General features: G+C 48.9%; 1 protein-coding gene, 1 long non-coding RNA gene and 1 pseudogene across 4 annotated transcripts in view; 1 reads left to right on the top strand and 2 right to left on the bottom strand.

The window, feature by feature from the left end:
- Positions 1-1,561, bottom strand: part of LOC134350229 (high affinity cGMP-specific 3',5'-cyclic phosphodiesterase 9A-like) — a 15,818-nt gene extending 14,257 nt beyond the window's left edge. Inside the window, exon 1 of the mRNA XM_063055235.1 lies at positions 1,540-1,561. Coding sequence (XP_062911305.1) covers positions 1,540-1,561 — 22 coding nt within the window. The remainder of the gene's footprint in view (positions 1-1,539) is intronic.
- A 57,782-nt stretch (positions 1,562-59,343) lies between these two features.
- Positions 59,344-118,278, top strand: LOC134350227 (myelin-associated glycoprotein-like; annotated as a pseudogene).
- On the bottom strand, positions 87,478-101,720 carry LOC134350228 (uncharacterized). Of its 3 annotated transcripts, none has more exons than XR_010018852.1 (3): positions 100,589-101,720; positions 90,408-90,531; positions 87,478-88,963 (listed from the first exon to the last, which is right to left on the bottom strand). It is a non-coding gene; the product is annotated as an uncharacterized LOC134350228 (long non-coding RNA). The 3 variants fall into 3 exon arrangements; XR_010018853.1 differs by lacking the exon at positions 100,589-101,720 and adding an exon at positions 100,191-100,243; XR_010018851.1 differs by lacking the exon at positions 100,589-101,720 and adding an exon at positions 99,556-100,110.
- Positions 118,279-118,829: the final 551 nt, after the last annotated feature.

Below are 118,829 nucleotides of genomic sequence, written 5' to 3'. Positions count from 1 at the left end.
CATGAGGCGTGTCATTATGATTAATCTTATGGCCAGGGTAAGAGAACCAAGAACTATAGCTGCGGTTCCCAACCTTTGTTATGCTATGGACCCCTACCCTTAGCCGAGGGGTCAATGGACCCCAGGTTTGGAACCACTGAACTCGATGTTTGGGGTGAAAGGGGTGAGATTTACTAGAAACATGGCAGTGGGTTTAAGAAGGCCTATAATATGTTGGCCTTCATCAGTGGGGGGATTGGGTTGGGTTCAAGAGCTGCGAGGTAATGTTGCTGCTCTGTAAAACTCTGGTTAGACCCCACTTGGGGAACTGTGCTCAGTTCTGGTCATTTCTTTATAGGAAGAATGTGGAAACTTCAGATAGGGTGCAGAGGAGATGTATCAGGATGTTGGCTGGATTAGAGAGCATGTCTTATGAGAAAGGGTTGAGAGAGCTCGAGCGTCTCTCAAAGAAGGACGGGACAAGAACGAGGTAGAGAGGCAGAGCAAGAGGGAGGAGGATAAGTAGGGAGGGGCAGGATGAGGGAGGAGGGGGTAGCTGTATGACATTACTGTGGGAATGCCATGTTCCCCCTCCCCCCAATGAATGAGGAGGGGGATGGAGACCATTGTCCGAGGCGCAGGGGTGGACAAACATCACTCACCCTCCACCCGTCTCTAAGACAGCCAGCTTATTCCGAATCTCTCTCTCGATTTCGCCCACCCTCAGGTACCTGCGGAGGGGGAGGGAGGGAGGCGGTGAAGAGAGAGGGGACAGAGGGATTTTTCCGAGAAATCAAGGGGTAAAGTGGAAAAAAATTAAGATTAAAGTTTAGCTTAATTTGTCACATCAAACAGCAAAACATTGATACGTACTGTGAAAGATGTCGTGCTGTGTCAAAGACCTACACCGCCTGAAGATGTGGTGAGGGATGAGGGGAGTTTCAGAGAGAACACACAGAACAGAAAAATATGTTCTCTGACAGCCCGTTCTAGATAACCAACCCCTCTCTGTGTAAGAATAATTTTAATGTCCTCCTGTGTGAAAGTGATTACACCTCAGATGGACTTTACATCTCCATCCTCTGCCCCCTTGTTTTTGATACCTATACCAAAAAAAAACATGAAAATGTGAAACAATCACAAAATGCACAATAAAGTGTCACAGTGGCAGAGAAAGTGCAGCGCAGGCAGACAAGGAACGCAACGAGGTAGATTGTGAGTTCAGGAGTCAATGTTATCATGCTTGGGGATCCATTAGCAAGGTAAAATGTCTTCCCTACATATGTTTCCCACAAATCTTATAGACCTCTACCAGGTCACCCCCTCAGCTTCCACTGCTCCAGGGTAAACAGTCTCAGACTATCTGCTCTCTCCAGTCTCCGAGGTCCATGGAGTTGAGAGGGAAAATAAATCGGCCATGATGGGGGATAGAGGAGCAGTATTCTATGTCTTGTGGGCTTATGGGCCTGGCCACCAAAGGCAACGGGGACCGTCAGTAATGAAGGGGAGAGAGAGCGCCGGTAATCACGTTCCCGCTTTCCGCTGTTCTCAGTCCAGTACCTGGAGATCTGGACGGTGACATCAGTGCAGAATTTCTGTAGTAGGACCTCTCTGTCTGTGAGTGAAATCAATAAATCAGCTTGTTATTGTCACAAGTCCCAAGGTACAGTGATGTTACATTCTGTCCACACAGATCGTTTCCTCACATCAGTGCATGGACATAGTGCAAGGGTAAAACAGTAACTGTTAGAATTACCCAGGAAGCGCAGTCAGGTACAAGGTAGATTGTGAGGTCAAGTGTCCATCTTATCGCACTGGGGGACTGTTCAATAATCTTATGATAGTGAGGTGGAAGTTGTCTTTGAGCCTGGTGGTACATGCTTTCAGGCTTTTGTATCTTCTGCCCGATGGGAGAGAGGAGGAGAGAGAATGTCTGGGGATGGATGGATCATTGATTATGCTGGCTGCTTTACCACGGCAAAGGGAACTGTAAACAGAGTCCTTGGAAGGGAAGTTGGTGCCTGCGATGTGCGCAGCTGTGTCCACAACTCTGTTGTTTTTTGCGTCACGGGCAGAGCAGTTGTCGTATTAAGCCCTGATGCACCAGGACAGGAAGCTTTCCTTGGCGCATTGATAAAGATCGTCAATGTCAACAGTGACATGTTGAATTTCTGAAACCTCCGGAGGAAGTAGAGGTGTTGGTGAGTTGTCTTGTCCGTGGCGTCCACATGTCTGAACCAGGACCACGGCTCCCGAAGCGACGGGGATAGAGTGATGGGCAAAATGCTGATCTGGGCCAGTGAGGGCCTGATCCAAGGAAGAATTTAACATTTAAAAATTGTTTACCTGAGGGCCCTGATGATGTAACAATAACCTTATATGGGAACTATAAAACAAATATTTCATAATTAATATCTGTCACTTTGATAAACACTCCCCCCTCACCCACTGAATCTTCTCCCACAGCCCACAGACACTCCCCACTCCCCATCACCAACTCCCCCCTCACCCACTGAATCTCCTCCCACAGCCACAGACACTCTCCCCACGATGAATCTCCAGCCACAGTCCACTGACAAGCTCCAAACAGATAGTGAGGAGGGAGGGAACGTTGCGTGAGGGGCCGGATCGAACCCAGGTCTCTGGGATTAAATCTCTACTAAACCTGTCCATTGTTTACTCAATCGCCTCCTCATTCCAAGGATATTCCCAAACATCGCGGGCCCCTTGACCGTCGAATCCTACCTTCTGGGTATTGGGTGGCAACTCAGGAGCAATGGTCACCAGCGACCCCTTGTGGTCAAGCAAGGACAGCGTGCCCCCTCTGGATAGGAAGAGAAGATCTGAGAACAAGAGGCAGACTCCGCCTCAGCTTTCCGTAAAACTCCCTCCCTCCCACAGTCGGTCGGTCACACAGCGCTCCTTCCACACCACGGCACCCGTAGCGCTCTGTCCTCACTACTCCTCCCCCAGCACGGACCTCGGTGCTAAGCCGTATGGATTCGAACGTGCCATCCTCTGGCTAAGTGCGGGAATGGGACTGCTCCCTGCACTGTCACAGTCAGGATGGGCCATAGGGCCACTTCCTGGGTTTCAAGGAAATAATCAATCTTCTTCAGACTCCAGCACCACCAGTGGAGATCAATGTTTCAAATATCCCATCACACGCTCCCGAGGTCAGACACCAAGTGGAACTTCCACCACACCATCACAGATTTCTAGGGTGAGACTTAGAGTGAAATTCCCTCCACACCATCACAGATTTCTAGAGTGAGACTTAGAGTGAAACTCCCTCCAGACCGTCCCCTCACACACTCCTGTGGTCAGAAACAGAGTGAAGCTCCCTTCACACCGTCCCATCACGCACTCCTGTGGTCAGAAATTGAGCAACGCTCCCTCCACATCGTGCCGTCACACACTCCCGGGGTCAGACACAGAGAGGAGCTGTGCTGACTGAGCTGGGAGAAATCGAAGGAAAACTACTGGATAAAGTTCGTGGAATACTTTGGAGGTGGCTCTAAAAGTCTCTTGGACAACTGAGTGAGTGACGGCGTTGGCGTGGAAGCTCGGTGTGGAGTTTTTGCTGCCGGTTTGGACTGGGTTTGTTGGCGGCTGCTTACTGCGTAACTCCCAGCTGCGGCCGCTGGCAACTCGCCAGTAAGCCGGTTCGCTCCAAAACCGGAGGCAAACGCCGTCGTTTTCCCCCCATTGACATCGGGGCAACGTTCCTCCTCCATTGTTTTCCTGATTTTTCGTCCGGTGTCGGTGCCGGTGCCGGAGCATCTGGAAGGACGTTTCGGCCTCTCCCGGCCTGGGTCTCTGCAAGTCCGACGGAGCCTTTCCTGGCGCCGAGCCAGCGAGGAACTGTCGACTGCAAACTTTCCCGGCCAGTTACTCGTTTCGCTCCAGGACTTCTAATCGACAGCGCTGTAGGATTCTCGGACTGGAAAGAGCGCCAGCATGCCGGACCGGTCTCCAGGGAGTCGCGGGCCTTCGGGGAGTTACGCAAGGGCGGCTGCCTCCCCGGCCTCGGACAACGCCCTGTTTCGGTCGGTGAAGGTGGAACGTGGGGTGCAATGTATTTTGCGCCCTGGAATGACACTAGAAAAGTGTACGGAGGCAATGGAGGACCTTGTGGGGAAAGGTGGTATTCTGGCCACCGAGAAGGAGTTCGGAAAGGCGGTGTTCTATCTGGTGAATGAAGAGCTAGTGCACCGGGCCCTAAGCAGGGGAGTCACGGTGGACACCATCTTTTTACCTATGGAGCTGGTGACGGCCCCCACGCAACGTATCGTGCTTGGGCATGTTAAGCCTTTCATTCCAAATGAGGACTTGCTTCCCCCACTGGCCCGTTTAGGGCAAGTAAGGTCGGAGATTACTGCCATCCGACACAAATTTAAGAGACGCACCCTCCGCACCGTAATCTCTTTCCGGCGTCAGGTTTTCATGCAGCTGGAAAGGGAGGACGATGTTGAGGGCCGCTTTACTGTCCGGCACGAGGGAGTAGATTATCAGGTGTACTGGAGCTCCGAGCGCCCACGGTGCCATGCGTGCAGGGAGGTGGGGCACTTTCGGAGGGACTGTCCTGCCGCCCGGAACCCGAGGGAGCCCACTTCGGGCACCAGTGCCGCAGCTACCTCTGCCCCTGATCCTACTCCTGCGCGTGCGCCTGCACCTGCATCTGACCCTGCCCCCGCCCGTGATCCTGCCCCAGCCCCTCACCCTGCCCCTACCCCTACCCCTGTCCCTACTTCTACGGTTGGGTCGGTCCCTGCTCCTCTCCCTGTAGTTCAGGTGGGGGACGGGGTGGAGTCTGTGCGGAGTAAGAAGGCAAAGGGGAAATCCAAACATAGTAAGAAGCGGGCCTTTGAGGCCGCAGAGCTCACACCCATTTCGTCTGAAGTGGAGCGTGGGGCTCGGGGAGGTGCGCAAGCAGACGGGGCGATGGAAACAGAAGGCGCCGCCCCATCGGTGAAGCCTGCACCTGTGTGCTCCTCCAGCGTGAAGAGGAGAAGGGAACGTTCCCGCAAGAGGGCAGGGGATGTAGATGCGGGGGAGTCCCAGGAAGGGGTGGGAATCCGGGTAGGGGTTGGTTCTAAACCTGAGTCCTCAGATGTAGCCACCAGTCCTGGGGTAGATGGTGTGGTTGTGCAAAAAGCTTGTGATAGGCCTGTTTGCACAAATGAGGCAGCCCTGGAGGCCTCCACCCAGGACCTACAAGTCAGCGCCTCTCTGGAGGCCAGTGTACCGAATAGTGTAAGAGGAGACGAGGCAAAGCTCTCTCATTCTCAGCACCAGGCGGCTTATGAATCCCTTGGACCAAAGGTGCCGGGTTCCCCTCTATGCCTGCCCCCTAGGGAGGACGATATTCTGTGCACATCGACCCCAGCAATAAATGACTTGCAGGGAGTCCCTGGGGATTGTCTCTCCACTGTCGCAAATGTGGATGAGGCTGATGCGACGGTGGAGAAGGCAGGTAAGAGCGAGGTGCCCGCTGCACGGTGTGGGTCGCAGGCGCAGCCATCTATTGGAACATGCGGGGAGGCCGATGGGGATTCTGTCTGCAGTGACGGGTTGGAGGGGGACTCTTTCGATAGTGAAACAATGGACATCCTCACCCCTCCTGAGAAATCCCCATTGATACCTGTAGAGGAAATTAAGCATTTCATTCTCACCTCTGAGGGTGCCAAGCACCGGCCTCAGCTAGCCTCGCTTCGCTGGCCCAGCATGCCGAGGCTGGTGAGGTCCCTGCGAGTCATCCTCAGACGAAAGGGAAAGGGAAAGAGGAATGCGGTGGTGGGGAACGACAGACGGCAACTAAAATCTTTCCTGGATGACCTAGTAAGGGACATCAGAGGGAGAAGCAGCCTCGCTCCTACGGGGGATGGTGGGTCACAGGGTGTCGCTGGTACCGCTCGAGCCCGGAAAGCAAAAGGTATCCTTGCTTTCTTTCCGGACAGTGTGGTGGAAGGCGCCTCCGCTCTCACCGAAATGGGCGCAGCTGCTGAGACCTAGTGTGTTCCCGCCATGAAGCGTACCATAGCTAGTCTCAATGTAAACGGCAGCAGGGGTCCTCTTCGCAGGCATAACAATCTCTCAGTCCTCAGGGATGGGCGGTATACGGTGAGTTTCCTGCAGGAAACCCATACCATCCCTGGGGACGAGTCTGCTTGGCTCCTGGAGTGGCAGGGCGGGGTCTACATGAGCCACCTCAGCTCCATTTCTAGCGGGGTGGCGATCCTGTTGGCCCCTACCTTCCAGCCAGTAATTGAAAGAGTCCAAGACGTTGTGCCCGGCCGTCTGCTCCACCTGGTTGTGCGCCTGGATGGCGTACCATTGCATTTTATCAATGTGTACGCTCCCAGGCGCGGTGTGATGCAGACGCGCCTATTCTGTCAGCTGTCCACCCTGCTGAGCTCCATCGATCCTGGGGACTGCGTCATCCTCGGGGGAGATTTCAATTGTACCCTCGAGGCGGAGGACCGTTCGGGCCTCCAACGCGACCCAGCATCAGCAAAAAAGTTAAAGGAGCTAGTCGGCTCCTTTGACTTGGTGGACAGCTGGCGGAATTTTCACCCCAACTCTAGCGCCTTCTCGAGAAGGTCTAGAGAAGGAGGTTCCAGGATAGACCGCATTTACATCTCTCGGGCCTACGCCTCCCGCGTGTCGGCGTCCTCCATGCGGCCAGTGTCGTGCTCGGATCATCACCTTGTGTGGATGGAATTTATTCCACTACACCCTCGGGTGGGATCCGGGTATTGGCATTTTAACAACCGGCTGCTGGAGGACAGCCGTTTCCGGGATTCGTTCCGAGCGTTCTGGGTCTCCTGGAAGGAGAGGCGGAGAGAGTTCTGCTCCCTACGGCTATGGTGGGATGTGGGCAAAGCCCACATCCGGTTTTTATGTCGGGAGTACACTAGGGGGTCGACCAAAGGGCGGGGCTCTGAGATTGAGCGGCTTGAGAGAGCGTTGCTTGACCTGGAGTCCCGCCTCGGTCCGACCACTGGAGACCAGCAGCTGTGGCAGGAATACCAGGAGAAGAAGGACGCACTAAGGGACTTGCAGCTTCAGCAGTCCCGAGGTGCGTACGTGAGGTCACGGATCCAAATGCTGCAGGATTTGGACCGTGGCTCACCCTTCTTCTACTCGTTGGAGAGGTGGCGGGGAGTTCAAAAGCAGCTAGTGGAATTGCTGGCTGCCGATGGCTCCTCCATCACGGACCCTGATGGAATTAACAACGAGGTCCGTTCATTCTATCGGTCCTTATTCTCGCCTGATCCGTCAAATGCGGAGGCGTGCAATGAGGTCTGGAAGGATTTGCCTAAGGTCAGTCCAGAGGATGCAGTGCGTCTGGATGCCCCCCTGACTCGGGAGGAGCTGTCCACTGCCCTTCGGCAACTCCGGAGGGGCAAGTCCCCTGGTTTGGATGGACTGAGTGTTGAGTTTTATCAGGCTTTTTGGGATGTCCTGGGGGATGATTACAGCCTTGTCCTAGGGGAGAGCCTAGCCACCGGAGAAATGCCCCTCTCATGGCGAAGAGCTGTTGTGGTCCTACTGCCCAAGAAGGGAGACCTCCGCCTGCTAAAGAACTGGCGGCCGGTCTCCCTCTTGTGCGCGGACTACAAGATCTTCGCCCGGGCAATGGCCAACCGTCTGGGTTCGGTAATTGGACAGGTGGTCCATCCTGACCAATCTTACACGGTCCCGGGCCGCTCCATCCAGGACAATGTCCACCTAGTACGGGACCTGATCCACCTGCTCCAGGAGACTGGGACCCCGGCAGCGTTTCTTTCTCTTGACCAGGAGAAGGCGTTTGACCGGGTGGACCACAGTTTCCTGCTGGGCACCCTGCAGGCTTTTGGGCTCGGACCACACTTTGTGGCCCGAGTTCGGCTCCTGTACTCTGCCGCAGAGTGCCTAGTTAAGATCAACGGATCACTGACAGGACCTATCCACTTCCGAAGAGGAGTGCGTCAAGGGTGCCCCATGTCCGGTCAACTGTATGCGATCTGTGTCGAGCCATTCCTCGGCCTTCTTCGGCGAAGGCTGACAGGTCTGGTTCTGCGCGAACCGGACATGAGGGTCGTCCTCTCGGCCTACGCCGATGACGTACTCCTCATGATGACAGACCCCTGTGACCTGCGGAGGATGCGCGAGTGCCAAGATGTTTTCTCGGCGGCATCCTCCGCCAGGATCAACTGGGCGAAATGTTCCGGACTCTTAGTAGGCCAGTGGCAGGTGGACTCCCTGCCGGAGGAGATGAGAGCTTTTGAGTGGAGCACCAGACGTCTTCTCTATCTGGGAGTCTACCTGAGTCCTTCTGGGGAGACCTGGCTGGCGAACTGGCAGGACCTGGAGACAAAGGTCATGGCCCGGCTAGGGCGCTGGTCAGGCCTTCTCAGGGTGCTTTCCTATCGAGGCAGGGTGGTGGTCATAAACCAGCTGGTGGCCTCCATGTTGTGGTACCGGATGGTCACCTTGGCCCCCCCTGCCCCTTTTGTTGCGAGAATGCAGAGGAAGCTGGTGGACTTCTTCTGGGGAAACAGGAAACACTGGGTCTCTGCAGCGGTTCTGAGTCTCCCAGTAGGAGAGGGCGGACAGTCGCTGGTGTGTGTACGCACACGACTGGCGGCTCTCCGCCTCAGGACTCTGCAGAGATTCCTGTACGCCGAGCGCCCTCCCAGGTGGCACGTGTTGGCGTCTTTCTTCCTCCGGAGGGGCTGCTGCCTTCACGAAGATATGCAGCTACCACCGGCGGGCGTCAGCCGTGCTGCTTTGCAGAGGCTGCCCGGCTTCTATCAGGACCTACTGAGAGTCTGGAACATGGTTGCCTCAGGCCGGGAATCCCCTCCTCTGGCAGAGGGCGGGGTCCTGGCCGACCCTTGCCCTGCCTCAGCGGATGTCGGTGCGGCTCAGGTGTGTGGATCGACTCAAGCTGAGCTGCTCGTCGGGCCCAGGCCCCGCAGCCTTACCCGAGAGACGAATCCACACAACTTGAGCCGTCTTTCATCGACACCCACAATCCCATTCAGGGATGCAGGCAGGAGGTACCTTTATGGGCTGCTGCTCCACACCCTCCACTTCCTAGCCTTTGTCCACCGTCCCGACACGCCATGGCGGTCGGTCTTTCCACCTGGAGGTGAGGGGGGTCCCCAATGGAAGTCCCTTTACAAGGGAGTCCTCCCCATGCACCTTGGGGATCTCGGCTGGAGGATGCTGCATAAAGCGGTGCCCTGCAATAAGTTCTTCAGTCTGTACACGGATCTCCCAGCCGCGTGTCACTTCTGCGGGCTGGAGGAGACCGTGTACCACATGTACGTGGAGTGTGTGAGGCTGCAGCCCCTTTTCGCGTTTTTGCGTGGGCTGCTTCTCGCCTTCTGGTTGCATTTCAGTCCCACCCTATTTATATATGGTCATCCAGTAAGGAGGGGGGCACAGAGGGATGAGGATGTCCTTGTCAACTTGCTCCTGGGGCTGGCGAAAATTGCCATCCGTGGCTCCTGGAAAAGGGTGGCAGGAGGTTCTCCCCGGGCGGACTGCCTGGCTATGTTTAGGGGGTATGTTCGTGCCCGGGTGAACATTGAAAAGGAATACGCACAGTCCACGGCGACCGTAGAGGAGTTCCGGGACCGTTGGGCTCCGCGGGGTGTAAATGCCATCATTGATGAGGATGGCAATATATTGGTTTAAGATGTATTGTCTGTTTGTAGTGTAGTAAATATGTTAGTCACTGGGTTTGTAAATATTGTATAGCACCGACATTTGTAATAAAGAATTTTGTAAAAAAAAAAGGGGTCAGACACAGAGAGGAGCTGTGCTGACTGAGCTGGGAGAAATCGAAGGAAAACTACTGGATAAAGTTCGTGGAATACTTTGGAGGTGGCTCTAAAAGTCTCTTGGACAACTGAGTGAGTGGCGGCGTTGGCGTGGAAGCTCGGTGTGGAGTTTTTGCTGCCGGTTTGGACTGGGTTTGTTGGCGGCTGCTTACTGCGTAACTCCCAGCTGCGGCCGCTGGCAACTCGCCAGTAAGCCGGTTCGCTCCAAAACCGGAGGCAAACGCCGTCGTTTTCCCCCCATTGACATCGGGGCAACGTTCCTCCTCCATTGTTTTCCTGATTTTTCGTCCGGTGTCGGTGCCGGTGCCGGAGCATCTGGAAGGACGTTTCGGCCTCTCCCGGCCTGGGTCTCTGCAAGTCCGACGGAGCCTTTCCTGGCGCCGAGCCAGCGAGGAACCGTCGACTGCAAACTTTCCCGGCCAGTTACTCGTTTCGCTCCAGGACTTCTAATCGACAGCGCTGTAGGATTCTCGGACTGGAAAGAGCGCCAGCATGCCGGACCGGTCTCCAGGGAGTCGCGGGCCTTCGGGGAGTTACGCAAGGGCGGCTGCCTCCCCGGCCTCGGACAACGCCCTGTTTCGGTCGGTGAAGGTGGAACGTGGGGTGCAATGTATTTTGCGCCCTGGAATGACACTAGAAAAGTGTACGGAGGCAATGGAGGACCTTGTGGGGAAAGGTGGTATTCTGGCCACCGAGAAGGAGTTCGGAAAGGCGGTGTTCTATCTGGTGAATGAAGAGCTAGTGCACCGGGCCCTAAGCAGGGGAGTCACGGTGGACACCATCTTTTTACCTATGGAGCTGGTGACGGCCCCCACGCAACGTATCGTGCTTGGGCATGTTAAGCCTTTCATTCCAAATGAGGACTTGCTTCCCCCACTGGCCCGTTTAGGGCAAGTAAGGTCGGAGATTACTGCCATCCGACACAAATTTAAGAGACGCACCCTCCGCACCGTAATCTCTTTCCGGCGTCAGGTTTTCATGCAGCTGGAAAGGGAGGACGATGTTGAGGGCCGCTTTACTGTCCGGCACGAGGGAGTAGATTATCAGGTGTACTGGAGCTCCGAGCGCCCACGGTGCCATGCGTGCAGGGAGGTGGGGCACTTTCGGAGGGACTGTCCTGCCGCCCGGAACCCGAGGGAGCCCACTTCGGGCACCAGTGCCGCAGCTACCTCTGCCCCTGATCCTACTCCTGCGCGTGCGCCTGCACCTGCATCTGACCCTGCCCCCGCCCGTGATCCTGCCCCAGCCCCTCACCCTGCCCCTACCCCTACCCCTGTCCCTACTTCTACGGTTGGGTCGGTCCCTGCTCCTCTCCCTGTAGTTCAGGTGGGGGACGGGGTGGAGTCTGTGCGGAGTAAGAAGGCAAAGGGGAAATCCAAACATAGTAAGAAGCGGGCCTTTGAGGCCGCAGAGCTCACACCCATTTCGTCTGAAGTGGAGCGTGGGGCTCGGGGAGGTGCGCAAGCAGACGGGGCGATGGAAACAGAAGGCGCCGCCCCATCGGTGAAGCCTGCACCTGTGTGCTCCTCCAGCGTGAAGAGGAGAAGGGAACGTTCCCGCAAGAGGGCAGGGGATGTAGATGCGGGGGAGTCCCAGGAAGGGGTGGGAATCCGGGTAGGGGTTGGTTCTAAACCTGAGTCCTCAGATGTAGCCACCAGTCCTGGGGTAGATGGTGTGGTTGTGCAAAAAGCTTGTGATAGGCCTGTTTGCACAAATGAGGCAGCCCTGGAGGCCTCCACCCAGGACCTACAAGTCAGCGCCTCTCTGGAGGCCAGTGTACCGAATAGTGTAAGAGGAGACGAGGCAAAGCTCTCTCATTCTCAGCACCAGGCGGCTTATGAATCCCTTGGACCAAAGGTGCCGGGTTCCCCTCTATGCCTGCCCCCTAGGGAGGACGATATTCTGTGCACATCGACCCCAGCAATAAATGACTTGCAGGGAGTCCCTGGGGATTGTCTCTCCACTGTCGCAAATGTGGATGAGGCTGATGCGACGGTGGAGAAGGCAGGTAAGAGCGAGGTGCCCGCTGCACGGTGTGGGTCGCAGGCGCAGCCATCTATTGGAACATGCGGGGAGGCCGATGGGGATTCTGTCTGCAGTGACGGGTTGGAGGGGGACTCTTTCGATAGTGAAACAATGGACATCCTCACCCCTCCTGAGAAATCCCCATTGATACCTGTAGAGGAAATTAAGCATTTCATTCTCACCTCTGAGGGTGCCAAGCACCGGCCTCAGCTAGCCTCGCTTCGCTGGCCCAGCATGCCGAGGCTGGTGAGGTCCCTGCGAGTCATCCTCAGACGAAAGGGAAAGGGAAAGAGGAATGCGGTGGTGGGGAACGACAGACGGCAACTAAAATCTTTCCTGGATGACCTAGTAAGGGACATCAGAGGGAGAAGCAGCCTCGCTCCTACGGGGGATGGTGGGTCACAGGGTGTCGCTGGTACCGCTCGAGCCCGGAAAGCAAAAGGTATCCTTGCTTTCTTTCCGGACAGTGTGGTGGAAGGCGCCTCCGCTCTCACCGAAATGGGCGCAGCTGCTGAGACCTAGTGTGCTCCCGCCATGAAGCTTACCATAGCTAGTCTCAATGTAAACGGCAGCAGGGGTCCTCTTCGCAGGCATAACAATCTCTCAGTCCTCAGGGATGGGCGGTATACGGTGAGTTTCCTGCAGGAAACCCATACCATCCCTGGGGACGAGTCTGCTTGGCTCCTGGAGTGGCAGGGCGGGGTCTACATGAGCCACCTCAGCTCCATTTCTAGCGGCGTGGCGATCCTGTTGGCCCCGACCTTCCAGCCAGTAATTGAAAGGGTCCAAGACGTTGTGCCCGGCCGTCTGCTCCACCTGGTTGTGCGCCTGGATGGCGTACCATTGCATATTATCAATGTGTACGCTCCCAGGCGCGGTGTGATGCAGACGCGCCTATTCTGTCAGCTGTCCACCCTGCTGAGCTCCATCGATCCTGGGGACTGCGTCATCCTCGGGGGAGATTTCAATTGTACCCTCGAGGCGGAGGACCGTTCGGGCCTCCAACGCGACCCAGCATCAGCAAAAAAGTTAAAGGAGCTAGTCGGCTCCTTTGACTTGGTGGACAGCTGGCGGAATTTTCACCCCAACTCTTGCGCCTTCTCGAGAAGGTCCAGAGAAGGAGGTTCCAGGATAGACCGCATTTACATCTCTCGGGCCTACGCCTCCCGCGTGTCGGCGTCCTCCATGCGGCCAGTGTCGTGCTCGGATCATCACCTTGTGTGGATGGAATTTATTCCACTACACCCTCGGGTGGGATCCGGGTATTGGCATTTTAACAACCGGCTGCTGGAGGACAGCCGTTTCCGGGATTCGTTCCGAGCGTTCTGGGTCTCCTGGAAGGAGAGGCGGAGAGAGTTCTGCTCCCTACGGCTATGGTGGGATGTGGGCAAAGCCCACATCCGGTTTTTATGTCGGGAGTACACTAAGGGGTCGACCAAAGGGCGGGGCTCTGAGATTGAGCGGCTTGAGAGAGCGTTGCTTGACCTGGAGTCCCGCCTCGGTCCGACCACTGGAGACCAGCAGCTGTGGCAGGAATACCAGGAGAAGAAGGACGCACTAAGGGACTTGCAGCTTCAGCAGTCCCGAGGTGCGTACGTGAGGTCACGGATCCAAATGCTGCAGGATTTGGACCGTGGCTCACCCTTCTTCTACTCGTTGGAGAGGTGGCGGGGAGTTCAGAAGCAGCTAGTGGAGCTGCTGGCTGCCGATGGCTCCTCCATCACGGACCCTGATGGAATTAACAACGAAGTCCGTTCATTCTATCGGTCCTTATTCTCGCCTGATCCGTCAAATGCGGAGGCGTGCAATGAGGTCTGGAAGGATTTGCCTAAGGTCAGTCCAGAGGATGCAGTGCGTCTGGATGCCCCCCTGACTCGGGAGGAGCTGTCCACTGCCCTTCGGCAACTCCGGAGGGGCAAGTCCCCTGGTTTGGATGGACTGAGTGTTGAGTTTTATCAGGCTTTTTGGGATGTCCTGGGGGATGATTACAGCCTTGTCCTAGGGGAGAGCCTAGCCACCGGAGAAATGCCCCTCTCATGGCGAAGAGCTGTTGTGGTCCTACTGCCCAAGAAGGGAGACCTCCGCCTGCTAAAGAACTGGCGGCCGGTCTCCCTCTTGTGCGCGGACTACAAGATCTTCGCCCGGGCAATGGCCAACCGTCTGGGTTCGGTAATTGGACAGGTGGTCCATCCTGACCAATCTTACACGGTCCCGGGCCGCTCCATCCAGGACAATGTCCACCTAGTACGGGACCTGATCCACCTGCTCCAGGAGACTGGGACCCCGGCAGCGTTTCTTTCTCTTGACCAGGAGAAGGCGTTTGACCGGGTGGACCACAGTTTCCTGCTGGGCACCCTGCAGGCTTTTGGGCTCGGACCACACTTTGTGGCCCGAGTTCGGCTCCTGTACTCTGCCGCAGAGTGCCTAGTTAAGATCAACGGATCACTGACAGGACCTATCCACTTCCGAAGAGGAGTGCGTCAAGGGTGCCCCATGTCCGGTCAACTGTATGCGATCTGTGTCGAGCCATTCCTCGGCCTTCTTCGGCGAAGGCTGACAGGTCTGGTTCTGCGCGAACCGGACATGAGGGTCGTCCTCTCGGCCTACGCCGATGACGTACTCCTCATGATGACAGACCCCTGTGACCTGCGGAGGATGCGCGAGTGCCAAGATGTTTTCTCGGCGGCATCCTCCGCCAGGATCAACTGGGCGAAATGTTCCGGACTCTTAGTAGGCCAGTGGCAGGTGGACTCCCTGCCGGAGGAGATGAGAGCTTTTGAGTGGAGCACCAGACGTCTTCTCTATCTGGGAGTCTACCTGAGTCCTTCTGGGGAGACCTGGCTGGCGAACTGGCAGGACCTGGAGACAAAGGTCATGGCCCGGCTAGGGCGCTGGTCAGGCCTTCTCAGGCTGCTTTCCTATCGAGGCAGGGTGGTGGTCATAAACCAGCTGGTGGCCTCCATGTTGTGGTACCGGATGGTCACCTTGCCCCCCCCCCCGCCCCTTTTGTTGCGAGAATGCAGAGGAAGCTGGTGGACTTCTTCTGGGGTAACAGGAAACACTGGGTCTCTGCAGCGGTTCTGAGTCTCCCAGTAGGAGACGGCGGACAGTCGCTGGTGTGTGTACGCACACGACTGGCGGCTCTCCGCCTCAGGACTCTGCAGAGATTCCTGTACGCCGAGCGCCCTCCCAGGTGGCACGTGTTGGCGACTTTCTTCCTCCGGAGGGGCTGCTGCCTTCACGAAGATATGCAGCTACCACCGGCAGGCGTCAGCCGTGCTGCTTTGCAGAGGCTGCCCGGCTTCTATCAGGACCTACTGAGAGTCTGGAACATGGTTGCCTCAGGCCGGGAATCCCCTCCTCTGGCAGAGGGCGGGATCCTGGCCGACCCTTGCCCTGCCTCAGCGGATGTCGGTGCGGCTCAGGTGTGTGGATCGACTCAAGCTGAGCTGCTCGTCGGGCCCAGGCCCCGCAGCCTTACCCGAGAGACGAATCCACACAACTTGAGCCGTCTTTCATCGACACCCACAATCCCATTCAGGGATGCAGGCAGGAGGTACCTTTATGGGCTGCTGCTCCACACCCTCCACTTCCTAGCCTTTGTCCACCGTCCCGACACGCCATGGCGGTCGGTCTTTCCACCTGGAGGTGAGGGGGGTCCCCAATGGAAGTCCCTTTACAAGGGAGTCCTCCCCATGCACCTTGGGGATCTCGGCTGGAGGGTGCTGCATAAAGCGGTGCCCTGCAATAAGTTCTTTAGTCTGTACACGGATCTCCCAGCCGCGTGTCACTTCTGCGGGCTGGAGGAGACCGTGTACCACATGTACGTGGAGTGTGTGAGGCTGCAGCCCCTTTTCGCGTTTTTGCGTGGGCTGCTTCTCGCCTTCTGGTTGCATTTCAGTCCCACCCTATTCATATATGGTCATCCAGTAAGGAGGGGGGCACAGAGGGATGAGGATGTCCTTGTCAACTTGCTCCTGGGGCTGGCGAAAATTGCCATCCGTGGCTCCTGGAAAAGGGTGGCAGGAGGTTCTCCCCGGGCGGACTGCCTGGCTATGTTTAGGGGGTATGTTCGTGCCCGGGTGAACATTGAAAAGGAATACGCACAGTCCACGGCGACCGTAGAGGTGTTCCGGGACCGTTGGGCTCCGCGGGGTGTAAATGCCATCATTGATGAGGATGGCAATATATTGGTTTAAGATGTATTGTCTGTTTGTAGTGTAGTAAATATGTTAGTCACTGGGTTTGTAAATATTGTATAGCACCGACATTTGTAATAAAGAATTTTGTAAAAAAAAAGGAGTCAGACACAAAGTGAAGCTTCCTCCACACCGTCACACCATACATATCTACGTCACATAATCCATCCTGGGAAGGATTGCTATCCCACCAACCCAGCACTGGGTAAGTACGAACTCTATTTCTTCAAAGGAAGTGCTGTTTCTGGGCCCTGATAATGAGAGATGAAGTGAGAAAACATTGGACAATAATCCTACCTTCAGAATCCTTCCATCCACCTCCAGGTGAATGATCTTGGGCAGGGCTGCGAAAGGGACGAATCCCATAATATCTCAGAGAACCGTGTTCCAGGACAAACCTCGCACAGGATGGCAGAAATCCAATATAAAACTGGGATCTAGGGGTCTCTTCTGCTCCCCCTCCCTCCCCCTTCTCACTCACTCTCTGTCCCCCTCCCTCCCCTTCTCTCTCTCTCTCTCTCTCTCTCTCTCTCTCTCTCTCTCTCTCTATCTCTCTCTCTTTCTCTCCTTCCTCCCCCTTCATTCTCTCTCTCTCTCACACCCTGTCTCTCTATCGATCACAAACTGATTACGTTTCCATAACCATGGAGTTTGCTCTCCCCGTCTCACTCACTCTCTGTCTCTCTCTTTCTCTCACTCTCTGCCACTTACACTGCCTCCCACTCCCTTTCTCTCTCCCCCTCTCTCCCACTCTCCCCCTCTCTCTCTGTCTCTCTCTCTCTCTCTCTCTCTCTCTCTCACACACACACACACACACACACACAATGATCACAATCCCTCTGCAAACTCAATATGATTTTCTCGCTACATCGATCACTATTTCTCCACCTGTTCCCCCTCTCTCTTTCTTTCTCTCTGGTTTCTGCCCCTCTCTCTCCACTCTCTGCCCTCTCTCTCACATTGATTGCAAACAGCTTTCTTCTCTCTCCCCGCCGTCTCTGCCTCTCTCATGAACTGATTACAACCTCTCTGCAACCCAGTTTCCAGGGTAATCCAGCCGTTGGCGTCTGAGGGATGGAAAATATTCATCATCGGCTCATTATCATCTCTTCTCTCTGCCTTTGGAAGGTTGGGGACGGCAGCTCGATCAGAACCCGTTGATGTTCATTGAACGGGTTCAGTCCTGAAGCCTGCCATGGCGGGTCGCCAGGGTGGTGGGATGTTGGATTTGCGGGAGAGTGTGACACCGTGGCTGAATCACAGGGGTTTCATCCTCAGCAGATGTAAATCAGTCCTCAAAGCCGAGGTAATAATAGACAGACTGGGCGCTAATTAACATTAAAGAAACCTCTCAGCAGCCTCCCTGCTGACCTGTATTTACAGGCTGCATGTATGAACACATTTCTTTCCAAAGCCCCAACTACAGCTTAACTCAAGGGAGATAGAATCAATAAACTGTGATTTCCTTGTCCCGAGAGTGTGTGATGGGACATCGTTGAGGGAGTTTCACTCTGGGTCTGACCACAGGACTGTGTGGAGGGAGTTTCACTCTGTGTCTGACCACAGGACTGTGTGGAGGGAGTTTCGCTCTGTGTCTGACCCCAGGAGTATGTGATGGGATAATGTGGAGGGAGTTTCGCTCCCTGTTTGACCCCGCGATTATATGATGGTACAGTGTGGAGAGAGTTTCACTCTGTGCCTGACTATGGGAGTGCGTGATGGGACGGTGTCGAGGGAGCCCTATATTTTACAAAATATCTTTCTAAAATTCAGTGATACAATATATACAGACCAGTGTGTGACGGGGTCCGAAATTACCCCTATGAACTGCGCTTTTGAAAAGAGAGAGAGAGAGAGAGGGGTATTTAACACCGACATATTGTTTTTAAGAGAGAGAGAGAGAGGCGAGGACTGCTCACAGTATGTTTACATTTTGTGATGAGAATACACATAGATTAAGATGTTAGCTGGCCTGTGCTGGCACCAGTGGGATCAGCAGTTGGTCTGCCACCTGTCTTCAGGAGAAAGAGAGATAAGGAAAACAATGGAGCAGGATTTGGAGATGTTAATGAAGGGACGGGAGAGTTTAACGGAAGGAGAACTGTCAAGATCGGCTCCCCCTTTGAACCCTGAACTGTTTGAAGTGATGGACAGGCGATACCCCAGCAGGGGGATAAAAAAGGACAGGTTCGCTAAGGCAAGACACACACGACACCCCGAGGTAACGAGACCCTGGAAGCGGTGCGTCTCCCACAAGTTGGTGGGAAGTTTTGGAAAGCTGGTCGCGGGACCAAGCCATTGATGTACAGGGTGGAAAGGCACGATCAGCGGGAACCTGATGTGTGTCCGCCCTTGCCTGGGTGCCAGGTTCACCGCAAAGAAACGATCGAATCTGGAAACGGAGGGGTCACGGTCGGTGACCTCAGAGGACATCACAAAGGGCTCGCCCGAAAGCTGACTGCGAAGAATATCGAAGGTCTGCGTGGAAGCCGTTTGAATATTCATTCGTTTTGCGCTCTCTCTCCTTCCCCCCACCGTCCATCTCCCATGGCAGTGATTACTGCGAACTGAACTGAATTCAATTGAACTGAACTTTGCGTCGCTTTGAAACTGGTCATTTACCCCTAGACGACGATAGATCTTGATTGATCCTGTTATCCTAATTCTGTGTACATGTGTGTTTATCATTGCTGAACTGTTGCATTTATTATCCGTTTGATTAGAGTACTGTGTTGCTTGTTTCTTTAATAAAACTTTCTTAGTTCTAGTAATCCAGACTCCAACTGAGTGATCCATTTCTGCTGGTTTGACAACCCACTTACGGGGTATGTAACAATTTCTACAAGGACATTGCCTGCTTGTACATTCTTACTCAGACAGAGAAGGGAGTAGTTATTTGAGAGACAGTTGGTACTCAGTACGGTGAGATAAATAGAAGGTCAGATGATAGACCTGACACACATGATTTTGGACACTGAATGAGTTTTGTTGTGCCCACAGAAAAAGTGGGGTTTAGAGGATCGATCAGTGGCTCTTGCAGTGTGAACAGGGCGTGAACGGTCGGGAATTATTCGTGTGACCAACCCTCGCCTGGGTTGATAGGTCCACCACAGAAGAACGGTCCCCTTTGTTGTGGTCAGAGTCGGTGACTTTTAAAATATTTCGGAGGACAACGCGAAGATCGGTGCCGTCAGTTCATCTGAAGACTCAAATCTCTCCCCCCCTCTCTCTCCATCACAACTCAACTCAACTCAATACCACGAACTGAACTGAACTTTCCTCATCATCATAAAACTGTATCTATTTACCGCTAGACTTGAAGAAGCTTGATTTTCAGACATTTTCACACTTACTGATATACTTACTTATATATAATCATTGCTAATCTGTTTGATTTATCTGCATTTATATTACTGTATTGTGTAGTTACTAATAAATATTATTAGTTAATAGCAATACCGGACTCCAAAGTGCTTTCCATCTCTGCTGGTTCTTTAACTCGCCACGACAAGTGACTAACACAATTACTACACTACAAAAACAAAAATGTTTCCATCTCTGTCAATGATGGCACTAACCCCCTGACCTCTCTACTCCCCCCCCCCGCCCCACAACGATAAGCCCACGATCCCGGAACTCCTCAGTGGTCGCCGTGGACAGCGTGTGCTCCTTCTGAATATTTCCCGGGGCAAGAACATACCCCCTAAACATTGCCAGACAGTCTGCCCGGGCAGATCCCTCCAACACCCGTTTCCAAGACCCACGGATGACCCAGGAGCAAGTTGACAAGGATATCCTCATCTCCCCATGCCCCCCTCATTACTGGATGACTGTATATAAATAGGTTGGAGATAAAATGTAACCAGACGGCGAGAAGCAGCCCAAACATATAGGCAAAAAGGGACTGCAGCCTCGCACACTCCATGTACACGTGGTACAAGGTCTCCTCCATGCGGCTGGGAGATCAGTGTACAAACTAAATAACTTATTACGGAGCACTGCTCTATGCTGCAGACTCCACCCCATGTTCTTCATGGGAAGAACTCCCTCGTAAAGGGACTTCCATTTGGGACTACCCTCACCTCCAGGTGGAAAGATCGACCGCCATGGCGTGTTGGAACGGTGGACAAGGGCGAGGAAGTGGAAGGTGTGGATCAGCAATCCATACAGGTACCTCCTACTTGCATTCCTGAATGGGATTGTGGATGTCGAGGAGTGACGGCTCAATTTGTGTGGCTCGGCTCTCGGATAAAATCGCGGGGCTTGGGCCCAACAAGCAGTTCCGGTGGTGCAGAGGTGAGACCAGCCTGAGTCGATCCACACACCTGAGCAGCACCGACATCCGCTGAGGTAGGGCAGGGGTCGGCCAGAACTCCGCCTTCTAACCATATAACCACATAACAATTACAGCACAGAAACAGGCCATCTTGGCCCTTCCAGTCCGTGCCGAACTCTTACCCTATCCTATTCCCACCAACCTGCACTCAGCCCACAACCCTCCATTCCTTTCCTGTCCATATATCTGTCCAATTTAACTTTAAACGACAACATAGAACCTGCCTCAACCACTTCTGCTGGAAGCTCATTCCACACAGCTACCACTCTCTGAGTAAAGAAGTTCCCCCTCATGTTACCCCTAAACTTTTGTCCTCTAATTCTGAACCCATGCCCTCTGGTTTGAATCTTCCCCACTCTCAATGGAAAAAAGTCTAACCACGTGAACTCTATCAACCCCCTTCATAATTTTAAACACCTCTATTAAGTCTCCTCTCAACCTTCTACGCTCCAAAGCATAAAGACCTAACCTGTTCAACCTTTCTCTGTTAGTTAGGAGATGAAACCCAGGCAACATTTTAATAAACCTCCTCTGTACTCTCTCAATTTTATTGACATCTTTCCTATAATTCGCCGACCAGAACTGTACACAATACTCCAGATCTGGTCTTACCAATGCCTTATACAAATTCAACATTACATCCCAACTCCTGTACTCAATCAACAGGAATTCTGGAGATGCTGGAAATTCAAGCAACACACATCAAAGTTGCTGGTGAATGCAGCAGGCCAGGCAGCATCTCTAGGAAGAAGCACAGTTGACGTTTCAGGCCGAGACCCTTCGTCAGGACTAACTGAAGGAAGAGTTAGTAGGAAGGCCAGCAAACCAAAAGCTTTCTTCACCACCCTATCCACATGAGATTCCATCTTCGGGGAACTATGCACCATTATTCCTAGATCGCTCTGTTCTAAAGCATTCTTTAATGCCCTACCATTTACGATGTATCTCCTATTTTGATTAGTTCTACCAAAATGTAGCACCTCACATTTTTCAGCATTAAACTCCATCTGCTATCTTTCAGCCCACTTTTCTAACTGTCCTAAATCTCTATGCAAGTTTTCAAAACCTATCTCATCATCTACAACACCACCTATTTTAGTATCATCTGCAGATTTACTAATCCAATTTACCACCCCATCATCCAGATCATTAATATATATTACAAACAACAATGGACCCAGTACAGATCCTTAAGGCACACCGCTACACATCGTCCTCCAATCTGACACACAGTTATCCACCACTACTCTCTAGGGTATCCCATCAAGCCATCGTTGAATTCATTTTACTACTTTCGCCTAAAGATTGAACTTTCCTAACTAACCTTCCGTGTGGAACCTTGTCAAAGGCCTTACTGAAGTCCACATAGACAACATCCACTGTTTTACACCCGTCAACTTTCTTAGTAACCTCATCAAAAAATTCAATAAGATTTGTCAAACATGACCTTCCACGTACAAATCCATGTTGACTGTTCCTAATCAGACCCTGTCTATCCAGAAAATTATATATACTATCTCTAAGAATACTTTCCATCAGTTTACCCACCACTGACGTCAAACTCACAGGCCGATAATTGCCAGGTTTACTCTTAGAACCCTTTTTAAACAATGCAACCACATGAGCAATGCGCCAATCCTAAGGCACCATTCCCGTTTCTAATAACATTTGAAATATTTCTGTCAGAGCCCCTGTTATTTCTACACTAACTTCCCTCAAAGTCCAAGGGAATATCTTGTCAAGACCCAGAGACTTATCCACTTTTATATTCCTTAAAAGCGCCAGTACTTACTCTTCTTTAATTGTCATACTACCCTACTTTAACTACCCTACTTGTTTCCTTTACCTTACACAATTCAATATCGTTCTCCTTAGTGAATACCGAAGAAAAGAAATTGTTCAAAATCTCCCCCATCTCTTTTGGCTCCGCACATAGCTGTCCACTCTGATTCCCCACGGGACCAATTTTATCCCTCACCATCCTTTTGCCACTAACATAATTGCAGAAACCCTTTGGATTTATTTTCACCTTACTTGCCAAAGCAGCCTCGTATCTTCTTTTAGCGTTTCTAATTTCTTTCTTAAGTTTCTTTTCATATTCTTTATATTCCTCGAGCACCTCATTAACTCCAAGCTGCCTATATTTATTGAAGATCTCTTTCTTTTCTCTGCCAGATTAAGGGATTCCCAGCCTGAGGCATCTATGTTCCAGACTCTCAGTAGGTCCTGATAGAAGCCGGGCAGCCTCCGCAAAGCAGCACGGCTGACGCCCTAGGGTGGTAGCCGCATCTCTTCATGTAGACAGCGGCTACTCCAGAGAAAGAATGTCGCCAACACGTGCCACCTGGGAGGGTGCTCGGTATACAGGAATCTCTGCAGGGTCCTGAGGCGGAGAGCCGCCAGTGGCGGACTTACATACACCAGTGACCGTCCGCCCTCCCGCAATGGGAAACTGAAGACCGCTGCGGAGACCCAGTGTTTCTCGTTGACCCAGAGGAAGTTCAGTTTTGGTCACCAAATTACAGGAAGTATATTAATAAGGTTGAAAAAGTGCCGAGAAGGTTTACTAGGATGTTGCCGGGACTTGAGAAACTCAGTTACAGAGAAAGGTTGAATAGGTTAGGACTTTATTCCCTGGAGCGTAGAAGAATGAGGGGAGATTTGATAGAGGTATATAAAATTATGATGGGTATAGATAGAATGAATGCAAGCAGGCTTTTTCCACTGAGGCAAGGGGAGAAAAAAACCAGAGGACATGAGTTAAGGGTGAGCGGGGAAAAGTTTAAAGGGAACATTACAGGGGGGCTTCTTCACACAGAGAGTGATGGGAGTATGGAATGAGCTGCCAGACGAGGTGGTAAATGCGGGTTCTTTTTTAACATTTAAGAATAAATTCGACAGATACATGGATGGGAGGTGTATGGAGGGATATGGTTCGTGTGCAGGTCAGTGGGACTAGGCAGAAAATGGTTCGGCATAGCCAAGAAGGGCCAAAGGGCCTGTTTCTGTGCTGTAGTTTCTATGGTTCTATGGTTCTTCTGCATTCTCGCGACAAAGGGAGCAGGTAGGGCCAAGGTGACCACACGGTACCACAACATGGAGGGCTGCAGCTGGTTTATGACCTCCACCACCCTGCTTCGATAGGAAAGCACCCTGAGAAGGCCTGAACAGCCGGGCCATAACTTTCGTCTCCAGGTCCTGCCAGTTCGCAAGCCAGGTCTCCCCAGAAGGACTTGGGTAGACTCACAGCTAGAGGAGATACCCGGTGCTCCACTCAAAAGCTCTAATCTCCTCCGGCAGGGAGTCCACCTGCCACTGACCCACTAAGTGACCGGAAAATTTTGCCCAGTTAATCCTAGCGGAGGATACCGCCGAGAAAACAATTTGGCACTCCCGCATCCTCCGCAGGTTACTGGGATCCGCACCATGAGGAGTACATCTTCGGCGTAGTCCAAGAGGACGACCTCCATGTCTAGATCGCGCAGAACCAGACCCGTCAGCCTTCGCCGAAGGCGGCTCAGGAATGGCTCGATACAGATCGCATACAACTGGCCGGACATGATGCACCCCTGACGTACTCCTCTTCTGAAGGGAACGAGTGCTGTCAACGGTTCGCTGATCTTAACAAGGCACTCTGCGGCAGAGTACAGGAGCCGAACTCATGTTATAAAGTGTTGTCCAAGCCCAGATGCCTGCAGAGTGCCCATCAGGAATCTGAGGTATACCCGGTGAAACGCCTTCTCCTGGTCAAGACAGAGCAACGCTGCCGGGGACTCAGTCTCCTGGAACAGGTGGATCAGGTCCGGTACAAGATGGACATTATCCTGAATTGACCGGCCCGGGACTGTGTAAAATTGCTCAGGAAGGATCATCTATCTCAATACCGAGCCAAGACGGTTGCCCATTGCCGGGCGCAGATCTTGTTGTCCGTGCACAAGAGGGACACCGGACGCCAGTTCTTTAGCAGGTGGAGGTCTCCCTTCTTGGGCAGTAGCACCACGATAGCACTCCGCCATGAGAAGAACATTCCCCCGTGACGAGGCTCTCCCCTAGGACAAAGCTGTAGTCACCCCCAGGACATCCCAGAAAGCCTGATAAAAATCTACATTTAGTCCATCTAAGCCAGGGGGCTTACCACTCCGGAGTTGCTTAAGGAGAGTAGTCAGCTTTTCCCGAGTCAGGGGAACGTCCAGCCGCACTATGTCCTCAGGGCGACCTGAGGCAAATCTTTCCAGACCTCATTGCACGAATCTGCATCTGACTGGTCTAGTGAGAATAAGGACCGATAGAATGAACGGACTTCTTTATTGATTTCATCAGGTCCGTAACGGAGGAACCATCAGCAGCCAGTAACTCCACTAATTGCTTTTGGACTCCCCGCCACCTGTCCAACGAGTCGAAGGGTGAGCCACGGTCCGAATCCTGCAGCATTTGGATCCCTGACCTTACGTCCGCACCTCGGGACTGCTGGAGCTGCGGGTTCCTTAATGAGTCCTTCTTCTCCTGGTATTCCTGCCATAGCTGTTCGTCCCCAGCGGTCGGACCAAGACGGGACCCTAAGTCAAGCAATGCTCTCTCAAGCCGCTCAATCTCAGGGCCTCGCCTCTTTGTTGAACCGCTAGTGTACTCCTGACATAAAAGCCGGACGTGGGCTTTGCCCACATCCTAGCATAGCCGGAGGGAGCAGAAATCTCCCGTCTCTCTCTTCAGGTGACCCAGAGCGCTCGGAATGTATCCTGGAATCTGTTGTCCCCCAGCAGCCGGTTGTTAAAATGCCAATACCCAGATCGCACCCTAGGGTGCAGAGTAGTAGATTCCATCTGCACAACGTGATCGTCCGAGCACGACACCGTCCCCATGGAGGGTGCCGACACGCGTGAGAAGTACGCTCGAGAGACATACAGGCGGTCTATGCGGGAAGCTCCCCCTCTAGACCTTCCCGAGAAGGCGCTAGAATCGGGTTGAATATTCCCTCAGGTGACCATCAGGTCAAAAGAGCCGACTAACTCCTTTAACGTCTTTGCCGACACTGGGTTGTGCCGGGGTCCAGAGCGGTCCTCCACCTCGAGGGTACAGTTGAAGTCTCCCCCAAGGATGATGCAGTCCCCAGAATCGATGGAACTCAGCAGGGTGGACAGCTGATAGAATAGGCGAGTCTGCATCACCCCGCCCCTCAGGGCATTCACATTGATAAAATGCAGAGGTACACCATCCAGGCGCACGGCCAGGTGGAGCAGACGGCCGGGCACGACATCTTGGACTCTGACGATTACCGGCTGGAAGGTTGGGGCCAGCAGGATCGCCACCCCACTAGAGCTGTTGCTGAGGTGGTTCATGTAGACTTCTCCCTGCCAGTCCAGGAGCCAAGCGGACTCGTCCCCCGGGATGGAATGGGTTTCCTGCAGGAAACTCACCACATATCTTCCATCCCTGAGGACTGAGAAATTATTAAATCTGCGGAGAGAATCCCTGTTACAATTTACATTTAGACTAGCTACGGTGAGCTTCATGTCGGGAGTACACTAGGAGGCGACCTTAACCACACTTTCCCGAAAAAAGCAAGAATCCTCTTTGCTTTCCGGGCCCGAGTGTTTCCAACTCCACCCTGTAACCCACCATCTCCCGAAAGAGTAAAGCTGCTTACCACTCTGATGTCCCACACCAGGGTCATCCGGGAAGGATTTCAGCTGTCGCCTGTCGTGCCCAGACACAGCATTCCTCTTCCCATTCCCTTTCCGTCTGAGGATGACACGGAAAGACTATAACCAGTCTTGGCATGCTAGACCAGCGAAGGGCGGCTAGTTTCGGCCGTTGCTTTGCACCCTCAGGGGTGAGAATGAACTCTCTGATCTCCTCCACAGGTATCAACGGTGATTTCTCAGGAGGAGGTGTCTCGCTATCAAAGGGATCACCCTCCATCCCCTCACTACAAATAGATCCCTCATCTCCTCCCCGTATGTACCAATTGACGGTTGCACTTGTAACCCACACTGCACAGCGGGTACCTCACTCATACCTGCCTGCTCCACCGTCGCAGCAGCCTTATCCACAGTTGTGACATTGGAGGGATAATCCGCAGGAACTCCCTGCCAGCCATTAGTTGCTGGGGTCGGCATGCAGAGTACCTCACCCTCCCCAGGAGACAGGTACGAGGTGAACCCCAGCAACTCCGGTTCTAGGGGTCCACCGGCAGTCTGATTCTGACAGTGGGAGATGCTGGGCTTCACTCCGCTGAAATTATTCGAAACCCTCGCCTCCAGGGGGGCGCTAACTACTAAAGTCCTGGGTGGAGGGCTCTCGGGCTGAATCAGTTGTGTAAACAGGGCTAACACCACCTTTCGTCACAAACGCTCCACCTACCACAGGACTGGAGGCCACATTGGGGATTTAGGTTTAGAACCAACCTCCACCCGGATTCCCACCCTTCCCGGGGTCTCCCACGCGTCTACATTCCCTGCCCTCGTGGAGGAAGATCCCCTTCTCCTCTTCCATCCGGAGGAGCACACAGCTGCAGGGTTCACCGATGCAGCGGCGCTCTCCGCTTCCATCGTCCCGTCCACCCGCACACTTCCCCGGGCCTCACGCTCCACTTCAGGGCAAGTGAGCGTGAGCTCTGCGTTCTCTCCCACAGGGGCAGGGGCAGGGGCTGAAACAGACGCAGGAATAGGGTCAGGGGTAGGGGTAGGCGCTAGCGCAGGAATAAGAACCGGGGCAGAGGCAGCTGGAGCACTGGCGCCAGAAGTGGTCTTTCTAGGGTTTCGGGTGTTTTGCCCGTCCCTCCGAAAGTGCCCCACCTTCCTGTACGCATGGCTTCGTGGGCACTCAGAGCTCCAAGCACCTGATGCTCTACCCCCTTGTGCCGGACAATAAACCAACCCTCAACGGTGCCATCCCGTCCCAGCTGCATAAACCCGGCGCCGGAAAGAGATTACGTTGCCGAGGGTGCATCTCTTAAATTTGTGTCCTATGGCAGCTACTTGTCCCAAGCAGGCTAGATAAGATGCAGGACTTCGCTGGGGATGAAAGGCTTGACGTGACGGAGGACAATTCGTTGCGTGGGACCTGTCACAGGCTCCATCTGTAAAAAGATGTCTTCCACACTGACCCCTCCCCCCCCTCCCCCCCCCCCCACACACACACCTACTGAGAGCCCGGTGCACGAACACATCATTTCCCAGATAAAACACTGCCTTCCCGAATTCTTTCTCCGAGGCCAAAATGCCACCTTCCCCAACCAAGTCCTCCACGGCCTCCGCACATTGTTCCAGAGTTATTCCAGGACGCAAATACATTCCACCCACTGAAACAGGGCACAGTCCGAGGGTGGAGAGGCAGCCGCTTTTGCATAAATCCCCGGAGGCCTGCGACTCCCTCGAGACCGGTACGGTATGCTGGCACTACGTCCGAATCGAAAAATATGCCGCGGCGCCGGTTATAAAGTCCTGGAGCGAGTAGTGTAACTGGACGGAAAAGTTTGTACTCGAAAGTACCTTGCTGGCTCGGCGTCAGAAATTTCAGCGCCAGGAAAGGCTCCGTCGGTCCTGAAGAACTACCAGCGCGTGAGAGGTCGAGACGTCTCAAAAAATGCTCCGGTTCCTATACCGAACGAAAATCACGACGACAAAGGACGAAAGACGTCTCGATGTTACTGGCGGGGAAACGGCGTTCGTCTCCCTATTGTCAGAGACAAACGTTTTCCTGGCTGGTTGCCAGCGGTCGCAGCCACCAACAAACCCAGGGCAAACTGGCTGAAAAACTCCGAACGAACCCTCCACACTAAAACAGTCTCTCACTGAAATGTCCAAGAACGACTTCGAATCCCCTCCAAAGTATCTCACGAACTTTATGCAGCAGTTCTTCCTCGATTTCTCCCAGCTCATTCAGAACACACCACGTTATGTCTGACCCCAGGAGTGTGTGATGGGAGGATATGGAGGGAGGTTCACTCCGTGTCTGACCCCGTGATTATGTCATGGAACGGTGTGGATAAGCTTCACTCTGTGCCTGACCATGAGAGTGTGTGATGGGACGGTGAGGAGGGAGCTTCACTCTGTGTCTGACCCCAGGAGTGTGAAATGGGACGGTGAGGAGGGAGCATTACTCTGTGTCTGACCCCAGGAGTGTGAAATGGGACGGTGAGGAGGGAGCATTACTCTCTGTCTGACCCCAGGAGTGTGAAATGGGACGGTGTGGAGGGAGCATTACTCTCTGTCTGACCCCAAAGCGTGTGATGCGACAGAGTCGAAGGTACACGATGCCACATTCCTGACTGCGGGATCCTGCTGTGTGCACACTGACTGTCTCGTTTCATTGATATGGTTGTCTTCTATACAAGCCTTGTGCTGGGACACACCGGGATTAGCCGAGTTGTGGAGGGAGGGGTGTGGTGACAATTTTTTTGGTAAATGGAGCCATCCCTCCCCCAACGAAACCCCAACTCAATCCCAATCGCTGTAACTCCCTCCCTCACTGATGAAACCTCCCCGCCTTTATAACCCTCACTCACAGACCCCACCCCTGCCTCTGATGCAGAATCTTCCGTCCAAATCGCTCACACCCTGACCAGCTTCCAATTCACATCTCCCTCAGCCTGACACCGCCCCCAATACTACCCTCCCCACCTCTGCAATTCACAGTAACCTTGCGACCCCACCCGTGTTTATCCCCCTGCACATATCCTGCCTGACTTGCTGGGTTCCTGCTGCATTTTCTGTATGTTGCTCTGGATTGCCAGCATCTTCAGAATCTCTTGTTTTTAAACTTTGAGTCTTTATTGAAGAACGTGGTTACAGACCGAGACCTGGCCCTACTCCTCCAACTCAGAATCGGGCCTCCCCCCGTTCGCCATTCGACGTCAATGGGTGGGCCTCACGGTCTCGTCTTTCAGGTATCGGTAGCCGTGGTTGCAATAGGCCGCGTACTGTCTCACCTGCTTCATCCACAGGAGGATAATAATCAGAATTGATACCCTGCCGGAGAGGAACACCAGGAGGAGAAGGATTAATACACTCCACAATGTAGGCGCTTCACCTCCCTCCCACGCTGCCCATGAACGTGCGGCACCCGTGCCGTGCACTGTCGGGGTACGAACACGACCCCACTGGTGTAACGATTCTGTCCGTTGTATACTGCACATCGCGTAGGGAGGGAGGGTCACAGAGACGGGAGGGGTGTAGAGGATGGAGCGGGTCACAGAAACGGAGAGCGGTCCAGGAGTCGGAAGAGGGTCACGGTGCGTCGGGGTCAGAGAGGCTCACAGAAGTGGAGATACTGGGGCGGTGGGTGTTCATAGAAATAGGGAGGGGAGTCGGGCTCAAATGGGGTGACAGATACGGAGGATGGGTATAGGTGCCGGAGGGGATCACAGAGACAGGGAGGCCTGTAGTTGACGGAGGGGTCACGGAGATGGGGAAGGGTGTAGCGGCCTGAAGAGGATTGCAGAGACGGGGAGGGTTGTAGGCGCTGGCGGGGACACAGGGGTCAGAGAGGCTCACAGAGGTGGAAAGGGATACGCGGGTCAGTGGTGGAGGAGGGTCCGAGATAGGGAGGGGATAGGCGTCAAAGGGGCTGACAGAGACGGAGTGGGATGTATGGGTGAGTCCAGAACCAAAGACCACAGTTTAAGAATAAGGGGTAGGCCATTTAGAACGGAGTTGAGGAAAAAACTGTATCACCCAGAGAGTGGTGGATATGTGGAATGCTTCTGCCCCAGAAGGCTGTGGAGGTCAAGTCTCTGGATGTTTTCAAGAAAGAGATGGCTAGAGCTCATAAAGATAGTGGAATCAAAGGTTATGGGGATAAGGCAGGAACTGGATACTGATTGTGGATGATCAGTGGTGGTGGGGGAGGGTCAGAGAAGGGGGCGGGGAGTAGGCGTCAAAGGGGCGGACAGGGGCGGAATGGGATGTAGGAGTCAATGGGGACGTGGGTCAGAGAGGGTGCAGGGGCCGAATGATGTCACACAAATTGGTGCAGTGTAGAGGCTGGAGGACGGATAGTGAGTGAGTGAGTGAGTGGATGAGAAAGGGTATCTGTGCGAGAGAGAGAAAGGGGTTGGTGAGGGTGCGGGGACGTTCTTGAACCAACCGGCACAACCTCAGTCTGGTAACACTATGTTCACTTCACCCTTTGCCGCTATAATTGACTTCCTTTTAATTCTGTGTTCTTTGGTGTAAAATTGTACATGAGTTATGTTTGTCATGGTGCGCTCACGAAAGATTCGACCAGGGGCCAAGGAACGGCAGGATCGCCAGGAATAGACGGAAGCAACAGACTAAACGTCGGAATCAGAACCTCCGAAGTGCGAATGAGCGACACCAGGAGAATTCATCCTCTCCGACACCATGACCCGACTGAGGCACTGGATGAGAATCCTCTATAATCATAGCATGTGGGAAACATGTGCTCAAACACCCGAGAAGCTCAATACTCTACGGCAAGCCGCAGGGCTGATGACCCTGATCTTCCTTATCTGATACGGTAATTCTGTGATTCTGCATTACCTCTGACTTGATGGGGTGTAGAAGATGACAAAAGGCAAAGATCAAGCAGATACGTCCGGGTATACACGGGACAATAGACCTCAGAACAGTACAGTACTGTACAGGCCCTTCGACCTGGGCCGTCAGAGACTGAGGAACAAGAGGATGAAGGGAGAGTAACAGAAAGAGGAAGCGAGAAACTGGAAAATTATTGCGCCGGGGGGGGGGGGCGGTGGGCGAGTGAGAGATGTCAAAGATAGTTTTGTTTTACAAAGTGGTTTCGCTCTGTTTATTAGTTCTTTCTCTTCCTCACGCTCCCTCTCCCGCTTCAGCTCCCTCCATCCTCCTGTTTGTCAGTCCCAACAGTGTGGGCAGAAGGGCCGGCACTGTTCTCTGCTGTATTGGCCCTGACACCCAAGGACTTGTGCTTTTGACAATTAACAGATCATTAACACCGGGGCGCACTCACATGCCGATGAATAGGACGGCGATGGTGGGAATTATGATCATCTCGGCTATCTTCCACCTCTGCGCTTCCAGGGACTCGAAACCTTGGAGATCCCTCCTCGTCTTCGGCTGAAGCCTGGGAACTCGAATGGAGGGCGGTGCTCAGTGACGGGTCTGGAACCCACACTTACTCCCTCCGATCCAAGCCCACACAGACCCCTCTCATCCAGACATACTTATCCCTCCCGCCAGAGCCCTCGCAGACCCCTACTCCTACACTCATCCGTCCCCATACACTGACCTATCTCCTCAAACCGAACCCTCTCCCACACAGACCGGTCTTCCCACAACCTCCACCGACATCTTCCCCTCATACTGATCCGTCCCCAACCTACTCTCTCCCAACCACACCGACCCCTCTCCACGCCACACACTGACCCGTCTGTACAACAACCACCATTTCCCCACTCCCCAGTCCACACCGAGCCCGAGGAAGGGATGGGTAAGAGTGAATGTGAAGCTGGTGTAGAGTCAGAGCTGAACTGTTTCAACCTTCCCACTCACCGCAGATACCGCTCCGGGATGGCCCCTCCTCCCTGGGACACACCTCCGGGAGCGTGGCTAGGACGGGAAGGCGAGGTGAATGGGGGTAAGAGAAGGTGAGGAAAGTTTAGTCCCAGCCACACGTCCCAGCATTGACTTCGTACCTCTTCGGGATCGGGCGGCCAGATCCCGCGCTGTGCGCCGACTCCCGCCTCCGCAGATGCGCGGCCAGTGACAGGGCAGCGGGTTTACCGAGCAGTTGCTGCAGAACAGGACCGGGACGGGGAAATAATTACCTAAAAGACACAGACAAGGCGGAGTGTCTGTGCAATTGGCGCCGCCTAAGTAGGACACCTTTAGGGAGGCGATGCCTCAAAAAGATGGCATCCAACATTAAAGATCCCCATTACCCAGGACATGCCCTCTTATCATCGCTACCGTGGTACAGAAGCCTGAAGATATTTCAGAAACAGCTTCTTCCTTTTCACCATCGGATTTCTGAATGGGCAATGTACTAACGTACACCGCCTCGTTGTTTTCCTCTCTTTTTGTCACTATTTCTTTATTTTAACTTCTGATTGTAATTTATTGTATTTTTATTATGTATAGGAACGTACTGCTGTCGCAAAACAACAAATTTCACGACACATGCTTCTGATTCTGACCTGCTCTTCACCTCCAACCCCCAACCCCCCGATCACACCCCGCGTCACCGCCGCTGGTCTCCGAGGGTTACTCTCGGGGGCTGGGGAGGTGGGAGGGGCGAGGTCCCCACAAATGGCGGTGTGGTACCAGGAATTTGGGATGGAAGAGCAGTAATTCCCGAATGTCGGGGGATCGGGGTGGGTTCGCGGGAGTAGGGATATTCCCAGCTACAGGATCCCAGAGCGACGTTCGGGAAAGCTCGACGGGGAGGGTATGAGAGATGTTTTAACTTATTTCCCACCCCGGACAGTTTCCGATTCGGCCCAAGAGAAATTTTATTAAGGAGGTTGGGGAGGACAGTGTGTGTGTTGGGGGGTGGGTGGGGAGGGTGATGTGTGTGGAATAACTTCCCTCACCGTGCAACAGGGAGACGAGGGGCCGAACGTCTGCAGAAACTATCAGAATCCAATCGCACAAAAGATTCAGACGGCCACTTTATCACAAGCAAACGCCGCAAGAAGCTTGGGGAAAAATATAAGTGATTTCGGGGAAAGCGGTTACAAAATGCCAAGGTCCGCGATATATCGGATCGAGTTCTCAATATTCTCAAGAGGGAGGGTGAGCAGCCAAATGCCGTGGTCCATGTAGGGGCCAATGACGTGGGTAGGAAGAGTGGGGAGGTCCTGAAACGTGAGTTCAGGGAGTTAGGCGCCAAGTTAAAGGACATGACCTGCAGGATAGCAATCTCAGGATTGCTACAAGTGCCACGTGCAAGCGGGTTTAGAAATAGTAAGATAGCGCAGATCAACACGTGACTGAAGAAATGGTACAGGAGGGAGGGACTTCAGATTTATAGATAATTGGGCAGTTTTCCAGGGAAGGTGGGACCTGTTCCAGCGGGACGGTTTACTTCTGAACTGGAGGGGGACAAATATTCTTGCAAGTGGGTTTGCTAGAGAGGCTCCAGTGCATTTAAACTAGATACAAAGTGGGAGGGGAGCCAGAGTATAGAAACAGATATAGTGGAGAAGGAAGAAAAAGGAGATAGCAAAGTTGTTAGTGATGAACAGAGAGTAAGAGGTGGAAAATTTCTTAAATGGATTTATTTTAATGCTAGGAGCATTGTAAGAAAGGTGGATGAGCTTAGAGCATGGATTGATACCTGGAAGTATGATGTTGTAGCTATTAGTGAAACATGGTTGCAGGAAGGGTGTGATTGGCAACTAAATATTCCTGGATTTCGTTGCTTCAGGTGTGATAGAATCGGAGGAACAAGAGGAGGTGGTGTTGCATTGCTTGTCAGAGAAAATATTGCAGCGGTGTTCTGGCAGGATAGATCACAGGGCTCGTCTAGGGAGGCTATTTGGGTGGAATTGAGGAATGGAAAAGGTGTAGTAACACTGATAGGGGTGTATTATAGACCACCAAATGGGGAGCGAGAATTGGAGAAGCAAGTTTGTAAGGAGATAGCAGATATTTGTACTAAGCACAAGGATGTCATTGTGGAAGATTTTAATTTTCCACACATAGACTGGAAAGCCATACTGTAAAAGGGCTGGATGGTTTGGAGTTTGTAAAATGTGTGCAGGATAGTTTTTTGCAGCAATACATAGAGGTACCAACTAGAGAAGGGGCAGTGTTGGATCTCCTGTTTGGGAATGAGATAGGTCAGGTGACGGAGGTGGGTGTTGGGGAGCTGTTCGGGTCCAGTGATCACGATGCTATTAGTTTCAATATAATTATGGAGAAGGATAGGTCTGGTCCCAGGGTTGAGATTTTTGATTGGAGAAAGGCAAACTTTACGGTGACGAGAAAGAATTTAGAAGGAGTGGATTGGGACAAATTGTTTTCTGGGAAGGATGTAATAGAGAAATAGAGGTAATTAAAAGGTGAAATGTTGAGGGTACAGAATCTTTATGTTCCTGTTAGGTTGAAAAGAAACGTTAAAAGTTTGAGAGAGCCATGGTTTTCAAGGGATATTGGTAACTTGGTTCGGAAAAAGAGAGATATCTACAATAAATACAGCATGGAGTAAATGAGGTGCTCGTGGAATATAAAAAACGTAAAAAGAACTTTACGAAAGAAATTAGAAAAGCTAAAAGAAGATACGAGGTTGCTTTGGCCAATAAGGTGAAACTATATCCAAAGGGTTTCTACAGTTATATTAATAGCAAAAGGATAGTTAGGGATAAAATTGGTCCCTTAGAGAATCAGAGTGGACAGCTAGATGTAGAACCAAAAGAGATGGGGGAGATTTTGAACAATTTCTTTTCTTCAATATTCACTAGGGAGAAGGATATTGAATTGTGTAAAGTAAGGGAAACAGGTTGGGAAGCTATGGAAACTATGATGATTAAAGAAGAGGAAGTCTTGGCGCTTTTAAGGAATATAAAAGAGGATAAGTCTCCAGGTCCTGACAGGATATTCCCTAGGACCCTCAGAGAAGTTAGTGTAGAGTTAGCAGGGGGTCTGACAGAAATATTTCAAAATGTCATTAGAAACGGCGTATTGCTCATGTTGTTCCATTGTTTAAAAAGGGTTCTAAGAGTAAACCCAGAAATTATCGGCCTGTAAGTTTGACGTCAGTGGTAGGTAAAATAATGAAAAATATTCTTAGAGATGGTATATATAAATATCTGGATAGACAGGGCTTGATTAGGAACAGTCAACGTGGATTTGTGCGTGGAAGGTCATGTTTGACAAATCTCAGTGAATTTTTTGAAGAGGTTACTAGGAAAGTTGACGAGGGTAAAGCGGTGAATGTTGTCTATATGGACTTCAGTAGGGCTTTGACAAGGTTCCACACGGATGGTTAGTTAGGAAGGGTCGATCGTGAGGTATTAATATTGAAGTAGTAAAATGGATTCAACAGTGGCTGGATGGGAGACACCAGAGAGTAGTGGTGGATAACTGTTTGTCAGGTTGGAGGCCGGTGACTAGTGGTGTGGTTCAGGGATCTGTACTGGGTCCATTGTTGTTTGTCATAGACATTAATGATCTGGATGATGGGGTGGTAAATTGGATTAGTAAGTATGCCGATGATACTGAGATAGGTGGCGTTGTGGATAATGAAGTAGGCTTTCAAACCTTGCAGAGAGATTTTGGCCAGTTGGAAGAGTGGGCTTAAAGATGGCGGACGGAGTTTAATGTTGATAAGTGTGAGGTGCTACATTTTGGTAGGACTAATCAAAATAGGACATACATGGTAAATGGTAGGGCATTGAAGAATGCAGTAGAACAGAAGTATCTAGGAATAATTGTGCAAAGTTGCCTGAAGGTGGAATCTCATGTGGATAGGGTGGTGAAGAAAGCTTTTGGTATGCCGGCCTTTATAAATCAGAGCATTGAGTATAGGAGTTGGGATATAATGTTAATATTATACAAGATACTGGTAAGGCCAAATTTGGAGCATTGTGCACAGTTCTGGTTACCAAATTATAGGAAAGATGTCAACAAAATAGAGAGAGTACAAAGAAGATTTACTAGAATGTTTCCTGGGTTTCAGCACCCACGTTACAGAGAAAGGTTGAACAAGTCGGGTCTTTACTGTTTGGAGAACGTAGAAGGTTGAGTGGGGACTTGATAGAGATATTTACAATTATGAGGGGGATAGATAAAGTTGACGTGGATAGGCTTTTTCTATTGAGATTAGGGGAGATTCAAACAAGAGGACATGAGTTGAGAGTTAGGGGGCAAAAGTTTAGAGGTAATACGAGGGGGAACTTTACTCCGTACTGTAATTGTAATATGGTTATATGGTTATAAAATATCCGGAGGGAGAGAGGGAGAGGAGGGTGACGGAAGAGGAAGGAGAGGCAGGAGTGTCAGGAAAGGAACTCTGGAACTCGGAGCGCGCTCAGTGGTGGAGAAATTGGGACTGGAGGAGGGTGGAGAAGCTAAAATTCAAAGTGCAAAGTAAATTTATCATCAAATTACATTTATGTCAGCAGAAACACCCTGAGGTCCATTTTATTGCGGGCATTCAAAGTAAATATAAGAAAAACAATAAAATTAATGAAATACTGCACCCAACAGGACTAAAGAACAATCCGTGTGCAAAATAAAACAAATTGTGCAAAGACAAAGAGAAAAAATAAAATAATAACACTAATAACACAGCTAATAGAATATAAAATAGAGAAGCAGTATACAATACAACCGATGTATGAATATGAAACACATAAGCATTTGGGATAAAGGGAAAACTCTCGACAGAATTTATTTCGAAGCTTAAGAAAATTTCCTAAACAGACCCAATTAGTAGAAAAATATAATGAAGACAATAAACATTTTCACTATACCGTATTAACGTATTCTTTTGGCATAATATATTGGCCGGAAACCGATCTGGAAAATTTGCAAGGAAAAATTGGAATTGAAATGACAAATTTTAGAAAACACACTAAGATTAACACTACCTGGGACAGAAGGATAAAGACGAAAAACAGGGGAGGATTAATAACCCCCACCCAACACAAGTTTGAAAGTAACTTTTAATTTGGAATTTGTTTCAAATAATAGCTGATACTCAGTGCAGTCGTCGCCACACACAGCTGGGGTTGGGAAAGAGAAAGAGAAGACTATCAGTGGTTGACAGGGCCTGCAAGTCTATATTCATATACCACTAAGTGGGGAAACAGGAGCATTTTATTCGGGTGTCAATGTCTATCTCACCTTCCGAACCATTGATCCAGTGGCTCCACTTCGTTGGGAGCTTGTCGAGATTTTAAAAGTCGCCAAACACTTGCAAATTCCTACAGCTGTACGGTGCAGAGCTATCTGCAGAATTGAAAGGGGCTGCAGAGTGTTATAGTCTCCGCCAGCTCCATCACCGCCACAACCGTTCCCATAATCGAGGACATCTTCAAGAGAAGGTGTCTCAAGAAGGTAGCATCCAACACTAGGACCCTCACCATCCAGGACATGTTCTCCTCTCATTAAAACCATCAGGAGCGAGTTATAGGAACCCGAACATCTACACTCAGCGATTCAGTGGGCAGCAGGGTAGTGCAACGGTTAACAGAACACTGTTACAGCGCTAGCGACCTGGGTTCAATTCCAACACTGTGGGTGAGGTGTTTGTACGTTTTCTTCGTGATTGAGTGGGTTTCTTTCGCGTCCTCCCGTTTTCCCCTACATTCCAAAAGTGTGCGCTTGGCAGGTTTTAAACACCAGAAAGTCCGCGGATGCTGGAAATCGAAAACAACACACAGACACAATGCTGGAGGAACTCTGCATGTCAGGCAGCATCTATGGAAATGAACAAAGGCGACGTTTCCGGTCCAGACCCCTCTTTAGGAACGGAAGAGAAGTCACCAGATGAAAACGGTTGCCGGAAGGGAAGGATGCTAGCTGGATGGTGATAGGTGAAGCCAGGTAGGTGGGACAGCTAAAGGGCTGGAGATGAATGAATCTGATAGGAGAGGAGAGTGAACCAGAGGAGCAAGGGAAGTAGAAGGGGCACAGCGGGAGGTGAAAGACTGGTGCGAAGAGGGAAGCTGGAGAAGAATAGAAGAAGAATGAAGGGAAGACTTTTTATTGGACGAAAAATCGACATTTATACCATCAGATTGGAGGCTACACGCTATATAATGAGTTGCCCCTCCACCTTGAGTGTGGCCTGTCGTGGCACAAGAGGAGACCATGGACTGACATGTTGTAACTGGAATGGGAATGGAGTTAAAATGCTGGGTCACTGGGAAGTTATGTTTGTGGCGGATGGAGCGAAGATGCTCAGTGAATCTTCCCCCTAATTTACAATGTGTACCACCAAAATAGAGGAGGTCGCATCGGGAGCACCGGATACAGTAGACAACCCCAGCAAATTCGCAGGTGACGCTTTGCCTCACCTTGAAGGACTGTTTGGGGCCCTGAATGGAGGTGATGGAGGAGGTGATGGACAGTTGTAGCACTTTGGCCGTTTGTATCGCTTGCGGAGAGTGATGTGTTGGATATAAAGACTCATGGGGTTGTCGGTAAGGACAGGAGGAACTCTATCACTGGGATGAACGCTCCCGCCTCACAGCACATTCCGCTGTCACACACTCCGTCACCATCCCTCCCGTAGCACAGCTCTCCCTCCTCACTGCTCCCCCCACAGCTCAGCGCCTTCTTCTCACCGCCCCTCCCACAGCTCAGTATTCCCCCTGCACTTTCCTCCAAACTGCATCAGACCATCGATAGGTGCATTTGAATTTTCGCGGGGAATTAAAACACTAATTTACATGAATTGTTGATATGAGCTTGTAAAAATAATTCTGCCTGACCTTCCTTCAATTTCGTCTGAGTAAAGGCATGCGACATAGCTAACGGTTCATAGTCTGCAGAGAGAGAATAACATTGTTAAATTCCAGTCTTTCATACATCCCTGTGCAAACAAACATCAGTACACATAGAGCTCCCAGAGGACAGAACAACAAGACCCCAATGTACAGTGTTGGATCTGCCCCTCAAAGGACAGGCCTGCACTATCGTTCCTCTGCAGTCTGCTTGGGGATCAGGGGTGAAGGGAGTCCCGGGGTTCAGATCCGATGAAGCAGAACCGGGGCTCGTTCGTCAGTAAACATATATATGGTTAAATGACAATAGACTTCACCGAGGTTCGATTGCAGCAGCTAACTGCAAGGGGTTTGTAGCTACAAACCTTGGGTTTCATCGAGTTTCCTCCACATTTTCGCGATGTAAGGATTAAATTTGTAAATTGTGTGGATGCTGTGCTGGAACCGGGAGCGTAGCGGCATTCGTGGTCTGTCCCAGGACATCGCAAACGATGACGCAAATGACGTATTTCGCTGTATGTTTCGATGTCCACCAATCTATTTCTGTGTGGGAACAGAAGAGTAAGGAACTGGCAGGGAACATTAAAACTGACTGTAAAAGCTTTTATAGGTATGTGAAAAGAAAAAGATTGGATAAGACAAATGTAGGTCCCCTACAGACGGAAACAGGTGAATTGATTATGGGGAGCAAGGACATGGCAGACCAGTTGAATAACTGCTTTGGTTCTGTCTTCACTAAGAAGGACATAAATAATCTTCTGGAAATAGCAGGGGACAGAGGGTCCAGTGAGATGGAGGAACTGAGGGAAATACATGTTAGTAGGGAAGTGGTGTTAGGTAAATTGAAGGGATTAAAGGCAGATAAATCCCCAGGGCCAGATGGTCTGCATCCCAGAGTGCTTAAGGAAGTAGCCCGAGAAATAGTGTATGCATTAGTGATAATTTCTCAAAACCCTTTAGATTCTGAACTAGTTCCTGAGGATTGGAGGGTGGATAATGTAACCCCACTTTTTAAAAAAGGAGGGAGAGAGAAACTGGGGAATTATAGACCGGTTAGCCTAACATCGGTGGTGGGGAAAATGCTAGAGTCAGTTATCAAAGATGTGATAACAGCACATTTGGAAAGAGGTGATATCATCGGACAAAGTCAGCATGCATTTGTGAAAGGAAAATCATGTCTGACGAATCTCATTGAATTTTTTGAGGATGTAACTAGTAGAGTGGATAGGGGAGAACCAGTGGATGTGGTATATTTGGATTTTCAGAAGGCTTTTGACAAGGTCCCACACAGGAGATTAGTGTGTAGACTTAAAGCACACGGTATTGGGGGTAAGGTATTGATGTGGATAGAGAATTGGTTGGCAGACAGGAAGCAAAGAGTGGGAATAAACGGGACCTTTTCAGAATGGCAGGCAGTGACTAGTGGGGTAACGCAAGGCTCAGTGCTGGGACCCCAGTTGTTTACAATATATATTAATGACTTAGAGGAGGGAATTAAATGCAGCATCTCCAAGTTTGCGGATGACACGAAGCTGGGCGGCAGTGTTAGCTGTGAGGAGGATGCTAAGAGGATGCAGGGTGACTTGGATAGATTAGGTGAGTGGGCAAATTCATGGCAGATGCAATTTAATGTGGATAAATGTGAGGTCATCCACTTTGGTGGCAAAAAACAGGAAAACAGATTATTATCTGAATGGTGGCCGATTAGGAAAAGGGGAAGTGCAAAGAGACCTGGGTGTCATTGTACACCAGTCATTGAAAGTGAGCATGCAGGTAGTACAGGCGGTGAAAAAGGCGAATGGTATGCTGGCATTCATAGCAAGAGGATTCGAGTACAGGAGCAGGCAGGTACTACTACAGTTGTACAAGGCCTTGGTGAGACCACACCTGGAGTATTGTGTGCAGTTTTGGTCCCCTAATCTGAGGAAAGACATCCTTGCCATAGAAGGAATACAAAGAAGGTTCACCAGATTGATTCCTGGGATGGCAGGACTTTCATATGATGAAAGACTGGATCAACTAGGGTTATACTCGTTGGAATTTAGAAGATTGAGGGGGGATCTTATTGAAACGTATAAAATTCTAAAGGGATTGGACAGGGTAGATGCAGGAAGATTGTTCGCTATGTTGGAGAAGTCCAGAACGAGGGGTCAGAGTTTGATGATAAAGGGAAAGCCTTTTAGGACCGAGATTAGGAAAAACTTCTTCACACAGAGAGTGGTGAATCTGTGGAATTCTCTGCCACAGAAAACAGTTGAGGCCAGTTCATTGGCTATATTTAAGAGGGAATTAGATATGGCCCTTGTGGCTAAAGGGATCGGGGGTATGGAGGCAAGGCTAGCACAGGGTTCTGAGTTGGATGATCAGCCATGATCATACTGAATGGCGCTGCAGGCTCGAAGGGCCGAATGGTCTACTCCTGCACCTATTTTCTATGTTTCTATGTCTCGGTGTTCCCTTCCGAAATGTGCCGTTTCCTCCTCTTCCCCTCGTGTCCCACGGTGCTCCCTCCTCACTGCAGTCCACTTGCTCGGGGAGAGGTGGTAGGGGGTGGGGGTAGGTGTTCCCCGTATAGTCTGATCCAGGGATACGGAGACTGGAACTGTGCACGGTGCTCCCGGTGTGGGTCTGACCTAGGGATACGGAGACTGGAACTGTGCACTGTGCTCCCGGTGTGGGTCTGACCCACAGATGAAGAGACTGTGCGAGCGAACAATTTTACTTTACAGTCATATGGAGGTGATTCCCAGAGTTTTTACAGAGACACAAAAAACTGCTGCCCTCCCGCTGGTTCAGCCCCTTTCCTCGACAAGACGGAGCACTATATCTAGAACTACAACTTACCCAAGGAAAACATGAAAGGATAAATCGAATCCATCAGCTCCAGGAATGAATAAATCATTGTCTCTGTGTACACTAACGGGAGGAAGAGACAGATTGGGTCACAACTGCAGTGAGATTGATTCCAGAGCAGTGACTACTGTATCTCAAACAAACACCGGTTTAACCTTCCTCCAGGACAGCCGGACTGTTTCCAGGGCACATACTCAGTGTGCTGCACTGCCAGGCACACACCTGACCCTAAATGAACTGTAAAAGCCCAACGTCTTCTCCACACCGCCCGTCCCATATGGCTCCCATCTCACCACCCCTCCCATAGCGGTCTCTTTTCACCGCACGTCCCACAGGGCTCCCAAAACCGACCTACGCACTGCACTTACTCCTCACCACCATTCCCACAGCACTCCCTCCTCACCCTTCTCCGAATACACCCACATCACCATCCCTCCTTCAGTGTCCACTCCGCACTCTCCCTATCGCAGCATGTTGCCCCCTTCTCACGATCACGAGGGAGATGTCTGGCCGGATTATGACCATAGTCGCTCTCGAGTTGGGGAATTAACCGGCAACACATTCGTCCCTCTTCTCGCCTTCATCCCTCCCCCACTGCCACTGTCCCATCTCCACGATAGGAGATTTTATCCATCTTGAAGAGAGAAACTGCTGGAGGTATTCAGCGTGCAAAGTAACATCTCTGGAGAGAAATGAACATTCGACGTTTCTGTTGGAGACCCTTCGCCAAGACAGAAATGGAAGAGGGCAGAAACCAGAATAAGAAGGTAGCTGGAGGGGAAGGAGTACAAGCTGGCAGGTGATAGGTGAGACCAGGTGAAGGGAAAGGTGAGTGAGTGAAGGGAGGAGGGAGATGAAGTGAGAAGCTGGGAGGTGATAGGTGAAGAAGGAATCTGAAAGGTAAGGAGACTAGACCGTGTAACAAAGGGAAGGAGGATGAGAACCAGAGGGTGTTGGTGGGCAGGCGAGGAGAAACGGTGAGATGAAAACCAGAATGTGGAACAGAAAATAATGGGGTGGGCGAGGGGGGTGGGGGTTAGAATTCACTGGACGTTAGATAAATCGATATTCGTGCCATTGTGTTGGAGGCTAACCACATGGAATATGGGGTGTTGCCTTTCCAACCCGAGTTTAGATATCTCTTGTCAGCAGAGGAAGCAATTTGTGAATGGGAAATAAAACTGAAATGGGTAGCCACCGGGAAATCATGCCACTTGCGGTGGACATAGGGATCACCAGTTCTGCGTCGAGTCTCACCGATGCAGAGGAGGTCACACCAGGAACATCAGATACAGAAAACGGCACCAAGAGTCCCGCAGGTGAAGTGTTGCTTCACCTGGAAGGACTATTTGGTACTGAAGAGTGGTGAGGGTGGAGGTGTAGCAAGTCATGCTTGCAGGGTAAGTGCCAAGGGGCTTCTTCCCCCATTCCGTTCCAGTCTTGAAGAAGGGTCTCGGCCCGAATCGTTGACTGTTTATTCATTTCCGTAGATGCTGCCCGACCTGCTGAGATTCTCCAGCGTTTTGCGTGTGTTGCTCACGATTTCCAGCGTCCCCAAAATCTCTTGTGTTTACCTATCCTGAAGTTCCTGGTGTAGCTGACGAGAGGATTCAGACGCGACGAACATTCTTGCTCGTTCGCTACCAACAGGCAGCGGTCCATCATCTCCTGAAACTTGGACCACAACCTCCGGTCACAGGTCACACACGCGCGTCCCCGGTTCGGCAGTACGGCGAGAAGGATTAGCACGGGCGCCAGGCTGGATCGAAGCATCTCCGCGTCGGAGTCGCCTTCCGAGCTGCTTCGGGAGCGAGGCGGGACCGGTGGTGGGTTAAGGGGAGCAGGATGCTGCGTAACAGAGGTCTCCGAACATCGGACGGTCACTCGGCGGTTGTTCCCCGTCACAATAGGGCAACCGCTGTACTACGATACAACAAAGACCGAGGATACATGTTTTTATATTCTCCTCGTATTTGTCGAAAACGAGTTCACATAACTTTAATGTGATTGGAGGGATATTTAGGATATGTCACAGGTAATTTCTTTTATTACCTTTGCTACCACAGGTAATTTATTTTCAGAGATCCCACAGGTGTTAGGTACGTGGAAGGCGCTGCCGAGGGAGTTGGTGGAGATAGATTCATGAGGGACATTTAAACGACTCTCAGATATATACATGGATAAAATAATGGAGAGAAGCAGGAAGTTAAACAGTCAGTACTACATCGTGGATCTGGAAGAGAGGACCGAATGCAATGTAACTAAGTTTGCTGACAATACTAAATTGAGTGGAAAAGTAAATTGTGCAGATGATACGGAGAACCCGCAGAGATATATAGTTAGGTTAAATGAGTGGGTAAGGGTCTGGCAGATGGAATACAATGTTGGTAAATGTGAGATCATCCACTTTGGAAGGAAAAATGGAAGAGAAGATTATTATTTAATTGGTAAAACATTGCAGCATGTTGCTGTACAGAGGGATTTCGGTGTGCTTGTGTATGAATTGCAAAAGGTTGGTTTGTAGGTGTAGCAGACGATCAAGAAGGCAAACGGGGATGTTGGCCTTCATTGCTGGAGGGATTGAATTTAACAGCAGGGAGGTTATCCTGCAACTGTACAGGGTACTGTTGAGGTCACACCTGGAGTACTGCGTGCAGTTCTGGTCTCCTTACTTGCGGAAGGATGCACTGGCTTCGGAGGTGGCGCAGAGGAGGTTCACCAGGTTGATTCCAGAGATGAGGGGGTTGGACTATGAGGAGAGATTGAGTCGCCTGGGTCTGTACTCGCTGGACTTCAGAAGAGTGAAAGGAGATCTCATGGCAACATATTAAATTATGAAAGGGATACATAAGATAGAGACAAGAAAGTTGTTTCCTATGATCAGTTAGTCTAGAACTAGGGGACATAGCCTCTGGATTCGGGGGAGTAAACTTAGGACGGAGATGAGGAGGAACCGTTTTTCCCGGAGGGTGGTGAATCTGTGGAATTTGACTAATGAAGCAGTGGAGGCAAACTCAATAAATATATTTAAGACAAGGTTGATTAGATTTTTACATAGTTGGGGAATTAAGGCTTATGGGGAAAGGCAGGTAGGTGGAGATGAATCCATAGTCAGATCAGCAATGATATGATTGAATGGCGGAGCAGGCTGGACAGGCCAGATGGCCTACTCCTGCTCCTCTCATGTTCTTATGCGGATCGAATGGTCTGTACTGTGCCATTCTCTTCTATGTTCGGCCTGTAAACTTTATTGATATTCAAAATATTTACAAGAATAAAGCATGCAGGGCCTTTGTATTCTTAAGTCAGCAGACTATGCGTTAATTAGCGTTAATCAAAAGCACTGCTACCGTACATGCCGCCCCCTGGGATGGATTACTATTTCAATGATTGACGGGGCTTCCTAACCCCACCCTATCCCCCCTCTTCCCTTCTAATGGCCCCACCGAACCCCTGCGGCACAACCTCTACTTCACCAGAAAGTGCCGCACAGCACTTGACAGCAAACAGTTGTACCGAGCTGGGTGGTATTGTGCTCAAGCGGTTAAAATTGCTGGGTTAAGGGTTCAGTCAGCGGGGAGGCGTGGATTCAAATACCAACCACTGCCAATGGGCAGGGCTTCTGATTCTTCTGTGCGGCCAGGACAATGCACCAGAAAATGTTTCCCTCGATGAGGATGGGGAATTAGTTATGATCTGTCTGGTTCTGTTTGTAATGTGACTTTTTGTGGTTTGAATTTATAACAAATTATTTTTTTGGTGTGAAAATGAACGAGCCCCTGCGGCGTCCCGACACTCAGTGGCGGTCGGATTTTCCACCTGCGAAAGAGGCCGGTCTCCCCAGGGGAATTCATTTACAAGGGTGTCTTTCCCATGTACATCGGGGACCTGGGGTGGAGGGTGCGGCATAGACCGGCGTCCTGTAATAAGTTCACAAACAAGAGGAAATCTGCAGATGCTGGAAATCCAAGCAACGCACGCAGAATGCTGGAGGAGCTCAGCAGGCCATGATGCTGCCTGTCTTAATGCTGCTGAGTTCCTCCAGGATATTGGGTGTGTGTGTGTGTGTGTGTGTGTGTGCGCGCGCGCGTGTGTGTGTGTGTGTGTGTGTGTGTTCCCTGTAATAAGTTCATCAGTTTGTACGGGGATCTCCAGCCGCCTGTCGCTTCTGCGGACTGGAAGAGATCGAGTATCACAGGTACCTGGAGTGTGCGAGGCTGCAGACCCCATCCGGATATCTGAAGAGGCTGCTCCTCTCGGGATGCATTTTAGCCCCACCTTCTTCATATGCGGTCATCCATGGGGCAGGAGGATGGTGGGGGTTGAGTGAAAGGAGGGAGGAGGATGTATCGGTAAACTCGGTTTTGAGGATGCTAAAAATTGCTATCCGTGGGTCCCAACGGCGAGCAGCGGAGGGTTCTGCCCGGACTGACTTCCTGGCGATGTTCCGGGGAGTATGTCCGTGCCCGTGTAACCGTGGAGAGGTAACACGCGGTGTCCACGGGAACCACAGAGGTGTTCTGGGATCATTGGGAACTGCAGGGGATAGACGTCATCCTTGATCAGGAGGTGAATATTTTAGTTTAATTTAGTCTGTGTTAGTGTTTATCTAAGTTAAGATATTTATTGTAGTAACGTCGAATGTAATTTGTAGGACGTGTTTGTTTAACAATCAGTGTTAGCTTTTACGTTAATTGTTGTGTTTGTTGTCGTATTGTAGAACGAAATTTGTAATAAATATATTACACCAAAATAAACCAAAAACAAATTATGCGGCGGCCTGACACACAGCGCGGTTAGTTTTTCACCTGGGAGTGGAGGTGGGTGCGGTGGGTGGCGATGTCCCCAGTGGAAGTCCTTTTACGAGTGCGTCCTACCCATGTACATCAGGGACCGGGGGTGCAGGATGCTGCATAGAGCTGTGCTCTGCAACAAGTTCATCACTTCTACACGGATCTCCCAGCCACCCGTCGTTCCGCGAGCTGGAAGAGACGGTGTACCATATTAACAAGGAGTGTGCGAGGCTGCGGCCTCAATTCAAATATCTGCGGGGGCTGTTTCTTGCTTTCTGTCGCATTTTAACCCTGCCCTCGTTATCTTTGGTCATTCAGTAAAGAGGAGAGTAGGGAGGGGGGAGGATGTTCTCGTTAATCTACTCCTGAGTTTGGCTAAGGTACCTATCAATGAGTCTTGGAGACGTACAGTGGAGGTCTGACCGGGCTGACTGCCTGGGGGAGAGGGAAGAGAGCAAAAATAGACAGACAGGAGTGGAATTGGAAGGGGAGTGGGTTTACCTGAAAATGGAAAATCTAATTATTCATACAATTGGAGTTGTAGACGAGCCCGGCGGAATCAGACGTGTACTTCTTAGAGTTTACATTGTAGAGAATCTACCTGTCACTTCCGCGACCAGTCTCACTTCCCATCATCAACCAGTCTCTCACCACCTCCCTCCCAATCGCCTATGGGGGGGGGGCGGTGGAGGTCAATTTCCGCCGCGGAAAGTAATTTTTATGTTCTCCCCGTAACCGTGTGCGCTTCCGCCGTGTGCTCGAGTTTTGCTCCAACATTCCAAAGACTCATGAGTTCGGATTTGTAAGTTGTGGGCATTTTATGCTGGTGGCAGAAGCATGGTGACTCTTGCGGGCTGCCCCAGTACATCCTCGGACGGTGTTACTCGTTGACGCAAATGACGCATTTCACTGCTTGTTTCAATGTACATGTGACAAATAAAGCCAATCTTCTTAACCACCTCTGGACCCGACCATCCCATTCGCCCTGAGTACTCCCTCTCGGTTCACTCTGAGTTCTGATACAGGGTCTCGACGAGGGAAGTTGACAATTCCTTCCCCACAACACATGTTGCTTGACTCGCTAAGTTCCTCCAGCAGATGGCGAGAGCTCCATATCGCAGCGTCTGCCGTCTCCGGTATCTGAATATTGTCTGGTCTTGCTTTGTGTACGAATGGACTGCTCAGTCCACTACGGAGTTGCAATTGGGATTGGACAGAGTCTGTGTGAGCGGTAGAATCTGAGGGTGGGGATAATCGTTGGGAATGTGGGCGAATAGAATGGGATCCTCGTGTATTGGTATTGGTTTACTATTGTCACATATGCCGAGATGCAGTGAAAAAGCTTGTTCAAAAAGACTAAATCTTACACAGTACATTGAGGTAAAAGAAGGTAAAACAATAACAATGCAGAAAAAAGTGTAACAGCTGGGGAACTATTTAATCGTATTACAAAGGTGAGATAGAATCTGTCTTTGAATCTTTTGATACTGTACGTGTTTAAGGCTTTCATCTCTCCTACCCTATGAAAGGGGGTGTAAAAGAGTATGTCCGAGGAGGGTGGGGTCCTTGATTACTGAGACAGTGGGAAATGTAGACAGAATCCATGGAGGGAAAACTAGTTTCGAAGATGTGCTGATCTATGTCCACAACTCTCGGCAGTTTCTTGTGATCATGCGCCAAACCAAACCTCTGCCATTCCAAGCCAAGATGCGTCCATTAGAATGGTTTATCTGGTGCATCAATACATTTTGCAGGGATTGACATGGACTTGCTAACTTTCTTACCTTGTCGAAATCTAAAACAGTGTGTCCAGCTATTAGAATTTTTCTACCGTGAAATCACAGAGTGAAGAATACAATCTGTGAGATTGCAGTAAAGAATACATAGAAAAATAGAAAACTTATAGCGCAATACAGGCCCTTCGGCCACAAAGCTGCGCCGAACATGTCCCTACCTTAGAACTACTTAGTCTTACCCATAGCTCTCTAGTTTTGTAAGCTGCGTATACCCATCTAGAGTCTCTTAAAAGACCCTATTGTTTCCGCCTCCGCCACTGCCGCTGGCAGCCCATTCCATGCACTCACCACTCTCTGCGTAAAAACCTTACCCCGATATCTCCTCTATACCTACTTCCAAGCACCTTAAAACTATGCCCTGAGAAAAAGCCTCTGACTATCCACACAATCCATGTCTCTCATTATCTTGTACACCTCTATCAGGTCACCTCTCATCCACCGTCGCTTCAAGGAGAAAAGGCCGAGTTCACTCAACCTATTCGCATACGTCATGCTCCCCAATCCAGGTAACATCCTTGTATATCTCTTCTGCACTCTTTCCATGTCCTTCCCATAGTGAAGCGACCAGAATTGAGCACAGTACTCCAAGCGGGGTCTGACCAGGGTTCTATATAGCTGCAACATTACCTCTCGGCTTTTAAACTCAATCCTACAACTGATGAAGACCAATGCACCGTACGCCTTCCTAACCACAGAGTCAAATTGCGTGGATCTAATCTATATGAATATAGAGTAAGGAGTTCGTTAATGTGATTCAATATACTGTATCTGGTATTATTATATTTTTTCTTTTGTTTTATAATATGTATTCTCTTGGACTCTGTATTCTTCTGTATAGAAATCAATAAAAATATTGGAAAAAAAGAAAAGAACTCCATCTGCCACTTCTCAGCTCAGTTTTGCATCCTACCAATGTCCCGCTGTAACCTCCGACAGCTCTCCACACTGTCCGCAACACCCCCAACCTTTGTGTCATCAGCAAATTTACTAACCCATTCCCTCCACTTCCTCATCGAGGTTATTTATAAAAATTACAGAAAGTAGGGGTCCCAGAACAGATCCCTGAAGCACACCATTGGTCACCAGCCTCCATTCAGAATATGACCCGTCTACAACCACTCTTTGCCTTCTGTGGGCATGCCGGCTCTGGATCTGCAAAGCAATATCTCCTTGGATCCCATGCCTCCTTACTTTCTCAATAAGACTTGCCTGGGCTACCTTATCAAATGCCATGCTAAAATCCATATACACTACATCTACGGCTCTACCTTCATCAATGTGTTTAGTCACATTCTCAAAAAATTCAATCAAGCTTGTAAGGCACGAGCTGCCTTTGACAAAACCATGCTGACTATTCCTAATCATATTATGCCTCTCCAAATGTTCATAAACCTTGCCTCTCAGGATCTTCTCCATCAACTTACCAACCACTGAAGTAAGACTCATTGGTCTATAATTTCCTGGGCTATCCCTACTCCTTTTCCTGAATAAGAGAACAACATCCGCAACCCTCCAATCCTCCAGAAGCTCTCCTGTCTTCATTGATGATGAAAAGATCATCGCCAGAGGCTCAACAATCTCCTCCCTCGCTTTCCACAGTAGCCTGCGGTACATCCCGTCTGGTGCTGGTGATTTATCCAACCAGTTGTTTTCTAAAAGCTCCAGCACATCCTCTTCCTTAATCTCGACATACTCCAGCTTTTCAGTCCGCTTCAAGTCATCCCTACAATCGCCAAGATGCTTTTCCATAGAGAATACTGAAGCAAAGAATTCATTACATACCTCTGCTATCTCTTCTGGTTCAGTACACACTTTCCCACTTTCACACTTGATTGGTCCTATTCTCTCACATCTTATCCTCTTGCTCTTCACATGCTTGTAGAATGTCTTGGCATTTTCCTTAATCCTGTCTGCTAAGGCCTTCTCATGGCCCCCTCTGGCACTCCCAATTTAATTCTTAACCTCCTTCCTGCTGGTCTTATCATCTTCTAGATCTCTATCATTACCTAGTTTTTTGAATCGTTCGTAATCTCTTCTTTTCTTCTTGACGAGATTTCAAACAACCTTTCTACACCACGGTCCCTGTACCCTACTATTCTTCCCTGTCTCATTGGAACGTATCTATGCAGAACCCCACGCAAATATCCCCTGCACATTTGTCATATTTCTTCCATACGTTTCCTTGAGAATATCTGTTTCCAATTTATGCTTCCAAGTTCCTGCCTGATAGCCTCATATTTCCCCTTACTCCAATTAAACGTTTCTCTAACTTGTCTGATCCTACCTCTCTCCAATGCTATGGTAAAGAAGAAAGAACTGTGATCACTATCTCCAAAATGCTCTCCCACTGACAGACCTTACACCTAACCAGGTTCATTTCCCAATACCAAATCAAGTACAGCCTCTCCTCTTGTAGGCTTATCTGCATATTATGTCAAGAAACCTTCCTGAACACACCTAACAAACTCTACCCCATCTAAACCCCTCACTCTAGGGAGATGCCAATCAATATTTGGAAAATTAAAATCTCCCACCACAACAGCCCTGTTAATCTTACTCTTTTCCAGGATCTGTCTCCCTGTCTGCTCCTCGATGTCCCTGTTACTATTGGGTGGTCTATAAAAAACACCTCGTAGAGTTATTGATCCGTTCCTATACCTAACTTCCACCCACAGAGACTCCGTAGACAACCCTTCCCTGACTTCTTCCTTTTCTGCAGCCATGACACTATCTCTGATCAACAGTGCTAAACCCCCACTTCTTTTGTCTCCATCCCTGTCCTTTCTGAAACATCTAAAGCCTGGCACTTAAAGTAGCCATTCTTGCCCTGTATCATCCAAGTCTTTGTAATGGCCACAACATCATATCTCCAAGTACTGATCCAAACTCTAAGCTCATCTGCTTTATTCATAATGCTCCTCGCATTAAAACAGGTACATGTCAAACCTTCGGTCTGAGTGCGTCGGTTCTCTATCCTCCCTCTCGCACTATCTCCAAGCTTACTCTGTTTGTGAGCCAAGCTCCCTTTCCTCCGTCACTTCAATTCAGTTCCCAAACCCCAACAATTCTAGTTTAAACTCTCCCCACTAGCCTTTGCAGATCTCCCATCCAGGATATTGGTTCCCTCGGAATTTAAGTGCAACCCGTCCTTTTTGTTACACCTGCCCCAGTAGAGGTTCCAAAGATCCATAAATCTGAATCCCTGTCCCCAGCTCCTATCCCTCAGCCACGCATTTATTCTCCACATCATTCTATTCCTACACTCACTGTCATGTGGCACAGGCAATAATCCCGAGATTACTACCTTCTTAAATTCCTTCCTAACTCCCTGTAGTCTGTTTTCAGGACCTCCTCCCTTTTCCTACCTATATCATTGGTACCAATATGTACCACGACCTCTGGTTGTTCTCCTTCCCATTTCAAGATATCGTGGGCGCGATCAGAAACATCCCAGACCCTGGCACCTGGGAGGCAAACTACAATCCGTGTTTCTTTCCTGCATTCACACAACTGCCTTTCTGACCCCTAACTGTAGAATCCCCTATCACTGCTGCCATCCTGTTCCTTCCCTACCCTTCTGAGCCACGGGGTCAGACTCTGTGCCAGAGGCGCGACTACTGCTGCTTCCCCAGGTAGGCCATCCCCCCTAACAGTATTCAAACAAGACTACACATTGTTAAGGGGGATAGCCACTGCCGTAGTCTCCAGCATCTCCTTCTTGCCCTTCCCTCTCCTGACTGTTACCCATTTCTCTCTCTCTTGTGGCCCCAGAGTGACTACCTGCCAATAGATCCTCTCTATCACCTCCTCACTCTCCCTGACCAGATCAAGGTCATCGAGCTGCAGCTCCAGTTCCCTAACATGGTTTCTAAGGAGCTGCGGCTCAACGCACCTGGTGCAGATGTGGTCGTCCGGGAGGCTGTGATTCTCCAGGACCTCCCACATCTCACACCAAGCACAGAAAACTGGCCTCACACACATATTTACTGTCTGTATTGTAAACATATAACCTACCTTGCCTCGACTCGTTACTACCAAAGCCCTGTTGAGCCAAAGCCCTACCACTCTGTCTCCCTCTACTCTGTCGCCCGTTCCTGTGGCACCTGCTCTTCAAATCTGTCTTCTTTTTAAACTCTTCCCGCTGTTCTCACTGGCCGACTTCCACGCTTGCACAGTTGTGCCCCGTTCAAACTGCTGAAGAGATCACAGTAAAGAATACAGTCTGTGAGGTCAGAGTAAAGAATACAGTCTGTGAGATCACAGTAAAGAACACAGTCTGTGAGATCGCAGTAAAGAATACAGTCTGTGGGATCATAACTTTCAAATGTAAAAACCACTTAGTGGCAACTTTAGTAAGTACACCTGTACACTGCTCAGTAATGAAAACATCTACTCAAGCAATCATGTGCAGGAACTTAATGCATAAAAACATGTGATATGGTCAAGAGATTCGGTTGTTGTTCAAATATGATCTAAGTGACTTTGACCGTGGAATGATTGTTGGTGCCAGATGGAGTGGTTTGAGTATCTCAGAATCTGCTGATCTCTTGGGATATTCACGTACAACAGTCTCTCGTGTTTACAGAGAAGGTGTGAAAAACAAAACAAAAAAATCCAGTGAGCGGCAGTTCTGTGGGTAAAATGTCTTCTTAATGAGAGAAATCATTACAACTGTGGGTTAGGAAGAGGATCTCTGAATTCACGACATATAAAACCTTGAAGTGTATGGGGTACAGCAGCAGAAGACCATGAACATACACTCAGTGGCCACTTTATTTGATACAGGAGGTACCCCTGCATGTATTTCTGACAAATCAGAGCACAGGGAAATCGAGGCTACTGAAATCAATTGGGTTCACAAACGCCGATGTGTTGTCTTCTTATTCAGTATGTGGGTTCTGACCTAACGGGAAGGTAGAGTTGTCCCATTATCCTGAATTGTTGCCATTCATGTCGTGACCGAGGTGCGTGCACATTGGCTTCTGTGGTTCCAGTGACCCCACATCGAGCATTCATCATTGGCTGTCAGGTTTCAGGGCACCCCGAGGTGGTGGATAGTGATGGAGAAGTGATTGCCTTCCTTATATCCTCCTTTCCATACTTCCCATTCCACACTGACATGCCTGTCTGTGGCTGGAGGCCAAATTCAGGTTGGAGGAGCAACACCTCATATTCCAATCTGATGGCATGAGCATAAATTTCTCAAGATGAAGAGTATTTGTCACATGAACATTGAAACATCGAAATATTCCATCTGTATCAATGACCAACACAGTCCAAGGATTGTGCTGGGGGCAGCCCGCGAGTGTCACCAACATCGCATGCCCACAACTTACTCACCCTCACCTGAGTGTCTTTGTGGGAGGAAACCGGAGCACTCAGAGGAAACCCATGAGGTTACAGAGTGACATATCGTCTCCTTACTGACAGCAGCACAGGCTGAAACCCAGTTGCTGGTGTTATAATACTCTATGCTGACACTATGATACCGTTTTGCCTTTCTCTAACTTCTGGTTACCATTCCCCTCTGTCTCTCCCCCCCACCCCCATCCCACTCCCCCTTTTAGTTGTATTCCTTATTACACATTCTGGTGGCCCTCTCAGCCACTTCTCTTTTCCTCCCCCACCCACATGACCTGTCCAATACCTCGCTATCGTCCCCCACCGCCTTTCTTTTCTTCCATAGTCTACTCTCTTCTCCTATTAGATTCCATCTTCTGCCCTTCATCTCTTCCACCTATCACGTCCCAGCTTCTTACTTCATCCACCCTTCCCCACTCACCAGTCTACCCTCTCACTTGGACTTACCTAGTACCTGACAGATTGTAAACCTCTCCCTCAGCTTCTGACCCCTTCCTTTTCAGGCCTGATTAAGGGTCTTGCCTGAAACGTTTATTCAATTCTACAGATGCTTTCTGACCTGCTGAGTTCCTCATGCGAGCTATATTAATCTACGGAGAATTACATTATGTCAGCTTGGCTACAATGACATTTTCAAATGGTAAGAGGCAGGAAATCATGGAATATTTGGGACCCGACAAAGGTTACAAAATTGTTCATCACATTGGGCCGAGAGATTTAAAGTTCCCTGTTTTATCCTCCACTCCTGTGGAGACCAGTTTGATGGGTGTACTTAAGGCAGAGTTTAATAGGTTCTCGATTGGACATGGCATCAGTGGTTACGGGGAGAATGTCAGGGAGTGGGGCTGAGGAGGGGAAAAAAGAATCAGTCATGATTGATTAGCAAAGCAGATTTGCTGGGACAAATGGTCTAACTCTGCTCCTGTAACTTTTGTCTATGGTTTCACGGAATTCTGAGGATTTCAAACCACAAGTCTACGCTCTGCATCAGTAACCAGGATGTCTCACTGCCCGGCAGGCTGAATATCTTTTACACCCAGGTTGATGCACAGAAGAAAGTGCAGGTGAGGAAGGCACCCCTCCCCCCAGTGGAGCAGACGCTCCGTCTGGCTGAAGCTGAGGTGAGAAAGACCCTGATCAAGTCAACTCTTGCAAAGCTGCGGAGCCCGATAATATACCAGGTCGGGTTCCAAAAGACTGCACAGCCCAGAAAACTGAGGTGCTGATGAATGTATTCAACATCTCTCTGGAAATGCTCATTGTCCCTTCACTTCAGGACAGCAACCTTCATTCCAGTTCTAAAGAAGCTGACAGTAACCTGTCTAAATGACCATTGTCCGGTGCCATTAACATCAACCATTATGAAATGTTTGAAGTGGCTGGTCATGGAACGCATTAGAGCTTTACTTCCAGTCACATCGGACCCTTTATCGCTTGAATTTGTCCACTGACGATCAGTGACCTCTGCCCTTCACTTTGTGCTGCCCCAATTGGAAAAGGGGGTCTCTTATATCAGGCTGCTGTTATAGATTTCATTTTGGCATTTAACAGCATTACACCTCAGGAAAGAGTGGGGAAACATTTTTTCACTGGGTCTTAACACCTCCTTTGTAATTGAATCTTGGACTTCGTAACAGAAAGGCCACAGTCAGTCTGTGTAGACAGCAATGTCTCTAGTCCCATTACACTGAGCACGGGTACTCTCCAGGGCTGTGTGCCCAGTCCGCCGGAATTCACACTCCTGACACGTGACTCAAAGCGAGTCATCTGGTTTGCAGAGCACACAACAGTGGTTGGGCTCACCAACGGCGATGATGAGTCGGAGTACAGAGAGGATTCTGAACTCCCTGCCGTATCGCATTCAAAGTGTCACCGGCAAATCTGTCTGTGCCTTGTAATATTTAATTTATGAAATTTACTTTGTTTATTTATGTTCAATTAATCTATAGATTTTAATCTTTCTGTTATTGTGCATGTATGTTATGTGTACTATTGTGCTTTACACCTTGGTCCAGAGAAACATTGTATCATTTGACGGTATACATGTATATAATGAAATGACAATAAACTTGACTTGACTCGATGGGAGAGAGAGAAGTGAGAGTGTCCGAGGTGTGTGTGCGGTTTTTGACAATGCTGGCTCAGGCAGCAGGACGTGTAGGCAGAGGCCATGGAGGGGAGGCTTGTTTCTGTCATGTGCAGTTTCTTGCGGTCACAGACAGAGCAGTTACTGTATCAAGCCGCGATGCATCCGGTCAACATGCTTTCTATGATTTGAATAGAGAAGAAAGTTCATGCTGAAACTGAACCCAAACCTTGAAGTTTAAAAATATTGCTTGTCCCTGCCCATGTGTAACAAATAGTTTGCTGCATGAGTGTGCTTAGAGGGTGTGCAGTTACCCATTGAGGATAGTTGAGCCTTGTGTCGAGTTGGAGGGAAGAGACTATATCCGGTGTGTGTGTGTGTGGGGGGGGGGCAGTTTTGACAATGCTGGCTGCTTTACTCAGGCAGCAGAATGTGTAGGCAGAGGCCATGGAGGGGAGGCTTGTTTCTGTGATGTACAATATCTTGTGGCCACATGCAGAGCTGTGACTGTACCAACCGTTGATCCATCCAGTAAAATAGAGAAGGAAGTTCATGCTGAAACTGAATCCAAGACTGCGATGGTTAAAATTATTGTTTGTCCTTGCGGATCCAGTGGTTTGATGTATGAGTGTGCTGGAGGATGTGCAGTTATCCACTGAGGATAGTTGAGCCTTGCTTCTAGTTCTTTGCATTTTTTTCACTTCTCCACCCTCATCACATAGATATATAGATATATACATAGGTATACATGGAGAGGTGTTAAACTGGATTAGACATTGGCTCAATGGAAGAAGCCAGAGAGTGGTAGTAGAAGATTGTTTCTCAGAGTGGAGTGGAGGCCTGTGACTAGTGGTGTGCCACAGGGATCAGTGCTCGGTCCACTGTTATTTGTCATCTATATCAATGATCTGGATGATAATGTGGTAAATTGGATCAGCAAATTTGCTAATGATGCAAAGATTGGAGGTGTAGTGGACAGTGAGGAAGTTTTCAAACCTCGCAGAGGGATTTGGACCAGCTGGAAAATGGCAGATGGAGTTTAATACAGACAAGTGTGAGGTATTGCATTTTGGAAGGACAAACCAAGATAGAACATACAGGGTTAATGGTAAGGCACTGAGGAGTGAAGTGGAACAGAGGGATCTGGGAATACAGATACAAAATTCCCTAAAAGTGGCATCACAGGTAGATAGGGTTGTAAAGAGAGCTTTTGGTACATTGGCCTTTATTAATCAAAATATTGAGTATAAGAGCTGGAATGTTATGATGAGGTTGTATAAAGCATTGGAGAGGCCGAATTTGCAGTATTGTGTTCAGTTTTGGTCACCAAGTTACGAGAAGGATATTAATAAGGTTGAAAGAGTGCAGAGAATGTTTGCAAGGATGTTGCCGGGACTTGAGAAACTCAGTTACAGAGAAAGGTTGAATAGGTGAGGACTTTATTCCCTGAAGCGTAGGAGAATGAGGGGAGATTTGATAGAGGTATATAAAATTATGATGGGTATAGATAGAGTGAAGGCATGCAGGCTTTTTCCACTGAGACAAGAGGAGAAAAAAAAACAGAGGACATGGGTTAAGGGTGAAGGGGGAAAAGTTTAAAGGGAACATGGGGGGGTCTTCTGCATACAGAGAGTGGTGGGAGTGTGGAATGAGCTGCCAGACGAGGTGGTAAATGTGAGTTCTTTTTTAACATTTAAGAATAAATTGGACAGGTACTCGGATGGGAGGTGTATGGAGGGATATGTTCAGTGTGCAGGTCAGTGGGACTAGGCAGAAGATGGTTCGGCACAGCAAAGAAGGGCCAAAAGGCCTGTTTCTGTGCTGTAGATTTTCTATGGTTTCTATGGTCACAAGAGACCCTCAGAATCGTTCTCCATTCAACCTGCAGAACTGAACGCCCTGAACCTGGAATAATTTCAGTTTACCTGTCCCACACACACCAACCTATTCCTAAAATGTGACTACCAGACTAAACACTAGAGCAGGGGTTCTCAATCTGGGGTCTGTGGACCCTTGGTTAATGGTGGGAGTCCATGGCATAAAAAAAGGTTTGGATCCCCTGTACTAGGTTTTTTCAGAATGTTTCATTGTGACTATAAGTTCAAAAGACATGGAAGCATAAATAGACCATTTGGCCCTTTGAGTCTGCTGCGCCATTCCATCGTGGTTGACTTATTTTCTCTCTCAAATCCCATTCTCCTGCCTTCTTCCTATAACCATTGACACCATTACTAATCAAGATCACATCAACCTCTGCTTTAAATATATCCTATGTCTTCGACCCCATCTGGTGCAATGAATTGCTCAGACTCACAACCTTCTGGTTAAAATGATCTCTTATTTCTGCCTTTATTCAAAACATTTCTCTAACTACTTTCCCGCCCTGCCTTGCCGCCTGTGATGAACTAAGCACATTTTACCTGAGTCTTTCTCCTTCCTCGTATTCCTTGCAGAATTGCATCCTCTTTTCTTTCTTCCTCCCTGCACTTACCACTTCTCCTTTCTCAGTGAAAACTAGTCCCTTCTTTGCTACCTCCCCATAGTGTATTTATCTCCTTGAAGCCTCCCACAAACCTCCTCTCCAAGTTCGCTTCATCTGTCAGCTTGGAAACTCTGTCCAGTGCAAAATTTCCAGTCATAAACATATATTCACAAAGGGAATCAACTTCAAAAGTGTAAAGCTAAAATAAATTTATTATCAAATTATATTTGTGTCACCATACACAACCCTAAGAATGAATTTCTTGAGAGCATACACAGTAACTCCAAGAAGCACAATAGAATCAATGAAAGACCGCACCTTAAAGGATGGACAATGAACTGATGTGCGAAGAGAACAAACTGTGCCAATACAACAGAGAAAAGAAACAATAAATATCGAGAACATGAGATGAAAAGTCCTTCAAAGTGAGTCTATAGGTTGTGGGAACAGTTCAATGATCCGATCTACTCTGTACTTCTATTAATTCTGAAAAACATTTTCAGATTTAATTCTTTTCTGTTGCTCAACAAACTCTCAGTCCAGTCTGTTTACAATTCCGTATCTCCTTCGGACATTGGAGACATTTGGCCCCTTGAGTCTAAATCTGACAGTTTATGGGGTGATCCCAACACCCATAATCTATTCGTAAATTCCCGTCAGTTCCTCAGGCTGTGCTGAATAGCTGTACAGTCGGAACGGTTTAAAATAGCCAATTAACCTATCTGGGCTGCACCTTCAATAATGACGTGGTCTCGCATCACCTGATTTTTCAAAACTGTCAACCGGATGCCCCCCATCATCCCTATATATTGATCAAGATACTCCGAACTTTGGATGAGACAATAGGTCCAGGGGATTCGGGTTGCAGAGACAGGGAGGGGTGTGTGGTCCAGAGTGGGGTTACAGAGAGAGGGAGGAGTGTGTGGTCCAGAGTGGGGTTACAGAGAGAGGGAGGGGTGTGTGGTCCAGAGTGGGGTTACAGAGAGAGGGAGGGTGTGGTCCAGAGTGGGGTTACAGAGAGAGGGAGGGCTCTACCTGAGAGACATATACCACAGTGCAGCAGTCCCTAGGCTAAGCTAAAATAATGTCACTGTTGGATTGAATGGGTTAACCATTTGCGAATACTTCCTCATTTTGTTTCCCTTTCCTGATTTAAGTATTCTCTTCAACCATTTTATCCGCACAGTGCAACTGCTGCAGGACAGGACATTGACCCCTGAAGAGTCTGTCTGATTAACTCTGAAGATGAGCAGTGGACCGATCCTGGGTATGTAATTCCATGCTTGTAGCCAACTCTGGCAAGAACTGGTGGTGTGGGATGCTGTACTGAGTCTGGTCATTGATGAGAACTTTGGGACTCTACGTCCTGTTTATTGGTGGTGAGACGTATGGAGTCCGATCATTGGTGGACCTTGTGGGGTTCTCCATCCTGTTTAATGGCGTATGGTTTATTGCTTGTGGTTCTTAATTCCCAGCTTTATCCTGGAATAGATCCACCATGCCCACCAGACTCCTGCCATCTCGTATGTCCCTTTGCCTGTTTTATCCTTCCTTTCCTGCCCATTCTAGTGTCTGTTCAAATGCCTCTTTGAAACCCCTCCTTGGCACCTTCACCCTGAGTCCTCTTGTTGCTGCCACCTCTGCCATGACAAAAATACATTCTACTGATCGACCTTCTCTTTGTCTCTCCTAGCATTCTATTCCCATAGGTCACCCCTTGTCTTGCTTCACTCCAGAGAGAGAGAGAGAGAGAGAGAGAGGGTGAGGGACAGGCAGGAGGAGAGGGAGGAAGGAGAGAGGGAAAGGGAGGAGAGTGGGCGAGAGAGGGAGAGAGGAGGTGCAGAAGGGGGAGGGTGAGAGGGAGATAGGAGGAGAGAGAGTGAAGGGGAGAACAGAAAATGGATGTCCTCCAATCCAGGAGGAGCCATTCTGGTAAGTCTCCACTGAGTTCCCTTCAGCACAATAACTTCCTCTGCGTAGTGCAATGACCGTAACTGCGCACAGTTCCCAGAGTACAGTCTGACCAGTGGCTTGCAACATTGCAACATATCATCACAACTCTTATATTGTGTTCACTGACCCATAAGGGAAGTATACCGTATGCCCCTTTCACCATCCCATCCAGCTATTTTACTACTATCAGACAACAATGGTCTCAGAGCCTCTGCTTATAAACACAAACGATTCTGCAGATGCAGGAAAGTTTGAGCGACACATAGAAAATGCTGAAGGAACTCAATGAGTCAGACCTTCTGTGTAATTTGCTGAGTTTCTCAAGCATTCTTGAACGTGCTGTGCTCGTCAACTTTCCTGCACTTTACCCTGTGGCAACATTCGACACGCTTCCCTGCTAACCACAGCATGGTCAATTTGCATGTCGTGTGCATGCTTACTAACCTCTAAACTTTGGAGACACAAAATACGGCAGATCTGGGAATCTGGAGAAACAAACAACCCACAGGGGGAACTCAGTGTTCAGCAGGTCTGTGGGCAGGAACGGAATCGTAGATGTTTGGGTTGAGACTCTGAATCCGGAGTGAGATTGGAGGGGAGAGGGAGAGTGGTAAATACATATAGCCAGTACACGCATAATACTGGAAGAACACCGCCGATCAGTCAGCATATACAGAGAGGAATGAACAGAGAATATTTGGCACGAGAACCTTCATCAGGATTGGTAAATAAGGGTCCGAACCAGAATAAGGAGGGAGGAAGGGAAGAAACTAAACCCGCCCTACTCACACCTACCCCTCGATCTCCTTCCTCACCATCATTCAATGCCCCAAAGAGTCCTTCCATGTGTTACATCACTTTACCCGAGGTTTTGACGGGGTCATCTACTGTATTCGATGCTCTCAGCCTGGACTCCTCTACATCAGTAAGACCAGACACAGATTGAGGGACTGTTCTGTTGAACATATTCACTCCATCCACTACAAAAGGCAGATCCTTCATTGGCGACCCAGTTCAATACCCATTGCCTTTCTGACATGTCTGTCCATGGCCACCTCTACTGTCACAATGAGGCCAAAGTCAGGTTGAAAGAGAAACACTTCATATCCATCTGGGTAACCTCCCACCTGATGGCAAGAATTTGGATGTCTCTAATATCCATTAATTTCTCTGCCCTCCCCCATCTCTCTATCCATTCCCCATTCTGGTTCCCCTCTCACCCCTTCTCTTCTCGTGCTCATCACCTGCCTCCGATACCCCTCCTCCTTCCATTTCTTCTATTTAGAATGAGCAATGAACCTACCAATCAGCGTGTCTTTGGATGTATGAGGAAGCCACACAGAATGTACAAACTTCTTACAGAGAGCAGTGGGAATTGAAACGTGGTCATTGGTACTGTAAAGTATTGTGCGAACCACTATGTCACCGAACCTCAGGGGACTGTGCCGCACATCAGACAAGCCACCGCAGTGTCACTGCTCAAAGAGTGTCACACTGTCGAACGATGGTAGAGTCAAACAGCACAGGAACCGGCCCTTCAGCCCATCCAGTGCATGTCAACTATGTCAGACCCATTTGCTAGCTTCTTACACATGTAATTTTAAAATGTTCTGATCCAAATATCAGTCTAACTGTATTTTAAATGTAATTGTACTGCCTCATGAACTCTCTCTGGCAGCTTGTTCCAGCTGCAGAGCACCAACTGAGTGAAAAACTTGTATCTTCAGGTTCCATTAAATCTCTCCCCTCTTACCTGAAACAGTAGCCTTCTGGTTCTTAATTCAGTAGACCCTGGTAAAAGACTGGGCGAACTCATCCTGTCTCTACCTCTCATGATTTTATGCACCTCCGGAAGACACTTCACATTCTCCTAGGCTCTAACGAATAAATCCCAAAATGCACAACCTTGGTGAATAACTCAGTCCCTCGAGTCTGCTCAACATTCTCCTAAATCGTCCTGCACTCTCTCCATGTAATGAGCTTTGTATTTCAAAAGACAAGTGAGAGGGAAAAAGGAACATTATTCGAGTGACAGCAATGAGGGACTGTCACACTGTCAGAGGAACAGTACGGAGGGACTGGCTCACTGTCAGGATGACACTACAGAGAGAGTATCAAACTGTCAGAGGGACAGTACTGAGAGAGTGTCACACTGTCACAGGAACAGTATTGAGGGAGTGTCACACTGTCAGAGGGACAGTACTGAGAGAGTGTCACACTGTCACAGGAACAGTATTGAGGGAGTGTCACATTGTCAGAGGGGCAGTACTGAGGGAGTGTCACACTGTCAGAGAGACACAACTGAGTGAGTGTCACAATGTCAGGGGGACAGAATTGAAGCAGTGCCACACTATCAGAGGGGCAGTCGGGAAGGATTGCCACACTGTCAGAAGGAGAACTCTGAGAGAGTGTGACATTGTCAGATGGACAACACTGAGGGAGTGTCAGACTGTCAGAGGGACAGTACGGAGGGTGTGTCACACTTTCAGAGGGACAGTACGGAGGGAGTGTCACACTTTCAGAGGGACATTACTGAGGGACTGTCACACTGTCAGAGGGACAGAACTGAGTGACTGTCACACTGTCACATGGACGGTACTGAGGAAGTGTCACACTGTCAGAGAGATAGTCCTGAGGGAGTGTCGCACTATCATAAGGAATGTACTGAGGGAGTGTCACACTGTCAGAGGGACTGTACTAAGCGTGATAAGGGTAGTCGGGAATGTGTGTCCCACTCTCGGAGGGACAGTACTGACTGACTGTAACACTGTCTCATGGACAGGACTGAGGGAGCATCACAGTGCCTGAAGGACGGTACTGAGAAACTGTCAAACTATCAGAGGGGCAGTACTGAGAGTGTGTCACACTGTCAGATGGACAGTACTGAGGGACAGTCACACTGTCAGAGGGACATTACAAAGCGTCATATGGGAGTTGGGAAAGTGTACAACATGGTCAGTATTGACAACACTGAGAGAGTGTCAGACTGTCAGAAGGACGATACTGAGAGACTATCACACTTTCAGAGGGATAGTACTGTGGGAGTATCACACTGTCAGAGGGTCAGTACTGAGGGAGTTTTACACTGTCTGAGGGACAGTACTAAGCGTCTTAGGGGCAGTTGGGAAGGTCTACAACACTGTCAGAGAAACAACACTTAGGGTGTGTCACACCGTCCGATGGGCAACACTGAAGGAATGTCACTCTGTCAGTGGACGATACTGAGGGAGTGTCACACTGTCAGATGGACGATAAAGAGTGAGTATCACACTTTCAGAGGGATGGTACTGAGGGAGTGACACACTGTCAGAGGGACAGCACAAAGAGTGAGAGGGACACCATTGAGGGAGGGTCCCACTTTCAGACGGACACAACTGAGTGAGAGTCACACTGTCAGATGGATATTAATCAGGGACTGTCACACCGACAGAGGGACAGTACTGAGGGTGTGCCACACTGTTAGGGGGACAGTACTGAGGGAGATCATACTGTCAGAGAGACAGTATTATGCGAGTGTCACACGCCGAGAGTGACAGCACTGAGGGAGTTTCACACTGTCCGAGGGACAGTTTGAAGCGTCATAGGGGCAGTCGGGAACAAGTACCACACTGCAAGAGGGACTTCACTGTTGGAGTGTCACACTGTCAGAGGGAAGATACAGTGTGAGTATCACACTTTCAGAGGGATAGTACTGAGGGAGTGTCACACTGTCAGAGGGACCATACTGAGTGAGTGTTATACTGTCAGAGCGACGATACTGAGTGAGCATCACACTTTCGGAGGGATAGTACTGTGGGAGTGTCACACTGTCAGAGGGTCAGTACTAAGTGTCAGAGGGACGACACCGAGGGAGGGTCACTCTTTCAGACGGACACAACTGAATGAGAGACACACTGTCAGATGGACATTACTGAGGGACTGTCACAGTGACCATGGAAAAGTACTGAGGGCGTGTCACACTGTCTTATGAACAGTACTGGTGGAGTGCCACACTGTCAGAGGGACAGTACTGAGTGACTGTCACACTTTCACATCAACAGTGCTGAAGGAGTGTCACACTGTCAGAGGGACAGTACTGGGGGACTGTCATACTGTCAGAGGGACAGTACTGAGAGAGTGTCACACTGTCAGAAGGACAGTACTGAGGGAGCGTCACACTGTCAGAGGGACGGTACTGAAGGAGTATCACACTGTCAGAGGGATGGTACTGAAGGAGCGTTACATTATCAGAGGGACAGTACTGAGTGATTGCCACTCTGTCAGAAGGATAGTATTGAGGGAGTGTCACACTGTCCGAGGGACAGTAATAATCGAGTGTCACACTGTCAATGGGACAGTATTGAGTGAGTATCTCTCTTTCAGAGGGATAGTACTGAGGGAACATCAAACCATCACAGGGCAGAACTGACGGAGCGCCACACTGACAGAGGGACAGAACTGAGAGAGCTTCTCACTGCCAGAGGGACGGTACTGAAGGAGTGTCACATTGTCAGAAAGTCCGGACTGACGGAGCATCACAGTGCCTGAGCGACGGTACTGGGGAGCGTCAAACTATTAGAGGGACAGTACTGAGGGTGTGTCACACTGTCAGAGGGAAAGTACTATGCGAGTGTTACAAGCTGAGTGGGACAGCACTGAGGGAGTTTCACACTGTCTGAGGGACAATACTAAGGTACAGAGGGACAGCACCGAGGGAGGGTCACAATTTCAGACAGACACAACTGAGCGAGAGTCACACTGTCAGAGGGAAAGTACTGAGGGAGTGTCACACTGTCATACGAACAGTACTGATTGAGTGTTACATTGTCAAAGGGACAGTGCTGAGTGACTGTCACACTGTCACAGGGACAGTGTTGAGAGAGTGTCACACCATCAGAGGGAAAGTACTGAGAGTGTATCACACCGTCAGAGGGTCAGAAATAGGGGAGTGTAACACTGGCAGTTGGACACTACGGAGAGAGCGTCACAGTGTCAGAGGGACGGTACTGAGGGAGAGACACACTGTCAGAGGGACTGAAGGAGTATCAGACTCTCAGAGGGACAGTACGGAAGGAGTATTACATTATCAGAGGGAGAGTACTGAGTGATTGCCACTCTGTCAGAGGGACACTATTGAGGGAGTGTCACTCGGTCAGAGAGACAGTAAGACACAGTTGTCACATTGTCAGAGGGACAAGACTGAGGGACCGTCACAGTGCCTGAGGGACGGTTCTGAGGGAGCGTCAAACTATCAGAAGGACAGTACTGAGGGTGTGTCACACTGTCAGAGGGACAGTATTAAGTGAGTGTCGCACGCTGAGAGGGACAGCACTGAGGGAGTTTCACACTGTCTGAGAGACCGTACAAGGCGTCATAGGGGAAGTCGGGAACGAGTACCACACTGTCAGAGGGACAACACTGAGGGAGTGTCAGATTCTGACAGGGACAGTACTGAAGGAGTGTTACATTGCCACAGGGACAGTACTGAGTGATTGCCACACATCAGAGGGACAGTACTGAGGGAGTTTCACACTCTCTGAGGGACAATAAAAAGTGTCAGAGGGACAGTACTGAGTGATTGTCACACTGTCACATGGATAGTGCTGAGGGAGTGTCACACTGTCAGAGGGACAGTACTGATGGAGTGTCACACTGTCGGTGCGACAGTACTGAGGGAGTGTCACACTGTCAGAGGGGCAGTACTGAGTGACTGTCACAATGACATGTGGACAGTGCTGAAGGAGTGTCACACTGTCTGAGGGAAAATACCGAGAGAGTCTCAAACTGTCAGACAGTCAGAAATGAGGGAGAGTCACACTGCCAGAGGGATGGTACTGAAGCAGCGTCATGCTGTCTGAGGGACAGGACTGAGGGATCGTCAGAGTGCCTGATGGAGGGCACTGAGAGTGCATCAAACTAGCAGAGGGCAGTACTGAGGGTGTGTCACACTGTCACAGGAAGAGTACTAAGTGAGAGTCACACTATCAAAGGGACAGTACTGCGTGAGTTTCATACTGTCAAATGGACAGTTCTATGCATCATGGGGCAGTCGGAATGGTATGTCAACTGTCAGGGGGACAACACTGAGGGAATGTTACATTGTCAGAGGAACGGTACTGAGGGAGTGTCACACTGTCAGAGGGACAATACTGAGGGAGTGTCACGCAATCAGAGGGATGGTACTGAGGGAGTGTCACACTGTCAGAGGGACGATACTGTGTGAGTATCACAATTTCAGAGGGATAGAACTGAGGGAGACCACACTGTCAGAGGGACAGTACTGAGGGAGTTTCACACTGATTAAGGGACAATACTAAGCGTCATAGTGGTAGTCGGAGGGTGTGCCACAGTGTCAGAGAGACAAAACTGAGGGAGCGTCAAACTCTCAGAGGGACAGTACTGAGGGAGTGTCACACTGTCAGAAGGACAGTACTGAGGGAGTGTCACACTGTCAGCGGGACAGTACTGAGGGAGCATCACACTGTCAGAGGGACAGTACTGAGGGAGTGTCACACTGTCAGAGGGACAGTACTGAGGGAGTGTCACACTGTCAGTGGGACAGTACTGAGGGAGTGTCACACTGTCAGAGGGACAGTACTGAGGGAGAGTCACACTGTCAGCGGGACCATACTGAGGGAGTGTCATACTGTCAGAGGGTTGATTCTGACGGAGCGCCGCACTGTTAGAGGTACAGAACTGAGGGAGCGTCACAGTGCCAGAATGACAGTACTGAAGGAGCGTTTCACTATCAGAGCGACAGTACTGAGGGTGTGTCACACTGTCAGAGGGACAGTACTGAGTGAGTGTCAGACTGTCAGAGGGACAGTACTGAGGGAGTGTCACACTGTCAGAGGGACAGTACTGTGGGAGTGTCACATTGTCAGTGGGACAGTACTGAGGGAGTGTCACACTGTCAGTGGGACAGTACTGAGGGAGTGTCACACTGTCAGAGGGACAGTACTGAGTGAGTGCACACAGTTCAAGGAACCATACTAAGCGAGTGTCACATTCTCAGAGGGTCAGTACTGAGCAAGTTTCACACTGTCTGAATGACAGTACTAAGTGATGAGCAGTCTGATGGGGCGTCACACTGCCAGAGGGACGATATAGATTGAGGGACAGTACTGAGGGAGTGTCACACTGTCAGAGGGACAGTACTGAGAGAGTGTCACTCTGTCATAGGAACAATACTGAGGGAGTGTCACACTCTCAGAGGGACAGTACTGAGGGAGTGTCACACTGTCATATGAACAGTACTGTGGGAGTGTCACACTGTCAGAGTGACAGTAGTGATGGAATATCACACTGTGAGGATGAGCACTGAGGGAGTGTCACACTTTCATATGAACAGAACTGAGGGAGTGTCACAATGTCAGAGGGACAGTGCAGATGTACTGTTACACTGTCAGAGGGACAGTACTGGGTGACTTTCACACTGTCACATGGACAGTGCTGAGGGAGTGAAATACTGTCAGAGGAACAGTACTGAGAGAGTGTCAAAGTATCAGAGGGACAGTATTGAGGTGTGTCACACTGACTGAGGGACAGTACTGAGGGAGTGTCACACTGTCAGAGTGACAGTAGTGATGGAATGTCACACTGTGAGGATGAGCACTGAGGGAGTGTCACACTTTCATATGAACAGTGCTGCAGGAGTGTCACACTGTCAGAGGAACAGAACTGATGGAATGTCACACTGTCAGAGGGACTGTACTAAGTGACTGTCACACTGCCACATGGACAGTGCTGAGAGAGTGTCACACTATCTGAGGGACAGTACTGAGAGAGTGTCACACAGTCAGAAGTACAGTACTGAAGGAGTGTCACACTATCAGATGGACGGTGCAGCGAGAGTTTCACTCATTCAGAGGGACAGTACTGAGGGAGTTTCACACTGTCTGAGGGACAGTACTAAGCATCAGAGTGGCAGTCGGGAAGGTGTGCAACACTCTGAAAGGAACAACACTGAGGGATTGTCACACACTCAAAGGGACGATACTAAGGGAGTGTCATACTGTCAGAGGGACGATTGTGAGTATCACAATTTCAGAGGGATAGTACTGAGAGAGGGTCAAACTGTCAGAGGGAAAGTACTGAGGGGGTTTCACACTGCCTGAGGGACAATACTCAGCGTAAGAGGGAGCACTGAGGGAGGGTCACACTTTCAGACAGACACAACTGATTGAGAGTCAAACTGTCAGAAGGACAGTATTGAGGGAGTGTCACACTGTCATATGAACAATACTGAGGGAGTGTCACACTGTCAGAGGGACAGCACTGATGGAGTGTCACACTGTGGGACAGCACTGAGGGAGTGTCACACTGTCAGAGGGACATTACTGAGTGACAGTCATACTGACACATGGACAGGGCTGAGGGAGCGTTACACTGTCAGAGGGACAGAACTGAGGGTGTGTCACACTGTAAGAGGGACGGTACTGAGGGACTGTTACACTGACAGACGGTCAGTACTGAGGGAGTGTCACACTATCAGAGGGACAGTACAGACTGGGCACCATACTGTTAGAGGGACAACAGTGAGGGAGTGTTACACTGTCAGATGGACAACACTGAGGGAGTGTCAGACTATCAGAGGGACAGTATTGAGGGTGTGTCACACTGTCAGAGGAACGGTACTGAGGGAGCAACACACTTTCAGAGGGACGTTACTGACGAAGCGCTACACTGTCAGAAGGACAGAACTGAGGGAGTGTCACACTGCCAGAGGAATGGTACCGAGGGATGTCAAACTATCAGAGGGACAGTACTGAGTTTGTGTGACACTGTCAGAGGGACAGTACTAAGCGAGTGTGACACGCTGAACTGGACTGAACTGAGGGAGTTTCACATTGTCTGAGGGACAGTATGAAGCGTCATAGGGGCAGTCAGGATGTTGTACCACACTGACAGACAGACAAAACTGAGAGAGTGTCGGACTGTCAGAGGGACGATACTGAGGAAGTGTCACACTGTCAGAGGGACGATACAGAGTGAGTATCACATTTTCAGAGAGATAGCACAGTGGGAGTTTCACGCTGTCAGACGGATCATTCTGAGGTACTGTCACAGTGCCAGAGGAACGATACTGAGTATCACACTTTCAGAGCGATAGTACTGTGGGAGTGTCACACTGTCATAGGGAGAGTACTGAGTGACTGTCACACTGTCACATGGACATTGCTGAGAGAGTGTCACACTGTCTAAGGGACAGTACTGAGAGAGTGTCACACTGTCGACTGGTCGGTACTGAGGAAGCGTCACACTGTCAGAGGCATGGCAGAAACGGAAAGCCACACATTCAGAGGGACAGCACTGAGGGAGTGTTGCACTGTGAGATGGACAACACTGAGGGAGTGTCAGACTTTCAGAGGGACAGTACTGAGGGTGTGTCAGACTGTCAGAGGAACGGTACTGAGGGAGCACCGCACTTTCAGAGGGAAGTTACTGACGTAGCACCACACTGTCAGAAGGACTGAACTGAGGGAGCGTCACACTGCTAGTGGGACGGTAACGAGGGATGTCAAACTATCAGAGGGACAGTACTGAGCTTGTGTCACACTGTCAGAGGGACAGTACTAAGTGAGTATGACACGCTGAAAGGGATTGAACTGAAGGAGTTTCACATTGTCCGAGGGACCGTATGAAGCATCATAGGGGCAGTTAGGGCGGTGTACCACACTGTCAAAGAGACAACACTGAGGGAGTTCAGACGGTCAGAGGGACAGTCCTGAGTGCCTGTCACACTGTTAGAGGGACAGGACTGAAGGAGCGTCACTCTGCCAGAGGGTCGGTACTGAGGGTGTGCCACACTGTCCGAAGGACGGTACTGAAGGAGCGTCAAACTATCAGAGGGACAGAACGGATGGTCTGTTACATTGTCAGAGGGACAGTACTAATTGAGTGTTACACGCTGAGAGGGACAGTACTGAGGTATTTTCACATTGTCTGAGGGACAGTACGAAGCGTCATAGGGGCCGTCAGGAAGGTGGACTAAACTTTCAGGAGGATAGTACTGGGGAGAGTTACACTGTCAGAGGGATCATACTGAGGGACTTGGTCAGAGGGACGATACTGAGTGAGTATTACACTTCCAGAGGGATAGTACTGTGGGAGTGTCACACCGTCAGAGGGTCAGTACTGAGGGAGTTTCAGACTGTCAGGGGGACGATACAGAGTGTTTATGATTCTTTTAGAGGGACATTACTGAGGGAGTGTCACACATTCAGAGGGACAGTACTGATGGAGTGTCACAGTCTAAGATGGACAGCTCTGAGTGACTGTCACCCTGTCACATGGACAGTGCTGAGAGAGTGTCACACTATCAGAGGGTCAGTACTGAGGGTGTGTCACTCTGTCAGAGGGCGGTAATGAAGGACTGTACTGCGGGAATGTCACACCTTCAGTCGTGAGGGAGTGCCACACTGCTAGAGGGACAGCAGTGAGGGAGTGCTGCACTGTCAGATGGACAACCCTGAGGGAGTGTCAGACTGTCAGAGGGACAGTACTGAAAGAGTGTCACACTGTCAGAGGGACAGTACTGAGGGAGTGTCACACTGTAGGAGGGACAGTACTGAGGGAGTGTCACACTGTCAGAAGGTCTGTACTAAGCGAATGTCACACTGACAGAGGGACGTTACTGACGGAGCGCCACACTGAACTGACAGAACTGAGGGAGCGTCACACTGCCAGAGGGACGGTATTGAAGGGAGCGTCAAACCATCAAAGGGACAGTACTCTGTGTCATAGGGGCAGTCGGGAGAGTGTACGGCACTGTCAGAGCGACAACACTGATGGAGCGTCACACTGTCAGAGGGACGATACAGAGTGAGTATCACGTTTCAGAGGGATAGTACTGAGGCAGTTTCACACTGTCAGATGGAGCATTCTGAGGGAATTTTACACTGTCAGAGGGACGACACTTTCAGAGCGATAGTACTGTGCGAGTGTCACACTTGCAGAGGGTCTGTACTGAGGGAGTTCCACGCTGTCAGAGAGACGATACAGATTGAGTATCAGATTTTTAGAGGGATAGTAATGAGAGAGTGCAACACTGTCAGGGGGACAGTACTGATGGAGTGTCACACTGTCATAGGGGCAGTAATGAGTGACTGTCACATGGTCACATGGACAATACTGAGGGAGTGTCTTACTGTTGGAGGAACAGTACTAAGCGAGTGTCACACACTGAGGGGGACTGCACTGAGGGAGTTTCACACTCTCTGAGGGACAGTTTGAACCGTCATAGGGGTAGTCGAGACGGTGCACCACACTGTCAGAGGGACAACACTAAGGGAGTGTCACACTGTCTGATAGACGATACTGAGGGCGTGTCACACTGTCAGAGGGATAATACAGAGTGAGTGTCACAGTTTCAGAGGGATATTACTGAGGGAGTTTCACACTTTCAGATGGAGCATTCTGAGGGAGTGTCACACTGTCAGAGGGACGATACTGAGTGAGTATCACACTTTCAGACCGATAGTACTGTGGGAGAGTCACACTGTCTAGGATCATTACTTAGGGAGTTTCTCACTGTCAGAGGGACGATACAGAGTGAGTATCAGACTTTTAGAGGGATGGTACTGAGAGAGTGCCATAATGTCAGCGGGACAATACTGAGGGTATGTCACTCTATAAGCAGGACAGTTCTGAAGGATTGTCACACCTTCATATGAACAGTCCTGCGGGAGGTTCACACTGTCAGAGGGACCGTACTGATGGAGTGTCACACTGTCATAGGGACAGTACTGAGTGACTGTCACACTATCATATGTACAGTGCTGAGAGAGTGTCACACTGTCTAAGGAACAGTACTGAGGGAATGTCTGACTGTCGGAGGGACAGTATTGAGGGAGTGTCACACTGCAAGAGGGACAGTGCAGATGGAGTGTCATACTGTCACATGGACAGGGCTGAGGGACTGTTACAATGTCAGAGGGACAGTACGGAGAGAATGTAAAACTGCCAGAGGGACAGTGCAGATGGAGTGTCACACTGTCAGAGGGACAGTACTGAGTGACTGTCACACTCTCACATGGAAAGTGCTGAGAGAGTGTCAAACTGTCAGATGGACAGTACTGAGGGAGTGTCTCACATCAGAGGGACGGTACAAATGGAGCGTCATACTGTTAGAGGGACAAAACTGAGGGAGCGTTACATTGTCTGAGGGACAGTACTGAGGGAGTGTCGCACTGTCAGAGGGCAGTACTGAGGGAGTGTCACACTGTCAGATGGACAGTACTAATTGAGTTTTACGCTGTCAGAGGGACAAGACTGAGGGTCCGTCATAGTGCCTGAGGGACGGTACTGACGGACGTCAAACTATCGGAAGGACAGTACTGAGGGTGTGTCACACTGTCAGAGGAATGGTACGGAGGGAGCACCACACTTTCAGAGGGACGTTACTGATGAAGCGCTACCCTGTCAGAAGGACCGAACTGAGGGAGCGTCACACTGCCAGAGAGGCGGTACCGAGGGATGTCAAACTATCAGAGGGACAGTACTGAGTTTTTGTTACACTATCAGAGGGACAGTACTGAGTCAGTGTCACACTATCAGAGGGACAGTACTGAGTCAGTGTCTTACTGTCAGAGGGACAATACTAAGCGAGTGTGACACGCTGAGAGGGACTGAACTGAAGGAGTTTCACACTGTCTATAGGACAGTATGAAGTGTAATAGGGGCAGTCAGGACGATGTACCACACTGCCAGAGAGACAACACTGAGGGAGTGTCAGACTGTTAGAGGGACGATACTGACAAAGTGTCAGACTGTCAGAGGGACGATACAGAGTGAGTATCACATTTTCAGAGGGATAGTACAGTGGGAGTTTCACACTGTCAGACGGATCATTCTGAGGTACTGTCACAGCGCCAGAGGAACGATACTGAGTGAGTATCACACTTTCAGAGGGATAGTACTGAGGGTGTGTCACACTGTCAGAGGGACAGTACTGAGGGTGTGTCACACTGTCATAGGGAGAGTACTGAGTGACTGTCACACTGTCACATGGACAGTTCTGAGAGAGTGTCACACTGTATAAAGGACAATACTGAGAGAGTATCACACTGCCTGACGGACGGTACTGAGGAAGCATCACAATGTCAAAGGCACGGCAGAAACGGAGCGCCACACAGTCAGAGTGACAACACTGAGGGAGTGTTACACTGTCCAATGGACAACACTGAGGGAGTGTCAGACGGTCAGAGGAACGGTCCTGAGTGAGTATCACACTGTCAGAGGGATGGTACTGAAGGAGCGTCAAACTATCAGAGGGACAGTACTGATGGTGTGTTACACTGTCAGAGGGACTGTACTAATCGAGTATCACTCGGTGAAACGGACAGTACTGAGGTATTTTCACACTGTCTGAGGGACAGTACAAAGCATCATAGGGGCAGACGGGAAGGTGTAACACACTTTCAGAGGGATAGTAATGGAGAGAGTCACACTGTCAGAGGGATCATACTGAGGGAGTGTCACACTGTCAGAGGGTCAATACTGAGGGAGTTTCAGAGTGTCAGAGGGACGATACAGAGTGCGTATCATTCTTGTAGAGAGACAGTACTGACAGAGTGTCACACTGTCAGAGGGACATTACTGAGGGAGTGTCACACTGTCAGAGGATCAGTACTGAGGGAGTGTCACATTGTCAGAGGGACAATACTGAGGGAGTGTCACACTGTCAGAGGGACGGTACTGAGAGAGTGTCACACTGTAGAAGGGACAAGACTGAGGGAGCGCCACACTGTCAGAGGGACAAAACTGAGGGAGCATCACACTGCCAGATATACGGTACTGAGGGAGCGTCAAACTGTCAGTTAGACGATACTGAGGGAGTGTCACGCTGTCAGAGAGACGATGCAGAGTGAGTATCACGGTTTCAGAGGGGTAGTACTGAGGCAATTTCACACTGTCAGACGGAGCATTCTGAGGGAATATTACACAGTCAGAGGGACGACACTTTCAGAGCGATAGTTCTGTGGGAGTGTCACACAGTCAGAGGGTCTGTACTGAGGGAGCTACACACTGTCAGAGAGCCGATACAGATTGAGTATCAGATTTTTAGTGAGATAGTACTGAGGGAGTGTCACATTGTCAGAGGAAAATTACTGAGGGAGTGTCACACTGTGATAGGGACAATACTGAGAGATTGTCACACTGTCAGAGGGACAGTACTGAGGGAGTGTCACACTGTCAGAGGAAAAGTACTGATGGAGTGTCACACTGTGATAGGGACAGTACCGAGAGATTGTCACACAGTCAGAGGGACAGTACTGAGGGAGTGTCACACTGTCAGACGGACAGTAAAGATGAAGCGTCACATTGTCAGAGGCACGGCAGAAACTTAGCGCCACACTGTCAGAGGGACAACAATAGGCGAGTGTCACAGTGCCTGAGGGACGGTACTCTCGGATCGTCAAACTATCAGAAGGACAGATCTGAGGGTGTGTCACACTGGCAGCGGAACGGTACTGAGTGAGCACCACACTGTCAGAGGGACAGTACTGAGGGAGTGTCTTACTCTTAGAGGAACAGTACTAAGCGAGTGTCACACACTGAGGGTGACTGTACTGAGGGAGTTTCACGTTGTCTGAGGGACAGTATGAAGCATCTTAGGGGCAGTCGGGACGGTGTACCACACTGTCAGAGGGACAATGCTGAAGGAGTGTCATACTGTCAGATAGACGATATAGAGGCAGTGTCACGCTGTCAGAGGGACGATACAGAGTGAATATCACACTTTCAGAGGGATAGTACTGAGGGAGTTTCACACTGTCAGACGGAGCATTCTGAGGGACTGTCCCAGTGTCAGAGGAATGATACTGAGTGAGTATCACACTTTCAGAGCAATACTACTGCAGGAGTGTCACACTGTCATAGGGACAGTACTGAGTGACTGTCACACAATCATACGGACAGTGCTGAGGGAGTGACACACTGTCTAAGGGACAGTACTGAGAGAGTGTCCCACTGTCAGAGGGACAGTACTGAGGGCTTGTCACACTGTCAGAGGGATAGTACTGAGGGAGTGTCACACTCACAGGGATGGTACTGAGGGAATGTCACACTTTTAGAGGTGTAAGGGGGTTTTGTCGTTTATGTTACTGAGTAGGCTAATTAAAATGGCTTTTTTGTTATGTTACACTTGAGAATGCTTCTTCGTTATGTTAAACGCTGAGAAAGTTCTTGTGCTAGCAGCTTGTTTTGGGTTACAGTGTGATAAGAATATGTGCGAACCAATTGGGATAGTTGTTATGTTTTTGGTGTATTTGAAGATATTGTTTGTGCGGGGTTTTGGGGGAAAAGGCGGGAGAGAGAGACAGAGGATGGACCAGATGCTGTGATGACCGCTAACTGGTTGGACCCCAAGCAGGGCTTTCGGCGAGGAGAGGAGACGGAGACAGACTTGCGTGGAGTGTCTGGTTGACCACCGTTGTTGGTCCCAGGCGGCCGGTCGAGGTGGTCCGAGGGATTGCAGGGTGAAGAGGAAGGGTCCTGACCTCCAACTGTTTGTGCACGAAGAGATTGAACTTTGATAAGTGTGGCGCCTTTTATTTTCCTTTTATATTTTTTCTCTATTAATTATATAGTTCCAGTAATATCTATAAACTGTAAATCATTTAATCGTATCTGGTGTATTGTCTGTTATTGGCGGGGTGGGGTACATCACACAGCATCCACACAAACTAATTACCCAGTTTGGCGCGGCCAAGAGCTGAGCGAGCCGAGTGACCCTAAGGTTGGCCAGGGAGCTACAGAGGGCTATACTGGTGGGGTGTCACACTGTCAGAGATACAGTACTGACTGTGTGTCACACTGTCAGAGGGGGACACTGAGTGTGGAAGCTGTATCATCAGACAGCAGCGTGCAAAAGATTCTTGAGCTTGTTTAGTGACAGCTCGTACACTTGTCCATTCTGCGGACGGGCGGAATCAGTGCACCACGCGGACACAGAATGTGAGAGGTTGCAGACCCTGTTTCCCGTATCTCAGAGCTGCTGCTACGGTTCTGGGAGCACTTTAGTCCGGCGTTCCTCATCTACGGCCCCCAGTTCAGAATGGAGCGGGGCAAAAGGAGTATCTCCTGGTGGACATGGACCCGGGCCTGGCCAAGATGGCCAACAGTGGGTCTAGGCGGCAGAAGTTGGAGGGCGATAACCGGTGCGTCTGCTTCCAATTTTCCAAGGATACACCCATGCCCAGATGTCCTTGGAAAGGCAGCACGTGGTCAAGACGAACACAGTGGGGGATTTCCGTGTGCGGAGGTCCCAACACGATCTAAACTGTTACATCGTCAGTAGGAACCATATTGGAATTCGTAAATATTGATTGTCTTGTGTCAATATGTTGGAGAAAAACTTTTATAGTTTTGATTATTAAAAAAGGGACAGGACTAAGGGAGTGTCACGCTATCATTGAGACAGCACTGAGGGAGTGTTACCCTGTCCCAGTGATAGCTCTAATGCAGTGTCAGACTACAGGCCACTTTTCTGAAAATTCATTCTTGCCCGGCTGTCCTTGGAGAGGGAGCACAGTGACACAATGGGTACAATGGGGGAGTTCAGGGAGTGTGGGGCTCCTGGTGTGTTGACTGTTTTATTGACATTAGTAACCATGTTTTAGTTTGAATACACTATATTTTAATTTAATTTTAATTTTAATATTGACTGCTGTATCTTGTGTATATGTAACGTAAATAAACTTTTAAACTTTGTAAGTAAAAAGGGCTGTACTAAGGCGAGTCACACTGTCACGAGGATGGTACTGAGAGAGTGTCACACTGTCAGAGGAACAGTACTGAGGAAGAGTCACACTGTCAGACAATAAAGGACATTACTAATGGAATGTCAGACTGCAGGCTACTTTTCTGAGGATTCATTCCTGCCCGTCCTTCCTTGGAGAGGGAGCAGGCAGTTGCAATGGGTACAATGGGGGGAGACCGGGAATGTGGGCCCCCTGGGGGGATGACTGTTTTATAGACAGTAGTAACCATTTATCAATTGAGTATATTGATTGTCTTGTAAATATTGACTGTCTGTATCTTCTGTATATGCAAAGTAAATAAACTTTTATTAAATTGTAAGAAAAAAGGGCAGTACGAAGGGTGATGTCAAACTGACAAAGGGACGTTACTGAGCGAGTGTCACACTGTCAGAGCGACGGTACTGAGGGGATGTCACACTGTCAGAGGGACAGTACAGAGGAAGTGTCGCATTGTCAGAGGGACAGTACTGAGTAAGTGTCAAACTATCAGAGAAATTGTAATGAGGGAGTGTCACACTGTCAGAGGGACGGTATGAGGGGTTGTCACACTGTCACAGCGACAGTACTGAGAGAGTGTCACTCTGTCAGAGGGACAGCACTGAGTGAATGTTACGTTTTCTCAGCGTCAGTACTGAGGGAGTATCATACTTTCAGAGGGACAGTACTGAGGGAGTGTCACACTGTCAGAGGGACAGCACTGAGTGAATGTTACGTTTTCTCAGCGTCAGTACTGAGGGAGTATCATACTTTCAGAGCGACAGTACTGAGGGTGTGTCACACTGTCAGAGGGACTGTACTTAATGAGTGGCACACTCTTACAGGGACGGTTATGAGGGAGTGTCACACTGCCAGAGGGATGGTATGAGGGTTTGCCACACTGTCAGAACGACAGTACTGAGGGAATGTCACACTGTCACAGGGATGGTACTGAGGGTGTGTCACACGGCACTGTCAGAAGGACAGTACAGAAGAAGTGTCACACTGTCAGATGGACTGTACTGAGGAAGTGTCATACTATCAGAGGAAAAGTACTGAGGGAGTGTTACACTGTCAGAGGGACTGTATTTAATGAGCGGCACACTCTTGCAGGGATGGTAATGAGTCTGTGTCACACTGTCAGAAGGACGGTATGAGGGGTTGTCACACTGTCAGAGCGACAGTACTGAGGGAGTGTCAGACTGTCAGAGGGATAGGACTGAGGGAGTGTCACACAGTCAGAGGGACAGTACTGGGGGAGTGTCACACTGTCATGAGCGACGGTACTGAGGGGGTGTCACACGGTCAGAGGGACGGTACAGAAAAAGTATCACACTGTCATAAGGACAGTACTGAGGGAGTGTCACACTGTCAGAGGGACGGTACTTAATGAGAGGCACACACTTACAGGGACGGTAACGAGGCAGTGTTACACTGTCAGAGGGCCGGTATGAGGGGTTGTCACTCTGTCAGAGCAACAGTACTGAAGAAGTGTCAAGATGTTAGGAGGACGGTACTGAGGGGTTGTCGCACTGTGAGAGGAGCAGTACTAAGGGAGTGGCAGACTGTCAGAGGGAAGGTACTGAGGGGTTGTCACAATGTCAGAGGTACGGTACTGAGGTGTTGTCTCACTGTGAGAGGGACAGTACCAAGGGAGGGTCACACTGTCAGAGGGATAATACTGAAGGAGTGTCACCTTGTCAGAGGTACAGTACTGAGGGAGTGTCACATTCAGAGGGACAATATTGAGGGAATGTCACACCTTCAGACGGACGGTACTGAAGGAGCGTCACACAGTCAGAGGGACAGCACTGAGTGAATGTTACGTTTTCTAAGCGTCAGTACTGAGGGAGTGTCATACTGTCAGAGGGACAGTACTGAAGGAGTGTACTGTCAGAGCCACGGTACTTAAGGAGTGTCACAATGTCAGAGGTACAGTACTGAGGGGTCGTCACACTGTGAGAGGGACAGTACTGAGGGAGTCTCACACTGTCAGAGGGATAGTACTGAGAGAGTGTCACACTGTCAGAGGGACAGCACTGAGTGAATGTTACGTTTTCTAAGCGTCAGTACTGAGGGAATGTCGTACTGTCAGAGGGACAGTACTGAGTGTGTGTCACACTGTCATAGGGACGGTACTTAATGAGTGGCACACTCTTACAGGGGCGGTAATGAGGGAGTGTGACACTGTTAGAGCGACAGTACTGAGGGGTTGTCGCGCTGTGAGAGGAATAGTACTGAGGGAGTGGCACACTGTCAGAGGGACGGTACTGAGGGGTTGTCACACTGTCAGAGGGAAGGTACTTAAGAACTGTCACAATGTCAGAGGTACGGTACTGAGGGGTTGTCTCACTGTGAGAGGGACAGTACCGAGGGAGGGTCAAGCTGTCAGAGGGATAATACTGAGGGAGTGTCACATTGTCAGAGGTACAGTACTGAGGGAGTGTCACATTCAGAGGGACGACATTGAGGGAATGTCACACTTTCAGACGGACGGTACTGAGGGGGCGTCACACAGTCAGAGGGACAGCACTGAGTGTATGTTGCGTTTTCTAAGCGTCAATACTGAACGAGTGTCACACTGTCAGAGGGACAGCTCTGAGGAAGTGTCACATTGTGAGAGGGATGGTACTGAGGAAGTGTTACACTTTCAGAGGGTCAGTAGTGAAGGAGTCTCACACTGTCAGAGGGACAGTACTGAGGGGTTGTCACACTATCAGAGGGAGAGTACTGAGGGAGTGTCCCATGTCAGAGGGATAGTACTGAGGGAGTGTCACACTGTCAGATGGACAGTACCTAAGGAATGTCACACTGTCAGAGGAACAGTACTGAGGGGGTGTCACACTCTCTGAGGGACAGCACTGAGTGAATGTTATGTTTTCTAAGCATCAGTACTGAGGGAATGTCGCACCGTCAGAGGGACAGTACTGAGGGTTTGTCACACTGTGAGAGGGACAGTACTGAGGGAGTGTCACGCTGTCAGAGCGACTGTACTGAGGAAGTGTCACACTGTCAGAGTGACAGTACTGAGAGAGTGTCACACTCAGAGGGACGGCACTGAGGGATTGTCACACTTTCAGACGGACAGCACTGAGGGAGTGTCACACTGTCAGAGGGACGGTACTGAAGGAGTGTCACAATGTCAGAGGTACGGTACTGAGGGGTCGTCACACTGTGAGTGGGACAGTACTGAGGGAGTCTCACACTGTCAGAGGGACAGCACTGAGTGAATGTTACGTTTTCTAAGCGTCAGTACTGAGGGACTGTCGTACTCTCAGAGGGACAGTACTGAGTGTGTGTCACATTGTCATAGGGACCGTACTTAATGAGTGGCACACTCTTACAGGGATGTTAATGAGGGAGTGTGACACTGTCAGAGGGACAGTATGAGGTTTTGTCACACTGTCAGAACGACAGTACTGAGGGAGTGTCACCATGTCAGAGGGTCGGTACTGAGGGGTTGTCGCACCGTGAGAGGAACAGTACTGAGGGAGTGTCATACTGTCAGAAAGACGGTACAGACGGGTTGTCACACTGTTAGGTGGACATTACTGAGGGAGTGTCACACTGTCAGATGGACGGTAATGTGGGTGTGTCACACTGTCAGACAGACAGTACTGAGGGAGTGTCACACTGTAAGAGGAGCAGCACTGAGGGAGTGTCACACTGTCAGAGGGCAGTACTGATGGAATGCCACACTGTCAGACAGGCCGTACAATGAGTTCTATAGCCCTCTCAATGAAAGATTGGACCAAGATCCTCAGTTGAGCCTGCAATCTTTCACTTCATGGTTGATAGTCTTTAATAACATCCTCCGTTTCAGGGAAAATTACCCCAACGTGTCCAGTCTCTCCTTATAACTCAAACCCTCAAATCCCCGTGACATCGTCGTGAATCTTTCCTGCATTCTCTCCAGCTAAGTGACATTCTTCCTGTAGCTGGATGACCAGAACAACACAAAATACTCTAAGTGTCGTCTGCCAACACATTGAACAGATAACGTTCTAACTTTTGTTCTCATTGTCCTGAGCAATACTGTCCAATGTGCCAAACGCCTCCTTCACCATTTCCTGTCATTTCCCTGTTCCCTTCTGATTCAGTGGGGCCCAGTTCCTCTTCCGTGTGTCCTTTTTCTCAAAGCTCCCTTTAAAAAGTCCAATACAGCATTAAAAACGAATGAATTAGTAGTGTGTGGGATTACTAATGGGAATAGGTTGGAACAATTTGGGAAGCTTCTTGTCTTGCACGGATCTTGGAACCATGTCAGTTTGCAGGAGATTCATTGTAACTATTCTTTTTTTCAGTCTGAGGGTGGAAAACTGACAGAATATGCTGGATCTGAGAACAATCGGAAAGGTGTTCTTCCTCCTGCCACTTCTTCAAGGTAAATCAGCAGCAGCTCGGGCAGCAAATCCCTGATTTTCCTCTAGTCTGGCCGCTGTGTCACTAACCAGGGTACTCAGGGCTGAGTAGGGGGCTGGACTGTGTGTTCGGCTGGTCAGCTGACAGAGCCAGAGTCGTACAACATAAACAGGTCCTTCAGCCCAATTTTTTCCTGCTGACCAAGGTTCCCATTTAAATTATTCACAAACACAAGAGATTCTGCAGATGCTGGAAATCTTGAGCAACACACACAAAATGCTGAAGGAACTCAGCAGGTCAGCAAGCATCTCTGGAGGGGAATAAACGTTTTGGACTGAGACCCTTCATGTAGCCATTTGTCCAGCTCTGCTCCATATACTTCTAAACATCTCCTCTCCATGTCCCTGTCCATATGTGGTTAATCTACCTGCCTCAGCAACTTCCTCTGGCACCTTGTTCCTCATGGAGTGGACGTGGGAAGGACGTTTCCTCCAGTAGCAGTCTAGGACCGGAGGGCACTACCTCCAAACAGAATTATCCCTTTAGAACGGAGTAAGAGGGAATTCTTATGCCAGAGTGTGGTGAATCTGTAAAATTAATTGCCACAGACAGTTGTGGAGGCCAATTCATTAGGTGTATTTAGAGTAGAGGTTAATATGTTTTTGATTAGTAAGGACCTCAAAGGTTACAAGGAGAAGGCAGGAGAATGGCGTTGAGAAGGATAATAAGTCAGTTCTGAGAGAATGGTGGAGCAACTCGATGGGCTGAATGGCCTAATTCTACTTCTGTGTCTTCTGGTTTTATAGTCGTATATATTGTTCACTTTCTGGGAGAAGAAATTGCTCCACGAGTCCCCATTAAATCTCTCCTCCATCGCTTTAAACCTGTGCCTCTGTGGTCTTGATTTCCCAACTCTGAGAAAAAGACTGCAAACTTTCACCCTATCTATATCGATGATGATTTTATACACCTCAATGCAATCATCCTGTATAATACACTGCAATGATGAATGTTCCAACCAGTTTAACCTCTCTCCATTACTCAGTCTCTGATCAGGGTAGTGGAAGCAGTTTTAACAAGATTAACTGGTGGGAATTGGATCATTCAGGGATGGAACGTGTGGGGCAGTGGGGTGAGAGCCCGGCTGATTGGTGAACAGCTTCACAGAGACATCACCGGCTCGATAAGAATAGTCAGTGACAACTCAACAGTGTTGGTTCACAGTCTTGCTGACATGGTGGAAATGTGTGAAACCACGGGGATTGGGTAGTCCTCAGAAGTCGGCTGATTGAATTCTTGAAATCACACATCAGCAGTTAGCTCCCATAGTTCAAAGTTCAAAGTACATTTATTACCGAAGTATGCAGAATATATAAAATCTTGAGATATGTCGCGGAGCAGCGAGCTGAACCTTGTCTCCAGCTCCGACATCCTGATCATTGCCAAACTTTGGGTTGTTCCTCGCTCTCGGACCCGAACCCTGACGCTTCGATACTCGCTCGGGCTCGGGCTTGGGCCCGGGCACCACCGCTTCATCTCTGCCGCACCTCGGCTCTCATCGCCTCTGTTCTACCGCATCGAATAGCCTTCAAGTCGCTCCAGCAACAGCCAAACATTGGTTCATTCCCCGCTCTCAGGGCCAGGTCCAGATGACTCGATTCGACCCTTACAGGCCACGCCACAACTGTTCTGTATTTCCCAGACTTCACACCGCAAAAATACTACGCCGTACAGGCAGTTCAAATATCAACTGCGAAAGGGAAGTTACAGGCTGTTGATTGCTGTGAACGTATCGGAGAAAAAAGTGTGATTAATACCGTAATTTATCGTTTTTTCGGCTTTGCTATCAGCAAGTCGTCGCTGTGTTTCACCAACGCTCTCCTACATCGGAAGTTTAACGTGAAGCTCCATAGAGGGAGGATAATACTGTGTGAGGGGCAGTGCTGAGGGAGAGTCACACTGTGTGAGGGGCAGGGCTGAGGGAGAGTCACACTGTATGAGGGGGGTGCTGAGGGAGAGTCACACTGTGTGAGGGGCAGTGCTGAGGGTAGTCACCCTTTGTGAAGGGCAGTGCTGAGGGTAATCACCCTTTGTGAAGGGCAGTGCTGAGGGTAGTCACACTGCGGGATGGGTGGTACTGAGAGAGAGTCACACTGGACGAGCTCTCCCTCCTAAAGTTGGAAAATTGCGGAACAATCGGAAAGAACAGGTTCAGAACCACCAGAAGAACGGAGTCTCATCTTGGATATGGACTAGAGCAGTGGTTCTTCCCGGATGGATTCTGTTTGTTTAGTTTTTGGTTCGTGTGTCGAACGCTGAGTCGTTTCTGCAGCTGACGGGTTGCGAAGGTTCCATTCTTAAACTCTGTCTGCAGCGGGGTCGGATTTATTCCGTCTTGTAACAGCGAAAAATCCCTCCCGTTTGGAGTGCCTATCCCAGGGCGATGAGGGAAGACGTCTTTCGACTTTGGTTTTCGCAGTTGCACGGACAGCGCTGAAGTTGTTTTTTTCACAAGGACATCCCTGCCTGTTGACAGCTAACACCAATTTTCCCTCCACTCTCCGACCTGTTGTTTTTGAAAGACAGTTTGCTGGTGCTCCCTTGGTTGTATAGCTGTGTATTATCCCAGCGGGGGCGTGTTCGTCATGGCGGGCTGCAGCTGTTAGATGTCGGCATCCAAGTCCATCAGACCACAAGACTTAGGAGCTGAATTAGGCCATTCAGCGTATCCAGTCGGCCCCACCATTCCATCATGGCTGATCCCGAATCCCAAACAACCCCATACACCTGCTTTCTCGCCATAACCTTTGATGCCCTGACCAATCAGTCGTGTGCGGAGGCTGTGGTTTCTGGAGTTACAGACGGCGAGAAATTACCCATTCTAATTATTGACTTTGAAAACGCTATGCAGTGTGCTGTACTAACTTCAGTCAGTAAGAATAGCACTTCAAAAGCCAATGCTTGTCGTGTTCGTGTCGTTGCTTCTACAAAATTGAACTGGAAGACCATATTCTATCTTCGGTCTGGGACAGATATGTTCCTGGCCGTGAGTAGGCTTTCTATGACGGTGGAGCGGATGCTGGTGCCTGTGAAGTTGGTTATTCTTTCCGACGCCCACCCCAAATATCCCTGGTGCAGCCCTCATCCCCGGCTGTGCTCTCTTGGTACGGTCAAATACAACCCCAGTGCGGTACAGGGCATCTCCGCGGGGGGTTGATCACCTTTCCTCATTTCAGTGCCGCCTGCTGATGCAACTGGAACGGGGTGGGGATGCAGATGGGAGCTTTCAGGTGCAATTTGAGGGGCATTACTACAGTACCGCGACGACGTGCCTGTAAAGACTTTGGGCATATTCGAAGGCTGCTAACTTCACTTTGGATTCATAGAGCAGCACTGCTGAGCCTTCCCGACCTACCCCTACTCCTGCTGTTCCTCTCCCCCAGCCGTCCCTCCCAACACCGCCCCCCCCCCACCTGCCAGTGGTGCTGAAAGTCGGGGATGGGCGCGGCGCGGATGACGGTGAGGGGTAGGGTCAGGTAATGGGTATGAAGGCCAGGAAAAAGAACAACCATCTCGGGGCCTCTCCCCAGAAGGAGAAGGGGCAGGAGGTGTCTGAGATTCAACAAAGGCCCGGGGAAGTCAGGGTACGAAAAGTGGTGCCTGAGTCTGAGTGCGCCTCCGAAATGGAGGTCAACGTGACGCAGCAACCCTGTGGTCTGAAGATACGGAGAGATGTGTCCTCTGTGTCTGCAATCTAGGGGCCACTCCAGGGAAAGGATTTACCTCCGGTTAAGGCCGTATACTCAGAGTGTGTATCCCCAGATCTGGAGGATAGCCCTGCGATACAAGGGTCCTCCGGCGGTGTGGCTTCTCTTCAGCACTTGTCCTCCAGGCGGATGAGTGGCACCATTTTAGAGGAGGTGCGTGAGGAGGCAGAATTCCCTTCGGTTGAGACTGTGTGCCCAGAGCACCCATCCTCTGGGGAGGAGGAAATCCCTGGAGAACAGGGATCGCCTGTGAGTGGAGAGTCACCGGTGGTGTTAGTCTCTCAAACTGTTGCCTCGATCGAGGCCGTGCCCTGCTGAGAGATTCCGGTCCCGGTGGATGAGGGGAACCGGAATAGCCCCAGATCACTACCCTGCGCAGTTATTCATAAGGTGGGTGTCTCAGTAGATGAGGAGAGAGGGAGCTCTGCTAATGTAGTTTCTGGGGAGGGTGACAAATGTGTAGAGGTGAACATGTCCCGGACGGCTCGCGCCCTCCATTCCAATTCCAGGAGGATCAGTGGGCTGTCTGCTCTGAGATCGGATTATATGGTACAGGGTGGTGGGAGTGAGTGGGAGATCTACCCTGATCTGCGTTGGGACCTGTCTCTGGGAGGGATTCTGGATCCATGGGTGGTGGGCCTTCCTCTGTCACTGATCATGAAGTAGTGCCCATGGTGTGAAGCTCACAGTACCTTTTCCTGATGCACAGAGGCTGTTCTTGTAAGGGCTACATTTCACTTCTTGGCCTTGGACTGCAGACTAGACACGCTTTGGCGGTCTGCTTTTACCACCCAGCGGCTGGAGAAATCTCTTTATACAAGGGTCCTTCCCCTGAATACTGGGGGCGCTGTCCACTTGTCCATTCTGTGACCAGGAAGGTTCAGTGTACCACATTTATATGGAGTGTGAGAGGTACTGCCCCTTTTTGAATATTCGAAGGGGCTGTTCCTCAGGTTCTGGTTGCACTTCAGCCCCGCAATCCTGATATGCAGGCACTCAGTACGGAATGGGCAGGTCCTTCGAGGATCTGCTGGTGAGCTTGGCCAAGATGACCATACATAAGTCCATGTCATAAGGGAGCGTTGGGAGCGGAACCAAATGCAAGACACAGACACTGAATTACTTGGAACAGGACAAGTTTGATCAAGAGAGCAAGGGGAGTCAGGAAGAAACGACGCTGGACATGGACACATGCCCTGGAAGAGACAAAAACACCAGGCCTGGGCTAGGACTAAGACTAGGAAAGCGGGACCAAGACAAAGAACTTGGAACTAGGAGTCTGGGATACGACTTCGAGTCAGAGACTGGACAGGGACCCTTAACCCATGTCTTCACTCGGGCTCGTACCCCGGATCTAGGCGAGGACAAGACATGGCTACAGGACTGGATGTGGAACTCCTGCACAGGACGAGGCACATGGGCAGGGCGAGAACACAAAGCCTTGACTTGGACAGGACGAGGTTCTTGGACGTTGCTTGGACTAGACAAGGTTCGTGGACGTGTCCTGGACTAGACGAGGTTTGTGGACGTGTCCTGGGCTAGACGAGGAACTTGGACTTGCCCTGGGCTGGGCGAGGTAACTCCTGGGCAGAACGTGGCTCTTGGACTAGGTTTGGCTCGGCTCTTCAGTATGTAGCCGAGACTCCTCCTTGGAGCGCATGGCCGGGTGACTGCCGAGGTAACTGTCGGGGATTCGGATGGGGACGATCCAGCACAGGATGAGAGAGTCCAGCACAGGATGAGAACACGAAGCTTTGACTTAGACAGGACAGGAACATGGCGTCTGGAACTTGGAACACAGGAACACAGAACACAAAGCCGGGACCCCTCCATGGGAACAGAACATAGTGCCGGGACTCTTCCAGACACAGAACGCTAAACATGAACACACAAAGGGACAGCTCCAAAGTCAGCGATAGATTGTTCCTTATCTTGACGCAACAAGTCTCCAGTCTCTCTCTGGCGGGTTAACTTGACGGGGAATTTTGATGAAGAGGCAGACGAAGGTAGCAGGCGAGGATTTAGAAGGAAGGGGAAGGGGACAGTCCAGCCGGAAATCCTTGGTTTGAGAGGTATTTATGTGCCAACCCAAAACGAGAATCAGGTGTTTCAATTAAGGCACCTAATGGAATGAGGGAAAACAGGAAAAGCCGGAATAAAGAATCGACGGACCAGACCATGACAGTCCATGCAGAAGGCAGTTAAGGTATCTGCCTGGGCCCAGGCCGACTCTTTGCCCCCCTTCGAGGATGTTCATGCCCAGCTCTCTTTGTTGAGGGAGCATGGAGTTACCATGGGTACAGTCGGGGATTTCCGGGAATGGTGCCCACTGGCCCCCTGCCCCCCACCGCGCACAGGCATTTGGCTGTTTAACATATTTTCATTTGAACATGTTCACTTTCTTGTAAATACTTGACTCTTGTATTTTGCATATTTTTGTGTGCTTGAACCTGTAAAAGAAAAAGTGTGGTGCAGAAGGAACACTGCACTGTAGATATTGAGGAATTTGAGTGTCAGACATTCAGAGTCACGTGTGTTAAAGTGGAGTTTAATATCAGATGCTCAAGTACAGGTATGCACGTGTAATGAAAAACTTTCTTGCAGCAACATCACAGGTATATCAACATGAGATAAAATTAGATTAGATTATATGCAACTTTATTATCATTGTGCCGAGTATAGATACAAAGCCAATGAAACGTAATTAGCATCCGACCAGAAGTGCAAAGGAATAGTATTATTTACAAGGAATAGTAATATTTACGTACCCCGTAACGGGTTAAAGAACCAGCAGAAATGGAAACACCTTGGAGTGTGGTATTGCTATTTACTGAAGCTCGATTATTAGCCACTATGCAATACAGTAATATAAAGTCAGACAAATCAAACAGGTTAGCAAAGTTCATGCATATATATAAGGGTGGAAATATCTAAAACCCAAGCTTCTTCAAGCCTAGGGGTAAATGAATACAGTCTTACAATGATGGGTAAATGAAATCAGTTCAGTTCGTGGTATTGAGTTGAATAGTGATGGAGAGAGAGAGGTGTTGTGGTTGTCCAAATAAGCCGATGCCGTCGATTCTTCCCGTTGTCCTCTGAAACTTCCAAGTTAGCCAAACTTGAACAACTTAAGAGCACCGTCTTCAACTGGTAGCCTAAACCAATCTAGGCAAAGGTTAGACACACTGGTGGACTCCACAGGGTCACTGTTTCACGCACTAATAATCACACATCGATCCCTCACAATCGATCCTCAGCCCCACACTCGTGGGCACCTGAACAGAATAATGGTAACTTCACCAAAACTTAGTGCGTCTGTGTGTCCAGCGAAACAAGCAATTACACTCATTTAAATACTGTTGTGCTGAACACCAGCTGCCCATCAAGTAGCTCCTCCCTTCTCTCCTGCAGGAACCCAGAAGCTGGCAGTGTCCTTGCAGAAATCCCAAACAAACTATGAGAAGTCTTCACCCCTCTCTCAATAACAAGTTGTTTCTGCTGTACAGCTGCATGCTCTCTCTCTCTTTTTAAAAGCACAGTCCATAATGAATAACTCAGGATATCATCACAGCGAATAAAAAGTAAGTGCTACAGCATACAAATATAGGAATACTGAGACAGTCCAATATGCATTCAATACTGTTTAGCGCTGTGATGTGATGTTCAGGAGGGTCACAGCCTTAGGGAAGATGCTCTTCCTGAGCCTGCTGGTGCGGGAGTGGAGGCTTCTGTAGCGCCTACCGGATGGGAGGAGAGTAAGAAGTCCATGGGTAGGGTGAGATGCATCCTTGCTAATGCTTTTCGCCCTGCCCAAGCAGCGTTTATGGTAGATGTTCTCAATGGTGGGCGATAATCCGCTGGGCAGTTTTCACCACCCACTGGGGCACGGGGCATGGGGCAATTGCCTTACCACACTGAGATGCGGCTGATGAGTATGCTCTCAATGGTACAGCGGTAAAAGTCCATCAGTATCCTAGGACAGAGGTGGGCTTTCTTGACGCTCCGCAGGAAGTAAAGGCACTACAGAAAATAAAGGCGTTGTGAGATGCACAGCGTTGAGAAGAACAACATGAATTATACACAATCTTACAAGAAAAAAACACAACTGATGGCAGCAGTGATAGGGGACCCTATAGTTAGGGGGTCAGACAGGCGATTCTGTGGATGTAGGACAGAAGCGCAGATGGTAGTTTGCCTCCAGGTTCCGGGATATTTCTGATCACATCCACGATATCTTGAAGTGGGAAGGAGAACAGCTAGATGTAGTGGTACATAAAGGTGCCAATGACATAGGTAAGAAAAGGGAAGAGTCCTGAAAGCAGACTATAGGGAGTAAGGAAAGAAGTTGAGAAGCAGGACAACAAAGGTAGTAATCTTGAGATTACTGCATGAGCCATATGACGGTGAGTATAGGAATATAATGAGGTGGAGGATAAATGCGTGGCTGAGGGATTGGAACAGGGGGCAAGGGTTCAGATTTTTGGATCATTGGAACCTCTTCTGGGGCAGGTGTGACCTGTACAAAAAGGACGGGTTGAACTTGAATCAAAGGGGGACCAATATCCTGGCGGGTGGGTATGCAAAATCTATTGGGGAGAGTTTAAACTCGAATTGCTGTGGGGTGGGAACTGAAGTGACGGAGGAAAGGGAGGCTGGTTTACAGATAGAGAAAGCTTGGAGACAGTGCGAAAGGGGGAATAGGGAGGTGATTGAGAAGGGATGCACTCAGACCGATGGTTTCAGAAGTGTCTATTTTAATGCGAGGAGTATTATGAACAAAGCGGATGAACTTAGAGCGTGGATCAGCACTTGGAGCACTGATGTTGTGGCCATTACAGAGACTTGGATGGTGCAGGGGCAGGAGTGGCTACTTCAAGAATCAGGCTTTAGATTTTTCAGAAAAGACAGGGAGGGAGGCAAAAGACGTGGGAGCATGGCACTATTGATCAGAGATAGTGTCACAGCTGCAGAAAAGGAGGAAGCCATGGAGGGGTTGTCTACGGAGTCTGTGGGTGGAAGTTAGGAATAGGAAGGGGTCGTTAACTCTACTGGGTGTTTTTTTATAGACCAGCCAATAGTAACAGGGACATTGAGGAGCAAATAGGGAGACAGATTCTGGAAAGGAGTAATAATAACAGGTTTGTTGTGGTGAGATATTTTAATTTCCCAAATATTGATTGGCAACTCCCTAGAGTGAGGGGTTTAGATGGGGTGGGATTTATTAGGTGTGCTCAGGACGGTTCTTGATACAATATGTAGATAAGCTTACAAGAGGAGAGGCTGCAGAGCAGATCAGTTTGGACACTCCATTTCGTCCTTTTTGTCGGGTTTGGTCGGGTTTTGGCGAGACTCAAGTGCAGACCAATGAATACTATTTTACCAGGATTATTAGGGAGCACAAAGGCAACAGTCTTTCAAAAACAGAAGGCAGGCACGAATCCAAAATGGCAGGCAGAGGTCTTACCAGGAAACGCAGTCAGGCGAGGGCAGACAATCCAGAGCGCACAGGCAAAAATCGGGTCCAAGAGCAGGCAAGGTCCAACACACAGAATCAGGCAAAGTCAGCTGGCAGAAGTCGCAATGACAGGCTGGAATGACACAGGTCAGAACTGGGATGAACTGGCAGAGAATGCTAGTCAAGGCAGGGTTGAAATGGATAGGGTAATGAGTGAAAATTAGAAACACATGGGTGCAAATGAGGAGACAAGCATGTAATTGGAGGAAGTCCAAAAAACGAAAAGGGCTGTACCAGAACCCACATGGCCAAGTGAAAGAAAACAGAAATTAAAGACTGTCGTGATCCAGAGCTACCAGCACAGGCCCTTCGACCCAGTGTTCAGGCCGGATCCTTAACACTTTTGTGTTAGATGACAGCCCTTCATTAATTTTCCTGACAGTGGTAGACTAACTTCATTGGTCCTGAAGCGAATGAGCCAACAGAGGATGAACCTGCTTCCCACCACCCAAGCCCCCACCCCGCGACTAACAGGTCCCCTCCATTTGTGAGGAGTGGTGGGTTTCCTTGTCTCCCACACTTAGAACGCACTATGTCCACAATACAGGAGTGATACAAGGGGTGATCACAAGCCGTCCATTACCAAACATTGTTCATTCTCTCCTCAGTCGCAGTGTCGAGTGAGTGGTCAGCTAACACACCACGACATGTGAAGGCACAGAGTGGCTTGTGTGCCTGGATTCCGTGCCAGTACCGTTATCCATCATATCTGCATGAGAGGTCGAGGACTGGTATCTGGTATGTCAGAAAAAATACAAAATCTCGTCAAATAGTCTTTCACTCCCAGTATCACAGAAAGGAGATACAGAAGTTTCGTTACTGAATCCGTCTGTCTGGAGACTTGAAAGACGGCGACTGTTCCCTGGTTATCGACAACATCACTCAGAAAGATGAAGGGTGGTACTCTTTCAGAATTGAATTTGACCGATGGAATCGTTACCACTATCGCCCTGCTACGCGGCTCCGTGTTACTGGTAGGTGTTCTGTGCAGTCACTCAACAGCAGACATTCAGCAGTCAGTGGGGAATAATATAAACTTGTACTGAGTCCATATTCACATCGTCACAACTCCTGATTTTCAGGAAACTTCCAATTCATTCCCGAAGCAGCCTCTGTACTAGCAGCTTTGTGACTGTTCCTTTGTTATCAAATCCAATCTATGTTCCCAATCATATTGAAGCACAACAGACATGGACATGAGAGGTTCTCAGAGTCATGTGCAGTTTCTTGCTGAATTTGGCCACTCTGCACGTGGCAGTGTTCAGCTTCCCACTGACCCTCCACTCCTTCTCCATGTCCATCCCGGCCATCCGCACACCCCTCCTTTCCATTATCATTTGTGTTATAATCCAACATCCAGGCCATTCCCTGATCTCACTACTAACATCGGGCAGGTGGTACAGAAGCCTTGTGTACCACACCACCCAGTTCCGGAACAGTTATTACCCTCCAACCACCAGTCTCCAGAACCAGCGTGGAATACTTCAAACACCACTATTCTGAACTGATTCTATGACCTCCAGACTCACTTTCAATGACTCTTCACAACTTATATTCACAGTACTATACTTTTTTGAATTTGCAATTTGTCCTTTTGTTGTCAGTCTTTCTCTGCTTATTTGTAGATTTTTGTAATTCTCTTAGTTTTGTTTTTTTTCCTGTAAATGCCTGCAAGAAAATTAATCACAATGTCGTAGAGTTTGGTAGTGGTGTATGGTAACAACCTGTATATATACTTTGTTAATAAATTTAATTTGAACTTTTTGAACTTATCCCCATCACCACTCAGTCCACTTGGCCCATATCTCACTGTCTGGGGAAGGACGGACCCCACTGGATGTATCAGTGACTGTGTGATATTGTGGCTTTCAGTGGAGGACTCTGTTTCCCGTTTCCCCTCTCAACAGCTTTCAGAACAGTAACGACCACCACACTGTTCAACTTTCCCTCACACGGTACCCTCATTGTTCAGGTATCATCCTGTAAACATCTTTTCTCTTGTAGAACTGGGATTTCTATCTGAACGGATGCATTTGATGATATTGAATAAAGGACCTATTTCTCTGTGTTAGATTTCACAGATAAACCCACAATATTCACTGCTGAACTTGTTGAAAGAAAGTGTGTGAACATAACCTGCATCTTCAACACCACGTGTGATGGAACTTCACCCACCTTAACCTGGGTCACCCCCACTGATGTACCACCATCAGTCTCAAGCAGTCTAACTCGGTGGCATAACACTCTGACATATACTTCTGTCCTGACCATGACCCCAGCGCTCAAGCACCATGGGCAAAGTCTCACCTGCAGAGTCAGATACCCATCTGTTTCATCGGAGCAGACCCTCACACTAACTGTGCAGTGTAAGTATGGGGATCAGTTGTAATACAGGTACAGCAATACTCCGCAGAGTACACAGAAATATTCTGCAAATGTCAGTACAAGGATTACTAAATTATTTATTTAGTGACAAATGTTGCCCTGAATATCCATGAAAAGACCATAAGACTGAGGAGCAGAATTAGGCCATTTGGTCCATCGAATCTGCTCCGTCATTCAGTCATGGCTGAACCATTTTCCCCTCTTCAGCCCCACTCTCCAGTCCCTTCCCATAACCTTTGATGCCATGGCCAATCAAGATTCTATCAATCTCTGCCATACATACACCTAATGACCTGGTTTCCACAGCTGGTAACAAATTCTAGAAGTTCACCAACCTCTGGCTGAAGAAATTTCTCTGCCTGCTTGTGTTAAATGGACGCCCCTCTATCCTGAGTTCATGTCCTCTTGTCGTACGGTCCCCCACTATGGGAAACATCCTCTCCAGTTCTTCTCTGTCTAGGCTTTTAACATTCAAAAGATTTCAATGAGATGCCCCCTGATCCTTCTAAATTCCAGCAAGCACAGGCCAGAGGCATCAAACATTCTTCATGTGATAACCCTTTCATTCCTAGAATCATCCTTGTGAACCTTGTCTGAAACCTCTGCAAAGCCAGCACATCTTTTCTTCGATAAGGAGCCCAAAACTGTTCACAATACTCAAGGTGAAGCCTCACCAGTGCCGTATAAAGCCTCAGCATCACATCCCTCCTCTTATATTTTAGACCTCTTGAAATGAATGCTAACATTGCATTTGCCTTCCTCACAACTGACTCAACCTTTAGAATGTTCCGCACAAGGACTCTCAAATCCCTTTGCATCTCAAGTTATTGGAATTTCTCCCCGTTTCCAAAAAAATGTCTGCGGATTTATTTCTCTTCCTAAAGTGTATGTCAATATCCTTTCCAATATTGTATTTCATATGCCACAATTTTGCCCATTCTTCAGATCTGTCTCGGTTCTTCTGCAGCCTTCCTGTTTCCTCAACACTCCCTGCCCCCGAACAATATTGGTACCCGCTGCAAATCTGGCAACAAAGCCATCTATTCCATCATCTAAATCATTGAAATACATCATTAAACGGTGGTCTCAACACTGACCACTGTGGAACACCACGAGTCACCGTCAGTCAACCAGGAAAGGACCCTTTTATTCCCACTCTCTGCCTCCTGATAATAAGCCAATGCTCGAACAACGGGCTCGCAACTTGGTAAGCAGCCTCACATGTGGCACATTGTCAAATTCCGTCTGAAAATCTAAATGTACTACATCTACTACTCCCTTTATCTATCCTACTTATCATCTCCTCAAAGAATTCCAACAGGTTCATCAAGCCAGATTTCCCCCGAAAGTAAGCATGTTGACGTTATATTATCTTGTCCTGTGTCACCAAGTACCCCATAACCTCATCCTTTAAAATTGACTACAACATCTTCCCAACCACGGAGATCAGGTTAACTGCTCCATAATTTCCTTTCCGCTGCCTCCCTCCTTTCTTAAAGAGTGGAGTGACGTTTGCAATTTTCCAGCCCTCCAGAATTCCAGAATCATTCCTTGATTCTGGCATGGTCCCAGATGACTGGAAGATTGTAAAAGTCACTCCACTCTTTATGGGTGGGGGTGGGGGGACGCAAAAGAAGGAAATTATAGGCCAGTTAGCCTAATCTCAGTTGAAGGAAAAGTGTTGGAGTCCATTAGTAGGAATGAGGCTTCGAGGTACTTGGAGACTGATGATAAAATAAGTCAAAGTCAACATGATTTCTGTAAAGGGGAATCTTGCCTGACAAATCTATTAGAGTTCTTCGTGTCACAATGGGGGAGTGCTGGGAGCAAGGGTGGACGCAAATGCGAGACACAGACACTGAAGCACAAGGAACAGGACTTGACTAGAGTAGGGACGTGCTAGGATACAAATAGGGAGCAGGGACAAGAACGTAGACTAGGGCTTGGACCCTAAGCCAGAGACTGGACAAGGACCCAGAACCTGGGTGTTGCCTTGGGCTCCGGCCCCAGAACCAGGCATGGACACGACCTGACTGCAGGACTGGAGGCTGGCGTCTTGAGGCTAGAGGCCTGGAGTCAGGCTTGGGGTCTTGAGGGCTAGAGGCTTGGAGACAGGCTTGGGGTCTTGCGGCTTGAGGCTTGGAGACAGGCTTGGAGACAGGCTTGGGGTCTTGAGGCTTGAGGCTTGGAGACAGGCTTGGGGTCTTGAGGTTTGAGGCTTGGAGACAGGCTTGGGGTCTTGAGGTTTGAGGCTTGGAGACAGGCTTGGGGTCTTGAGTTTTGAGGCTTGGAGATGGGCTTAGGGTATTGAGTCTTGAAGCTTGGAGCCAGGCTTGGGGTCTTGAGTTTTGAAGCTTGGAGACAGGCCTGGGGTCTTGATTCTTGAAGCTTGAAGACAGGCTTAGGGTCTTGAGGTCTTCAAGCTTGGGCCTTGGGACCAGAATGTAGGGCCGGGACTCATACACAGAACACTGAACATGAAGAGACGGATCCTAACACAAGGTGGCGGCAAACGGCCAGACCCACCTACCGAAGGCGACGACACAGAGACAGTTCAAAACACTAGGTAGCGGCAAACGTCTGGACCTACCTAGCGAAGACGTGGACACAGAGAGATAATTCCACACAACAAAAGACAGTTCCTTATCTTGACCTAACCAGGCTCCAGTCTTGCTCCGGCAGTAAAATTTCAGCGATACATGTGGTGTATACAGGCAGGGTAGGTGATCAGGCAGAGAGGCAGGCAAGGTATCCAGGCAGACAGTCAGGCAAGGTGGCGGGGGGGGTGGTGGAGACAAGGAGGGTAACAGAACAGTCCAGCAGGGAATCTCTGGTTTGCAGAGGTATGTATGTCTCAGCCCCAAAACGAGAATCATTGCCTACAAAAGAATCTGGGGAAAACCAGAAACCCTGGAATAAGGAACTATGGACCGGACTGTGAACTGGAATACCGACTTCATGGACTGGTCCTGACACTTCGAGGAAAAAAACAGGTAGAATGATCAAAGGAGAGGCAGTGGATGTAATTTACTTGGATTTTCAGAAGGTGCTGGATAAAGTGTTACACATGAGGTTGTTTAACAAGATAAAATCCTGTGGCATTACATGAAAGACACTGGCACAGACAGCGGAATGGCTGACAGGCAGGGGCAGAGAGTGGGAATAAAAGGGGCATTTTCTGGTTGGTAGCATGTGACTAGAGGTATTCCAGAGACAGTATTGCGACCGCTGTTTTTCACATTGTTTGATAATAGAATTGATGGATTTGTGGATGATACAAAGATATCGAGAGGTAGGTAGTGCTGAGGAAGCAATGCGATTGCAGCAGGACTTCTCTCTTTTAATAGAAGCTGCACTCACATCTCTTCCCTCCACCCGTCAACACCTGCCACACTGCTCGTGTCTTTCACGGTGAAGACTGATGCAAAATACTCATTTAGTTCCCTGTCCCCTGTTATTATTTTTCCTGCCTCATTTTCTAATGGTCTTGTATCCATTCTCATCTCTATTTTTCTTTTTATATACTTGAAAATATCTTTTCTATCCACCTTGATATGGTTGCTAGCTTGCTTTCATATTTCATATTTTCCCTCCTAATGATTATTTTAGTTGCTTTCTGTAGGTTTTTTAAAAAGCTTCCCATTCCTCTAACTTCCCACTAATTTTTGCTTTGTTGTATGCCCTCTCTTTAACTTTTAAATTAACTTTGACTTTCCTTGTTGTCCACAGTTGTACTATTTTGCCATTTCAGTATTTCTTTGCTTTTGGAATGCATCTATCCTACGCATTCCTCATTTTCCCCAGAAACTCTAGCCATTGCTGTTCTGCTGTCATGCATGCCAGCATCTCCTTCCATAGAACCATAGAACCATAGAAACTACAGCACAGAAACAGGCCTTTTGGCCCTTCTTGGCTGTGCCAAACCATTGTCTGCCTAGTCCCACTGACCTGCACACGGACCATATCCCTCCATACACCTCCCATCCATGTATCTGTCCAATTTATTCTTAAATGTTAAAAAAGAACCAGCATTTACCACCTCATCTGACAGCTCATTCCATACTCCCACCACTCTCTGTGTGAAGAAGCCCCCACTAATGTTCCCTTTAAACTTTTCCCCCCTCACCCTTAACCCATGTCCTCTGGTTTTTTTCTCCCCTTGCCTCAGTGGGAAAAGCCTGCTTGCATTCACTCTATCTATACCCATCATAATTTTATATACCTCTATCAAATCTCCCCTCATTCTTCTACGCTCCAGGGAATAAAGTCCTAACCTATTCAACCTTTCTCTGTAACTGAGTTTCTCAAGTCCCGGCAACATCCTTGTAAACCTTCTCTGCACTCTTTCAACCTTATTTATATCCTTCCTGTAATTTGGTGAGCAAAACTGAACACAATACTCCAGATTCGGCCTCACCAATGCCTTATACAACCTCATCATAACATTCCAGCTCTTATACTCAATACTTTGATTAATAAAGGCCAATGTACCAAAAGCTCTCTTTACGACCCTATCTAATTGTGACGCCACTTTTAGGGAATTTTGTAACTGTATTCCCAGATCCCTCTGTTCCACTGCACTCCTCAGTGCCTTACTATTAACCCTGTATGTTCTACCTTGGTTTGTCCTTCTAACATGCAATACCTCACACTTGTCTGTATTAAAGTCCACCTGCCATTTTTCAGCCCATTTTTCCAGCTGGTCCAAGTCCCTCTGCAGGCTTTGAAAATGTTCCTCACTGTCTACTACACCTCCAACCTTTGTATCATCAGCAAATTTGCTGATCCACTTTACCACATTATTATCCAGATCATTGATATAGATGACAAATAACAATGGACCCAGCAGTGATCCCTGTGGCACACCACTAGTCACAGGCCTCCACTCGGAGAAGCAATTCTCTACTACCACTCTTTGGCTTCTTCCATTGAGGCAATGTCTAATCCAATTTACCACCTCTCCATGTATACCTAGCGACTGAATTTTCCTAACTAACCTCCCATGCGGGACCTTGTCAAAGGCCTTACAGAAGTCCGTGTAGACAATATCCACTGACTTCCCTTCATCCACTTTCCTGGTAACCTCCTCAAAAAACTCCAATAGATTGGTCAAACATGACCTACCACGCACAAAGCCATGTTGACTCTCCCTAATAAGTCCCTGTCTATCCAAATGCTTGTAGATTTTGTCCTCAGTACTCCCTCCAATAATTTAGCCACTACCGACGTCAAATTTACCGGCCTATAATTTCCTGGATTATTTTTCGTTCCTTTTTTAAACAACGGAACAATATGAGCCACTCTCCAATCCTCCGGCACCTCATCCGTCGACACCGACATTTTAAATATATCAGGGTCCTTGCAGCTTCTTAACTCATCACTCAAGGTTTCACCATCTTCTGATCCTATGTCACATTTTTCTAAAGATTTGATACCATCTTTACCAGCAGAGTCACATCATCCCCTCTGCCCACCTTCAATGTGTAACCTTGATCATTCAGTTCCTGACTACAGATATCCTTCAGCAAAGATTTACTGATGGCCACACCATCATACCTGAGAATCTGTAAAAGTGCAAACAGATCATCCACCTTATTTCTTAGAATCCATGCATTGAGATATAAAACTTTGAGTACAGTATTTGTTACTCTTTTTGACTCTGCATCTCTAATCACTGATACTCACCCTGCTGGCTGCAATTTCATCTCCTCATCTGCCTGCCCCTCTTGACAGTTTGACTGCATGCTGTCTTTGCTTGTTTGTTTTGCCATCGGTCCTATCCTCAGTCCCTTCTCTCTGGTTTCCATCCCCCTGCTAAATTAGTTTAAACCCTCCCCAACAGCGATAACAAACTGCCTGCAAGAATATTAGTGCCCCTCAGGTTCCTTTTCTGCAGGTCATACCTCCCCCAGACCAATGATCCAAGAACCTGAAGCCCTGCCCCCTGCATTAACTTCTCAACTACACATTTATCTGCTGAAACATCCTGTTTTTACCCTCACTGGCAGGTAGCACAGGTCCAATTCAGAAATTACTACCCTGGGAAGTCCACATTCTCAGCTTTCTGCCTAGCTCTCTAAATTCTCTCTTCAGGGCCTCTTTGCAGTTCCTTCCTATGTCATTCCTCTTCCAAAGTGCTGTGGATGCAAACTGGGATGTCCCTGATCATGGCACCTGGGAGGCAACAAACCATCCAAGTATCCTGTTCACATCCACAGAATCCCCTATCTGTTCCCCTGACTATTGATTCCCCTATCACTACTGCTCCTCTCCACTCCCTCTTTCCCTTCTGCACCATGGACCCATGCTCAGTGCCAGTAAACTGGGTCTCCATAGCATTCCTCTGGGAGGTCATTCCCTACAACAGTATCCAAAATGGTATACTTATTACTGAGAGGAATGGACGCAGGGATGCTCTGCACTAACTGTCTTTTCACATTTCCATGTCTCCTGACAGTCACTGAACTACCCTCCTCCTGCAACCTAGGGGAACCAGTTCCCTGTAACTCCAATTGATTATCTGCTCACTCTCCCGTACAAGCAGAATGTCATCCAGCTGCTGCTCAGATCCTTAACATGGTCTTCAAGGAGCTTCATCTGGATGCACTTCATGCAAATATAGTTCCCCGGATCTCCCATGACTGCAACATTCGGCATGAAGAACGTATTACATTAAGTACCCCTGGCACAGTCAGAAAAAGGGGAAACTCACCAAGATCCAACGTCTTTTCCGAGCGGAAGCCTCCTTTGAGTCAAAGCCTGTCACTCACACTCTCACTACTGGCCCACTCCCAATAATGGCCGCTCCTCTCATCACTTATGTGCATTTATTTACTCCGCTCTGCGCTGCTCCTGGCGCTGATTGGGACGCCGGAATTATACAGAACGCTCACGAATCTCTCCTTTTAAACGAACATCTCCGATCTGCCATAAACCTTCTCACTGTATGCTGCTCTTGCCGAGGATTGGGCCGCCGGCATGACAGATGCTGAGGGCCGCTGGGCTCTAAACCTACCGTGCCTTCTGAAATAATCTCAGTAGCGGCCGTCAGCATCGTCCTCCAGATACTGTGCAGCTTTAGCAAAACATCTTCCTTCACCTCTCGACCTTGGGGCAGGGCTTGCTCCCCGCTCACCACCACCACCCTGTACTACGGCGCTGCTCAGCAGCCCACAGGGCGCATGCTCAGGAAATGCCGCCGCAACTGCGGGCTCGTGTATGGAAAGGACTATCCTCCGGCTGTGGGGAGACATACTCGGAGCACCCGGCCTTAACCGTAGGGTAAATCCATCCCTTCGTGTGACCCCTGGTCTCTTTCAGATCACAAATAAGCAGAGGTACGCTGACCTCTATTTCGGATGTCTCCACAGCCTCCGGCACCAGTAACCGCTTCCCGGCGTTTACTGGATCTCGGATGCCTTGCGCTCTCCGGTTTGGGTTCAGCAGAAACTATCCGCCCCTTCGCAGGGAGAGAAGCCTCGGGATGTTTCTTGTTTCTCCCTGCATTCTTAACTGAACCCCTCCGACAATTTTCATCAGTGCCGCGCCCATCACTGACTTCCATCGCCACAGGCACGGGGAGAAGGGGGAGGGGCGACAGGTGGAACAGAAAGAGGGGTGCAGCGGCGTCAGCTTTGCCATCCTGATGGAGTTGACAACCTGGCCTTTACGAATATGTCCAAACTATTTGCATCGCGGGCGGCTGGTAGCCATGGAATCATGTAATATTACCCCTGAAACTGTACCTGAAAGCTTCCCTCGACATCCCACCCTGCTCCAGCTGCAGAAGCAGACGGCGCGGAAAGGAGAAAATGTGGTTAAATACCCGCGGAGGTGCCGTACCGCAATGGAGTTATATTTGACTGCACGTCACCCAGAGAGCGCTGGCGGGGAGGAGGGCTGCATCAGCGGTGTGGCGGTAGACGTCGCAAAATACAACCATCTGCGAGGGGACCAAGACGGGCTCCCCCGTCATGTAAACCCTCCCCTCCTTTAACCCTCTACTCGGAGGCAGAACATGTCTCTCGCAGACCGCAGATAGAAAATTTCTCAGACGCAACTACACATTCACGACCCCCAACAATCTCAGCTATGATATTTAAAACTTCCTTCCGACTGACTGAAGTCAGTACAGTACAATACAGCATTTTTCAGGGCCATTGATTTGAAAGGGAGACCCACTTCGCGAGATGCAACGCCTGAGCCCGCAGTCTCCGCGCAACGCCGACATCTTGGAGCTGCCCGACTCAGTTCAAAATTCTACAGCACGGCTGGAATTAAACAGAGATGTAAACCCAGCGGGGCGCCAGCAAATAATCTCTCAAAAAGTAACAGTTCAGAGAGGAGAGGGGAAAAGGGAGTTGTCGGTGGATAAACTGGAATGTCGGTCTGGTTGAAAAACCTCAGCGCCATCCGTGCTGCCGCAAAATCGAAGGAGTCTCCCAGGTCAGTCCGCTCTTCTTCCAGCCGCTTCGAAGTCTTCCCAATCACCCTGAGCTAGGCAATTTAAACGGGAGGGGTTTTCGCTGTTTCAAAACAGAATTAATCCATTCTCGCTCCCGACAAAGTTGAAGACTCGAACTTTAGCAATCCATCAGCTGCAGCCACTGCTCAGCGCACGCGCAACACCGACCGAAAACTTCAAAAACCTGGCCCTTGCAGGAAAGAAACCGCTCTAGTCCACTGGCAAAGTGACACTACACACCCCCAAAATCTTCTGGAGGTCTCTACACCCGTCCGTTTAGGATCTTGCCGCTACAGGAGCGAGAGCTTCGATGGTGTGACCCTCCCTCAGTATCGCCACTGCCATAGTGTGACTCTTCCTCAGTGTCGCCCCTCCCTCAGTATAATACTTCCTCAGTATCGCATCTCCGATACTGTGGCGCTCCCTCGGTGTGACAACAATCCATTGATGAAGCTCAGCACTGCATCTTTGCCCACATCACTCCCTCAGCATTGTCTCTCCGATACCGCACTGTCCCTCGTTTCTGCCCTTCAGACTGGACAACACTTTCTCCGTGATCATTGCAGAGCTTTCCTTTGTTGTGTGCTTGTGACGAAGAATTTGGACCATGGACCAGATGACCTAGGAGCAGAATTAGGCCACTCGGCCCATCGACTCTGCTACACAAATTCCATCATGTTATCCCCCTCAACCCCATTCTCTGATCTTCCCTGTAATATTTGACGCCCTAAGCAAGAACCTATCAACTTCCGTTTTAAATATACCCAAATCACTTGGCCTCCACAGCCGTCTATGGCAATGAATTACACAGATTCACCACCCTTTGGCTCAAGAAATGCCTTCTCATCTCAATTCTACCTCATCTCTATCCTATGTGGACATCCCTCCATTCAGAGGTTGGACCTCGACCTACTACACTATAGGAAACATTATCTCCACATCCTCCCGGTATAGGCTTTCCATGTTTGATAACTTGTAAACTCCAATGAGTATCGGCCCAGAGCCATCAAACGCTCCTCATACGCGCAAGTCCACAAAGAACTGCCTCCAACTCACTCCGTGATCTCTTGCTCCGCAGACATGTCCCAACAGGCCCCGCGCACTTTTAAAACTCATGTGTGATCTTTTATTGCCTCGAAACTATTGCACTGTTAACCATCTGCGTCATTAGACGCCCCACAGAATCTCTCAATCATTTCTACCAACAACGTGAACAATTCCTGGTTGAATGTAAGGGAAGGGATTCCTACATCGATCCTCTGCTCCGTCCAGAGTTTCCCAGCATCGAACCTGAGGTGGAGACGTCTCGGGGTCACACTGAACACAACACATTCCAGCAACAAGCTGTGGCTGGTGTTTCCTCAGGTGACACCCCAGCAGGCCGGAGACTATCAGAGCGTGGCAGAGAATAAACACGGGACAGCGGAGGGGGTAATAACCCTCACTGTGGAATGTGAGTGTGTGGACACAACCCAACGGTTCTCTCTAAATCTATTTATCTATTTATTGAGATACGCGCTGAATAGCCCCTTCCAGGTCATTGAGCCACACCACCCCGCAGTCCCCTAGTTTAATCCTAGCATAATCATGAGACAATTTACAATGAGCAATTAACCTACTGAGCGGGTCGTTGCTGTAGTGGCATCACAACTGGTCCCGAGTGTGAATCCGGCCAGGTCCTTGTACGCTTTCCATTCGTCCGTGTTGGTTTGAGCGTCGAGCTGGCAACTCGACCTCGTAAAAAATAGACTCATGCTACAAAAATGACAAAGCGTGCTGTCTGATGCGCCACAAGGCATAAGAAAGCCCAACAACAACAAAAATTAACTTTCTAGTTGGTACGTCTTTGGACTGTGGGAGGAAACCGGAGCACCCGGAAGAAACCCACGTGGTTACGGGGAGAACGTACAAACTCTTTAGAGGCAGCGGCAGGAATTGGTCCCAGGTTCACTGTATCGTAAAGCGTTGTGCTATCCAATACGCTACTGTCCCGCCCAAACACAGATGTATCATTGCACAAGGGAGGCGCTGGTATTCACCAGCTCCAGACTCCTGTGAACACACAAGGAAATGTGATGCATACACACACGTGATTATAAACCCACATAGATCAAACACGTGCAAGTACACACTCAATTTACAGATGTATCTCTGAGATGCAGGCGTGTTATCAGACATAGATTTACGCTCACACGTTCCGCTCACCCTCTCTCTTTGTTCTGTTTCTTTCACTCGCCCCGCATTAACCATTTTCCCCTCGACCTTCAGTTATTGTCCACACAACCACCCCGTCCTCCAGCACACTCCTTTACTTCCCTCCCACTCACTCTTCCCTCCAGCTCAATCCCTCAGTGAACACACTCACACACACACACATTGCCCTTACTGGGGGATGGGTTAATCCTACATGCATTGCCTGCTCTGGCCAAATATTCGGTGGGATATAGATCAGTCGCAGATAGGGGCAGAGAAGTGCAGATGGAGATTAATTGAAGCAAGTGCGAGGTGTTGCAGTTTGGAAGATGAGGTGCAAAGCGACAGGAACAGTTAATGGCAGGACACTTAACAGTGTTGATGATAAGAGGAATCTGGAGATCTGAGTTCATAGCTCCCAACAGTTTGATGGGGTGGTAAAAAAGGTGTAAGGCAAGTTTGCTTTCATGAGTTTCGGAGTTGCAAAGTTACGTTAGAGCTGAATAAATTTTTGGTTAGACCCCATGTGAAGTATTGCATTCAGTTCTGTTCACCGCATTGTGGGAAGGATGTAGGAGCTTTGGATATGTTGAAGAATCTTGTTCTACACCATGTGTTCTCATACTTAACTCTTTATTTGTTTTTATTAGATGCCCCACGGAATATCTTAATCACTTCTCCCAGCAACGTGAACAATTCCTGGGTGAATATAAAGAAAGGGATTCCAACATCGATCCTCTGCTCTGTCCAGAGTTTCCCAGTGTCTAATCTAACGTGGAGACATCTCGGTGTCACACTGAACACAACAAGTTCCAGCAACCAGCTGTGGCTGGAGTTTCCTCAGGTGACACCCCAGCAGGCTGGAGTCTATCAGTGTGTGGCGGAGAATAAACACGGGACAGCGGAGACGGCCATCACCCTCAGTGTGGAGTGTAAGTAGATGCATTGCTACATCTCTAAGTACAAATGCAAAGTCAGTGGACTATTTATCCTTTGATACACAATACACACTCAGTGACCACTTTATTTAGTACCTGTACACCTGCTCGTTAATGCAAATATCTAATCAGTGAATCATGTGGCGGCAACTCAATGCATAAAAGCATGCAGACATGGTTAAGATATTCCGTTGTTGTTCAGACCAAATATTGGAATGGGGAAGAAATATGATCAAAGTGACTTTAACCATTTTCTGCAGGCATACTTAGGAAATCCATAGAACAGTAACTGTTCACTGTAAACAAATGGTGGAAATGCGGATATAAATAACTCTTAATAAATAATGAGCATGAAGTAACAGTATAAAGAGTCTTTAAATGAGTGCAGATATCCCCTTTTGTTCAAGAGACAGATGATTTCAGAAAATGCTGATCTTGTGGAATGTTTACACAAAATAGTCTTTAGAGTTTACAGAGAATGGTGTGAAAAATGAATGGAAAAAATCATTGAGTGGCAGTTCTGTAGGTGAAAGCAGTTTGTTAAGGAGAGAGGTCAGAGCAGAATAGCCACACTGGTTCAATCTGACAGGAAGGCGACAGTAACTCAAAAAATCACACGTTACAGCAGTGATACGCAGTAGAGCATCTCTGAATGCGGAGGAGGGGGTGTCCAACAGAGGACAGCTAAGGCTTCAAAATAACACTGTACCATTACAATACAGCAGTGCTACCAACATCTCCTGCCTGTTTCTTCACAGATAAGCCTGAGATTTCTCCGGACTCAGGATGCACTTCGACCCCCAAGGTCGTTTCTTGTGTGTGTGCAGCCAGATCGAACCCACTCGGAGAGCTCACCTGGCACCTCCCCCTCGCTAACCTCAGTGGGAACCAGACGCACGGTCGTTTCCAGACGTGGCAGGTGGAAGATGGGCAACTGGTGACTGGCTCGCTGACCTCGGGTGTGGGCGAGGGAGAGGATGTGACTGCCTTCTGTACAGTCCGAAACCGGCATGGAGAGGCCATGCTTGCGATGTTCCTGTGGACGAAAGGTGAGGATATCTGTGAGAAGTATTCTCCATTCAGCAGAGTGCAGCCCAAACGGCAGCAATTCCCCCCATCCTCCACTTGAGCTCCATCTGAGCAAAGTCTGCTTTCCCTTCCGGTGGGATGGACCCAGAAGGGAGTTTATGCCAGAGTCCCAATCCCATTAATGGTCATCGTCACATTGCTAGTCATGGGATCGTGCTACGTACAGACTGCTGCCCTGCTTCCCTTGGGACCAGATCACAAGCTAAGGAGTGCATTGGGATGGTGAGATGGGAATCACACTCTCCACTCTCCTTTAAGACCCCACTGCCTTTATCTAAGGATTTAGCTATTTCCCACAATATGTGAAGGACAAAGTCCAAGCAAAATCAGGAAGGAACACGTGGGACCAGATGACAACCATACATCACAAGCTGAGGATCACATTGGGATGGTTAAATGTGCAGCAGTGATGGTAATCGCACTCTCCACTCTTCTTTAAGATTACCTTTATCCACTGCATTTATCCAAGGATTTATCCATTTCCCTGAATGTGCTGAGGACAAGGTCCAAGTAAAATCCAGAAGGAACACATGGATCTCTCTCTCCCACAATATGTTGGCAATGAAAAGCTAAATATCTTGAATATTACATTAGAATCAGAATCAGGTCCAATATCCCCGGCACATGCCGCCAAATGTGTTGTTTTGCGGCAGGACTACATGGCAATATATAATACAATATCTATAAGTTACAATAAGAAAAGTATATATACAGTGCCTAGAAAAAGTATTCACCCCCTTGGAAGTTTTCATGTTTTAATTGTTCTACAACACTGAATCACAGCAGATTTAATCTGGCTTTTTTTTGACACTGATCAACAAAAAAAGACTCTTTCATGGAAAAGTGCAACTGAATCTCTACAAAGTGATAAGTATTCACCCTCTTCAGTCAGTATTTAGTAGGTGCACCTTTGGCAGCAATTGCAGCCTTGAGTCTGTGTGATTAGGTCTCTTTCAGCATTACACATCTGGACATTGCAATTTTTCCCTATTTTTCTTCACAAAACTGCTCTAGCTCTGTCAGACTTCGTGGGATCACGATTGTACCGCCACAGTACAGCCACAAATCCTCAATTGGATTGAGGTCTCTTCTCTGACTTGGCCACTACAGGACATGAACATTGTTGTTTTTAGGCCATTCCTGTGTAGCTTGGCTTTATGCTTGGGGACATTGTCCTGCTGGAAACCAAATTTTCTTCCCAGTCCCAGCTCTCTAGCAGACTGCATCAGGTTTACTAAGAGGATTTCCCTGTATTTTGCTGCATTCATTTTACCCTCTACCTTCCAAGCCTACCAGGGCCTGCTGCAGTGAAGCATCCCCACAGCATGATGCAGTCACCGCCATGTTTCACTGTAGGGATGGTGTGTTTTGATGATGTGCAGTATCTGACTTAGACTAAACATAGCGTTGATTCTGATGGACAAAATGTTCAATTTTGGTTTCATTAGAACATAGAACCTTCTTCTACCTGACTTCAGAGTTTCCCACATGCCTTCTAACAAATTCTAGCTTTTGTTTGTCCCGCTCCCATAAGCTGCAACTGGTGACGTACCTGGGCAACAGTTGTTGTATACGCAATCTCTCCTATCTCAGCCACTATAACTTGTAACTGCTCCAGGGTAGTCATAGGTCTCTTGGTGGCCTCCCTCACTACTCTTCCTCTTGCATGGTTATTCACTTTTTCAGGACAGACTGCACTAGGCAGATTTACAGCTGTGCCATGTTATTTCAATTTCTTGATAATTGACTTAACTGTTCTCCAAGGGATAGTCAGTGATTTGGAAATTTTATTGTATCCTACTCCTGTCTTGTACTTTTCAATAAACTTTTCAGGGAGTTGCTTGGGGTATTCTTTTGACTGCATAGTGTAGCTTTGACAGCGAACTGTCAGGATGGAGCTCCCAGGACTGGACACCATCTATTCCAGCAGACTCAGGAGGAAAGCAATCAGCTTAACCAGAGACAAACACACACCCCGGCCACTCCCTCTTTAAACCGCTGCCGTCCTGCAAAAGGTTCAGGACACTAAAAGCCAGAACAAATAGACTGTGGAACAGCTTCTAGCCCAGAGCTGTGGCCTCCATTTCACCACCCCGACGGAACAATGACTGAAACTGTCAGCACACACATGCACACACAGGACTCCAATACCTGCACTAACGGCACTTTGTGCATTGCTGTGATATTCTGGTGCTGCTGCAGCTTATTTTCTGCTACTTATCTATTTAATACTGTTTTTCTATTACTGCCTTGTTTTTTATCTGCCACTTTATTTAATTGCCTCAGAGGAAACCAAACAGAGTTTCATTGTACCTATGTATAATGACAATAAAGATCATTCAATTCAATTCAATTTTTGCCAGCACCCTGACTCACAAGCAGTTGGACATTCCTAGTACAGATGTATTCTTACCACAATCAATTAAAGCACCTTGACCATATACAGGTCTCCAAAACAAATCTCCATTTAACTAATGATGGGAGGTGGGGTGGCGTTGCTGGTTAAAGGAGAGACTAACGCAATAGAAAGGAAGGACATAAGCCGGGAAGATGTGGAATCGATATGGGAAGAGCTGCGTAACACTAAGGGGCAGAAGACGCTGGTGGGAGTTGTGTACAGGCCACCTAACAGTAGTAGTGAGGTCGGAGATGGTATTAAACAGGAAATTAGAAATGTGTGCAATAAAGGAACAGCAGTTATAATGGGTGACTTCAATCTACATGTAGATTGGGTGAACCAAATTGGTAAAGGTGCTGAGGAAGAGGATTTCTTGGAATGTATGCGGGATGGTTTTTTGAACCAACATGTCAAGGAACCAACTAGAGAGCAGGCTATTCTGGACTGGGTTTTGAGCAATGAGGAAGGGTTAATTAGCGATCTTGTCGTAAGGGGCCCCTTGGGTAAGAGTGACCATAATATGGTGGAATTCTTCATTAAGATGGTGAGTGACATAGTTAATTCAGAAACAAAGGTTCTGAACTTAAAGAGGGGTAACTTTGAAGGTATGAGGCGTGAATTAGCTAAGATAGACTGGCAAATGACACTTAAAGGATTGGCGGTGGATATGCAATGGCAAGCATTTAAAGGTTGCGTGGATGAACTGCAACAATTGTTCATCCCAGTTTGGCAAAAGAATAAATCAAGGAAGGTAGTGCACCCATGACTGACAAGAGAAATTAGGGATAGTATCAATTCCAAAGAAGAAGCATACAAATTAGCCAGAGAAAGTGGCTCACCTGAGGACTGGGAGAAATTCAGAGTTCAGCAGAGGAGGAAAAAGGGCTTAATTAGGAAGGGGAAAAAGGATTATGAGAGAAAACTGGCAGGGAACATAAAAACGGATTGTAAACGCTTTTATAGATATGTAAAAAGGAAAAGACTGGTAAAGATAAATGTAGGTACCCTGCAGACAGAAACAGATGAATTGATTATGGGGAGCAAGGACATGGCAGACCAATTGAATAATTACTTTGGTTCTGTCTTCATTAAGGAGGACATAAATAATCTTCCAGAAATAGTAGGGGACAGAGGGTCCAGTGAGATGGAGGAACTGAGTGAAATACATGTTAGTAGGGAAGTGGTGTTAGGTAAATTGAAGGGATTGAAGGCAGATAAATCCCCAGGGCCAGATGGTCTGCATCCTAGAGTGCTTAAGGAAGTAGCCCAAGAAATGGTGGATGCATTAGTGATAATTTTTCAAAACTCGTTAGATTCTGGACTAGTTCCTGAGGATTGGAGGGTGGCTAATGTAACCCCACTTTTTAAAAAAGGAGGGAGAGAGAAACCAGGGAATTATAGACCAGTTAGCCTAACATCGGTGGTGGGGAAACTGCTGGAGTCAGTTATCAAAGATGTGATACAGCACATTTGGAAAGCGATGAAATCATCGGACAAAGTCAGCATGGATTTGTGAAAGGAAAATCATGTCTGACGAATATTATAGAATTTTTTGAGGATGTAACTAGTAGAGTGGATAGGGGAGAACCAGTGGATGTGGTATATTTGGATTTTCAAAAGGCTTTTGACAAGGTCCCACACAGGAGACTAGTGTGCAAACTTAAAGCACACGGTATTGGGGGTAAGGTATTGGTGTGGGTGGAGAATTGGTTAGCAGACAGGAAGCAAAGAGTGGGAATAAACGGGACCTTTTCAGAGTGGCATGCCGTGACTAGTGGGGTACCGCAAGGCTCAGTGCTGGGACCCCAGTTGTTTACAATATATATTAATGACTTGGATGAGGGAATTAAATGCAGCATCTCCAAGTTTGCAGATGACACGAAGCTGGGTGGCAGCGTTAGCTGTGAGGAGGATGCTAAGAGGATGCATGGTGACATGGATAGGTTGGGTGAGTGGGCAAATTCTTGGCAGATGCAATTTAATTTGGATAAATGTGACGTTATCCACTTTGGTGGCAAAAATAGGAAAACAGATTATTATCTGAATGGTGACCGATTAGGAAAAGGGAAGGTGCAACGAGACCTGGGTGTCATTATACACCAGTCATTGAAAGTGGGCATGCAGGTACAGCAGGCGGTGAAAAAGGCGAATGGTATGCTGGCATTTATAGTGAGAGGATTCGAGTACAGGAGCAGGGAGGTACGACTGCAGTTGTACAAGGCCTTGGTGAGACCACACCTGGAGTATTGTGTGCAGTTTTCGTCCCCTAATCTGAGGAAAGACATCCTTGCCATAGAGGGAGTACAAAGAAGGTTCACCAGATTGATTCCTGGGATGGCAGGACTTTCATATGAAGAAAGACTGGATGAACTGGGCTTGTACTCGTTGGAATTTAGAAGATTGAGGGGGGATCTGATTGAAACATATAAGATCCTAAAGGGATTGGACAGGCTAGATGCAGGAAGATTGTTCCCGATGTTGGGGAAGTCCAGAACGAGGGGCCACAGTTTGAGGATAGAGGGGAAGCCTTTTAGGACCGAGATTAGGAAAAACTTCTTCACACAGAGAGTGGTGAATCTGTGGAATTCTCTGCCACAGGAAACAGTTGAGGCCAGTTCATTGGCTATATTTAAGAGGGAGTTAGATATGGCCCTTGTGGCTACGGGGGTCAGGGGGTATGGAGGGAAGGCTGGGGCGGGGTTCTGAGTTGGATGATCAGCCATGATCATAATAAATGGCGGTGCAGGCTCGAAGGGCTGAATGGCCTACTCCTGCACCTATTTTCTATGTTTCTATGTTTCTATGTTTCTAAAACCAATCGGCTGCACCAGTCATAGTTTGGTGTGCCATGTTAAAGAAGGGTGAATACTCATGTGATCAATTATTTTCTGTTTTGAATTTGTAATATGTTCAGATCATTTTGCAGAGATCTGTTTTCACTTTGACATGAAAGAGTCTTTTTATTGATTTGTGACAAAAAAGCCAAATTAAATCTACAGTGACACACATCAAAGTTGCTGGTGAATGCAGCAGTCAAAGCAGCATCTGTAGGAAGAGGTGCAGTCGACGTTTCAGGCCGAGACCCTTCGACAGGACTAACTGAAGGAAGAGTGAGTAAGGGATTTGAAAGTTGGAGGGGGACGGGGAGATCCAAAATGATAGGAGAAGACAGGAGGGGGAGGGATGGAGCCAAGAGCTGGACAGGTGATTGGCAAAAGGGGATACGAGAGGATCATGGGACAGGAGATCCGGGAAGAAAGACAAGGCCGGGGGGGGACCCAGAGGATGGGCAAGAGGTATATTCAGACGGACAGCGGGAGAAAAAGGAGAGTGAGAGAAAGAATGTGTGCATAAAAATGAGTAACAGATGGGGTACGAGGGGGAGGTGGGGCCTTAGCGGAAGTTAGAGAAGTCAATGTTCATGCCATCAGGTTGGAGGCTACCCAGACGGAATATAAGGTGTTGTTCCTCCAACCTGAGTGTGGCTTCATCTTTACAGTAGAGGAGGCCGTGGATAGACATGTCAGAATGGGAATGGGATGTGGAATTAAAATGTGTGGTCACTGGGAGATCCTGCTTTCTCTGGCGGACAGAGCGTAGATGTTCAGCAAAGCGGTCTCCCAGTCTGCGTCGGGTCTCGCCAATATATAAAAGGCCAGATCGGGAACACTGGACGCAGTATATCACCCCAGTCGACTCACAGGTGAAGTGTTGCCTCACCTGGCAGGACTGTTTGGGGCCCTGAATGGTGGTAAGGGAGGAAGTGTAAGGGCATGTAAGGGAGTTGTGTGGCTTCATCTGTGGCTTATTTTACAGTAGAGGAGGCCGTGGATAGTCATGTCAGAATGGGAATGGGACGTGGAATTAAAATGTGTGGCCACTGGAGATCCTGCTTTCTCTGGCGGACAGAGCGTAGATGTTCAGCAAAGCGGTCTCCCAGTCTGCAGTCTGAGATGGAGGAATTGCGAGAAGGGGATGGCGTTATTGCAAGAGACAGAGTGAGAAGAGGAATAGTCCAGATAGCTGTGAGAGTCAGTAGGCTTATAGTAGACATCAGTGGATAAGCTGTCTCCAGCGACAGAGACAGAAAGATCTGGAAAGGGGAGGGAGGTGTCGGAAATGGACCTGGTAAACTTGAGGGCAGGGTGAAAGTTGGAGGCAAAGTTAATAAAGTCAACGAGTTCTGCATGCGTGCGGGAAACAGCGCCAATGCAGTCGTCGATGTTGCGAAGGAAAAGTGGGGGACAGATACCAGAATAGGCACGGAACATAGATTGTTCCACAAACCCAACAAAAAGGCAGGCATAGCTAGGACCCATACGGGTGCCCATAGCTACACCTTTAGTTTGGAGGAAGTGGGAGGAGCCAAAGGAGAAATTATTAAGAGTAAAGACTAATTCCGCTAGATGGAGCAGAGTGGTGGTAGAGGGGAACTGATTAGGTCTGGAATCCAAAAAGAAGCGTAGAGCTTTGAGACCTTCCTGATGGGGGATGGAAGTATATAAGGACTGGACATCCATGGTGAAAATAAAGCGGTGGGGGCCAGGGAACTTAAAATCATCGAAAAGTTTAAGAGCGTGAGAAGTGTCACGAACATAGGTCGGAAGGGATTGAACAAGGGGGGATAAAACCGTGTCGAGTTAAGCAGAAACGAGTTCGGTGGGGCAGAAGCAAGCTGAGACAATAGGTCGGCCAGGACAGGCAGGTTTGTGGATCTTGGGTAGGAGGTAGAAACGGGAAGTGCGGGTTGTGGGAACTATAAGGTTGGTAGCAGTGGATGGGAGATCCCCTGAGCGGATAAAGTCGGTGATGTTGTGGGAGACAATGGCCTGGTGCTCCTTAGTGGGGTCACGATCGAGGGGTAAATAAGAGGAGGTATCCGCGAGTTGTCGCTGTGCCTCAGCAAGGTAGAGGTCAGTACGCCAGACTACAACAGCACCCCGCTTATCGGCGAGTTTAATAATAAGGTTAGGATTAGTGCGGAGGGAGTGGAGAGCAGAGCGTTCCGAAGGAGTGAGGTTGGAATGGGGACAAGGTGCGGTGAAGTTGAGACGGTTGATGTCCCGTCGGTGTTAGCAATAAAGAGATCCAGAGCAGGCAGAAGACCAGAGCGGGGTGTCCATGAAGAAGAGGAGGGTTGAAGTCGGGAGAAGGGGTCATCGGTGGGGGTGGAAGAGTCCTTGCCGAAGAAGTAGGCTCGGAGACGGAGACGGCGGAAGAACAGTTCCGCGACATGGCGAACGCGGAACTCGCTGAGGTGTGGGCGAAGGGGGACAAAGGTGAGGCCCTTACTGAGGACAGAGCGTTCTGCCTCCGACAGTTGAAGGTCGGAGGGGATGGTAAAGACCCGGCACGGATGAGAGCTGGGATCAGAGATGGAAGGGGGGAGGCTGGGGGTGTCAGTGGAGACGGGAGGGTTGGGGTGAGAGGAAGATGGAGCCTCTGAGGGCCCAGGAGTTGACGGTGGGATCTGAGGAAGACGGGGTTGCAGAGTGGTGGTGGGGGAGTGGGAGACGGGAGTCACAATAGCAGCACATAAAGACCCGGCCTGGAGTTCAAGGCTGGAGTCGCAGTTGGTGGTTGCGCAATTGCTTTGAATGTCTCCATGGTCGTTGCTGGAGTCCGGGTTTTGAATATGCCCTGAGGTGTTGGAGCCGGCGAGATCAATGGCAGAAGCCGCAATCTGAAGTTCATGCCTGCTAGTGTCGGGGCCGGCAGGCTCTGGAGTCCGTAGATGTAGGATCGTAAATCTACAGTGATTTAGTGTTGTGAAACAAAACATGAATACTTTTTTATTGGCTTTATATATATTTAGAGAAATTAAATTCAATTAAATAAGTTGCGCAAAGAAAGCAAAAAAAGTGAAAAGAATTGTGAGGCAGTGGCAATGAGGATGAAGCTTTCCTCACACGTGAGTGTGTATCTTCAGGATCTTGTACTTCCTCCTTGATGGTAGCAATGAGAAGAAGGCACATCCTCAGTGGTGCAGGTCAATAACGATGTCATTTTGAGGCTTCAACTTTTGTGGATGACTCAGGTACTGAAGAGGCAGATGAACATGATGGTGCTGTGTTTGGAACTTTTTGCTGCTTTTTCCAATCCTGGGCAGTGGCCGGTCCATAAATGAGAAAGGGGTTGACTTGTACAGTAGACTATTCTGAAGCTGTCCTGTTGGTTGATGTTACAGGTGGCGTCTCTGCTGTTTGGTTCACAGTGTTACTCACGAGCAGTGTCATTCTCAGTTTGCTACTGGCTGGATTCTTCATCTACAAGTACATCCGGAAGTAAGTCCAGATGAACATTCAAGTTCAGTTTTATTGTCATTTCAATTGTATACCTTTATACCGTCAAATGAAACAAAATTCCCTGGACCAGGGTATACAACACAGTGCATATAGCACACACAGCACATGAAACAATATTACCACAAATAAGTTAACAATTAATAAAATATATTCTATAAGAATGACATCGATCATAAGGTGCATTTACGACACTTCATATGTGATGAGACCTGGGTGGTGGCAGGGAGTTCAGTAGTGGGGAAGAAGCTGTTTCCCATCCTAACAGTCCTTCTCATAATGCTACGGTTCCTCCTGCCTGATGGTGGGGGTTGGAGGGGGCAAAGATGGTCAAAGAGATTGTGAGATGGATGGGAGGGATACTTGACGATCCTAAGGGTCCTGGTAAACATCTTGGATGGGTGGAAGAGATACCCCGATGATCATCTCAGCAGCCCTTGTAATCCTTTGTCGGGTCTTGCGATCAGATGCTTTTCAATTGCCGTATCAGACGGTGATGCAGCTGGACTGGATACTCTCGATGGCACTCCTGTTAAAAATAGGTTAGAATAGAGGGAGGAGGTAGCCTCGCATGTCTTAATCTCTTTAGGAAATGGAGACATGTTGTGCTTTCTTGACTAAAGAGATGGTGTTTCGGGGCCAGGTGAAATTACAGGTGAATAATTTTCAGCTTTTCAAATCCTACTTCATGCTGTCTGCCTGTGTGTGACTGCTTCGATCGGGTCTGCATCTGTTCCTGTCCCTGTCTCCTCTACTGACTAGCAGCCAACAAACATTCACATTCATTGTTGCATCCTAAATACTGGTAGTATACTGTGCTTATAAAAAGTATTTCCCCTGCTTGGAAGTTTTCATGTTTTATTGATTTACAACATTGAATTACAGTAGGTTTAATTTGGCTTTTGTTTTTGATACTGATCAACAGAAAGACTCTTACGTACCAAAGTGAAAACAGAGACCTCTACTAAGTGATCTAAATTAATTCCAAATATAAAACACAAAATAACTGATTGCATAAGTATTCACCCCCTTCAAAACAGTATTTAGTAGATGCACCTTTGGCAGCAATTACAGCCTTGAGTCTGTGTGAATAGGTCTCTTTCAGCTTTGCACATCTGGACACTGCAATTTTCCCCCAATCGTCTTTAAAAAACTGTTCTGTCTCTGTCAGATTGTATGGCGATTGTGAGTGAACTTCCCTTTTCTCATCCAGCCTCTCCAGTCCAGTCCACTCCATCCAAACTCTCAAGTGGATTGAGGTCTGAACTTGACTTGGCCACTCCAAGACATTACATTTGTTGCTTTTAAGCCATTCCTGTGTAGCTTTGGCTTTATGCTTGGGGTCATTGTCTTGCTGGAAAACAAATCTTCTCCCAAGTCCCAGTTCTCTGGGAAATCAGGATTTCCCTGTATTTTGCTGCATTCATTTTACACTCTACCTTCACAAGCCTTGCAGGGCTTGCTGCAGTGAAGCATCCCCTCAGCATGTTGCAGCCACCACCATGCTTCATTGTAGGGATGGTGCTTTTTGATGTGCGGTTTTTGGCTTATGCCAAACATAGCATTTAGACTAATGGTCAACAAGTTCACTTTTGGTTTCAATGTACCACAGAACCTTCTTCCAGCTGACTTCAGAGACTCCCACATGCCTTCCTGTCAACTCGAGCCAAGATTTCATATGAGCTTTTCTCAACAGTAGCTTTCTCTTTGCCACTCGCTACTAAAGCTATGACTCGTGAAGCACCCGGGCAACAGTTATATGCGCAGTCTCTTCCGTCTCAGCCACTGAAGCTTGCAACTCCTCCAAAGTTGTCATAGGTCTCTTGGTATCCTTCCTCACTAGTCCCCTTCTTGCACCGTCACACAGTTGATTTACAGCTGTGCCATATCCTTTTCAATTATTGATGATTAACTTAAATGTTCTCCAAAGGATATTCGGTCACGTAGAAATTTTCTTTTATCCATCTCTGGACTTGTGCTTTTCAATAATCTTGTCACAAGTTGCTTGGAGTGTTCTTTTGCCTTCATGGTGTAGTTTTTGCCAGGATACTGACTCATCAGCAGTTGGACCTTCCAGATACAGGTGTATTTTTACTACAATCAATTGAAACACCTTGACTGCACACAGGTTTCCAAAAGCAGATCTTCATTTAACAACTTATCTGACTGCTAAAACCAATTGGTGGCACCAGTGATGATTTGGTGGTTATCTTAAAGGGGAGGTGGGGTGAATATTTATACAATCAGTTATTTTGTGTTTCATATTTGTAATTTTGTAGAGATCTGTTTTCAGCTTGACACGAAAGTCTTTAACTATTGATCAGTGTGAAAAAAGACAAATTATATCCATGTGATTCAATATTGTAAAACAATAAAACATGAAAACTTCCGGGGGGGGTGAATACTTTTTACAGGCACTATATATGTTATGGCAATTATCAGCAGCACTGTACATTACAGATGACAAAATAATTTATTTAGAGATACAGCATGTATCAGTCCCAAACCCTAGCCAATCACAGGACAATTTACAACGACCAATTAAGCTACTAACTGGTCCATCTTTAGAATGTAGGAGGAAACTAGAGCACCTGAAGGAAATCCACGTGGTCACGGGGAGGACGTACACCGCGTCTGTATGTTGTACATAACCTACATGACAAAATAAACCAACCTAAACAAAGAGAGCTCCAGATCCAAAAGCACAATGAGGGAGACTGGGAATTCCCTGTCTTCCAGTCTGGTCCTTGTCATCCCGTGGTCACACAGCGCTTGGGTGGTCACACCTTGATCAGTGGCCAGTTGTCAGCACCACAGGTGAGGCGTTCAAACGAAGAAGTAAACTATTAAACTTTCAGATATATTTTCTCTCTCTGTCTCTCATGAGGGGAGAAGGGAAGAAGGAAGGAGGAGGAGGTACAGAGTGTTGCCACTCCACAGCCTCAGTGGAGGATGTTGTGTTAAATGGTCTGGATGTGACAGTGAGGTGAGATCAGGGAGTGGATTTGGCTGACACTCTGATGTTCTGTAACCCTGGGCCAACCTTCTGCTGTTCCAGACGGGATTCACGGACCAAGGAGAGGGCCTTGGAGATCCTGGACACCACCGTCAGCTCCAGTGTATGCTTGACCACACCTCAGGTACAGGTCACAGCTCAGTCCAGTAAAGGTCAGGACACCAGGAGCACAGCGCAGCAGGAAGGACATTGGTGGGGGAGTGTCACACCATGGGCCGATGCTCACAGACTACCACGGTTTGGGGATTAGGAGCATGGGTGAGTGAATGAGAGGGAGGGAGGGTGAGAGAGAGATGGAGGGAATGGAAGGGAGGGAGAGAGAGACAGAGATGGAGAGAGAGAAAGAGGAAGAAGTGAGTGAATGAATGAAATCGAAAAAGATGAGAGACTCGCAGAGAATTGGGAGGAGAAAGAGAACTGAAATTGAAGAAATAAGGGAGGGGAGAGAGAGAGAACAAGAGGACTGTATCCGCAACAGGGTTCTAGCCTGTTATTCAGAGCCTGTTCTTCACTAGCCAGTGCTCACAGCATTTATGTATCTTCGTCCTCAGTGTTCAAAGTTCAAAGTCAATTTATTATCAGAGTGCATATATGTCACCACATTCTATCCTGAGATTCATTTTCTTATGGGCATTCACAATAAAGACTAATAAACACAATAGTATCAATTAAAACTCCACACATCATTGATGCAAACAGTAAGTGTGCAAAAGACAACAATCTGCAAATCCAAAATAAAAGGTAACAATAAACAAATAAGAAATAAATATTGGGAACCTGAGTTGTAGAGTGCTTGGAGGTAAATCCAGGGGTTGTGGAATTAGTTTAGTGATGGAGTGTGAGCAGTTCAATGGTGTTTGATGAAGAACTGAGATTTGCTTTTATTTCTGCCCCAGGACACGGAGAGGGAGAGGACGAGCCAGATCCCACCAGTAATGCCCGTTGGAGAGGAGGAGGAGTGTGGCCCGGTATACGCCAACCTGCGGGAACTGCCCGGCAATGGAGGCCCTGTTCGCAGGGAGGAGACGGTCACATACGCAGAGCTTCACTTTCAGTCAATCGGCCCAGCCTGAGGGGTCAGGGGTGGGATGGAACATTGCAGTCACTACACAGTAAGATCCCAAAGAGCACTGGGTCCCACAGACTCAGGTCACCGACTAGTTTCTAATCATGTTCATTCATATCAAGGGAAATTGGAGACCGCTGACTCAGACATTGCTTCTATTCAGGGGTGGGGGTGCGCAGTGAGGAATGCCGCTGTGGGCAGCTGTTGAGTAAGAAGTACAGTGGGAGGGGTGGTGAAGAGGGTGTGCCACGTTGTGGAAATGGTGGGGATGAGGGAGAACTGTGTTGTGGGAAGGGCGGTGAGGAGGGTGCACCGTACTGTGAGGAGGGAGCGTCACATTGAGGGAGAGGCAAAGAAGAGAGAGCACCGCACTGTGCAATGGGTCGTTAGGAAGGAGTGCCGTGATGTGGGAGGGGAAGTTTGGAGGGGGGGTGACACTCTGGAAGGGGCAGCTTGGAGTGGGGGGCAAACTGGAGGGAGCATGACACTGTGGAAGGGGCGGTGTGGAGGGAGCGTGACA

Source organism: Mobula hypostoma, chromosome 8 (assembly GCF_963921235.1).
Source record: "Mobula hypostoma chromosome 8, sMobHyp1.1, whole genome shotgun sequence".
In the NCBI taxonomy this organism is placed as follows: domain Eukaryota; kingdom Metazoa; phylum Chordata; class Chondrichthyes; order Myliobatiformes; family Myliobatidae; genus Mobula; species Mobula hypostoma.
The sequence above is the reverse complement of the archived record's forward strand: the minus strand, read 5'-3'. Positions and strand labels throughout refer to the sequence as shown.